Source organism: Carcharodon carcharias, chromosome 12, assembly GCF_017639515.1.
Source record: "Carcharodon carcharias isolate sCarCar2 chromosome 12, sCarCar2.pri, whole genome shotgun sequence".
Taxonomy (NCBI): Eukaryota; Metazoa; Chordata; class Chondrichthyes; order Lamniformes; family Lamnidae; genus Carcharodon; species Carcharodon carcharias.
In genome coordinates, this window is record NC_054478.1 from 49,677,165 (window position 1) to 49,821,343 (window position 144,179).

Consider the following 144,179-nt stretch of genomic DNA (forward strand, 5'->3'; position numbering starts at 1 on the left):
TAGAGCTGGGGTTTTAAGCCTGCTTCTACCAAGCACTACTAATAACACTGGCATCAATCTACTGATATTTTGTGCCATATACTGCTTGGTGCATAGCACCATCAAGAAACAATCAATAGCCAAACTGTCAAGGCATTAAAACTTTAGCATCAGCTTGCACTAAGTCACATCCAGGCTTTAATAAACATGCCACAATGATCATTAATGTAGTAACCAGATTAGTGAAGAATATTAGATGCTTATCATTATCCTACATGAACAAGGTCATCACCTGTACTTCTAGGTTTACGACTGGAATTGTATATGATGAATTAGTAGCAATGCAAAAGTTATTCTTAGTTTTGCCTTTCCCATAGTATTGAGCCACTTAGCTGCCTTGTGATGCTATCCAGATTAAAATAAACTGATCAAGGTCTTTGACTGGAATCAGAACTGCATTTCTTGGGAAATATATCTAATATCTCACTGATGCCCAAATTAGAATTCTATAGAGATACTCAGAGATTTACATCACGTAAGCAGGTTATTTCACCCAGTGTCTGTGCTAGCTCTTTGCTACAGCCATCAAAAATTAATCCCTTGCCCTCTCGCCCATAGCTTTGTATGTGTTTATGCTTCAAACTGTATCCAATTTTCCCTTAAGAAGTGTAATAGCCTCTGATTCAACCACTCTCTTTTGTTACGATTAAGTTAACAGGGGTGAATTGATTTTTATCTCGCTCCTGAGTTGGTTATGAGAGTTTGAATTTAAAAGCGAGGTGATAGTGCCCATAATTAACTGCGTGTAGTTCGGTGTAAGCCAGCCAGGTTCCTTAAGTTAACGAAACTAACTCTGCCAAGTGAATTTTAGCAATAAATAAAGATGCAGAAATTAACAAAAGGTTTAAAATGTAAAAGTATTTCCAACTACCCACTAATGCAAAAAAGAAACACACAATTCTCCTCCCCAAAACATGCAGACAAAAATGTAATATCTGGTATGCTGCAGAGTTTTAAAAGCTTGGCCAAGTAATAAGTCAGAAAAATAATTATCCACATAGTGACCAGATGCTCCTTTACAGCTGAAGGGTCCCAGTCCATAATAGTTGCTGGTTCTTAGGGTTTCTCACTGGAGAGTGGTGTTGATTTGGAATTCTCCTTTAAGAACTCTTGGTTTGCAGCATTGAGGTCTCCTTGTGTCTTCAGATCACAAACAGCTCAGTTTTGATGAGAGAGGTTTCAGAAGAAAGAGATCGGGTAACGCTGTTGCCCCTGTGGCAGTCTCTCTGACTATCTGAAATCCAGTCTCTTTTTCACATCCAAGAGCTGGATCACGTGACCTCTACCAGAGCTCCATAGACTTAGCGCCTGCATAAAAGCAGCTTCTATCCTTCCAAAAATACAACATAGTAGTTGCTGTAAGCCAGTGTCCTTTGCTTTGGAAAAGTGTTCTTTTCAAAAAAAGCTCAACACATGTATTACTTTATAATGTCATTGGCTGGACATGAACAGGGATGACATTATAAGTTGATATTTTATATAAAAACACGCCTTCATAACACTTTACAAAACATTCCATACTCTCAACAATTCTCTGCATAAGGAAATCTATCTTCAGCTCTTACCTCATACACTATAGGAAGGCAGGGGTGTGATTTTATTGAGGCATTGGGGGTCTCGCCCGCTGACTGGAGAGCCTGTGAGAGACCCACATTGCCTCCTCCAGGAAGGTCCGCAGGTATTAAGTTCCTCTCAAGTGGCCACCCGCAGGGCTTCCTGGGATCAAGGACCCTGCGGGTGTAAGTCCTGCCTACCCCTCCCCAAGAACTGCAGACCAATCAGAGGCCAGCAGCTCTTTTGCTCAGTAATGACAGCCACTGGAGGCCCAGGATCAAGGAGTGACCCAGGCCAGAAGTAAATCATGGCAGGAAGGGGTTTTGCAGGGTGGGGGATTGTGGGGGAGGAGTGGGTTGGCAGGTGCTTGGCGAGAGGGTGGTGGGTAGTTCTCAGCCAGCCCCACCTTCCTGATGCTGGGTCGTTTGATGGCAACTGAGTGTCTTTTAATAACCCCGCCATCCCGGGGAGACCATAAGCAGCCTGCACAGGTTTAATTGTTGTGCACGCCACATGATGATTATGCACTCCTGCAGCCAGGTTAACACCAACATGGCAGCAAGATGAGGTCCTTAAGTGGTCAATAATTGGCCACTTAAGGCCTCATTTGGCAGCTGGGCAACAAGTCTGACCATGGGCCTTCCTGCACTGGAATTAACTTTAGCGGAGGCGGAAGGGCAGCTGGGTGCTTGCGTGCCACCCTCCTGTCTAATTAAATGCCCTCCCTACATGCCATGAGGCCATAAAATACCCACTACAAATGTAAGTTGATAGTCCTTTGTCACTGACTGCAAACCAGAGGAAATAGCCCAAACCCAAATAGGTTCACCCTCAGGTACATTAAATGAAAGGATGAACAACACTGATATCTAAGACAAAAACAGAATTACCTGGAAAAACTCAGGTCTGGCAGCATCGGTGGAGAAAAGAGTTGACGTTTCGCGTCCTCATGACCCTTCAACAGAACTTGAGTTCGAGTCCAAGAAAGAGCTGAAATATAAGCTGGTTTAAGGTGTGTGTGTTCAACACACACACCTTAAACCAGCTTATATTTCAGCTCTTTCTTGGACTCGAACTCAAGTTCTGTTGAAGGGTCATGAGGACGCGAAACGTCAACTCTTCTTCTCCGCCGATGCTGCCAGACCTGCTGAGTTTTTCCAGGTAATTCTGTTTTTGTTTTGGATTTCCAGCATCTGCAGTTTTTTTTTATCTCTGATATCTAAGAGTTTGTTTTAATATTTTGAATACAACTCTATGCCAGAAATGCAGCAAAATGCAGAATGAAGGAAGTACAAGCTGTTCAATGGGATGATCATCATGTGCAGGACCAGGGTATATTGTAGAATAGCATGGAGCAGGTACCCGTCAATCCTTTCACACAAATTGATTTATGTTAATATGCCAGTTAATACACCCACCTTAAAATAGACAGCACAATAGTGGGGAGCAAAACTACAAGAATCATTGTTTATGGTGGAAAACTATTTTGACACAGGCAAGGCATTATACTTGAAAATTTGTAAATTATTAAAATAAACAAGCTTCAGGCTAGCTAAATGACCTGAGCTAATGCTAGACCAAAATAATTCTTTATAATAGAACAGTACTACTAACTTATTGTTAATATTAATAAGGAAAAGAAAATCAACCTTTACTTGCAAAATTGGGCAGGATTTTGGAGCAACTTTAAATGAAGGAACATAGTTCTCTGTACTGATAATCATGATGTCACCATGATATGCTGAAACCAAATTTAAAAATATTTTTGTGAACTAAGTTTTGAGCAGAATTTTAATTGAAGTAATATTTTAGGTATACTTAAATTAAACAAATTATATACTTCCTTTTCCTAATTAGGCTTGGAAACAGTTTTAAAAGTGTCATTTAATTAGCTCCTTAAATTCCACTTTAGAACTTCTGTAAACACAACCCAGAAATACAGCATTATAATTTTAATTTTAAACTATCTGCAACAGCAATTTACATTTATATAGCACTTTTATTGTAGGAAATTGTCCCAAGGCACTTTATTGAAGAGTAATCAGACAAAAATTGACACCTATCCTAAGAATGACATTTTGGGAGGGGGTGACTAAATGTTTGGTCAGAGATAGGTTTTAATGAATGCCTTAAAAGATGGAGAGGAAGAGAAGTGTAAAGAGATAATTCAAAAGCTGAATCTGCAGCTCCAGAGGCGCAAGCAGCTCATTCAGGGTTCATGTATGCTTTCCAACCTTGATTGAACCCGATGAAATCATATTAAAGTTAGTTTTTTTTTCCATTTCCTATTTTTTGCTTCCATTTATTTGCACAAATATTAAATATGCCCATCTCGTGTTTTCAACATCCATTTTTTAAACAATTTTTAATCACCATAACACCTTCAATTTTATTTATTTCCGTTACAAATGATACATTGGTAATTACAAAAATTAAATAGATATCAAAATACCGGCAATAAAATTTTTATAGAAGAAATGCATTAACTATATTATTGACATTTGAGAAACAGTAGCTCTTAAAATATAGCATTTTTGTCTGAATTTAAAAAACTCGTTATCAAGGTTGCCAACCACTGGCCTAGATAGTAGCACAAATTACATAAGGAAAGATAAGACTTGCTTTTCATAACCATTAAAGCACCAATGAAGTACCTTTTGAAATAGTCATTTGTAATGTAGGAAATGTGGTAGCCAATGTATTCAATAATCTCCCACAAACAGCAGTTAGACAATAGCCAAATAATCTGTTCTTTGTGATGTTGATAGAGGGATAAATGTTGGCCAGGAAACTAGGGATAACTCTCCTGTCCTTCTTAGAAACAGTGCGATGGGATCCTTTACATCCACTTGAGCAGACATCTGAAAGACGGCACCGCTAACAGTGCATGTCTCCCTCAGCACTGGCTGAAATATCAAGTCTTGATTTTTGTGCTCAAGTTCTAGGCTGAATTTTCTGGCCTCGGCGCAGCGGGTCCTGCCGCGGTGGATGTGGCGAGCCAGACAAAAGTCACAGAATCTCAGCATTATGGTGGTTATGGTGCAGGAGGCAACCATTCAGCCCATCGTGTTTGCACCAGCTGTCTGAGCATTTTAACTTAGTGCCAATCTCCTGCCTTTTCCCTGTAATCCTACACATTGATTATTTAAATAGAAACATCGAATGCCCCAGTTGAACCTGCCTCCACCATACTTCAGGCAGTGCATTCCAAACCCTATGTTTTTTCTCACCTTGCATTTGTTTCTTTTGCAAAATGCTTCAAAACTGTGCCTCTGGTTCTTGATCCATTTACGAGTGGGAACAGTTTCTCCCTATCTACTCTGCCCACACCCCTCAAGATTTTGAAAACATCTATCAAGACTCCTCTTAGCCACCTTCTTTCCAAGGAAAACAGTCCCAGCTTCTCCAATCTTTCCTCATAACTGAAGTCTCTCATCCCTGGAAATATTTTTGTAAACCTCTTTTGTACTCTCTGTAAAGCATTCACATCCTTCTTTATAGTGTGGCATCCAGAATTGTACACAATACTCCAGCTGAGGTCTAACCAGTGTCTTATATAAGTTAATTAAGGCCTCCCTGCACTTATACTCTATGCCGCTATTAATGAAGCCTAGAATACTGTATGCTTTAGAAACAGCTCTACCTACCTATCCTGCCACCTTTAATGACTTATATCCATTGGCTTTGACGGGACCAGAAGATCCTGCCAATGAGCGGGGCTGGAAAATCCCACCCATAGAGTGGGACCCAAACCCAGAATCCTGTGACTGAGGCAAATGTGTTACCAACTGAGCCAGATGTATCATATATCCTCAAGTTCAAATTTAGCATAGGCTGTAGCAAAGTGATTCACTATTCAGTGGGGGGAAAAAAGCCTAGCATTAAAACGTTCAGCCAAGTATTTTCTGATATTTGTAAATCAAAGTGGAGTGAGAAGTTAAATATGTTATGGACTTTCTTGTTCTTTGCATCTTATTTATTTTAAGTAGGGGAAACTTTGAAGATATTGATTAGGTCACAGCTTGTTGTGCTCTTTCCGGCAGCCCTAGTGTTCACATTGGAGTTTATGGCATCACAGGGTAATAGTATTGAGCTCCTTCGTATTTTCTTTGCAAATAGAATCATTATAAGCATTAAATTACCATTGGATAGCTCTGGAGGCTCAATTATAGTAAAGTTACCAAACTCAGGGAAGGCCGGATTTTAAATATTAATTTAACATAATTAAATACATATTTAAGTGTGAGCACAGGGATTGGAATTTAAATCTTTTTGTCTGCACTTTGCTGGAGTCTTCAGTTTATTAGTTTAATGGAAGTTCTGTTGTAATATGCTGCAGTTAAATATAATCTATACAGCACAATGTGTGCATGAAGTGTTCTTCAAATTCTTTAGTAGTTACAATATACAGCATTTAAAGATATAGATGTTAATTAAGACAACTGTTCTGTTCCAAAAATGTATTCTGTATATTTATAAAAGACAATGTACAAACCAATGGAAGAAATTCTCTTCACTGAAAAGATTTATTGAAAAATAAATTTTTTTCCTGCTCATCAAAACTGTGGAAACAATTTCCAAGCTTGCAAGTGCAGCTTTCAAAGCACACCTCATTTCGATATATGCCACTTTTTCAAATATACAGGAAAACTGTTTTCTTACTTCACAACACTATGTATTTGGTTGAAATTTTGACTGCTATGAAGTGTATATATAGTATTTTTATATAAGTTGATAAAGCAACTTTATTACCCTTAAAAAGGCACATAATTTACAATACATGGCATCTTAGCTACAGGAAATGTTTAATATTTACAAGCACAACACAAAAGCAAAGCAAGTTACAGAGCACCTAAAAAATTAAATTATGTTTTTTTTATATACAAATGTGCAAACTTGTTTGGATAAATCTGCTGTTAATGAGGTTTAGCTGCTGTAGGTTAACTATATGTCACTGATTTTTCATTTCCAAAAGCCACGATTTTTTTTAAACAATGATTAATCTTTTCTTTTAAAAATCATCCTTTACTGCAAACATGTACTTCTCCATCATTGATTGACACACCTCATTCACATAATGGAAATCAATGAAATAATCTGGGATACTAAAATAATTGTTGAATTTTAAATCTGAAATGAATATATGCAAATTGTGTATCAAATGTTCTAAAAGATTTTAAAAAAATCATTTTTCAACAGCACCATTATAATTAACCATCATAGTGATACCTTATGTTCACGATATGATCAATGCCAGTCATCTTAAATTAACCCTGCTGATAGTTGTGAAAGTCACATTAGTCACTAATGGTCTACAATAATTTCAAATCACCATCAGCCTGTATTTTGTGTAAAGAAAAATTAAACGTTATATTTGAAGTATTTCTGCAAAATAGAACTTAAGTTACAATTATTGATACATTAAGTTACTTTGTTAAATGATTCCTGATCATCTGATCAAACATTTTGCTACAATTAAATAATTTGGAGAGCAATGATTATGTTTCTACTCAGGTTTTGTAACTTATCCAAACAATTTGGTGACAAGGATATTTAATTGAAACTATATTGTTGCTTATTTGCTGTTTGTGGCTAAAAAGGGTTAATGTCCTAAAATGTATACACTCCTGAGCCTGAAAAAAAGTGCAAACATATGAAATTCCACTTCACCTGTATAGTAAACATGATATGATTATACAAAGAGGTTTTTTAAAAACAGTTTACATCAGGATGTTTCTATACAAATTACAATAGCAATTATTTTTTGAACAAGAGGTTGCTACTTAAAATGTCCGTTAAACTAATTTACTCATGGTCTGAAATAAATCTAATTAGGATCAGTTGACACTGGCTATATAGGGCAGTTAGTTGATAATACTGCCAGTATCCTACTGATGTCCAATAAAGCCAAAAATATTAATAACACTGTTACAAATATCTTCTGGGAATCCTTTCTATTTCGTTTCACTCCAACAATTCCATTTTTAAAAATTCAAGTTTAAATCAAAACTCAAGCGATGATTTAAAACAACTAGTATTAAGTATTTCAAGCAGTCATTACTGCCAGCTACATCTGCATATGATCTTTACTCTAAATAACTGATACTACTAGTCATGTCTAAAAGGAAAACACGCTTGAAAATATAACTACCAGGGTTCTCTACTTTTATCTGTGGCTTGATTACAATGGGACATTGTAGAAGATCTTTTCAAAACTGAAAGTAAGCCATTTCGTTGGGGTTGTATATTTGGACTTTTGCTGAACTAAGAGTAAACCAGATCTTACTAAGCAGCTTCTTACAGTGTGTTCAATTACCCAACATAATTTACTACTGGCTATTTAACCGACCTCAATTTTTCATTTTCTATTTGTAACATGTTTTTCTGAATATTTACCAGTATACCCTCAACTTACGTCTGTTTACCAACCTTTCTCAAAAAAAAAGTTTGTTGTAGACAAGAAGTCATTTAAGAAAACCTGAATAGTCCATCATGGTTTTTTTTTTGCTTGTTCTTTCCACTGGCTAGATTATATTTCCTTATTAACATGTTCACCAAGGACTGGCTAATATTTATTCTCTTCAAATGAATACTACACTTTTAAATAGAAACAAATTTTCCTTCATTATTCTTTTTGAGGGATTCTTTCAAAATTTAATGACCAAATGTTTGGTCCTTATGAAGACCTACTATCCCCTGCCTTTATGCACAATCTACTTTGTGTAGGGATAAGCTATACACATTATGCTATACACATTCTTGACACAGGGCAACTTGTCCTTTCATATAGTCTCTGCATGGACAGATCCTCTTATGGTTTCCATTTGAACCTGCACAGCTGAAGAGCAGCAAATCATTCTGGAAAAAGCAGCGCTTCTTGCTTTCATCATATGCCGGAACGACAATATCATTCACAGATTCAAATGACAAGCATTCAATTCCATACCTGGGTGTGATTAAAAACAAGTAACTTCATCAGTTTTATGATTTACAATGCATTATGTTTATAAATAATATTTCATAAACAGCTTTGATGTTAGTTTCCTTCCAATGTACGTTGACGGACTTAGACGAAAGCTTGTCAAAAACATTAGCGCTATGCATTATATAAACCTTTATTAAACATTGAGAATGAGAACTAAATATAGGTTATATATAATGAAGATAACAAAGAAAATATAGGTGACTAAGTTAGCTCAGGAAGGCATTAGTAAGTTTCACTCAGTTTAATTCGATGTTATACGTCTTCAACTGGTTAAATATACTTACTTTTGCAAGTCACTGTCTTTGTTCAGATGTTGAAAGAAGGAAGGTTCACATATGAGCTTATCCTCTTGACAGATTTGCTTACAAGATTGCCTGGGAGCCGCAATTTTAACTTGGAGCACACTCAGTGGAGGCCACATTACTTGACCGTGGCAGAAATCCTACAATATTGAGTGGAATGTTATGACCATCACAAAGTAACTACATCATCTGCTCAGAAGTGTTTAGCAAAAATAATATTTCTTCCACTGGTAGACAAAAGGAATTAGGCCAGTGATATTGAAAGCAGTAAATATTTGGACCAAATATCATCAGCTCTAAATTGCCACATTTAAATTAGGAGATAATGCTAACTGTATTTTCAAGTGAGTCAGTTTCACTTTAACATACAGATATTTAGATTACTTTTGCATATTTGTGTTTTAAGTGATAATTAAATCCTAATGACTTTTGGACTGGAAAAAAATATGGCAACCCTATCCTATCAAGTATAGTCATTCCCTTATGTCAAGACACTTGCAACAGCCACTCAACTGTACTTTTAACAGGAAAACAAGAGTATCCGGATTCAAAATGTTTGATGCAGAACACCACTGTAAAGTAGGTTTGCTATGGTTACGGAGGGATAATCTTAGATAATAACAGAGCTAAAATAAGATATTGTGATTCACAGTTTAAGTAAAGGAATGTTGCCCTGTTTTTAACTATAATGATGGAAGCCAATTTAACAGCTTTCATTAAGTCCTATTGAAAATACTTAAAAGTATTTTGTAATCCATCCATGGCATACAATGTAGCAAATTGATCTCAAGTGAAAATTTTAATTTATTTTAATTATCGACATTAATTACAACACCAACTACAACTCAAAAGTATTTTGCAAATACTTTACTAGCTGTAAAGCATTTTGGAATGTTCTGAGGTCATGAAAGGCACTACATAAAGAAAAAAGAATCCTATTTAAGTGTCACTATTGGTCCATTTGGCTCTACCAAATATGTTAGTGGTCATATGACACTGATTTCACTTCCCATCCATAACATTTAATTAGGTTACGGGATTACAATATTATAGACTGCACTTGCACATATCAACACCACAATCAGAAAAAAGTGAAGGTGATTCAAAGCAAAGGAATTTAAGTGTGACTAGAAAGGTGAAGAGAACAGCAGACAACCGACAGAAAATGGAAACATTAAATTACTGTGGGACAAAATGCTGAGGACTCAAATTTGACATTCCATTATTATTTTTTTTTTAAAAACTTGTTTGAATGCTACAATGGCAACATGAAAAGAAACAGAATGAGAAAAGATAGGAGAGGATGGGCAGAATCCATACTTACCAATCTGCTGCTGACACCCATTCATTTAAATTTGATTTGAGAAGAAAGGTGGTTCAAAAACTGCCTGATTAACGAGTGTAAATTAGATGATTCTGTGGGTCCTATGTTTAGTGTGCATTATGCTAGGCATGACAGTTAAAATAAACAGCTAGAGAAATGGGAGAGAGAGAGAGAGAAAAGTGCAGGCATCAAGGTTGGAGTAAAGATTGCAATGAGGGATTTGGATGGACGAGTGAAGTCTAATCTTTCTTTAATTAAGCAACTAACTAAAAGTTGCTCTTTGGGTCAGGAGAAGGTGAGTTTTAGTCCAGCTTTAAAATGGGCTCTGCTTGCAGCTGCAGTTAGTTAGTTAGATAACTGGCTTAAATAGGTTTTCAGAAGCTAGATTCAGACACCATAAAAGCAAGCCACCTCCAGTGTTGCCTTGTCGCCCGGGAGTGCTGATTTGGGTTGCAATAGAGTGCTTAAGTTGGAGTTCAATGAGGGGAGCTTGGTGAAGAGGGAAGGAGGCATCTTTTATTTTCTACCTTTCCTCAGTAAGAACAGTGGCGGCTTTGGTAAGTGGGACCTGGTGAGTATTTCTTCTGCCCTAATATTCTCTAAGCCAAAGGAAGTAAAAGGAAAAGGGGTAATTTAAGGTTAAGTTATGGTAGGGCAGCTGGGCCAAGTGGAATGCTCTTCCTGTGCGATGTAGGAAGTCAGGGACACTTCCAGCAGCCTGGGTGACCACATGTGCAGAAGTAAATCTCTCCAGCTGCAGCTACTCAAAATAGCATTTCGGAGCTGGAGCTGTGGCTGGAGTCACTGTGGAGCATCCACAGGGGAATGCAGCAAGAGCCAAGCCTGTGGCACCATGAGTGGCCCAGCTGCACAGGGAATTGAGGGGGGGGGGGGGGGGGGGGGGGGGGGGGCGGCGGGCGCAGTGGAAAGGAAAAAAGAGCAATAATAATAGGGGATTCTACGAACAAATAGATATTTCTGCAGCTGCAGACTTGACAACGGGATGGTACTTGGCCTACCTGGTGTCAGGGTCGAGGATGTCACTGCAGCCGCAGGACTTTCTGAAGGGGAGAGGGTGACAGCCAGAGGTCGTGGTCCATAATGGTACCAATGACATACGTAAAAAAAGAGGGAGGAGGTCTTGAAGGCAGAATATAGAGAGCTACATAATAAATTAAAAAGCAGGACCTCAAAAAGGTAGTATAATCTCAGGATTACTTCTAGTGCCATGTGCTAACGAGGTCAGGAATAGAATAGACCAGATGAATGCACGGCTGGAGGGATGGTGTAGGAGGGAGGGATTTAGATTCCTGAGGAACTGGGACATGTTCTGGGGAAGATGGGACCTGTATAAGCTGGACAGGTTGCACTCCAGCAGGAGCAGGAGCAATATTCTTGTAAGGGTATTCGCTAATACTGTGCAGTAAGGTTTAAACTGCATTGGCGGGGGATGGGAACCTGAGCAGTGAGAAACAGGAGGGAAACAAAGATAGGAAAGGCAGAAAAGACGAAAGTGAAAGTGGAAAGCAGAGGAAGCAAGGGATAGCAGCAAATAGGGCCATAGTACAAAAGAAGTGTAAAAATGTCAGACAAATCTAAAGGCACTTTATCTGAGTGCAGAGAGCATTCACAATAAGGTAGACAAATTAACAGCGCAGATAAAAGCAAAAAACTGCAGATGCTGGAAATCCAAAACAAAAACAAAAATACCTGGAAAAACTCAGGTCTGGCAGCATCTGCGGATAGGAGCACAGTTAACTTTGAGTCCGAATGACCCTTCAACAAAACTAAGTAAAAATAGAAGACAGGTGAAATATAAGCTGGTTTATTGTGGGGGGGGGGGGGGGGGGGGGGGGGGGGGAAGAGACAAGAAGAGCTGGATAGATGGCCAGTGATAGGTGGAGATAACCAAAAGATGTCACAGACAAAAGGTCAAAGAGGTGTTGAAGGTGGTGATATTATCTAAAGGAATGTGCTAATTAAGGGTAGAAAGTAGGACGAGCAAGGTACAGATAGCCCTAGTGGAGGTGGGGTGGGGAGAAGGGATTGAAATAGGCTAAAAGGTAGGGATAAATCAATGGATGGAAACACACTTAAAAATATAATGGAAGTAGGTGGGGAAAGAAAAATCTATATAATCCACATAACGGTGAAGGCGAAGTGCCCACAGGATATTTGGGGAAGATTACCCCTATAGTCTAGAAGTGGTGACTGGGCGAAACCTGGGGACGTCCCAGATCGGGAGAAGGCGACAGCCGTGACAGGGACTTTGAGGATGCAGTTAAGGAAGCCTTGGGGGAAGGAGAGAGGAATTGGGGGTGTATAATGTCCCGTGCGGGATGACGAGATTTTCCTAAAAATGTGGAAGGATGATTGGGACCTGAAAGGTCCGCTACTGAATTTTCTGTAACTTAAAAAAAATGAATTGATCTAAGTTACAAGAATTGTTTGTGCTGAAGAGGGAGAGAGAGAGAGAAAGAGAGAAAAAAAGAGAAAAGGGAGTACCCCGCGCGAGTTAATTAGCACTGACAGGAGCTGAGGAAATGTGAGCGTTCTTCGGTTTGATTGTCCCTATAGGTGGAGCCTTCAAGATCCCTTTATTTCCTCCACTGCTATTTGAAGTTTTGTTTAGAATATGAGAGTTTTAAGTCGTTAAACAGGGTTAGATGAACCAACCTTTGTACCACCCCCTTGCAGACTAGTATCACCAGCTTCCAAGCTCATTGGGATTGATACATACAAGTTGCATTAACTCATACGAGTTAGTATTCTAAAATTCTGAGGGGAAAAATTACCCGAAGTTCAAGGGATTCTAGGAAAACCAAAAGGACGGTCTAGATAGTTCCAATGGATAAAAAGGGGTTTCTTTTTAAGAGATGAGTTAAATATGAAAGGAAATCTGCATCCCAACAGCACTGTTATTTGAAGTTGGGACAAGGCTTGAGGTGTAAAGTGCAGTGTGGTTTAGAAGATTACTTTTGAATCACTAGGATGCTATCTAAGATAAAGAATGTGTCGATAAACATACGGGAATTATAACTTGGATACAAATCAATACACATAAGAAAGAGGTAGTTTTAATTTTGATAGGGTAAATTACATTTCTTACAAAGTTTAAAATTTGAGGTTTGGTTCCTGAAAATTTCTCAAAAGGGAATTTTCATTTTAAAAGCTGACAACAATTGGCAAATAATTCAAATGCTGCAAGCTTTTGTATTTGGATGTCTGCTCCCAAAATATGAAGCTAAGCTCAAGACCTTGACAAAGTTTGGTAGAAATCCAATTTTTGGCCGAGTTAATGAATCTGGGATAATTCTAAAAGAAACGGGTCAAGACACAATTTAGTGGGTTACTTTTGAGACAATAAAATGCTGTTTGAGAAGATGAACAATGTCAATGCCTGATTTCTGCTTTTAAAACTGTTATTGAGAATATTTTATTTATTTTAAGGTCTCTCCAGGCAACCTGAACAAGATAAGATAGTAGCTGTTGCATGTGTAAAATGGTATGAGGCAAGTAGGAGAAAGAATTAGGAAAAGAGGACACAATATACAAATTTTTTTTTAAGGGAAGTGAATTTGATAATCTGGCCATCAACTGAGACATTGGAAACGTACAGGGGGAGATAAGCAAAGATCAAGAGACAGAGATGCTCGTTGACGTGGAATAGTTAATACAGCCGAAAGAGCAAGGAAACATTATAAATGATCAAGACAATAGAGAAATTGACATAAAAAGAATCTTAGGATGATCATGGTGAGGAAAAAAAAACTTAAGAGGTAAAACAATGTGGAATCTGTAGTTCAGGAATTGAAATGTAAGGAGAAATAATACTTAACAACAATTTACCACAAGATGGATACAGGTAAAGGGAAAGCTGGAAAAAGGCTAAATAGATGTATTACTGATTGTATTAAATGTGTCTGCAAGGTACAAAAAGTAAAGCCACAGGATTAACACTATGATGACAGACAGAGTTAAACGGCTCGCAGAGAGAACCGTCACTGGAAGTGAAGATTCTGAGCCATTGAAAGATAGGATAAGAAGGTGCATTGTAGAGTTCTGTCGGCAGTTTAAGGAATTGAGGTCCGACGTGCGACAGCAGCAGGAGACAGTAGACTGGAAGTAGTGGAGGGTGCCTCTCCAGATGGGTTCAGCTCAGGGAACTCATTTCACAGGAAGAGTCATTAAAGAAATGTATATATTTAAATTTAAACAGAAATTTCACATTCCCTACCAGCCACAGAGCTCGGGGATGGTGGAAAGGATGAACTGAACTTTTAAAAAAAAAACATCAATCACAAAAGCAATTCAAGAGACAGGGAACAGACCAATATTCTAATGCGCCTCAGGATTACCCCAAGCAGGACCACCAGGTTCACCTCATTTGAAATAATGACAAGGAGAGCAATGCAGTGACCCAAGGGAATCATAGTAGTAGTAGGAGATGTAGGACCATTAAAAGGAAGGATGCGAGACAATGTGAGGGAAATAAGTAAGTAATTGCATGAGTTAATGAAGGAAGTCAGAGACCGACAGGTCAAGGTGAGCCCGGAGCGAACAGGCATGGAACATATGGGGTAATTATGACAGGTGATACATGCGCACTTGTAGATCTGAGTAAATGGAGGCATTACACACAGTTAAAGATACATGACAATTGACCAAGCAGTAACCTGGAGAACGGGAGCCGATGTTAATGTCTCCACAGATCTACGATCCTGGTCATGGGCGTATCAGTACTGGCAACAAGGTCGGGGATCATCACTGCTCATCCGGCACCGCAGGAAGAACTTTGGTAAGGCACAGACAGTGCCAAATGCGACACGCAATGGGGAATGATAAATGTAACAGTAGGAGATCAAGTGCTTCGAATTGTAGTAAGGGTTGGCTTCAGATCGTGCATGGGAGGTCCGCCACTATCCAGCCACCTTCCACATCTACTTCCACAGTCTGAGTAGAGACAATTGAAGCCCCTCAAACCACACCGACTGACCCATCTTGTCCGACTATGCATCCAGGACCGACGAATGGTTTGGTACTGGTTAATCAGAAGTTTTGTATGATAATGTACACCACGAGCTGGTACCCATAGTCTTGAACAAATCCGGAATTGCCCCAGTGGTGCTCAATCCATATTCGAGCACTGTATATGGCTCTAATGGGCCAGCTGATGACTGAAGCATCTCAGTTCAACGGTGGGATGCGATCAGGCTTGGGAGGGAACCGCATTAAGCACAGCCTGATAAATGATGCCGCTACAATATTTAATATAGGTACATCAGTGGTTAAGTCAGAACCTGGCAACTGTTGACCAGAAGGTCCGGACCCTGAGCTTTAAGCTTAAGGAGATTTTAGAGCGGGGACAGGGAATTCATAACACCCAATTAAATACAGCCATGACACAGTTAATCCAAAGCTTGGCTACCGCACTTGAAAGTCATGCGGGGACTATCAACAAACTGTTGAAATAGGGAAAAATATTTCAGACGAAGTGAGCAGAAATGATGTTTGTAGCATCTATGGATCTTGGGCACTGGAACAAGCTTGAGAGAATTTAAGATAAATCAATGAAGGGGTAGTTCCTTTATGGGTAACTAATGAGCATTTATTTAATCTTTCACGACACAAGGATCATGACTTGACTGGTCGCCGGCTCAGAGGTTTAACATGCATATGTAGAATGAATGTTGAATGCTTAGTGAATAGTAATATGCTATTTTAAGCATTGTATTAGTAATACCTGTCATACCTATGCCAACACCCGGCAGGACCTTATATAGAGTAGAAAATATTGGGGTTATACCGGGGGGGTGGGGGGATTACTATATTAAGTATCACGATATTCCACCATATGCAGTAGATATAGAAGGAAATATAGTTAGCACCACATTAGAAGGGTGTAGCATAGAAGCCACCGCAGTAGTATGTGCACATCCGATATATGAGACAGAGGAAGTGAACTGTGGATTTAAAGCAGCAGCAAACTGTAGAATGGAAACTATATGGGCTGCAAAAGAACCGACCCATGTTGCATATACAGGGAATAGGAGATATTGTATCACTATGTAGCAGGAAAGAATCCAGTACGGGGATAACCGGATATGCCCAATCCATAATCATTCAATGTGCCTACACCCACAGGCGCCAGCAAGGGTAGGGAAAGTGGAACTGGTCGAAATATACAAGAGAGGAGCGACTATTATTCAGGTCAAGGAAAGCCTTAAGGATAGCCTGACAGTACTTGAACCAGTTGTCCTATGAAATTCCCTTATTACCTGAGCACCTAACCGCGATTCGGAGACAGGCTCAGCAGATATACAGAACTTACTATAAACTGCAGCAACAGGTTAGAGCCTTAAAAGAGGATATCGAGCAAATAGGTTCCTCCACATGGTGGGTGGTGGAGGAACTGGGGCTCAAAGGTACAAATACACCTGTGGATTCGGATTATCTCCCATTCCTTAGTTAAGGTGGCGCTGGGGGAGTTTACACTGGTGGGGACGAACTTTAATAAGCCAAAGACCTGAATTGAACGGCCAGAAAATACAGATGGTCTGATGGCATCTTTTACAACCCAAAGCTGGATGACTGGCCAGCATCAATGGGCGGCGGTGCATAAAGGGACGGACAGTACCACTGTAGTTGGCCACCTTGGGCTAAGCTAAGAGCCAAAATGGGGGACTGTTAGGGGGAAGAAAGTAAATGAGAATTTATGGTAAGGGAGAATTTATTGAAAAGGAATGAATTACTTAAAATCTCCAGGCAACCAGGGCTACCAAGCACAAAAGTTACCAGAAGGTCCAGACCCTGAACCTTGCACAGCCTTAGGGCCTGCAAACAACAGAAAGGCCTTTGGAGCCAGACTGCAATCAAAGCATTGGCAATAACAACGAAGATTAAGTGTGCTCTTCAACAGATAGGGGAAGAACAGGTGGTCCCAGCTTCAACAGGGGGGGCAGGTCTCTGCCTGGGTGAAAAATCAGGACATACGATGCATGTACCTGTTACCAGAGATATCTGTTTAATATAAACCTATATGTTGACGAGATCGGAATCTGGAAACTGTTCTTGTACATGACCAATAATGTATATGTTGAACATTTGTAATTTAGCAGAGTACCGTCTCAAGCTGTATTGAGATGGTGTTCTCCTTGCAATTGCTTGAATAAATGATCGTGCCCTGTACCTGAGACTCCTGTGGTTCATTTGTCAAAGTGACCACAACAATAGTCAGTTTCAGGATATGGGGTAGGCCATTTAGGACTGAGGTTAGGAGGAACTTCTTCACCTAGAGGATACTGAACCTATGGAATTCTCTACCACAGAAGGCTATGGAGGCCAAGTCATTAAATATACTTGAGGAAATAGATTTCTAGACTCGAAAGGCATCAAGACGTACGGGGGAAAGAACGGGAGTATGGCAATGAGATAGAGGATCAGCCATGGTCATATTGAATGGCAGAGCAGGCGCGAAAGGCCAAATGACCTACTCCTGCTATGTTTCCAATTGAAAAGATATGGTGGACAAATAATAAGCCAAAGACAGCAAGAATCGGACAGGAATATTTAGGATAAAACAAAGATGAGCTTGTGTGACAAATATAAGAACTTTGTACTGTTAGGCTTTTATACGTTCAAAATTGCCACTTACACTTTTAAGCTTAGTATGAATTTGTTAGAATGGGGGGGTGGGTGGGGGGGGTGGGGTGGGGATGGGCAGGACGAAATATGTCAGCAGGCTTTACAACACCATAAGCTTTTGGTGCACGGCAGCTGCTCTTGAAGGTTCCCACAAGCTTTGAGGAACCTTAAGACTATCAACAAATATTGGGATGCAAAGATGTCACAGCAGAGGTGCATCAAGAAGGTTCCACGTCATCTGTAGGGTTCCAATTGAAATTTAGCTACAAATGGGCAAAGCTTGCACCATAGATTTTCTGTCTAGTTGCACTAGGCCTTGACTGACCTGACCAGCAGACCTTAAAGGGCCTGCTGGAAACTATCTAAAGAGTAGACCCTGAAAATTTTATATGCCCAATAGTAGGAGGAATACACCTCCAAGACCCACAAAGATTTCCACTCTGCCAAGTTGTCTATGAACCCCTCAGTATCACAACCCCACCAACCACATCTAATCTGCTGGCTAGCTCCTCATGAATGCCAGCCGATTTCTTGCTCTCCTGATCAGCAAGTTGCAGAACATCCATTCAACCTCCACAGCTGGCCAGAGGCATTTAAAGGGACCTAATGATCAAGTGGCTATGCCATGAAACCATGTTTGCCATAACAACATTTTTGTTTACATGCCATCAGGCCACCTTACACATCAAATCAGTGACTGAACATGGGAAGATAAGTAGGAATGAGCAGTCAACAGGGTGGAAGGAGGATAAAGACAGGACCAGGGAGGGGTAAATTCCATTGTTATAGGGTATGACAAGACCAAGCCCTTCTAAAGCCATCAATCCCTTAATTATTTCTTCCACAGGTCATATAAATTGCTTTATCACAAATTCTACCCAAGCTACAAAGGATACACGAATATTTCCACCACTTCACAAGTAAATCAATGCAAATACCAAAATATTTCATCGGAATGCTAGGGATCCTTAACTGGTGGCTTTTTTGACATGATATTCCCTTCTAAAAAAAGAGCTAGACTGATATTGTCATAAAAAAGAGACATTGAAGCTTTTGGTCCTGCACTGATCAGGGCACTTCGCCAAAATACCATTATAAGGGGAAAAGAACAATTTATACTGTATGTGAAGAGTGCTAATTGGTTGGCAAGTGGACTCTGATAGGTAGAGGTGTTGCTATGGATAATGCACCACTGATGGTGACTGACAGTTAACTGCTAAGCATTTTGAAATTTAAACCAGGCAGCTTGACCCTGATTGGTCAAGGAATTGCCCTGAAGAATGAATCAGTCAATGTCTGTCACTTATTTTGTTTAGCTGAAACAGGTATTATGACCCCCAACTGAGGTTATCACTGGACAAACCTGATCCTAGGGTGGAACCCAGTTTAATAGATCCTAACTTGTTTAGATATGTAGAGGGGTGCTACTGAACAGGGTCATCGGAGTCAGCTAATGAACTTTTAACAAAAGCATAAAAAATTAAACAAGATGAACTATATTACAATACTCTTCACCCACAACTATGCCTATACAGATAAATACAGATTTGTACGGATAACACAAGTCACAAAAGCCATCTAATGCTTTAACATTCACATTAAGTATGCAATCCATGTAAACCAATAGGCAACATGCAGTCAGACACACCACACTCTGAAACCAAGCGACAAATGCCCCTTCAATCAGATGTTATGGATCTCTCATCAAATTCCTACCCCAGGCGCTTGTTATACCGTGAGCCAACCAGTCTCACTGAACTCTGTCTTTCACATAAGGGTTTCCAAACCCCACTTTTCAAGAACTTGCCTTGGAATCTTCCCCCAAACCGACGCTTTCTCTCAGATGCCTTCCACAAGGGTTCGCTTCCAGGGTTTCAAACTTTTTCAGATGTTCCTCTTCCCTGGGTCACCACAGGCATTCAAGCTTTCATCCATGCACTCTCACTGACCCACTGTCAACTGTACACCACTGCTTTACATGCCCATAGCAAAGAGTTACAGACATTTAGTTGGACCTTCTGACTTCTCACAAGCCTTTATATCGCTTTGACTCTGCTTCCTGCAGCCTGGAGCTTTAAACTTGAAGTCTTTCTCTGCTCTTCACTCTTAACTTCACTTAACAGGGCCTTTTCCAGGTTCCTGCCTGTCTACTTGGAAATCTCCTGTTCCACTCCTCTGGATTTAGGGACCTTTTCTTTAGCTTGGGGCTTGCTATCTGTCTCCTTTGATCGAGCCTGTCCTGGCAGATACGTTCAACCAACTTTAACTTGGGACTGGCTATCTGTACCTTCTGCGTTGCTTCTGCCTGGCCATGGTCTTCAAACCTGAACTTAAAAACTGCTGTTAATTCAGTGTCTCTCTGTGGGAGGGGCCTGTCTCTCTGGGCCCCTGTTGCTAGGCAGCAGCCCAGTTTTCTACTCTTTTTTGTGTTTAACTTCTCTTACAGTTGTAAGCTGTCATTAGAGATGAAAGCAATTTTAAAAGTAAAACTCAACCTGACCTTTTCTTAATACAGAAATACAAATCAAATTTGAACTTTAAAACTAAAACTCATTCCAAACGGCCACAAATACAAATATAACTTAAACTATCTCTATTCCTAACACAGGCGCAATGTGTGTACATGTTCTGTCTGCAAAGATAGGGCCCTGTGTATTAATATACGTAGCTTCCAGTACACACGCATGCACCACATTGCGAGCCCGAGTGACAATCTTAAATTGGTTGTCAGTGTATTTCTTAGCACGCTGAGGGCTATTTAGCAAATATAAAAACAAAAAAACTGCGGATGCTGGAAATCCAAAACAAAAACAGAATTACCTGGAAAAACTCAGCAGGTCTGGCAACATCGGCGGAGAAGAAAAGAGTTGACGTTTCGAGTCCTCATGACCCTTCGACAGAACTTGAGTCCGAGTCCAAGAAAGAGTTGAAATATAAGCTGGTTTAAGGTGTGTGTGTGGGGGGGCGGAGAGATAGAGAGAGAGAGGTGGGGTGGGGGGGTGGTTGTGGTTGTAGGGACAAACAAGCAGTGATAGAAGCAGATCATCAAAAGATGTCAATGACAATAGTACAATAGAACACATAGGTGTTAAAGTTAAAGTTGGTGATATTATCTAAACGAATGTGCTAATTAAGAATGGATGGTAGGGCACTCAAGGTATAGCTCTAGTGGGGTTTTTTTATTTTTTTTTTTTAATTTTTTTTTTATAATGGAAATAGGTGGGAAAAGGAAAATCTTTATAATTTATTGGAAAAAAAAGGAAGGGGGAAACAGAAAGGGGGTGGGGATGGGGGAGGGAGCTCACGACCTAAAGTTATTGAATTCAATATTCAGTCCGGAAGGCTGTAAAGTCCCTAGTCGGAAGATGAGGTGTTGTTCCTCCAGTTTGCGTTGGGCTTCACTGGAACAATGCAGCAAGCCAAGGACAGACATGTGGGCAAGAGAGCAGGGTGGAGTGTTAAAATGGCAAGCGACAGGGAGGTTTGGGTCATTCTTGCGGACAGACCGCAGGTGTTCTGCAAAGCGGTCGCCCAGTTTACGTTTGGTCTCTCCAATGTACAGGAGACCACATTGGGAGCAACGAATGCAGTAGACTAAATTGGGGGAAATGCAAGTGAAATGCTGCTTCACTTGAAAGGAGTGTTTGGGCCCTTGGACGGTGAGGAGAGAGGAAGTGAAGGGGCAGGTGTTGCATCTTTTGCGTGGGCATGGGGTGGTGCCATAGGAGGGGGTTGAGGAGTAGGGGGTGATGGAGGAGTGGACCAGGGTGTTCCGGAGGGAGCGATCCCTACGGAATGCCGATAAGGGGGGTGAAGGGAAGATGTGTTTGGTGGTGGCATCATGCTGGAGTTGGCGGAAATGGCGGAGGATGATCCTTTGAATGCGAAGGCTGGTGGGGTGATAAGTGAGGACAAGGGGGACCCTATCATGTTTCTGGGAGGGAGGAGAAGGCGTGAGGGCGGATGCGCGGGAGATGGGCCGGACACGGTTGAGGGCCCTGTCAAAGACCGTGGGTGGAAAACCTCGGTTAAGGAAGAAGGAGGACATGTCAGAGGAACTGTTTTTGAATGTAGCATCATCGGAACAGATGCGACGGAGGCGAAGGAACTGAGAGAATGGGATGGAGTCCTTACAGGAAGCGGGGTGTGAGGAGCTGTAGTCGAGATAGCTGTGGGAGTCGGTGGGTTTGTAATGGATATTGGTGGACAGTCTATCACCAGAGATTGAGACAGAGAGGTCAAGGAAAGGAAGGGAAGTGTCAGAGATGGACCACGTGAAAATGATGGAGGGGTGGAGATTGGAAGCAAAATTAATAAATTTTTCCAAGTCCCGACGAGAGCATGAAGCGGCACCGAAGTAATCATCGATATACCGGAGAAAGAGTTGTGGAAGGGGGCCGGAGTAGGACTGCAACAAGGAATGTTCCACATACCCCATAAAGAGACAGGCATAGCTGGGGCCCATGCGGGTACCCATAGCCACACCTTTTATTTGGAGGAAGTGAGAGGAGTTGAAGGAGAAATTGTTCAGCGTGAGAACAAGTTCAGCCAGACGGAGGAGAGTAGTGGTGGATGGGGATTGTTCGGGCCTCTGTTCGAGGAAGAAGCTAAGGGCCCTCAGACCATCCTGGTGGGGGATGGAGGTGTAGAGGGATTGGACGTCCATGGTGAAGAGGAAGCGGTTGGGGCCAGGGAACTGGAAATTGTTGATGTGACGTAAGGTGTCAGAGGAATCACGGATGTAGGTGGGAAGGGACTGGACAAGGGGAGAGAGAAGGGAGTCAAGATAACGAGAAATGAGTTCTGTGGCGCAGGAGCAAGCTGAGACGATCGGTCTACCGGGGCAGTTCCGTTTGTGGATTTTGGGTAGGAGATAGAAGCGGGCCGTCCGAGGTTGGGTGACTATCAGGTTGGAAGCTGTGGGAGGGAGATCCCCAGAGGAGATGAGGTCAGTGACAGTTCTGGAAACAATGGCTTGATATTCAGTGGGGGGATCATGGTCCGGGGGAGGTAGGAGGAAGTGTCTGCGAGTTGACGCTCAGCCTCCGCGAGGTAGAGGTCAGTGCGCCAAACAACAACAGCACCACCCTTGTCAGCGGGTTTGATGACAATGTCAGGGTTGGACCTGAGAGAATGGAGTGCAGTAAGTTCAGAGAGACAGGTTAGAATGGGTGAGAGGAGCAGAGAAATTGAGACGACTAATGTCGCACCGACAGTTCTCAACGAAAAGATCGAGAGAAGGTAAGAATCCAGAGGGAGGGGTCCAGGTGGAGGGAGAATATTGGAGATGGGTAAAAGGATCCGTTGAACTGGGAGAGGACTCCTGCCCAAAGAAGTGAGCCCGGAGACGAAGACGGCGGAAGAAGAGTTCAGTATCATGCCGAGCCCGAAATTCATTGAGGTGAGGGCGTAAGGGTATGAAACTAAGTCCTTTGCTGAGCACTGAACGTTCAGCATCGGAGAGGGGAAGGTCAGGGGGTATAGTGAATACACGGCTGGGGTTGGGATTGGAAGAAAGGGTGGGGACGGAGGGACAGGCAGGGGTGGAGGGTCCTAGATGGGTGTTGGTGTCGATGAGTTGTTGGAGCTTGCGTTCTTTAGCACTTGAGAGAAAGAGAAAAAGTTTCTTGTTGAGGCGTCGGATGAGCCGAAGGATAAAATGAAACTGGGGGCACGCGCAGCTTTGAAAAAGGGTACGGCAGTGCTGCTGGAGGGAGAGGTCGAGTGTGTTCATATGGCGGCGCATGGCACTGAGTGTGGATTTCAGAATGTGACGGGAACAGCAGTCCGAGAAACGTTTTATGTCCCGGAGATACCTGTAATCCTGGGTGGGTTCGAAACATGAGGGGTGGAATTTCAGTTGAAATCCACATGGGGTAAGTCGGAGACAGTCACTGAGAAAGGAGATCATCTTCCAACTAGGGACTTTACAGCCTTCCGGACTGAATATTGAATTCAATAACTTTAGGTCGTGAGCTCCCTCCCCCATCCCCACCCCCTTTCTGTTTCCCCCTTCCTTTTTTTTCCCAATAAATTATAAAGATTTTCCTTTTCCCACCTATTTCCATTATAAAAAAAAATAAAAAAACCCCACTAGAGCTATACCTTGAGTGCCCTACCATCCATTCTTAATTAGCACATTCGTTTAGATAATATCACCAACTTTAACACCTATGTGTTCTATTGTACTATTGTCGTTGACATCTTTTGATGATCCTCTGCTTGTTTGTCCCTACAACCACAACTCCCCCCCACCTGTCTCTCTCTCTATCTCTCCGCCCCCCACACACACACCTTAAACCAGCTTATATTTCAACTCTTTCTTGGACTCGAACTCAAGTTCTGTCGAAGGGTCATGAGGACTCGAAATGTCAACTCTTTTCTTCTCCGCCGATGCTGCCAGACCTGCTGAGTTTTTCCAGGTAATTCTGTTTTTGTTTTGCTATTTAGCAAATGTTGTCCAATCATGGAATCACATCTAATGATGTATACTGTTTTGAGTTTTACAAGCACGGGCTGGTTGGGTACCATTTGTACCTTGCCTGTTGCGAATAGTGTCTGTTTGATACGATCTGACAGTCTCTGGGATGTACGGCCTAGATACCTAGCCTCACGTTGGCACTGAAATTCATATATCACATGACCCACTTGGCAGATAGCAGAACTTTTTTTTGACTTGACAGCAACATCTTGTTAGTGATGAATACCACTGTGTTGCTGCTAGTTCACTCGTTGTTTAAATTTTTAAGATACCTTGTCCTTCCAGGGTAGTCTGAGCACTTTCAGGGCCGAAAGTGACAGCCTTAGGCCTGTTCATGAGTTTGCAGACAGAAAGAACATGTACACATATTGTGCCTGTTTCAACAAAACAAGTGACAGCTGTTCACTGACTCATTCCTCAGGGCAATGCCTCGACCAATCAGGGTCAAAATGTCTGGTTTAAATTTCAAACAATGCTTGGCAGTTAACTGTCAGTCACCATCACTGGTTCATTCTCCATGGCAACGCTTCTACCAGAGCCCACTTGCCAACCAATCAGCACTCTCTTCACACAGTATAAATTGTTGTTTTTCCCTTATAATTGTATTCTTGTGCAATCTCCTGATGAGTGTAAGATGAAAAGCTTTGGCATATCTCTTCAGCCATACTCAAGTTCTGTATTACCAAATAGACTGATATTATTGCAACATTTTATTATTGCAATCGTGCATTTTAACAATCAATTTATATTTTCAGATGATCATATTTCTACAATCTAAATTTCTATTGACGTAATTTACTAATCTTGGTCAAGATAGTTGCAGAAGAAAATATTGCTCAATGACTTAATTCTAGGGTAAGGAGGTTACTACCTGATAGGTGTTTAAACAGGCAGCTTTGCTAGTAGTAATTTCAATAGATGGGTCATTGGGTTGAGGGCATGCTTGCTTATAAGTTGGAGAATAACAACTTTATGGGGGATAAATGTTTCCATTGCTAGGGTGGACTTCAAACAGATTTTGAAAATGATGAATTCCATGGGCCTTAATACACTTCCTTAATCCTGACTCAAGACAGGACTTTGATTATAGATAAATATATATCTTTGATACATAATCAAAATAACACAGGTAATGGATGTCAGAAATAAAAACAGAGAATGCTGGGAATACTCAGCAGGTCTGGCAGCATCTGCGAGCTTGAGTAGGTCACAAAGCAGAAATGTTATCTCAGTTTTCTCTCCACAGATGCTACCAGACCTGCTGATATACCTTTGCTGTTCTGTTTTCTGGCAAGAGGAGATATCTGCATCAGTTACAGGCTAATAACCTATCCAGTTTAGGTTGGACAGTGGCAGTATGAGAATTACTGTTGCTCCTCATCTAGAATTTCAATATCAATTTGCAAATGAGAACAGATCTAATTTACTGATTTCCTGCTGTACAAAGAGCATGAAAGATGAGGAAGAGAGAAAAGAAAATACAACAGTTCCATTTTCCAAAGGATTAAAGGTTACTGAAGCCAGGAGTCTTGTAAACTCAGATCATTAGAACAAAATGAGCTTCTTATTTTACATTTTAGAAATTGTTCCAGCCAAAGCTAGTATCCTGCTAGTGGCAGAATCAAAAGAAATAATCATGCTCTCTAAAGGGGCAACATTTTCATAAATAGATTTGAGAAACTTCTCTTATTTGCTTCCAAATATCATCAACATTGAAAGATCATTCTACTGACATGATAGCATCACAACAACAATGGGCAGAATTTTACAGCCCCGTCACAGCAGGGGCGGGGCTGTAAAATGTTGTGAGCCGTTTAAAACTCCATTAAACGTGGGCAGCACCATAAAAACCTGCTGACATAAAATTCCACCAGATGCATAACTTATGGTTCTTGCTCCTGCCAAATAAAAATAAAAACAAAACTTAACACCCACTTCAGTGTTCTCTTTGCTCCTAATTGCTGGAATATACCAATAGTCTGCTGAAGTAGGGATCAGGGAAAAATGGTATATGACAGCTTGCAATGTTATACAGTTTCCTCATTAGCTGATAGCCTGTAAAGTAGAGGAGGTAAGTTGCCAATGATGCTGACAGTGCTCTGCTCTCGTTTCTTGCCTTGGAAACGATCTACTTTAAGTACCTTCCAGTAGATAAAAGACCGGATTACTTTTTCCTATTGAAGTTCTTGAAACAAAGCTCTAGGACAAAGATTGCACAGACTCTGTGCCCATTCTTCATTCATTTAACAGATACTCCTATGCAGAAAGTGCAGCAAAAAAAGGGAATGACCAAATGGAAGGTCTTGTGTTGCAGTGGGTAGTGCCTTGCCTCTGATCCTGAAACTCTGGGTTTGAGTCCCACTCAAAGACTTGATGGCCAAGTAAGATGCATTCAAAACATGGTCAAACAGGTTGATTTATCAACCTGTAAATCCTTCCAATATGCCTATGGCAGGGACTTGTTGCACATGTATTACTGACTCTAACAATTACAGAAAAATAAAGAAATAGAAAAGAGATTGTGTGTTGCGAATAATGGTGAGGTTAACAGTGTCCACTGTTATTATGGAGTAAACTGGACAGCAACTTCCAGAGTATGCACTTGCGTAGCTAAAAGTGGAAGCGTTCCTCCACAGGCTGTGTCATAACAGTATTTCGCTGACAGTCTTGGCATTGAAAACTACGTAAATGCATGAAGTTGCTATACTTACCCACTTGTTACCCATTAACTAAGGAAAAAAAGATTGGTGCTGGTGCATTCAGGTGTAAATTAATTTTTAATGTTGTGATAGGTCATAATTACTGCCAAACCATCTCTCTGGCACTGAAAATTTATTTTAAGAATGGAGCCTCATTTCATCAGAATTTTAGTGTTAGATATTAAAAAATATTTTAACATTTTCTTTGTTTTTTAATCGTTCTAAATCCCATCTCTTTTTTCCTCTCGATTTCACTTTCTGTACATGATGTTATAATGGATTGAACATTTCAATTTATACTGCCTGATTTAGACTGCTCTGAGTATTCTTCAATTTAATTGGTTGAAGAACCACACTGTTGCTTGCCTTGCTCACAAATGTCACAGGTCCCATGTAGAAGAAACCGCGATGGAACGATCACTAGGCATTGTAAGCTGCTGCTCAAATTCTCTCAAAATATCTGCACAACAAATGGTAAGCTAACTCCATTCCTTCACCACAGATTGCAAAATTATGTAGGACACAGGAAAGAGCAGAATAATATCGTGAGAAATGCATTATTCTATTAAAGGAACCTTTTCCTTTCTTTACATATTTTGAGCAATGTGTAAGAGACAATATTGCAATCAAATAGAAGCAATGTTTACATTGTCAAACCTTGTGTTTTATTTATGCTCTTCGTTTTGTTTATGCTCTTCAAGATGATTAAATTTAGCCTTTCTGAAACCAGACTACATTGTGAAAAATACAGCCTTTATTCAGATGGATAAACCAATAGGCTTATTTATTTATTTTAAGTAGGAGCATTAAGGAGCCGCAGAATGAACAGTTAAGTAAAACCTTCTAAAATATTTGAAATTTAAGTATTCAAAAGATTTCAGAAAGTAGTTCAATATTTCATAAATTTACACAACATGCAAATGAAATAATTGTCATATCTGAACTCAATGAAAAACAATGAGTCCTTCTGAAGAGCATTTAAATACTGTAATTATCTCAACACTGCTCATTAAATTACAATGAAAATTCAGCCACCAATTTTATGCTCAAAACATAGAAACTGTGACTCATATGATTAAACAGTAATTTTCCAGGAGGAATTTTCTTCAGTCAATATTTCTAGATGGCACAGTAAAATAAAAATTACCTGATTTTCAATAAAAGCGCTGACTCTCTGCAACATTCCTTCACAGTTGAATTCATAGGGCAAATATGGTTCAATCTATTAAAGAGAACAAAAACATCTCCAATGAATACCGACAGCATCAAGCACAACCAGGTCAAGTTACCCACAGACAACTGGGGACATATACTCCCTCTTCTTGGCTTAAGAACATCAGAACTAGGAGCAGGCGGCCATTTAGCCCCTCGAACCAACCAGATCATGGCTGATCTGATTGTGGCCTTAAATCTACTTTCCTGCTTGTCCCCTACAACTTTCGACTTCCTTGCAAACCAAAAATTTGTTTAACTCAGCCTTGAACATATTCAATGACCCAGCCTCCACTGCTCCCATTCTAAACAAACAACCCTCAGAAAAAAATTCTCCTCATCTCTATCTTAAATGGGAGACCCCTTGTTTTGAAATCCTGTCCCCTAGTTCGAGATTCAGCCTCTCAGCATCTACCCTGTCAAGCCTTCATATTTCAATAACGTTCCCCTCATGGTAATTAGTGTGCTGTTCATTAACAACTCGTTTATCTCTCCAGGTCTGTGTGGGTTTTGTAAAAAGTGGTATGGGATAACTCATAACTATTAGCTAAAACTATAGTGCCCCTTATATTAAAAGCTTTATGTCTCGAATGGCCATGTATTCTCAGAAGAATATATTACTGTAACCACAGTGAATTTTATTTCTCATTCCGTGCAACCCAAGGCTTGATAGTAGAGTCAGTGAAATTGCCCATTGGCCATATTGTGAACAAATATGTGCTGGAACATAACACAAAGGCAAATAAGTTTCAGTTAAGATCCTTTCAGCCCGCTGAGAAGGCAGCTTTCATTTCATCAGTCCAGCTGGATTTGAATCCAGGTCCCAGAAGCAAAAGGATTGTAGGCCAATTTATTGCAGCCTCCAGTTCCTTTTTATTTGACAATTTTCCCTTCTCACCTATTCCCCTCAATTCTAGTTGCACCATCACCCCACAACATCCTCCTGTACCTCACCTAGAAAGCCTAGATAGATTATTCAACTGTTCAGATAATACAACTAAATCCAATCCTTTCTTTAGCCAATGTTCACACAGATGCATTTTGTGGCAGTGGGTCACTGGAGAGTAACAACACAAAAACCCTGGCTTAAATTTTTCTGCCCCTACTTCTCTGAAAATAATTACATTGGTTCATATACAAATGTTGGGTGGGGGGGCAGAAAGAGGTGGAAAAGTATCAAGTGTTTCTTTCAATCTTCATTTCATCATGCTGAAGTCATGTCTTGTCACTGTTAACCTTAAAGTCATATGAGCTATTTACTAAGAATGAATTTACATTATAGAAATGACATTACATCCTCAGGATGTATTTCACATTCAGGTAAGTCACTTTTGAAGCATAGCCATTCATTCCGTAGGGAAATGAAGCAGCCAGTTTGCACATAGCAAAATTTAGTAAATAACAAATGAAATGAATGACAAGTTAATCAATTTTTGTCAATACTGGCTAGGATATTGGGAGAGCTCCTTGCTCTTCTCTGAATGTCATGAATTACAAGCAGTAAAGAAAGCTATCAAAATAGACCAGTAACTTTTGCTCAAGTATACAAATATACATACAAAAATATGAAGAGTAGGCCACTCCACCATTCAATAAGATCATGGCTAAACTAATTGCAACCTCCCGCCTATCCCCAATAACCTTTCACCCCCTTATTACCAAGGAGCTATCTACCTCTGCCTTAAAAATATTCAAAGACTCGGCTTCCACTGCCTTTTGAGGAAGAGAGTTCCAAAGCCTCACTACCCTCAAAAAAATTCTCCTCATCTCTGTCTTAAATGGGTAACACCTTATTTTTAAACAGTGACCCCCTAGTTCTAGATTCTCCCAAAAGAGGAAACATCCTTTCCACATCTACTCTGTCAAGACCCCTCAGGATCTTGTGTGTTTCAATCAAGTCACCTCTTACTCTTCTAAACTCCAGGGGATACAAGCCTAGCCTGTCCAACCTTTTCTCATAGGACAACCCACCCATACCAGGTATTACTCTAATAAACCTCCTCTGAACTGCTTCCAACGCATTTGCATCCTTCCTTAAATAAGGAGACCAATACTGTACACAGTACTCCAGATGTGGTCTCACCAATGCCTTGTATAATTGAAGCATAACCTTCCTACATGTGAATTCAATTCCCTGTGCAATAAACAATAACATTATTAGATTTCCTAATTGCTTGCTGTACATGTTACACCATTACATTTTAAATATTTCATACAAATGACTTTTGCTCTGGCCTGGATACATTTTGTTTGCACAGTTCTACTGACTGAAAGAAAAATACCATATATACTCGAATAATGGTTGATCTTCTGCAATAGTTGACCCCCGATTTTTGGTCAAAATATTCATTCATTTTTGGAAATCATTTACAGTTGGAAAATGAAGTTGCAAAGTATGTCAGTGAAAATCACCAGAATGAATACTAATTTTTTTTTGGGTCTATCCAAATCATTGCCCTGAAACAAGATGATTAGGCATTGCAGATTTCGAAGCCAGTCCTGGGTGGTGTACCAGGTTTAAGAGGAGAAACAATTTTGTGCTGCGACAGAAGACCAAGGTTTCATAGCGTCTCTCAGCAGAACTTGTTGGCAGGCTTATTACATTTCAGCAGCTTATAATTAAACATCACAAAAGAGTGGATACAGATTGGCCTGTATTGGGAACATAGATGAGACTCCTATGAATTTTGACATGCCAGCCAGTCAAATGCTGAGCAAAGCTGGAGAGAAAAGAGTGTTAGTGAAGACAACTGGCCATAAAAAAAGCACAATTGTCTAAATTTTGTTTTTGGATGAATTTGCTAAAATTGATTAATTTATATACACTAAATTTAATAATTTTATCATATTCAATGTATGCCTCCATGGGGATTACTAATTTTTGTTTATAAAAAATACTTCCAGGCTATTTTTGGCAAGAACAGTCTCCAACCTGGCAACTCTGCAATAGGGAGATGATGGGAGGGGGTGGATTTCAACCCCTTGAAAATATTACTTGTGTAAATGTTGACTCCCTACTTTTTGACAAAAAAAGTCTTAGAAATTCAACTTTTACGCGAGTATATACAGTATATGCTCTCACAGATAAGTGACAAATTACGTAATTTTGGTTAGCTTTGCTGTGCTGTTCTTCCCCATATATTCTGCTGTGTCTGCCCAGACTGACATTTGCAGATACAAAGGTTCAATTTAGTGTTTTTAGTATAAAACAAATTAACTGATTTGTAGTCTTGTTTCAACATGCTCAAATAAAACACAAAGCAATACTACTTCTTCAGACTTATCTTCCAGAGTAACATTTACCTTCTGATTAAGTATAGCCTTCACCGCATGTTCCACTTCTACAGGGTCATCAATATTAACAGTCCAGACATGAGGTTTTCCAATAAATACCTCAGCATATGGGTGCTGCGAAGTTAACTGCAAGAAGCATTTGGACTTGTTATGACAATGGTAAAATCAGGTTAAAATTACAATAAAAAGGAACAAAACAATAACTTGAATTTATACAGTGCTTTTCAAGTAGTAAAACGTGCCAAGATGATTCATAGAAACCTTATCAAACAAAATCCGAGCCACATAAGGAGACATTAGGGCAAAATGACCAAAGCTTCGTCAAAGTAGGTTTTGAGGAGTAATTTAATGCAAGAAGCTGGATATTTGAAGGAAACACAATACCTCAAATCATTCAAACTTAAACAAAAGTTGCCTGAAGTAGCTGTGGCATTTGCATTTAAATAACAAGGAGAGCCAACAGCTTTATCGTTATTTTGACAGAAACTTTTGGGCCCCGTCTGTCATTCAACCAGATGCAAAAGACAGTTAGAAGTGCAGAGATTAAATGAGTTTTTTTGGTCCACAATCGTTTTAAACAAAGTAACTACTGCCTTTATTATAATGACAGAATATAGACAGTTCCTCTCAACAGGCAGGCAACAGCATGGACCAAATCCACTAATCTCATGAAAAGCTCACCTCTCTGAGTGTTGGCTTGCCTTTGAAAAATTCAGTGTTCTTACTGCTTTTAGGTGGATTAAACCGTGGATTTAAGAAAGTACACCCGTTAGCAATGGCTTCTAGAGGAGCCGGTCCTTCATATGGAAAACCAAGGCCAACAAACAACTGTAAAATAAAAAACAGCAGATTGTTTTCTCTCCAGTCATTCCTTACATGAAGTTAAATACTGTAAAGGTCTTCAGTTTCAGAGAAGTGCATTTTCTACAATACAAAAAGATAAAACATTAAATATTACTGTTTAGAGATAAGCTGAAGCACGAATATGCCTCAACAATATCATTTTGATGTTTAGAGATACAATTTCAGTTTAAGAGTAATCAAAAAGATACTTGGGACATTGACGTAAACATATAAATTGACAAAAGTTTGGAACCAGTTTAAAGTAGGCCTTAAAATAAAAATATGACAAATTAAAGAAATAACAGGAACTTTTAAAGTATGCAGAAAGTGCTGTGAAGCTGAAGTTGCAGCTGAACCCAATGCTGCAGAAGTGCTTCAAAATCTGCAGGGTTTTTCTTTCAACTCCCAGGAGAGAAAGTACAAGCTGTTGTAAATATGTATTGGTAATATATTGCTAGGATATTTTGCAAAATTATTTTTGAAGTTGTTTCGTGACTCTCCTTTGTTCCTATTTCAGAGTCACTGCCCTCCATTTTCCCCAGTTCACCCTCAGACTTTATGTCCCTGCAGCTCAACCCCATGATTCTGGCATTCTTCTCTCCTATCTATTCCATTCACACTACAAATTTTTACCTTTCTTCTACCTCTTCCTATTCAAAGTGAAACTATTTGTCCTCTCCCACCCCATAATTCAAAAAGAACCTTCTTAGACTTTCCCTCCTCTTCAGTGACATTGTTGTTCACTAAATCGTGACTCAGCCATACTTGGGAGTTGCTACTTTAGTGGATCAAAACTCTGATATATGTGGGGGCTGGATTTCCTGATCTCACGAACTATAACAAGGAATGGAACCGATTTTGTCTGCAAACACGGACAAGCAAATGCTGTGGATGAAATTGCTTTAGTGATTTCTGGGGTATAGAGAGCACGTGCCACAACTAAGGGCTGAATTTTGCCGTCGGCGAGCATGGGGCGGGGCTCGCTTGCCAACGCGCAAAATGACGCAGGATGACGTCGGCTGGAACCCCCGATGTCATCCCGCCCCATTTAAATTTTCAGGAAGGCAGGGGCAGCGCCAAATCAGCTGTGCGCCCGCCGACCTGTCAATGGCCAATGGAGGCCATTGACAGGATCATTAAAACAATTAAAGGACCTGCCCGTCCAATCTTAAGGTTGGCGGGCAGGCCAGGAGCCCCGATAAGTTTCTGAAAAAACATGAAACCTCATCCACTGCTGGGATGAGGTTTCATGTAGGGTTTAAAAAAGTGTAATAAAGTTTTTGTGAAATTTATTAACATGTCCCATCTCGTGTGACATTGTCACATGAGGGGGACACGTAAAGGATTTTTTTTTCTCTCTTTTTAATGTGTATACAGCTGTCAGCAATGTCCCTGAGGCAGCACTTAGCCTCAGGGAGATGTGCGCTCTTTCGTGCGCATGCGTGAAAAAGCGCACTCTCGCATTTGGGGAGTCCCCCCCCCACCGCCCACACAGGAAGCGCACAGCGCTTCCCGCCAGGCATCACGCTGGGCGGGCCTTAATTGGCCCGCCCACTTAAATTGGCAGCAGGGCCCGATCCTCTGGCGGGAATTGGCTCCCCGCCTGCCGAAGATTGGGTCGAGCCCATCCGCCCGGTAGGCAGAAAATTCTGCTCTAAGATGCCAGAGGCTGGTCTGAAGCTACGTCCCGTTCACATTATTTGAAAGATCAGCTAACATTTGTCTTTCTTCCTTAGGCGCTTGTCCATTTTAAGAAAATTAATATAGGGTTGCTTGCTGAGAGTTATGTCTAGCAAGATGGGTGGAGTGGCAACCTCCAATGATCAGCTAACTGTAGAGTCCAGGGAGCACTCCTGCTCCTCAACAACAATTCTTAAAAACATACCTGCCACTGAAGATTCCTGAATTGCAGCTCCTGCACCACTCATCTGTATTCAATTTTTGCAAGGGGGCCTAAAACAGCTATTAGTGGGTTTATAAATATAGAGGCTTCAAGCCTGTTTTGGGCAGCCACTGGGGTCGTCTTGAAAATTGCTCGGCTTCCTGTCTGCACACTAGTACACTCCCTGGCATGTCTTCATTCATGCATGTGTGAATGCATAGTCATGCATACATAAATGCAAATAAATAAATAAATAAAAATCAGCCTGCAATTTCATTTTATACATATTTTTGCCAAATGTGTATACATTAATTGCCCTTTCTCAACATTTTTAAACATTTAAAGCAGATGTTAGCAGCAACACCAAAATATCGCTGTTTTGATTTTGAATAAACAAAATTAGTCAGAAGTACACATTGTGATTGAGAACATCTGAACACACCTGTTAATAAATACAAGCTGTGGTGCAACAAAAGTCAAAATTTAAGGGGTCAGCTGAAACATTGAAGAAAATAATGTTCAAAAGCTATGTTTGTGCAAAAAGAATAGAAGAAACAAATTCATTAAACATTTGCTTCGTCTTCTCATGGCTTGTCTGACAATTTACATGTTTTTACATTTTAGTTCATTATGAAAAACTATTGAAAATTGTGATTTTTAAAAATTTAGCGAAGTTTTTAGATCATATTAATAAATTAATCTAAATGTAATTTGAAAGAAGCATTGGAAATTAGATTTGGTTTACTTTCCAAAAACATAGGAACTTAATTACTCTTACTGGCATAACACTTCTTTCCAACATATGCTAAAAGATTCACATCTGGTAGTTTGTTTCGGATACGATGTAGGGCATGCTAGTTTTCTGCCACTAACTACCAGGATAGAATCCAATAGAGCACATAACACACAAAAACTTATGAAAATCTGTAGCAAAAGCCATTCAGAAAAAAAGACACTCCATTGTAGTGCAATTCATACCTTTTTAATTTCTTTCCTTGCAAACGCAGTAGAGTAATCAGTTGGCAATTGTTATACATGGGTTAAACTGCACTGACTGCAATTTTATTAGCTGTTTGGTTTATTACCACAAAGGAACTTGCAAACTCCTTCCCAATTAGGTATGATCTATGCAAGCTATGAACATCTGATGACAGTCTACTCATTTAAAATAGCATTGAGAGAGCTATTTTAAAAGAATTTCCCATTTCATAAAAGGAATGCCAAGTTGTATACTCTAATTATTTACGATATATGGCACAGAAATCCACCATTCAGTCCAACCAGCCTATGCTAGCGTTAATGCTGCACTTGAGCCTCCTCCCACCTTTTCTCATCTAAATCCATCAGTGTTATTCTGTATTCCCTTTCCCTTATGTGATTGTCTAGCTTCCCCTTAAATGCATCAATACTATTTGCTTTAGCTACTCCCTCTGGTAGCGAGTTCCACATCTTCACCACTCTTTGGGCTAATCTTTCAGCCTCCTTTAGATCCGCTTGAACTCGTTCTCTTCAATCTATGCCCATGTTCCCACCTGAATTCTATGTGATAAACAATAGAGTCAGCATTTCCCCTGCTTGAGGATTGGCTGCCTCTAATTTCCTGTTCTCTCCCTCCCCGACTCCTACAGACTCACTTGGGTCTGTGAAGTTGTGAAATCTTAGAAAAACTGCAACCCGATACCACAATGATTTTCTATGGACTCTTCCATTCCCAAAGCCCATCTCCATGGCAACATGACTCACATGGGCCCTGTATTCAGGTAGAAATGCTAATTACCTGTCCTCTGGACCCCAAACTCCATTCTAGCTCGGAGTTAACCAGATAGTTTAAAGTATAGCAGTTTATAAAACCTGACATTCCTAACAGCTCCCAGTGAATCTTGGAAACTAACAAACTACTCTCAGTCAGCACAGGTGCTCTTGCCATTGTCCACAGGTCTGAACAACTTGCACCTTCTTCCCAGTAATCAACCTGTGCCTCCCTTTAACAGATAAACCACCCAGGGCTGCTGTCAGGCAGAATTCAGAGGTCACACGACTGCTATCATTCCTCTACTTTACCTTAAATTAAAGAGGCTGTCCCAAAGCATATTACAAATTTTGTATTTGAAACACTTGTAAATCTTCTCTGCACCCTCTCCAGCATCTCTATATCCTTTTGATAATATGGTGACCAGAATTGCATGCTGTATTCTAAAGTTCAACATGGGCTTAGCATAATTTACCTACTTTTCAATTCTATTCATCCAGAAATAAAGCAGAGTACTTGGTTTGCTTTTTATAAAAAAAACTTTTTTTTTGCTAACCTTTGGAGCGATTAGTGTATTTGCACTCAGGTCCCTTTGTTCCTCTACACGAACTAAACTTGCCTTTTCTGGATAAAAAGTGACCTCTATATTCTTCCTACCAAAACATACTATCACACATTTATCTGCTTTGAACTTGTCAACTATTTGTCCATTCTGAAAGTTTATTAATGTCCTTCTGTAGTTTGTTGTGGTCGTCCTCAGTGATGACTATTCCCCAACACACACCCCTCCCCCACCCCAAATCTACAAATTCATAAATTATGCTTTTGACTGCAAAGTCCAAATAGTTAATGCAAATTGCAAACATCAGTGGTTTCAGCATTGAATAGCTTTACTCCCAGTTTGCTTTGTCTTGAAGCCAACTAGCATCTATTCTGCCACCTACTCGCTGACTCTGCATTCTCTGACCTTATTCATTAGCCTAATATGGGACACCACCGACGCTCAGTTTGGGTTCCGCCAGGGCAACAAAGCTCCTGCTCTCATTACAGCCTTAGTCCAAACTCCAGAGGCGAGAGTGACTGCCCTCGGCATCAAGGCAGCATTTGATCGAATGTGGCATCAAGCAACCCAAGCAAAACTGGAGTCAATGGGAATCAGGGGAAAACTCTCCACTAATTCGAGTCATACCTAGCACAAAGGAAGATGGTTATGGAGGTCAATCATCTCAGTCCCAGGGCATCACTGCAGGAATTCCTCAGGGTAGTGTCCTAGGCCCAACCATCCTCAATAACCTTCCCTCCATCATAAGGTCAGAAGCGATGTTCACTGATGATTGCACAACGTTCAGCACCATTCATAACTCCTCAGATATTAAAACAGTCCATGTCCACATGCAGCAAGTTCTACACAATATCCAGGCATGGTCTGACAAGTGGCAAGTAACATTTGCACCACGTAAGTCCTAGGCAACAACCATCTCCAACAAGAGAGAATCTAACCATCTCCCCTTGACTTTCAATGGCATCAGCATCGCTGAGTTTCCCCCATCAACATTGTAGGGGTTACCATTGGCCAAAAACTGAAGAGCAGCAGCCATATAAATACTGTGGCTATAGCAGTAGGTCAGAAGCTGTGAATTCAGCAGCCATTAACTCATCTCCTGACTCCCCAAATCCTGTCAGAAGTGTGATGGAATACTCCTCACTTGCAACTCCAACAAGTCAAGAAGCTCAACACCATCCAAGTGAAATCAGCCCACTTGATCGACAGCTCATCTACCAGCTTCAAAATTCACAACTTCCACCATCGATGCACAGTAACAGCAGTGTGTACCATCTACAAGATGTACTGCACCAACTTACCAAGGTTCCTTTGACAGCATCATCAACTATTACCACCTAGAAGGACAAAAGCAGCAGATGCATGAGAACACCACTGCAAGTTCCCCTCGAAACCACACACAATCCTGGCCTGGAACTATATTTGCTGTTCCTTCATTCTCACTGGGTCAAAATCCTGGAACTACCTCCCTAACAGCACTGTGGGTGTCACCTACACCACATGGACTGCGACAGTTCAAGGTGGCAGCTCAGCACCACATTTTCAAGAGCAATTAGGGACTGTCAGTCAGTCTGGGGACCGGATTTTAGCGTGACACAACCATTTTCAGATTAATTTAAGTTATATTCATTGTAATACGCTAACAAGGCTAAATGCCATTTTGTGCTAATACTAAGATAAGCAGGCATTTTGATGTTGTTAACCTTTAACAACAAATTAACCCAAAACAGTATTATGAAGCAGCCAGACTAGCAACACATGATTTGATTAGGAGGAAGTGCCTCAATTACTCAGGTAACTGAAGGATAGTTAATAATCAGTAGTTAATTATAAGTAACTACGATATTTCTGTATTTCTCTATTAGCATTTCTTATAAGAATTAAAGTGCTGTAAGAGCTGGGAAAGAAATGGGATAAGCCTTGGACTCCTGCCCATCAGGAACACAGTCCTTGATTGTTATAAAAACAAAAAACTGCGGATGCTGGAAATCCAAAACAAAAACAGAATTACCTGGAAAAACTCAGCAGGTCTGGCAGCATCGGCGGAGGAGAAAAGAGAATTGACGTTTCGAGTCCTCATGACCCTTCAACAGAACTGATTTTTCTTTACAAGGAGAGGGGTGAAATATAAGCTGGTTTAAGCTTTGTGGTGGTTGTAGGGACAAGCAAGCAGTGATAGGAGCAGATAATCAAATGATGTCACAGACAAAAGAACAAAAGAACACAGGTGTTGAAGTTGGTGATATTATCTAAACGAATGTGCTAATTAAGAATGGATGATAGGGCACTCAAGGTATAGCTCTAGTGGGGGTGGGGGGGGGCATAAAAGATTTAAAAATAATGGAAATAGGTGGGAAAAGAAAAATCTATATAAATTATTGGAAAAAACAAAAGGAAGGGGGAAGAAACAGAAAGGGGGTGGGGATGGAGGAGGGAGCTCAAGACCTAAAGTTGTTGAATTCAATATTCAGTCCGGAAGGCTGTAAAGTGCCTAGTCGGAAGATGAAGTGCTGGTCCTCCAGTTTGCGTTGGGCTTCACTGGAACAATGCAGCAAGCCAAGGACAGACATGTGGGCAAGAGAGCAGGGTGGAGTGTTAAAATGGCAAGCGACAGGGAAGTTTGGATCATTCTTGCGGACAGACCGCAGGTGTTCTGCAATGCGGTCGCCCAGTTTACATTTGGTCTCTCCAATGTAGAGCAGACCTTGATTGTTAGTCTGTCTTAATGAATGGGACTCCTGCAAAGACATAAGAGACACAGCTTAAAGGAAGACATTGTCCTAAGTTCAAGGCAATGACTGTAATTAGCTAGAACCAATGACAAATTATAGATCAATTAGCCATTTCCAAGCAACAATGGGCTTACAACATCTTTTGAGTATATAAAAAGGGGTTGCGGGAACCATCTTTGTGTATATCAAGTGTGGAAGAACCAGTTTAGATCTTCAGGGGTAGTTTCCAATAAACTTCAGGGCAGATAAGTAATTAGCACCGGGACTGGTTCGGCAATGGATTCCCTGCCAGTAGAAATCCCAGGAAGGTGTAGTTCTTCTCGGAGGCAGTGACTGTTTTTCTGTCAGCGTGACAAGTTCAGGTTGTTGCTCAGTTGTCTTGGATTGGTCACCCATTTGAAAGTGTGGAGTTGGTAGAGTTTCATTGATGAGTATACTTTACATATATTCTGACTCTGTTAGGTGATAAGTTTTTAAAACCTTGCTTAAAAATCAATAAACTTCAATACTATTTACTGTTGTGGTGCCCAAGTCTTTGCCCGATTGTTACATCTCTCAAATTCGAACACTTTAAAAGGGCAATTTGGGTTCCAGTATTAGGCATTGCACAGCTAAACTGGAACAGTCTGAAATAACAAACATCTTTTTACACTTGTAACAATGAGCAATAAAAAAGTGCTGGCCTAGCCAGACGCCCACGCCTGTGAAAGAATTAAAAACCTTATTGAAGGCCTTTTGAAAATCCAGATAATTGAGGCACCACTTTTCAATTTCCTACTCAAGAATTGCAGATTGTTTAATGTATTTTAGAGATCAATAGCTACAATTTCCCTTTTTTCTTGCAGAAAGAGCCCTGTATTGAGTTATTGGATACATTGTTCTATAAGAGTATTTAAACAATAATTTTTAAAAAACAGGCTAAACTGAGTTCGCTAGAATGCTTCGCTTGCAGTCTGTGTCATTTAAGTACATAAGCACTACTGATGCGTTCTGGGAAATTGCAGACATTGCAAATGCTCAGACACAAGCAAAATTATCTAGCCCAAGCCCAGGTTTATGAGAGGGGCTGAAACCTTCAGGTAAAAATTTCCATTAAAGTGGCAAGTAAATGGGATGATAAAATCTTTTGAAGAAGCATCTCAGTCTTAAATGGGAGATCCCTTATTTTTAAACTGTGTCCCCTAGTTCTAATCTCTCCCACAAAGGGGACCATCCTCTCAGTATCCACCTTGTCAAGGCCCCTCAGGATTTTACATGTTTCATTAAGATCACCTCATTTTTCTAAATTCCAATTGATACAGGCCCAACCTATCTAACCTTTCCTCAAGATTAGCACCATTCCACGCCCCCTCCCCCCAATGCCACAAATCAGTTGAGTAAACCTTCTCTGAACTGCTTCTAATGCAATTATATCCTTTCTTAAATAAAGGAGACCAAAACTGTACACAGTACTCTAGAATGTGGTCTCAGTAATGCCCTGTAAAATTGTAGCAAAACAACCCTACTTTTATAACCCATTCCCCTTGCGATCATTGCCAACATTCCATTTGCCTTCCTAATCATTTGCTGTATATGCAAACTAACTTTTTGTGATTCATGTTTCAATACACCCATAATCCCTCTCTACCTCAGTTCTACAATCTGACTCCATTTAGATATGTTGTTTTTCTATTCTTCCTGCCAAAGTGGACAATTTCATATTTTCTGACATTGTACTCCATCTACCAAATTTTTTTCCCACTCACTGACCCTATCTATACGCCTTTGTAGACTCTGCCTTCTCTTGGTAACTTACTTTTCTACCTATCATTGTCATCAGCAAATTTAGCAACCATACATTCGGTCCCGTCATTGAAATAAGACTGTATATAGTTGAGGCCCTCATACCGATCCCTGCGGCACTCCACGTGTTACATCCTGTCAGCCCAAAAATGACCCATTTTTGCCTGCTTCCCGTTAGCTAACCAATCCTCTATGCATGCTCATATGCTACCCCCTACACCATGAGCTCTTATTTTGCATATTAACCTTTGATATGACACCTTGTCAAATGTCTTCTGAAAATCTAAGTACCCCACATTCACAGGTTCCCCTTTATCCATGTTACTTGTTAATTCCTAAGAACTAATAAATTATACAATTTCCCTTTCACAAAACCATGTTGACTCTGCCTGATTGCGTTGAGATTTAAGTGCCTTGCTATAACCTCCTCAATAACAGATTCCAGCACTTTCCCTATGACAGGTGCGAAGCTAACTGGCCTGTAGTTTCTTACTTTATGACTCCCTCCTATCTTGAAGAGAGAAAATTACATTCACTATTTTCCAATCTGATGGGACCTTTCTAGAATCAAGGGAATTTTGGAAAATTACAACCAATGCATCTACTATGTCAGCACACACTTTATTTTAATACACCAGGATGTAGTCCATCAGGACCTGGGAATTTGTCAGCTTTTAGTTCTAATAATTGTCAATACCCTTTCCCTGGTGATTAGAATTGTTTTAAGTGCCTCTCTCCCTTTCACCACTTGATTCACAATTATTTCTGGGCTGTTATTCGTGTCCTCTACAGTGAAGGCTGATGCAAAATCTGTTAAATTCATCCACTATTTCCTTAGTTTCCAATATTATTTCCCCAGATTCACTCTAGAGGACCAACACTCATTTTACCCACTGTTTTCCTTGTTAAATACCTTGGATTCTCTTACTTTATATTTCTAGCTAGCTTTCTCTCGTAGCCTAATTTCTCCCTATTCTTTGTTTTGTTCCTGTTTTTTGTGCCCAATCTTCTGATCTGCCATGAATCTTCACAGAATTGTATGTTTACTTTCAACAAATCATCTTCCACCATGTTTGCTAGCTCCAGCATGGTGCTGCTGCCAAATGCATAATCCCTTACTCTCTTCAGCATTCAGAAAGGACCATTACCTGCATGACACCCTGGTCCATTGCTCAGTCACCCCCAAACCCACTCCCTTTCCTGCAGCATCTTTCCTTGCAAGTGCAGGAGATGCAATTTTACCTCCTACCTTCTCACCACCTAAGGCCCCAAAGACTCCTTTCCAAGTGAAACAACAATTTACTTGTACTTTGAATTTAGTATACAGTATTTGTGGCTTACGATGCAGTCTCCTCTACATTGGGGAGACCAAATGCAGAGTGGGTGACTGCTTTGTGGAACACCTCTTCAGTCTGTAAGCATGACTCCGAGATTCCTATTGCTTATCATTTCAATTCTCCAACTTGCTCTCTCTCTGATCATTCTGTCCTTGTCCTGATACAGTGGTCCTCGTCTTTCGACTCAACACTCTACAGCCTTCTGGATATAGAGTTCAACCATCTTTAATTGTAATCTCTGCTCCTATCATGTTTAATGTGTTTTTTTTTCCCCATTTGATTTCTGTCTTGTTTCTTAACTGCTTTGCTCGGCATTTGGACAGTTGCTATCCAACCATTGACACCTCATCTAGATACACCATTTGTTATTCATTACCATTCCTTTTGGCTTTTGAACAACTGTACCTTTCATCGGTTTATTTCTCCTGCCTTCCATTCCATCAGAGATTTCCCTTTTGTTCTCCTTCTCCCACCATTCCCTACTTGCTCAAAAACTATTACATTTGTGATGGAACCAATGGTTTCAAAGCATGTATTTTTTTTTTGAGACAGACTAACTGAAAAGTGAAACTAAGAAAGAAACTGGAAGGGTAATTTTCCTAAGAAAACTAAGACAAACTGAGATTGGAAACCAAAAGTTCTGGGGAGACTGAAGCTGTCTGAATTCATATATAAAACGACACAGGGCAAGAACTCCGATGATAATCCCAGTGGTGGGAGTACAGGTAGGCTGAAGAGGGCGAAGGCTAGATCTAGAAGAGGAAATTAGGCAGTCATACTGTTGTTGTGGCTGTTTCTGCTTCTTGAAGATAACATTGGTGGTTCTATGCCATTCAAACAGTCATAAGCAGAGTACAGGAGGTTATGCAGATATGCCATTTTTGGTGAAGTCAATGTCCGTGGAACTCTGATTGTTTTTGCGTTGCTGCCTGCTGGGAATCATGCTAAACCAGAGAAGAGGAGCTGAAATTTTTCATGAGGAAGACAGAATTTTGAAGGACTTGGTAATTGAGACTGATGGAATATACGCTGAGTGGACTGCTGAGCCAACTCGCAAGATCTGCCTTAGTTGTATCTGCCAGTTAAAGTGTAATTTATAGTTCATAATCAACCACAATTTGCCTGTTAATTCATGTTCAACTTAATGGGTTTTAGACTATTGATTGTTATCCAATATAGTATTTAGTGTTTGCTTTGTTTGACTCTTGTACAGTAAAAATTCTTTTGTTTTACACCATGGAATCTTGCGGCTTTATTCTTTCAGTAAATAACTGGGATTTTGGATTCCTTCTTTAAAAGGTCATCTTGACTGAGATAATAACATATTTCTAACTTTCTTCAGATCTGATAAAAAGGTCACAAACCTGAAATAATTTTTTCTCTCCACAAATGCTGCCAAATCTTCTTGGCATTTCCAACATTATCTGTTTTAATTTTAGGTTTCCAGTACCTGCAATAATTTGCTTTTGCATAATAAAATTTTTTTAAAAAAATACCAGTGGTAGAACAGGTTGGAGACACAACAGGTATCACATGATACGCACAGTCCAGAGATTTGGGGGACGGAATGTTGGGTGGGATGTGGTGCAATGAAATGGAAAATTCGGCGCTATGTAAATGTTTTTTTCTTTTACACCCCTGCTGAAGCTGGAAATCCTGTAATGGTGCTTACATTTTATAATAGCACAGCAGCTTTTTAAGTGTTCCAGTTAGTTTAACGTTATTACAGGCATATAGCTTGGTCTGATATTTGAAGTACCTTATACTGCACAGTATTGTTTTTTTGTTCAGCATAAGGTGAACCTTTAAAAACAAAAAAAGTCAGCTTGGAGAGAAAAGGACTTGGAGAGAGAACATTTCCTGTAATCTGTTAATAGAAAAATGTTTGTATTTTCCCTTTGGTGTGGGATGAGGGTAGAAAGGTTTTTCTAACAGTTTTTTTTATGTTGCCAATATGTCCCTTAAATTAATTTCTGAAACTTAATATGCAAATAAGATGCTGATTTGTACTAAAGTATTAATGATTCATTACGTCGAGATTAGAGGTAAACTACATCATCAAACAATTTGATAAAATAAAGCAGCATCTTCCTTCATTTGTGGACTTGTGTTATTTTTTTTCTTACATGGGATCTGCTTCTTTCTATACAATTTTGTAAATTCTGCAATGATGCCAGTTAGAGCTCAATTTGGATTAGCACAATACTAAACCTTGTCATTGTCTGTGTATATATAGTTTACTTCTCAACATTAGAATACAAATCATCTACAACATCCAAATACCTTTGTTTCCCTTAGGAGAAGCTGTAGGTCACGTCCACTCAGTATCCCATGGTTTTTCACATAGCTAGGAATATGGACTGTGCTAGTTCCATGAACTGTGCCATGGACTTCTGTGTAACTGTGAATTATATCCAAGTAAGACCTTTTGTCCTGTGGGTAAGGGGAAGAAAAAAAAATTAATTGATCCACCAGTCTGGTTGAACGAAGGAAAAACCAAAATCTAAAACAATGACTCTTTGGCCATTATCCAAAATGAAAACTAGTGAATTTATTGTAATAAATTTTATGTAGCTCTTGAACATGAGGAAATCGAATAAAAAATACCTGGGGTGTCATCTATGAATGTAACTCAGGGATTAGACATGATAATACACCTACTACATGTAATCTCATTGTAATATACCTGCACTTGAAATGGGTGTAAATGTATACAAATAATTCGGGCCCAACGAAAGTGCCAAAAACATACCATAAATTTTCAAGGTTCAACTTATTTAACCATCATTCACGTGTATCAAAAACAAGATGTATAGGGCGGAGGACAAATTTCTTAAAAACTGAAAAAATTGCAATAAGGTCAGAATGATATTTTCCTGCTGAGCCTAAACATTTCAGCTCTCAACCTTTTAATGATTGCATTTTATTTGAAATATTTAATTCTGTTACTGCTCCTTTATTATTGCTAAAATTTCAGAACAGTGAAAATTACCAACATTTTATTCCGTAATTCTCCAGTCCATTATTAAGGATGAGATTTCAGAATACTTGGAAGTGCATGATAAAATCGGGCAAAGTTAGCATGATTTCATCAAGGGGAGGTCATGCCTGACAAATCTGTTAGAATTCTTTGAGGAGGTAACGAACAGGTTAGACAAAGGAGAGCCAATGGATGTTATCTACTTGGACTTCCAGAAGGCCTTTGACAAGGTGCCACACAGGAGGCTGCTCAGTAAGATAAGAAAGAGGCCATGGTGTTAGAGGTAAGGTACTAGCATGGATAGAAGATTGGCTGTCTGGCAGGAGGCAGATAGTGGGGATAAGGGGATCCTTCTCAGGATGGCGGCCGGTGACGAGTGGAGTTTCGCAGGGGTCAGTGTTGGGACCACAACTTTTCACTTTATACATTAATGATCTAGATGAAGGAACTGAGGGCATCCTGGCTAAGTTTGCAGATGATACAAAGATAGATGGAGGGACAGGTAGTATTGAGGAAGCGGGGAGGCTGCAGAAGGATTTGGACAGGTTAGGAGAATGGGCAAAGAAGTGGCAGATGGAATACAACATGGGCAAGTGTGAGGTCATGCACTTTGGTAGGAAGAAGAGGCATAGACTATTTTCTAAATGGGGAGAGAATTCAGAAATCTGGAGTGAAAAGGGACTTGGGAGTCCTGGTCCAGGATTCTCTTAAGGTTAACGCGGTAGTTAGGAAGACAAATGCAACGTTGGCATTTATTTCGAAAGGACTAGAATATAAAAGCAGGGATGTGCTGCTGAGGCCTTAAGGCTCTGGTCAGACCACATTTAGAATATTGAGAGCAATTTTGGGCCCCGTATCTCAGGAAGGATGTGCTGGCCTTGGAGAGGGTCCAGAGGAGGTTCACGAGAATGATCCCAGGAATGAAAGGTTTAACCTATGAGGAACATTTGAGGAATCTGGGTCTATACTCGATGGAGTTTAGAAGGATGAGGGGAGGATCTGATTGAAACTTACAGAATACTGAAAGACCTGGATAGAGTGGACATGGGGAAGATGAGAGAATAGGACTCAAGGGCACAGCCTCAGAGTAAAGGGAAGACCTTTTAGAACAGAGATGAGGAGAAACTTCTTTAGCCAGAGAGCGGTGAATCTATGGAATTCATTGCCACAGAAGGCTGTGGAGGCCAGGTCAGCGAGCGTATTTAAGACCGAGATAGATAGGTTCCTGATTGGTAAGGGGATCAAAGGTTACAGGGAGAAGGTGGGAGAATGGGGTTGAGAAACTTATCAGCCATGATTGAATGGCGGAGCAGACTCGATGAGCCGAATGGCCTAATTTCTGCTCCTATGTCTTATGGTGTTATTCCCTTCCTCTAGCAACATTTTGCAAGCAATCCGGGTGTAAATACAGTTAGAAATGACACAGCATTTGCTTGTGTTGATTAGACTCAGTTATATATTTCCAGCAGATTTTTCCAGTTGGTTCCTGTATACATGCTTGGGAATACAAACCATGGCCAAAAATATTACAACAGCAATGGATTTTTCCTCACACATATCCATGTCACACATACAAAAACTAGATCTCATTTTCAGTAGCAACACTGAACCTTTTATTGCAGCTCTCTTTGAAGTGGAACCAAATGGCATCCCCTCTTACAAAATTTCAGACTGATGCACTTGCCTTTTAACATTATTGGCTAGAAGTATTATTCAATTAAATTGGAAACAGTCTGCCCTGCCTTCTTTTACTGATTGGGTACGTGATCGTATTCAGAATCTTAAACTTGAGAAAATAAAGTACACTATAAGAGGCTCCACTGATGGATTTCATGTAGCTTGGCAGTCTTTCTTAGATTACTTTGAGGAACTACAGCTCTCTACTTTCATATAACTGACCCTATTTAGGTTATATGTATTATATCAGGTGAAACTATACCTGACCTATAAATATTGTCGATTTTATTTTTTGGGAGGTTGGGGAGAGGTTCTTGTTCTTCTTCCTCCTTCTCTTTTCCTTTATCTCTCTTCCAAATATAAGTATATTGAATTATTGCTCTACTGGTTACTCATTATGACTGTTAAAATTTTATTTTAGAAAAAAAACTAGATCTGGTCTTAACTTCAGATACTACAAAGTCAATTTCTAGAGCACATTGCCTGAATCTTTATTCACTCATCTAAAATTCTGATGTATCAATTGTCAAATTAACTGACCTGAAAGGCTCCAAGCTGTCAGATAACTAAAATTTGTACAGATTGATAGCACTATATAAAAAGCTGGTGATTTGTCAATACAACAGCAGGGGATCAAATATACTCGGCAAAAGTAAAATCCATAATTTATTTTTAAATCTGTTTATCCTAATTCCAAAGCTTACACTCAAGTGAAATCAAACTTCTGACTGAACACTGCTGCATATCTTTTAAAAATTCGCCCTTAAGATTTGAGATTACGTACTTACACTTTTTCAAAATACACACTTGTTTTCTTTCATATTTAAGTTAACAACATTCATTCGGAAATAAAAAAAAATTCTGTTGACTATTACTTTAAGTTTTGGAGAAAATGTTCTAGTTGCTCCAAGATAGAGAAATTCGGACTAAATTTATATCAAGGTAATAGCTAAACAAGGAAAAGAATGTATGTTGTGTGTGCACATGATTATGCTTGGAGTCAAATAAAGTTTTCAGGACTACAGTCGTAAATTCAAATGAATAAACTGAAGGAAGAGGCAGCAAAATGGGAGTACACCTCTTCACAGAATGGGGTGTGCTGATTATGGATAATACATGGCTGGTATTGGACTCACTGAGTCAGTGTAGAAGTTGAAGAGCACAAGAGGGAAGTGTTAGCCAAGAAAACAACACCAACAAAAACACGAGTGGCAAAGATTGGACTATAGTAAAGAAAGGTAACTAAAGAGACAAAGATAACCAAAAAAGCGAGATAAGTAACAATTTTAAATGTGTGTTGGTCTTTGAAATTAGCTATGTGCAGAAAAGGATACAAACATTGATTTTTAATGTTGTTAGAGAAGGGAATTTAATAGAAATGCATTAAAATACATGGTTAAAGAACAGGGACGTTGCGCAAGAAAGGGTTTTCAGGAATGGTTAATACAGCTTTTTAGGCAATGAGATAAGATGCAGTGAGGAAATGGAGGTGTAGGCTATACAATCATACAATTAGTGGATGTTTACTTTTGTCTGAAAGAAAAGTCGATGGGTTTATGATTTGGCTACAGGAACTAAAATTGTAGGCAAGGAGAAATGGGTGGATGTGCTAGTGTAAAAAGTCTTGCCTTATTGCCTTTCTTGAGCTCAGTATTCTGAAATTCTTCACAGCCAATTAAAAAATTTTGAAGTATGAACTGAGTGCAGTATAGTGCAGAACAAAAAAAGGTATCTTCAAATTCATTGCTACACCAGTGCTCAAATCCCAGGTCAGAGGTAGCCTGCTCTGTGGGTATGAGTTTGCCCCTCAAATAATTAGGGGTCAGGTTGGAAGTTATGGTGCAGAGAATGCTGTAGGGTACCATCCCACTGTGCGCCATCCAAGCGAGTTTAGGAATTTACATCTTTATACTCAAGGAGAAAGTCTAAATATATAACCAAAGAGGATAATTTTGGGAGGATTTATTAAAATCAATGGTATTCTTAAACTCTCAATGTAGTTCTCCCATAGGTTCAGAGAGTAAATACATTATTCAGTGTGATACTGACTCACAGAGACCAGAATCCCAGGTTCATTCCTTGATTTGTGCTTAGTTAGTTAATATCAGTTGGGAAATATTTGAGGTGCTATGGTTATCCTCATGCACCTAGCCTGGGAGAGGAAAAATAAAACAGGTTCGACTTCTGTTTGATTGCTATCCCAGGAGTCCTGCTGAAAAACACATGCAAGGAAAGCAGGCAAAGACAGAATTGGGGTCAGCTGTGATGCTCTTTAGGGTGAAATAGCTTACTGAGACACATAATCGCAGTAATGGCTGGAGAAATGCCAATGGGATAATACCACAACACTTAAAAGTAGTATTGCTCTCTCAAAAATAGGTGAACTAATGCTGTCAAGCAAGACTGTAATTAACTAGAACTATATGAGAAGCTTTAATATGGAAACAAAGAACTGGATTTAATAGACTCTGGTAGCCTTCTGTTGTGATATGATGGTTTGCACCTTGGTAGTCAACTTTGTAAAACGTTGTCTGGTGTAGCTCAGCAGCCCCACTTTGGCATGAATAGCTGTCACGTTTACTGCAGATGACAGTGGACTGGGAATGTGCAGGATTTGATGGACTGCTTTCTTTGGGCTCTTTTCTTGGCCAGTTGAGCTTTCTGTTTTGCATCACATCTCCTAATACCCTCCAGACAGTTAGCCTCTGGAGGTCGCAGCTATCGGAGATTGTCTTCCTGTTGTCTGTATCAATGCCTGTCATCTTCATCTCTCTTTTCTGGTGCCCTTGTAGCAGAGGTACGGACAGCCAGCAGGTCGTAACCCAGTAGCCATTTACCGTACAGAAGGGTCTTTGGATATATGGCTGTCATCCAAGCAATGAATGTGGCCAAGCTAGCAACAAATGTTGTTGGCTTAGTAATAAGTATATGCTTATGGAATTAACAAGCTGCAGGATCTGAGAGCTGGTGATTTTGTCCTGCCAAGAAATGCTGAGGTTGTGTGTGAGGTAGCAAAGATGGGAACTATTCAGCCTTTTCTCCTGAGATAAAAACAAAAAACAAAAAAACTGCGGATGCTGGAAATCCAAAACAAAAACAGAATTACCTGGAAAAACTCAGCAGGTCTGGCAGCATCGGCGGAGAAGAAAAGAGTTGACGTTTCGAGTCCTCATGACCCTTCGACAGAACTGTCGAAGGGTCATGAGGACTCGAAACGTCAACTCTTTTCTTCTCCGCCGATGCTGCCAGACCTGCTGAGTTTTTCCAGGTAATTCTGTTTTTGTTTCAGCCTTTTCTCCTGTCTAGTTGCATTGTCCAGGTCTCACTACTGCAGAATAGTGAGGATACAGGCTTCACAGTTTTGCAGTTTGGACAAAGGAGAAAGGGCAGGACAAAGGAAACCGCTTGATCGGCACCCCATCCACTAACTTGAACATTCATTTCCTTCACCAACGCACAGTGCCTGCAGTAAGTAATACATACAAGATATACAAGCGATAACTCACCATAGCAGGGAGAGGCAGTGGCACTGTCACTGCACTAATAATCCAGAGACCCAAGGTAATGCTCTGGGGACCCAGGTTTGAGTCCCACCATAGCAGATGGTGGATGGTGGAATTTGAATTCAATAAAAATTTGGAATTAAAAGTCTAATGATGACCATGAAACTATTGTCGATTGTTGTAAAATCCCCATCTGGTTCACTAATGTCCTTTAGGGAAGGAAATCTGCCGTCCTTACCTGGTCTAGCCTACATGTGACTCCAGACACACAGCACTGTAGTTAACTCTTAAATGCCCTCCAAAATGGACTAGCAAGCCACTCAGTTGCATCCAACCGCTACAAAGTCTATAAGGAACAAAATCAGATGGACCACTCAGCATTGATTTAGGCACTGGAAATGGTAACAGGAAACTCAGCCCTGTCAACCCTGTAAAGTCCTCCTTACTAACATCTGGGGGCTTGTGCCAAAATTGAGAGAGCTATTCCACAGGCTAGTTAAGCAACAGCCAGACAGTCATACTCTCAGAATCATATCTTACAATTAATGTCACAGGCACCACCATCACCATCCGTGATACTTCCTGTCCCACTGGCAGGACAGTCAGAGAGTTGCTCTGGGAGTCCTTAACCTTGACTCTGGACCCCATGAAGTTTCACGGCATCAGGTCAAATATGGGCAAGGAAATCTGCTGATTACCACATACCGCCCCCTCAGCTGATGAATCGGTACTCACCTTCATGTCAGAGGAAGCACCAAGGGTGCAAAGGCCTCAGAACGTACTCTGGGTGGGGGACTTCAATGTCCAGCACCAAGAGTGGCTCGGTAGCATCACTACTGACCGATCCCTAAAGGACTTAGATGCTAGACTGGGTCTGCGGCAGGTGGTGAGGGGACCAAAAGAAAAGAACATACTTGACCTCATTCTTGCCAATCTGCCTGCTGCAGACGCATCTGTCCACGACAGCATCGGTAAGAGTGAGCACCACACAGTCCTTATGGAGACAAAGTCCCATCTTCACATTGAGTAACCCTCCATCTTGTTGTGTGGCACTACCACCCAGGTAAGTGGGATAGATTTTGAAGAGATCTAGCAACTCAAGACTGGGCATCCATGAGGCGCAGTAGGCCATCAGCAGCAGCAAAATTGTACTCAGCCACAATCTGTAACCTCATGGCCCAGCATATCCTCCACTCTACCATTACCACCAAGCCAGGTGATCAAACCTGGTTCAATGAAGATTGCAGAAGGTTATGCCAGGAGAAGCACCAGTCATACCTAAAAATAAGGTGTCAACCCGGTGAGGCTACAACACAGGACTACTTGCATGCTAAACAGCATAAGCAGCAAACCATAGACAGAGCTAAGCGATTCCACAACCAACGGATCAGATCTAAGTTCTGCAGGTATGCCACATCCAGTCGTGAATAGCGGTGATCAATTAAACAGCTCACTGGAGGAACTTTCAATGATGGGGGAGTCCAGAACATCAGTGCAAAAGATAAGGCTGAAGCATTTGTTACAATCTTCAGCCAGAAGTGCCAAGTGGTTGATCCATCTCCGCCTCCAGGAGGTCCCCAGCATCACAGATGCCAGCCTTCAGCCAATTCTTTTCACTCCACATGATACCAAGGAACAGCTGAAAGCACTGGATACTGCAAAGGCTATGGGCCCTGACAACATTACGGGAATAGTACTAAAGACTTGTGCTCCAGACCTTGCCATGCCCCTAGCCAAGTTGTTCCAGTGCGGCTACAATACTGGCATCTACACGGGAATGTGGACAAATCCAACTCAGCCAATTACCGCCCCATCAGCACTTGCTTAGAAATAACCCCCTCACTGACGCTCAGTTTGGGTTCCACAGGATCACTCAGCTCCTGACCATTTACAGCCTTGGTTCAAACATGGACAAAAAGAGCTGAACTGCAGAAGTGAAGTGAGAGTGACTTCCCTTGACATCAAGGCAGCATTTGACTTGAGTGTGGTATCAAGGAGCCCTAGCAAAACTGGAGTCAATGGAAATCAGGGTGGGAAGAAACTCTGCTGGCTGGAGTCATACTCAGTGCAAAGGTAGATGGTTGTGGTTGCTGGAGGTCAATCATCTCAATTCCAGGAAATCACAGGAGTTCCATCTTTTGCTTTTTTTTGGTTATTAATTTATGGCATGTGGACATCGCTGGTTCGGCCAGCATTTATTGCCCAACCCTAACAGCCCTTGAGAAGGTGGTGGTGAGCTGCCTTCTTGAACCACTGCTGACCATATGGTGTAGGTACACCCAGTGTGGGTGGGAAGAGAGTACCAGGATTTTGACCCAGCAACAGTGAAGGAACAGCGATTTATTTCCAAGTCAGGATGGTGAGTGACTTGGAGGGGACTTGCATATAGTGTTCCCATGTGTCTGCTGCCCTTGTCCTCCTGGATGATAGTGGTCATGGATTTGGAAGGTGCTGTCCAAGGAACCTTGGTGTGTTCCTGCAGTGCATCTTGAAGATGATACACCCTCTGCCACTGTGCATTGTTGGTGGACGGGGTGCCAATTAACCAGTTTGCTTTGGCCTGGATGGTGTCAAGCTTCTTGAGTGTTGTTGGCACAACACTCATCCAGGCAAGTGGAGAGTATCCCATTACACTCCTATTTTATGCCTTATAGATGGTGGGCAGGGTTTGGGGAGTGAGGAGGTGAGTTACTCACCGCAGAATTTCTAGCCTCTGACCTGCTTTTAACCCCCAGGATGTTGATAGTTGGAGATTCAGTGAAAGTAATGCCATTGAATGTCAAGGGGTGACGGTTGGATTCTCTCTTTTTTGGGGATGGTCACTGCCTAGCACTTATGCAGTGTGAACGTTTTTTGCCACTTGTCAGCCCAAGCTTGGATATTGTCCCAGTCTTGCGGCATTTGGGCATGGACTGCTTCAGTATCTGAGGAGTCGCGAATGGTGAACATTGTGCAAAACGTCCCCATTTCTGACTTGATGACGCAAGGTCATTGATGAAGCACCTGAAGATAGTTGGGCCGAGGACACTGCCCTGAGGAACTCCTGTAGTGATGCCCTGGACATCAGCTGCTTCACCACTGGCCTTTCTTAAGTCAGAAGTAGGAATTTTCGTTGATGATTGCACACAAGCCATCCTGACTTGGAACAATATAGCAATTCCTTCACTGCCCCCGGATCAAAATCCTTTAACAGCACTGTATGAGTTCCTGCACCACATGGATAGCAGTAGTTCAAGAAGATGGCTCGCAAATACCTTCTCAAGGGAAATTAGGGAGACAAATGCTGGCCTTGCCAGTAACACCCATAATCCATGAAAGAACAAAAGTTTGGACTTAACAGCTGCAATTTTTGCAATGCAATTTAATAGTCCACCTTGATGGAATTTATCCAGTAATCCAGAAGTCAGGATAGAGGGAAGATCACAACATGATTTCTCTTTTGGCTAGGTTGTGCTTCATGGCTTGCTGACCGCAACTTTACATTCAGATTTGCTATCAAAACCTGTGGCAGAATGCTGGAATCTCAAAAAAGAATATTACTTCAAAATGGTGAGTGTATAAAATCAGCCCAAGGCTGAGTCTTTGCCATAATAAGATTAATCAATAATCAAAATCAAATTGGCTCTGAAAAAGATTGCACAGCCTTCAGATCTTCACTTCCAAGAATTTATCGATAGTTTGTTAGATGTGTGTCAGCAAATGGTTTAAGAAAAGTAATGAAGGATTGGCATAACTTCCTCAAAATATCCAAGAAACCAACAATGCTCATGCAAAAAAAATTCAATAGCTCCCAAAATAGATTTAGTATTTAAACATCCAGCTGGTAACGACCATAAATTTTTTTAAAAAGAGGCAATTTAAGCAAAACTAAGAGCTGCTATTTCTATGCTAGTGAACTCAAAATTTGATGCAAACTACTAATGTTTCAAATTTATGAAGTATACTTGTTAGAAATTTCTTAATCACATGATCAGTATGGATGATTTCTGGCCATTTGGTCTTAGTTCATCCATCCAAAAAAGACTCCTTCCTCTGCAGCATCCAATTATTTCTTAAATGGTAAATGCCTCAATTACTCTATCCACGTGTCATGGCCCAGTACATTATGAACTTTTGGTCAATACTTTTAAAAGCTGGATGCACACAGACTATTAAAATAGTTGTTGAAAATCATTTGGCCTTTGACATTTTGAGCTTCAGTCTTGAGTCTTAAGCAAATACTTAATTAAAATGGACATTCATAGCCATCCAGAGAATTCATACATCCCTTTGCTTAAGGATGGATCAAGCAAACAGGATTATAGAACGCCAGCCCACTTGATACTTTCACCCTGGACAAATGGAACATTGAAACTCAATGTACACAAGACAGATTTAAATGGATCCTATCAACCTTCCATTGCATATGTTGTCCAATCTCAAAGTGCCAAATGACTACACAAGATGATTGGAATCAACATACACACCATCTGTGGAAGTCACATGATAAGGGAGCCATTTTGTTGTCTGCTTTTAAAAACAGCAAGCTGCTTGCAGACAGAGTTCCACCAAAAGCCATTGAACTAGTCAGCAAGCAGCCATGGTAATTAACATCTTGAATGTTGGAGACTCCACTTGAGAGAAGGACTCCCCAACACGCTCTGGGTAAAGTTCACCTGAGAACCAACTTCCTAGAAATTCAACAAGATACCTCACAGCCTACTGAGAATCTCTTTGCTTTACATGGCCTTCACTTTAACTTTAAAACATCAACTGCATTTAAGAAACTACAGGCCTGCCACAAATGAGACAGACAATTATAACCAGTAACAGTATCTTACCTTCACCTGTCTCTAATCTTTGTGTGCGAGACAAGTGAGTGAAACATTGTGCTAAATGCAGAGTAAGTGGTGTGATAACTTTATGTTTAAACTCTCAAAGGGCTTGCTTGAATTATTTATTTGGGACACAATAGGTAAGAAAACACTAGCAAGAAGGAACACACAGGCCTGAATCTTGCACTCGTCAGGCACGTGCGATTGGTGGCCTGGAAGCGAACAAGATATGCACTTTGGCCGCGATCCACCCCCAACAGCGATTTCATGCTGGCTGGCCACTTAACTGGCAGTCAGCAGGAAACGCATGCCGAGAAAGACTCAAGTGTTGCCTGGAGGTGCGGGAAGACAGCAGGCACCGAGAAAAGTGAGGCTGCAGGCAGGTGCTCCCTGAAGGCTGGCAGCTGTAGAGCTGCCTCAGGAGCTGCAGTACTGTCGAAATGAAATAAGGTCGATAAACTGCTACAAACTGTGTCAATACTGCAAATTCAAGCACCTGACAGCAGACTACTTAACACCTCATCCCTCAAACCTCTTCTTTTATTTTGTTTAATCCCAGACATTTTATCCCGTTCTGGATGGAGTTTGTAACTCTTTCGAGTACAAACACGTTTCCACCTGTTTCAGATGAAGTTACATTGTTTCATAGTTTGCCATTGTGAGATTTGAACTCTTGATCTTGGGGTTACAAGCCCAGTACCATAACCACTTGGCTATTTAGGCCAAGCCATGGAGTTTGTAGCAAAAACATGAAGGCCGCCTGGCCAATTAGCCTGCCTGCCAAACGTAAAAGCTGACTGGCCACGTGAAATCGCTGACAATTGGCTCCTTAATGGGCTTAATTGCCCGTGGGCATGTTTCCAACTCCCGCATGCACTCACTGATCACAATGCTACGCATGAGCAATGACAACGTCAGGACGTGCTCCTGCCATCTTTTCACATGATTTCATGTGATTCCAGTTAGGGCGCGCGCCCACACGTTCAGCGTAAAATTCTGGCCATAAATTCCGTCTGTGACACGTACATTGATTGCTCATTGTGTTAACCACCTGCTATTAGTCCTGAATTTGCTTTTGAATCCAGCTCTGTGTCCTACTCTCAGAAGTGAGTCAGTTATATCTGTATATTTGATATGGTATGTACTTATTGTCAACAAATCTTACTTACTGTGTAGATCCAGTGTGTATGTATTTTCAGCCAATAAGGCATCTCACAAGAGGCTTGTTATAAAAATTAAAAAACACAAGAAATGTAACAGCACAGACTGCTGGTTGACAAACAGGAAACAAGCTTTAGAGCAAATGTGTGTTGCTTGGATTGAAGGATGGATGAAAATGATGTACCCCGAAGTTGGAGTCAGACTGACTCTTGGAGTCAGTCAGGCTAGCAGAGTGGGAAGACAAGTACAAGATGTATTTTAATATGGAGAAGTGAGAGACAGTACATGTTGGGAGGATATACAAAGAAATTGGATTACATGCTTAAAGAAAAAACACAAAGACATGGATAAACATACGCAGGAACTGAGGTACATAATTCATTGGAAGTTTGAATGCATGAAGCCATAAAGCACCACAATTTTGGGATTTTAGAAGATCAAGGTATAGAAGACAAGAAGAAAGAAATAAATTATGCAAAGTAATGGTTAAGTCACAGTTGGAATTCTGCCAGCAGTTTTAGATGTGCTAATATAAAACAGATAAAAATGATAAAGAGTGTTTAGCATGGGTTCACCCAGAATGATGTAAGATGGGATACTACTGTTGAATAACATATTATATAGGATGGAAAGCGCAACCAAGAAATAAGACGAAGGATTGGAATGCTGAAAGTGCATTTCAAAAAAATGTAAAAGACTATGATCAACTCAAAGTTAGCCATGAAAACAAGCACACAAGGGCAAGAGAGAGATGTCTGGCACAGAGAGAGGTCATTTGACACTCATCTAAATCTACCATCATAAAAAGATACTCCTTTCCCCCTCAAATGCTTGTCCAGCTTCCCCTTAAATGCATCTATACTATTCACTTCAATCACTTCCTTTGGAGCGAAGAAAGGCTTAACATGCTGGAACTATTTACCCTGGAGCAGTGAAGGCTAAAGGCTAATAGTTTAAAATGACGTTGGGGTTTCATAATAAAGGGATATTTTTAAAAAGCCATGCATGCAATCTTTGTCCTATCAAATCCCTTTACGTTTTTACATACCTTGATTAGATCACCACTCAATATCCTAAATTTAAGGGTATACAAATCAAGTTATTCCAGAATTTAACTCTTGAACCCTGCTATCATTCTGATCAATCTGCACTGCACCCCTTACAATGCGAATTTACCTTTCCTAAGATGTGGTACACAAAACTAAATACAGTACTCCTTGCGTGGTCTGACCAAGGCTTTATTCAACTGAAATATCCCGCTCTCATTTTGAAATTCCAGTCCGCTTCAGAAGGGGAAGGAGGAGTAACTATTTAAATGCCTGGAGAAAGTAGGACTAGCATGGGCTGTGAATGCTCTGCGGATTCGGAGTCTGACAGTAGGTGCAAAAAAGTGAATTTGAATATTTAAACAGCCTCCCATTTGTTTTGTGCAGAAGCATTGGGTGGCCATTTAAAGCTCTGTCTGAAAATTGATTCAGATGCACAAACGAGTGCAGGTTTTTCTTTGCAGTTGCCTTCTTTTCATGAGAGAAATCGGAAGCTGGCAATTGATAATTCCCCAGCCCACCTAGTGTTTCAACATATTAGTAGAGCAACAATAGAAAGCAGGCAGGTACATGGGCTCTACAAAATTTATTTCTATCTTGGCCAATATAAATTTCCAGTCAAATAAATGTAACTTGGGTAACAGTTCTTAGCATAGAATAATTGCTGTATATATTTACCTTCCAAAAATGATCCACCTTGCCATATACAAGAGACTGATTCTGTCTTTTAATATCATCAAGGTGACTAATATCACTGGCATTGAGATGTTGTTCAACCACAAATCCTAGAAAGCTGTTGTCAGGTGTGTGAGCTGCAAAGACAGAAATTTAAAACATCACAGATTTTATAATTTGATCTGAAATATTTATCACAGTTTAGAAGAATCTATCAGGGGTTATTTCAAGCTAGTAATCAATATTTAACCCTGACGCATTCTTGGACATTTAACCCTGATGCATTCTTGGACACACTTAGCAATGCCAACCTTACTAATTTCAATAAAAAGATTTCTCTTATAATACGAATAACATACCCTTTCGTGAAATTCAGATGATACATATTTAAACATAATGTAATATAAATATTATGCAATAAAGATGTTATTGTTAATCCAAGTAATACAAAATGCCATTAAAATCACAACAGTAGTACTGCTGACCAAGTGGGCCTGAGCAACATAGCTATCAAACCAGGCTTGCAACAGGTTGCAAGAGAACGAACACAAGGAAATAATCTATGCTATCTGTCCTCACTAATCTATTCAACATAAATGAGTCTGTCCATGATAACATTGGTAAGAGTAAGAACCTAACAGAGACCATGTCCTGGCTTCACATCGACTACATCTTCCATCCCATCAATGATGGGAGAGTGCAGAACATCAGTTCAAAAGACAAGGGTAAAGCATTTGCAACCATCATCAGCCAGAAGTGCCTAGTGAATGATCCATCTCGGCTTACTTGGAGATTTCCAGCATCACAGATGCCCATTTTCAGTCAACTCGATTCACTCCATGTGATATCAAGAAACAGTTGTTATTCCCAGTGTCACTGGCATTAAATTAAACAAACATGCATATTTTCATAGAATACCATATCAGGAAAACATCAATGTAACTCTTTTAGAGTTAAAACAATTAATGTATTTGCACAATTAATTATATTTTTAAATAGCGTGACATCAACAAATGTAAGCAAACTGATCTAAAGTTTTAACATTGAATTGTTAAGGGTTAAAACATTTAACCTATAATTCAATAAAAGGTGTATCAACTAGTTAGGAACTGCATCATACATTCCACACAATATTACTGCGCCTGCAGCAATTCCAATAGGGTTTATTTGCATTATTGATAATGCTTACTTTATCCATGATGGAGTGAACAAAATACATGCCTTCAGTTAAGATTTGAAGAGTATTTCAAATAGAAGCACTGCCTTAGAAGCAACTACTAAAAAGCAAATGGGAAAAGTATATATATTTTTCAATGCAGGTTCCAGCACATGTATTCTAATTTCCACTCCAATCTTCTTAGCTCCAGAAGTTATTTCCAACTATACCCTTCAAACAAAGTTACCAGATCCTTTATCCTTTTCTTTCAGCTTCTAGTTCACAGGTATATTAGGCTGAATATTCCCAGGTGGATTGCAATCCTGACATCATGCCTCAATTCTGGGTCGGAAACCTGGAAGATGGAACATTAGATGCGATCTTCTGGGCCAGCCAATTAAGTTGTCATTTCTGGGAGTCTGTCCAATTAGGGATGGCAGTTGGGTTCCCGTGTCAAGAGGTCAGTTCAGCACAATCTGTGGAGGGGAGGGGGGGGTGCTGCTGCTGGCCTCCTTCGCAATGTGGGTGCTGCTGAGGGGCCAGTAGTAGGAATGGCAGCAGTGCCATGGCAGCATCTTCAGTACAGGACAGTTGCTGCTAACACAGCAAGAGCTACATTAGGGAGGACATTAATCTTCATGAAGTGGTTACAATGGTATGACTTCTGCTTAGGGAGACTTGAGCACTCTGATTTAATGCTGGCAACTTGGCTCCGCAGGGCTGGGAGAATCCAGCCCATCCTTTCTCAATACTACCTCTCAACTACACAACTATAGCATGTCTTTTCCTTCTCCCGAAGCATAAAATAATGAAATAAAAACAAAGTGCTAAAAAACTCAGCAGGTCTGGCAGCATCTGTGGAGAGAGAAACAGGGTTAATGTTTCAAGTCTGTATGACTCTTCTTCAGAGCTCTGTTCTTCAATTAAATGACTCTCACAGCTTTTCCAGCACACTCCACACACGCAGGTGGTAGCTTTCAGCGGGAGCTCCCCAACAGCAACTCACTACAGCTGAAGCCCTGTTGTCATAAATACCCTTTGCACCCCTTTCATCTTAGTCCTCCATGGTCTTCAAATATCTCTTTGAAAACTGTTTCCCAAATATTAAAACCTTTCATGTTCCTACTTCACCATGACTTTTGGGTCAGTAAAATTTTCTGTTCACTCACAGATTTCCTGAAACTGCAAATTTTCTTTGATACCTCAGACTACAAATCAATTTCAGAACTTATCCCCAAATACTAATTTCAGATCTACTCATTCTACAAAATGCAAGATAACATTTTTAGTCTTTCATCCCTTACTTTCTATGGACAATTTGACTCCAACAACCTCACCTTTGACTAACCCTGGACACAAAGACACAGCTTTACCCTTACCTACACAGAATATATACATAAACACAGAAATATAAAAATATACACATCACCTCAGGCAGATAAAACATTTAAAAAGGCTATTCAAATGTTGGTCTTAATATAAATGGGTGAAAGTTATGTTAGTTACATAAAGCTCTGGTTAAATCCCATTTAGAGTACTTTTAGTTCTGGGCACTACATGAGGGACAATAGCATAGTGCTAATATTGCTGGACTAATAGTCCAGAGGTCCAGAGACATGAGTTCAAATCCTAACATTGCATTAGGGAAATTTAAATTCAATTTAGTAATAAATTGGAATAAAATGCTAATTTCATTAATAATGATCATGAAACTACTGGACTGTCATAAAAACCTATTTGATTTACTATTGCTCTGTAAGAGATAAAGTTTATCACCCATACCTGGTCTGGCCTACATGTGATTCCAGATCCATAGCAATGTGGTTGATTCTTAAATGCCCTCTAAAATGGTGTATTAAACCATTACAAGCAAAAGCACTGTGGTTGTACCTACAATACATGGACTGCAGCAGTTCAAGGCAGCAGCTCACCACCTCAAGGGCAATTAAGGCCTGGCAATAAATGCTGGCCTTGCTTATGACAATCATCCCAAGAATGAATAATTTAAAAAAAGTCTTTGGAAGGATACATTTGCCTTGGAGTGGCAGTTTTATCAGAATGATATCAGAGTTGAAAGGATTAAACTGAGGAGGGGTTGCATAGATTAGGTTTGCATTCTCTTCAGTACAGAAGATTAAGGGGTAACCAGTTAGAGTACTCAAGATGATTGAAGTCGCAACAATTTCCTGGAATGTATCACCACCTCCAGGAGTTGGGAGAAATATTTCAAGAGTTATGTCTTAAATTGGTCTACCGTTTTCTTCTTCCTCTAGCAAAAGGTGGGTAGGGCAAATATGTGTGAATATGGAACACACTCATTGGATCAGCTTGATTTTTCCTGTCCTTTATTTTGGTATTTTCTGAAGAAACCAACTACAAACCAAAAACAACATTTTCTCTAATATGGTACACCATTCATTTACATTATTAATAAAGTAATTTGGCAATTTTAGTACAAATTCATGGATTGGGTAAGGTAATACACTGGGGAGAATTTTTACTAACCTGACATATAGGGAGTGGGTCAAAATGGGGGGAGCCTGCAATATGGGATTACGATATAACTCCATAGTATGTCACTGACATCATTGTTCGGTTTGTACCCTGCCCAGAGATCAACTTGCGGTTGATCAAGTAGGCTGCAATGCTAGTTGGGGGAGGAGGGGTGGAGAAGGAGAGAGATCAGGGTCTTCTGCTGGGGGAACTTCGTGGTGGGGAGAACTCCAAGGGCAAATCTTTGCGTGGCCTCCGATTGCAGAGGCTTCACAGGCTTAGTTCATCAATCCAACAGTTCCTTCACTTGAGGAAGTGCCTGGTTATGCGAGCCTGGCCAACAGTTGAACAGGAAAAAGAGTGACAACCTCTCAGCCTCATTATCATACTTAAAGCTCCAACCTAGCTTCTTGGATCAGGTCAGTCATCTGCTCACCTCCCGGTCTCAGTTAAAGCTAGAAATGGGTGGGTTAGAGGCGGTTTTGAGTCAGGGAACAGGTTTGAGATGTTAACCACCCCCCATCACCAGACCAAAACGCACCCATTTTTTAAAGCTAAGTTTCAACTCAGAGTTTGGAATCTGTGGGCAGTTAAAAACAGTGCGCTAAGAAAACTAGCTGAGTGATCGGAAAGGCAGCAGGAATGATCCTGGATTTAAAATATAGGTATTCTTTACAAGAACCTACACAAAACACTTCTTTGATTATCTGTTACACCAAGAATTTAAAGCATCAAGGGTGCTTTCCAAGATAGGAAAACTATTTTTACTCATTTTGAAGTTTGGTGGTTGGGGGTGGATGAGGTGGATGTCAGAAATAGAACAAATCTCTGTTCTGTACCAGGTTATTCACTGATCTTCCTACTTGCTTATTTTGAATGTTATGTTTTTCAGCAGTTTCAGAATTTTGCAATCAGTGCTCTGACTTAGGCTAATTGCTATGCCTAAGGTAACAAGCAAAATAACTGTGCTACATGCAACTGATTGATATGTTAAAGACAGCTCCCTCCACCAATTTTTAATCTCCATTTTAATCCCTAAATTGACTTTAAAATTTGATCTGTTAGTGCCTGCCTGATAGAGAAACATTCAATATTAGACTATCTTCATAATTTCATGTAAAAAAAGAGAATCAACTGAAATAGTTACTTACGAAACATTGTGTAGAACTGCTGTGGGTTGAGGTTCCATTTACCCCATGGTGTCTTGTGACCCTTAGTCTGAGCATACTGAGCACTATTAAATTCTGGTTCTGTACCAAATGAATCCAGCACCCTAAGCATACACCTGGAAAAAGTGAAGGAGGCAGACAACAGAGAAGTGAGTTATAACCAATGATAAGCCAGAAATAACAATGCCAAAATTCTATTCTATTCACGGAAGATACATTCTCATTCCTTTTAAAATTATGCATTAACATATTTATGTGCTAAATGTGATTTTATGCTGTTAGCCACCTCAAGTAACCTCTGGTTAAGAAACAAAAGTTGTACTCGTTTGCATGCTTTTATCTCTGGCAACTTCCTATCAGGCCAAAAAGGTCACAAATGTGAACAGTTTAACGATAATGAAAGGTGGAATCTGAAATGTCAACCACTTCACATCACAAATGATACCTTCCAGTATTTTCTGCTTCACTTTATATTATATTAACGGAAATACTACTAGCATTAGTGTTTTTGTTCCTTTCAATTAAAGGAAACACAGAACATCGGTGTCAAAATAGCAATCATTCTTCACTATTTTGCATCTGTCCCATGGAAGTGAAACAATACTTTTTTTAAAAACCAATACATTTGACAGATTTGCCATTTGGTTAAGGCAAACTAAATACTTTTCACTCTCCACATCTAATCAGAATTCACATTTAAAGAATATTAGAATGACAAGCACAGAAAAGGGCATTCTGCCTATTGTGACCACCCGACTCTTTGAAAGGGTTATTCAGTTATGCCACTCCCCTGTTCTATTCCTATAACTCTGCAAATGCTTCCACTTAAAATATTTATCAAATTTCCCTTCTAAAGTTGTTGAATCTGCTTCCGCCATCCTTTCAGGCACTATATGGCAAATAACCGGGTAAAAGTTTTTCTCATGTTGTTGCCTCTGGTTTTGTCAATTACATTATGACTTGTTACAGACCCTTTGCCAACCAGAAACAGTTTTCACTGTAGTGAAACCTTTCAAGATTTTAAACACCTCTATCAAATCTCCCCAAAATCTTCTCTGCTCTAAGTAGAACACAATCTCGGCTTCTCTAGTCTTTCAACCCAAGTTTGTCATCCCTTATGCCATTCTAGTATATCTCCTTGGCACCTTCTTAAAGCCTGACATCCTTCCTAAAAGTGCAGTGCTCAGAATTGGCCACAATATTGCAGCTGGGCCTAATCACTATTTGATAAGGTTTAATAAAACTTTTTGCATTTGAACTTTATCCCTCTATTTATAAAGTCAACGATTCCGTATGCCTTTTTAAACAACTTTCTCAACTTGTCCTGCCACCTTCAAATATGTGTACACATCCTCACATCTGTTCTTGTAACCCACCCTTTTAAAGTTACACAATTTCTTTAATGTCTAACACAAAGCCCTAGGGGCACCACTGCAGTCTGAAAAAACAACCATTCACTGCTATGTTATCTTTATCTTTGCCAATTTTGCATTTGCACAGCTACTGTCGCTAATTTCAGGCTTCAAATGTGGAATTGCTGCTATCAGATGTTCACCATTCGTTATTTTTAAAATTTCAGATATCTAATGATTTGTTTCTAAACAGAACAGCTCATGTTTAGGCCTGAGTTCCGTGCTTTATTTTTTTCCCTGACTTTAGGTCAGGAAACAAAATACAGGTTTGAAATGAAAACAGTAAAAAAACATTTTCCAACAGAAAACTTAAGGAGCAAACAATTAACTTCATAAGGCTATTGCCATAAGGTGATGCAAATCATCAGCACCTCTCCCCAAAGACTCTGTTCAGCCATCAGTACAAGATGCAGGCAATTCTAAGGCTGGGATTTTACACGACCCAGTGCAAGTGTGAAGACAGATCCAGAAGCGGGAGGCCATGGTCCTTCCCCTTAGACTCCCATTCCCAGAGTGATCTTTTGCCAGCCAACTAATGGCTGGCAGGCGGTCTGGCCAACCACTCAAATGGCCAGAGGCAAGCATTGAGGCAGTGGCCACATCTTCAGCTGACATGGAAGGAAATGCTGACACTATGCTTAGAGGGCTGCCAGTACCTGAGCCCTGATTCAAATATCCTTTACTATAGCACTCACGCCTGCAAGCAACCTCTAAACAGTCTTCCCTCCAGCAGCCTCCTTAGAAATCCAAGGGAAAAACGCATGTGTTGGCATCACAAAAGGAAGATCCAGGGTGGCTCAATGGTTCAGTGATGATTCCCTTCATGTCCTCCTCCAGGTTACTCAGGCAAGGCAGGAGGTCTCTTTCCCCAGGGATAGGAGGAGACCTCCTGCCTAATCAAGCAAGCCTGTATGTAGATTGCAGAAGAGGACAGCAACTGTGGGGTCATCCAGAGAACATGGCTGCTCATCAATGACCTAGTCCATTCCACAAGGGTGAGTACCAGAACTCTGGTTCTTTAGCATCAGTGGGAGGGTGCTGAAGCCGGGGAGGGCAAGTCCACTACACCAATGGCAAAGGATTTAGGCAACAGCACCCCCTTGGAAAGAAATACTGCAGCTCTGTCAACCAATCCATGCCACTGGCCAGTGAGGCAGCAGCTAGCATGCAAGCCGAAAAGGCATCATGTCTGCTTTAGTGGGGCAACTAACATCTCTTCCGTGTTCCCACAGGAGAAGAGGGCCCAGGACACCATGAAAAAGGCCTCAACTGTTGGCAGTGCCCCGATTATCACCAGTCTGAGGTTCTAGAGCTAGCAGGGCATCATGGCAGCTGTAACATCACAGATGGTGAGGCCAGGGTTCAGCCATAAGAGGATGAGTAGCCTCGTGCCCAGGCACGAAGGGAGCCTTGAGTGAGCATGAGGGGTGGTGTACATGTGTCCTCCAAAGTACTAGACATTCAAGTGAGATGTAGTTGACTTCAAGGGCTCCAGTCTGGAGGGGTGAGAAGCGCTGATCATTCTGACCTCTTTCATAGGTCAACCACAGGAACAGAGAACTGTCATTTCCTGGGAACAATTGTCTACCTTAGAGGAGGAAGGAGGGCCGCAGGGGTGCAGCATCACATCATTCCTCTGAACCCCCCACCAATGCAGATATGTGCGACGGTGAGTACATCTTCGAGTAAATTCTGGCTCACAACCTGTGCAAGCATCACACACACCTGACCAGCTGTTGGAGGCTGTGACTGCCAGTCTACTGACAGTCAGAGGACTGTAGGAGACAAGGTCCATGCTGAGCCCGAGAATAATGATGTGCCTCTGGAGTCTAATGCGAGGTGGCAGATGCTGGTAGTCCAGCATGAGGTGAGAGATGATCTGGCAGAGTTTCCAGAGGGTATCTAGACTCCGGTTCAGACAGTGAAGAGTTCATCGGAGCTCTGAGTGCCACCACGATCTCCCTCTTGTCTATGCATGTGGCCTCCTCCATCGAGGGATTGTTGATGCTCATGGAGGAGGCCAGTCAGCAGATGTCATTGACGTGTGCAGATCTGCATACTGTCGCCTTGTCCATGAGCTCTATGCAGCAGCAGCAAGGCGAGAAGGGGAAGAGGCATCTGTAGTCTCCAGCAATTCCTCGTACTTTCCTGCTAACCTGAGGAGACAAGTGTGCCGTGCAAGAGAGAAGGAGGAGTGGTTGCCTCCTGCTCTGGACACTCAAGTGTGGACAATGGCTCCTCAACCCCTCTGCCAGTGACTAGCATGTCAACTTTGTGATGACAGAGGATGGTCCTTAACTTGGCAAGAGCCCCTCATCATACCAGGGCAATCTGGGCCTCAGTTAGCCAGAGGACGACCACCAAGGTCATCGCAGGCCACAAAGGGCAACACGGTCAACAGCCTGCCTCCATTGCAGCGGGGGGAGCTGTGGCACCTGGGAATGCACTGTAATTCCTCGCTTAGCGTTGTAGTTGCATTCCTGAAAAGTGCAACTTTTAAGTGAAACGATGTTAAGCAAAACAAATTTACCCATTACAACTCATGTAAAAGCTTTAGTTAGATTCTGTAGAATCATTCCTGTCAGAAAAAAAATCACTAAAATATTATACCTTGTAAGTTTAAATACAATAGACTGCTAAATTACTACATTTGTCAACAAAACACATTTTAAAATGTAAAAGCAGTATGTTAACTGTTTCTACTTACCTTCTACTTGCTGATCACAACCCCTGACCCACCCACTAGCCAACTCTCCACTTCCGACTCTCCTGGTCACCATCAACCATCCCAATGGCTGCTTCACTCACCTGAAACCTCGCAGTGAGCGAGGGGTCAGAAGATGAGTGACAAGAGGCAAGAAGCAACCTGTGGAATGAAATCAGCTTTGAGTTGCAGGGGTGTGGAGGTAAGCTGCAAGCTGGAGAAGCGGCCAGTGGTGAGTCAGCCAGGAAGATGAGTGGAAAGTGGGAATTTTGGCGACTATTGGGAGGGGTCTGCTAGTGGAAGGGTCAGGGAGCAGGAGAGGGTACTACAAAATAGCAATTGGGTCATGTAACCCTATCCATTCCATGGCATGTAATATTGTTAATGCAAATCCATGATGCTAAACATGAATACTGACTCCATTAAAAACACATTAAGTTGAAATGACTTAAAATGGGGAGCTTAAAGGGAGGATTTAATGTATACGTTGTAGCTGCTCCCAGGGTACCATGTACACACCTGCAGGATTCAGCAATGGTAATGCCATTGAATGTCAAGAGGAAGTGGTTAGATTCTGTTGCCTGGTACTTATATGGCATGAATGTTACGAATTAACCAATGGCATAGATATTTACAACCATGGTGACCTAGATGGCTACTGGCATCAGGTGACTACCAGTGCAGCCAGAACTTGTCAGCATGGCCCAAAGATCAGTCATGGCCTCTCAGGAGAGGTGCAGTCTTCGGTGGCACTGCCTCTTTGACATCTGCAAGTAGCACATTCTTTGTCTGGCCAAAAGGCACCTGCATCTCAATGCTTGTTCACACTCGCCTCTGCAGCTGTGTGCCGCTTTCCCTTCGTGAGGCCACCCATGCAGGTTGCTGCTGTCTTGATTTGTGTGGTTGCAACTCTCTCCCTCTCAGGTTCTCCTCTTCACTGGATGGCCCTTCTCACGAAAGAATGATGCCAATAGCACTTGGGCATTGCTACTCTGAATGAGCCATCCCTGCCAGTAGCTGCTGAAGTGCTGCTCACCTATTCTCATCCCCCTCTCAAATGACATCCCTGCCAGGGCCAAAATGCCATCAAGGGGAACATGACCCTAGATCAATGGCTTCCCAACTATCTGTCCTCCAAAATAAAACTGTGCCCATGCTGGACCTATGAAGGAAAAATGCCTAACTCTATAGCTACCAAATCTAACAATTATGCCAGCTTTTGTTGCCACCCTTTAAAAACCTGCTGAGGCTCTGACTGCCATGTGGCCTCCATGCGCTCACGGTTAATTCTGGAGGGATTCTTAAAATCATGATGTATTGGCTCAGCAACAATGTTAATTGGTTTTAAATTGCTTATTTCAAAAACATGAGCAGCGTTCCCACACAGGCTCCCATCCATCAATGGTAAAATTACGTGGTGACATTGGAGGGCAGCTCCACACAATTTTACAGCCCTCTCCCCCTGCCACATTCAATGGCATCTGTTTTAGAGGCATAAAATTCCAGCCTATGTTTCTGCTGTCCATCAGTATGGAGAGAAGACAGTTAAACAAGGAAATGTTTTCAGCATGCAGATTTTTAAAAACTTAGTTTAAACAAACGGATCCTAATTTTAGAACTTAGCTTTCTCTGGTCATAGAGAATAGGGCATAATGAAATGCAGAAATGAGGCTGGAATCTAATTGTCATTTTGAATCAAAGCCACTAGATGGAGCACTGTATTGATGCCAAGTGCTCATGTGTTGAGGGCGTGTGTGGGCAGGGGAGGTGCAAACAAAAGCTGACCTTGTTTGCCTTGCCTACTCAAATCACGCATTTTGTACAGACATTTCTGCGACAGCCTACTGTACAAATATCACACCATCCTGCTACGTTGGTGTACAGCCTGCAACAGGGGAAGGCGAGTACTTTTCTTTCTTAAATAGTGTGACAATTTATTCTTCAACCTAGATTACAAACTCAAATTTGCAAATGATAAACTAGGAGGCACAGTGGAATTAGAGATGCAGATCAGAAATTATAGAATGATTGAACAAGATATGTAGGTGAGCAGAATAAAAAGATGAGATTTAATGCAAACAAACGTACAGGTATCAGTACAGGTATGCTCATGAATGGTTGCAATAGCTAAATAAGAAACTGAAAGAAAGGCAGGAGTCTTAGGAGACTCAATGTTAAACATGACCAGCAACTGTGGAGAAGCAAATTAATGAAGCTAATATGATGTTGAACTACATAGCTAAAAAGTAGAATATGAGGCAATGCTCAAACTTTAGAGTGCTCTGATCAGGCCATTTTGAATACAGCATCCAATTTTAGTCACTAAGGAATATTTAGCAACTAAAGGTAGCAGAGAGAAGAACCACAAAGTTGACACCTAGTATCAGGGATTGGAATTATGGAGACATCTGAAAAATGATCATTTAGAGACTGCCAAAAGTATACAGGTAACCAATAATATTAATTGAATTGCAGGAGCAGAATAAGGAAACATAGGTTCAAACTCAAGGTGGAAACATCATGGCAGATAAGGAAATTCTTCAGACTAAGCAACATATGGAATAAACTTCAAGATAGAGTAGTTGAGGCAAAAATGCTGCAATCATGAAGGGAAAGACAATTTCTCTGAGCTGATGAATCCAGATAGATCAAGTGGCCTTTCTCAGCCTAACTATTTTGTGATCTTGCTATATAGAAAATAAAAGAATGCTCCCTGACCGTCAGATTAATTAATTACTTAATTCTGGTTTGTTACCGAGTATGGCATGTCTTCGACAGCTATAAAAAACTGATGTTCCAGAAAACTTCTTGCATATATTCTAATATACGCTAAATGCATGATGCTTAGGATTAATTAACAATAATTTGCCATTGACTACCCAGAAATTAATTTACTCAGGTGCAGGCATAACTAGTTTCCAGTTTGTGCTCTTACAAAGTTAGAGGAAAAGGTGTTATTCTAATCCTTACCCAAAGAAAAATATTTTCAGAAGGAAACTTTAATAAGGAAGAGGACTGGAATGTTAATTTGCGATGACATTTTGACTTCAGATATTTAGGGGCAATTTCTGTAGGTATTCTCCCACTCATCCACCTGAATTTCAGAAGCTCCAGTGAACAATGTTTATGACATTTCTTCAAACCTTTGCATTTTCCCCCAAGTTACAGTGGAGAAGAAGTGCCCCTGCGGAAATTCACCCAGCGTATACAAAAGTTTAGATATTGCCAACAGAACCATGAAATAGCTTGAGCAGAGCAGGGGTCCCCTAACCAAAATTGCTGTGTCCCTGGCTTACAAGTTCAAGTATGTTGAATGAGACCATGCAATATTAGAAATACTGCCATAAACTATTCCAGACATTACATTGCAGAATTTCAAGTGTCAAACCAAGCAACATTTGACATTTCACACACACCAAGCTCTCAGAAGTCTCTTCATTCTCCCTGCCCCTTCAGTGGCACACATTCACCCCTCCCAACCAGTTAATTCTTCTCTCCCCTCCTTTAAAATCCCAACTGGCAAAGTCATCTTCTTTCCCAATTACCACTTGTCATTCCTAACAGTTTGCTTACAGGCCTAACTCCCCTCCACATTCCAGCAGTTAAACCCAGAATTCATCAGCAGCGTGCAGCAAAGTTGGATACCAAAGAAAAGCGACAGGTCAGATTCAGGAATGGAACTGAATAACAAATCATGGAACAAAGAAAAACAATTTTGTGGGGTATTTCATGGCCCATCTGAGCATCCCAGGGATACAGTATATAAATATCACTGAAATAAACTGAACAGCAGGGAAGCAATGCAAAGAGCAACACTTACTGATAATGAACCCAAGATGGACCGAGTGTTTTCTTAAATTGTGTCAATCCAACAATATCAATATAGATTAGTTCTACTATCTTATCACCACGAGTAGGGCAACCCGATCTGTTACCCATAACTTTCTTCATTATCCTATAAGAAAATACATATCATGTGTTTGAAAATACAATACACAAAAACAAATTTTTAAAACCAGAAGATTTGAAGTAACCAACATGCATTTAAGGATAATGTAACGAAATGCAAGTTCTCCACTAAAGCATTTACAAGATCAAAAACGTTGAAAAAGTTACCAGATTTCCTATTAATCAAGGTAACCAGTTCCTCACCAGATCAGAACAGAAACAGGGGCAAGAATGCAAAACTGCTATTTTAAGTGAAGAGTACAAAATTTGCCAGCCTTCTATTCTATTCTGCCTCTGCTAAAGGACACTGTTGCCCATTCTGCTTCAGGCTGCTGCAGTCTCTTTTTGTTTAAGATGTTCCTAATCCCATACGCTTATGGTGTTTTGTTTAGTTCTGCAAGGTTTAAAATTCTGACAATGTCTGTTAGGGGCATAAGTACCAATTTAAAAAAGATTGCTACTCTCAAATGTGAAAAAAAAATATTTTGTTTGTCAGTAATCTTTAAGCACAAGACACAATTTATACACATTTGAAAAAATAACTTGGTCACCATGGTTCTGCAGGATTTCTTTGGCAGTGTTTGAGTCTGGTAATTCTAACAACTGAGAAGCTGCATAATGTTAAACTTTGCAACCTTCATTCTATAGAACAACACAAGAAGCTGGACACTATCTAGGACAAAATGGGCAGCTTGACTGGCAGCCTATCAACCACCTTAAACATTCATTTCCTCCATCACCAATGCACAATGGCAGCAGTGTGTACCATTTACAAGATGCACTGCGACAACTCACCAAGGCTCCTTCGACAGAACCTTCCAAACCTCTACCACCTAGAAGAACAAGGGCAGGGGAGTGCCACCAGCTGCAAGCTCCCCTCCAAGTCACACATTATCCTGACTTGGAAATAATTGCCATTCCTTCACTGTCAATGGGTCAAAATCCTGGAACTTCCTTCCCAACAGCACTGTGGGTGTATCTGCACCACATGGCCTGTAACAATTAAAACATGGCTCACCATCACCATCTCAATGCCCATCCCTAATTGCCCTTAAATGCTAGCCGAGCCAGCAACACTCAAATACCCTGAAGGAAAAAAAATACTAATGACATATGATCTCACCTGTAAAAATCCTAGAATCACATTACTTAAAATATAAACCAGTAGTCAATTAGAAAAAAACATTTAGAAAGCTTAAAATGTGACAAGTACAGTCAGACACAAAAACGTTTCCCACTAGTACATAATTTAATCAGTTTGTAATCTAAGCTAGGAAGGAAAGTGCAAGTATATAATGGGGTCAGAACTACTGAGATTTGTACATAAAGTTGAAATCATATCATCTCAAAAATATTTATGAATTCAAACATTGTCTAAATTATCATTTTCAAAAATGAAATGATAGCATTATATCTGTACAATATATATTGAGGTGTTTTGAAGTCACAACACATCAAAAGTTGATGATGTTAACATAAGCCAGGAGAAGGAAAGTATGCTTATTATTATACAAATTTTAAAAGTTAAATACTGTGGGGATGATGGAAATGTGAAATTAAAAACAGAAAATGCTATAAGTACTCAGCAGGTCAGGCAGCAGTTAGAGATTGAGAAACAGAATTAATGTTTCAGTTAACTCTGTTTCTCTCTTCACAAATGCTGTCTAACCTGAGTATTTCCAACATTTTCTGATTTTATAGTTTTGTATTATATAAGCAAGGTTGATAGAAGTATGGAAGGGATTTTACAATATTTACAAATTGTTTCACTTTCAATGCTGGTGTGTGATTGTTGTCTATAATGGATAGCAGGTCTGCATAAACGAATTAAAATCCAAGTGCTTTTGTATCATGTGGTTCCAGCTACAGCAATATCAGCTTTTTTTTCCACTTGCAGGTGAGAGCTGAATAACATATCTGCTATTTAGAATTACCACTAGAAATATTACTATCCTTACAAATCGTTTCAGCACTACAACATAAAATACATATTAGCATAAGAGTTTAGCACCTTTGGCATTTATGCACCATTGATAAAATTTTAGATTCTTACTCTTTTAATTCAGCCAGTGAGGCTGAAATCCTAATGTCATGGCCAAGCAGGTAAAGAGTTGTAATCAAATCACTCCACTGTACTAATTCACCAAGAGGGCCACCACTGAAAGCATTCTCTGCAATCTTAAATCCCGATTCCTTTGTCAAAAGGCCAAGATGGATAAGAATCTAAGAAATAAAGTTACATACAAATTACTGTAGAAATTTACTATTTTTATTCTTGAAAAATTACTATATAACTAGCATTTTCACTCAGAATTAGGCAGAGAAATACAGACACACACACATACACACAAATCTTTGAATATTTGCTTCATCCAGATTATAATGCACTTGTTCTATTTTATCCCTAGCCCAAGTTATTTGAGCCCAGTGGCTATTGATCGTTCGCAAGCCAAGATAGCAAGTTGCGAGGTGCTGTTTGACCATGTGTGTTTAGTTAGATGCTTCCATTAGAAATGTGAACATTAAATTTTACATTTTAAATTCTTATGATAAAAAGTGCATAAAAACACATATCAGATAGGAAATGTTATACTGAGGATATATGGGAACTGAGCAAATCCAAAATTTGAAATGATTCTGGGAACAAAGTGGTCTCATCTGGCAACTGAAAATTCCAAAAGGACTCTGGAGCACTGGATCACACAGATACAAGGCTTCCAATGTTGGGAAGAGAAAGCCATCTTCAGAACTTATGTAGTTCCCTTTAAGAAATATAGAATTATAAATAAAATAGAATTACAATGGTCATCTTATGATGTTGTTCAAAATAAGCAATGGTGACAAGTCAGAATAACTAATTGCAATACAACATTTGACCTAGAGTGGAATCAAGGTGCAAGAGTAAAATGGAAGTTAATGGGAATCAGACAAAAGTTCTCCACTGATTGGAGTTGTAAGATGGATGGGTGGATGGCGGCTGTTGCAGGCCAATCATCTCAGCCCCAGGACAGTATCCTAGGCCCAACCACCTTCAGCTACTTGATCAACGACCTTCCCTCCATTATAAAGGTCAGAAGTTGGGATGTTTGCTGATGATTCCAGTGTGCCATTCCATTTGAGAGTCCTCAGGTGAAGAAGAAGCCTATGCTTGGAACCAGCAACACTTGGACAGCTTTCAGGCTTGTGGAAAGTGCCAGGCAATGACCGTCTCCAATAAAAGGGAATCTAACTACCTCTCTTTGACATTCTCTAGCGTTACCATCACTGAATACCCCCATCATTCTGGGGGTCACCACTGACCAGGTGGTTGACTTGTCCAGCCACAAAACTGCTGTGGCTAGAAGAGCAGCTCAGAGGCTGGGTATTTTGCAGTCAGTAATTTGCCTTCTGACTTCCCAAGGCAGTCCACTATCTACAAAGCACAAGTCAGGGGCGTGATGGGATACTCTCCACTTGCCTGAGTGAGTGGAGCCCCAGCAACATTAAAGGAGCTTGGCACTAACTAAGACAAGCTACCCATCTTCCCCTCCAACCCCATCCATCACTGGTGCACAGTGGCTGCAGTGTGTATCATCTACAAGATGCACTAAAGCAACTCACCAAGCATCCTTCAACAGCACCTTTCAAACCTGCAACCTCTATCACATAGACCAAGTATAACAGGTGCATGATAACACCACCACCTGAAAGTTCCCCTCTAAGTTACATGCCACCCTGACTTGCTGTATATCGCTGTTCATTCATCATTACTGGTCCAAAATTTCAGAACTCCCTATCCACATCCCATGAACGAATAAAAAAAAACTTCAGGCAATATTCTAGAGCTGACCTTTTTACGTTTGATTTCCAAATTTTGTTTTTCTGCAAGTGATTTTACAGCTTCTATCCAGGCACTTGCCATTCGATTTATTCTTAACCGCATCCATCGAAATTCGTCATGCGCCGACATCATTTTAAAGAGGTAATTGAAATCTGTTCGAATTTCAGCCTGTGATAAAGACAATATTTTAATTATTCAATTCTACATTATGGTTCCTATCAGAACACATTACCTAGCTTCACAGCATCTTCTGTAGGAATTTGATGGTATGTATGTGACAAAATAGGAACTAAATTCATATCAGAGTCTAACAAACTCCAACACTTTCCTTGTAATTTCAGACTATGCTTTCATGACAAATATGAAATTTTTTCAAACCAAATTGTTGGCCATCTATGACAAGCAATGACTAAAAGCAGCAAAGTTATCTGCAAACATTTTCCAGAATGCCTGACCGATGACTGAATCAGATATCTACCCTGTTTCATATAATATGCACACACATAACTAACTGTACTGTTATTGCATTGCTCATAGCGTGGTCTCGTTGAAAAATGAAAAATCAGTGGCTCTATTAAACAATGTATTTGTGATCTGCATGATGCAAGTATGCTGGAGATAGAGATATCACACAACTACCTGGAAGGCACATGTCACATAAAAGTTCAATGCAGCTGTAATCTTCAGAGCTTCTAAAAACTGTTCTCATCCTGGAACTGATTCTGAAATCCTTTTGCAGGAGTGGACAAAAAAACTGTTATGGTGTCCTTCGGATGACTTCAGGCAGGCCCAGATATGAAACAACACTATTGTACTCAAAAATGGCAAGAAGTCCTAAAGGAGAATCTAAAATGCAAATGCATCTTTTTGGAAGTTTGCACTGAACCCTCCCCCTACAAAGTCTGCAAGAGAGGGGCATATCCATAATGACATGCCATAGATGCATGCAGAGAGAATAACTAAGATTCAGCTGTTCAAACAGCATAGTTTAAAAAAAATCCAAGAAGCTGCCAAAACAGCTCCATGAAGCCACACTAATTTCCTTATTCAAACATAATCACCTTAGAATAGAAAGTGAATTAAGATAGGAGTTTATCATTGCACCTTTTAACAATAAAGAATCCAACTAAAGAAACAGGCATCCTTTCAGTGCCCAATTTATACAAGCATTTTGCTTATTGAGTGATGTGCTGGTATAAGGAACACCAAAAGTACTTTGGACTTCTATCCAATACTACAGGACACCAGCTGGTCAAATGCAGAGGTTTAACCATTAATTGTATTAATCAGTTCTATCACCTCTCTATTTTCTTGAATTGAGAATTCCATAAATACAGGGCTGCACCTAAAAATACCCAAAGCTCTGACACCTTTCTCACTTATTTCTTTAAAGGCTATTGGATGCATGCCACTTGATTCAAAAGGTTTCAAGACATTAATCTTTGAGTTTTTCATGGTACACCTTTATGATATACATTTAACTCCAATAAATTCCTTAATGCACATATTTTTTGGAGAAAAAAAAACCTATCACTTACTACTATATATAGAGCCAAAACATTTTTAGATTCCTTTCGCTGGTCTCTATAGTCCCCTAACAAATAACTATCTTCCCTCTAACTATCATTTTAGTTATTCTCAAATAAGACTTAATTGAATCCCAGTCATCAGTACTTTATCAGTCACCAATACTGAAACAACTCTGAAGGCCAAATTTCCATTCCACAGCCACGTATCAGCTTCCAGTATATTCCAACACTGGCATCACACCCTTGTTCTGCAAGTGGCGCTCTTTGCTAGTGACCAATGTGAGCATCACAACCAGGCAACACAACAGCAATATAGCAAAGAGCATTATGTCAACAAGTTAGATCCATTTAATCAATACTAACCAAATTCTGTTGGTCTGTCTCTTCCCGAGGGCTCTTTGCTCTCCATGGCAGAGGGGGACACCAATTTTCAACCTATCCTCAGAGAAAATAAACACATAAAAAAAGGCTACACAGTTTAGTAACAAGAAAAAAAAAACTAACAATGGATACTTTGAAACTTTAAAGGATGAGACATCTGCATGTGTAAACAGTAGGCAATTAGTTTAAATATAACCCACAAGGCAAACTTCAAACATTTCCAGAGCGAGCAGCAAATGTACAGCTTCATTCAACTTCTCAGTGCACCAAACAGATAATAAGATTCTTCAATTAAAAAAGAACTAAGGCCAAAGCATTGTGAAATACCTGCAACAAACCCAGAGATTCAATGTGTCACTAAAGTTCAATAATGGAGGTAATACACACAAAGTGACAAAATATCTCATATATATTAACACACAAAATAGAAACATCTCACTCCCTTTCAAAACCTGCATTTACAATTTCCTCATTTTTGTATAGAACTTATTTCATGCTACAATTTATACATTTTCCTCTCTTCCTACAAGGGGAAACATCCAGTCCACATCCACTTTGTCTATCCCCTTTAGCATCTTATATACCTCAATTAGATCTCCTCTCATCCTTCTAAATTCTAGCGAGTATAGGCCTAAACTGCTCAATCTCTCCTCATAAATCAAGCCCCACATCTCTGGGATCAATCTAGTGAACCTCCTCTGAACCGCCTCCAATGCTACTCCATCCTTCCTCAAGTAAGGGGACCAAAACGGCACAGTACTCCAGGTGTGGTCTCACCAATGGCTTGTACAGTTGCAACACTTCCTTATTTTTATACTCGATTCCCTTAGCAATAAATGTCAAAATTCCATTTGCCTTCTTTATTACCTACTGTGCCTGCATACTAGCTTTCAGCGATTCATGCATAAGGACACCCAGGTTCCTCTGCAGTGTAGCATTCTGAAATTTCTCCCCATTTAAATAAGTCACCTTTTTATTCTTCAGACCAAAATGGATAACCTCACACTTATCCATGTTAACTCCATCTGCCAAATTTTGGCCCATTCACCTAACCTGTCCATATCCATTTGTAAATTTCTTAATTGCAACTTACTTTCCCACCTAGTTTGATGTCATCTGCAAATTTAGCAATAGTATCTTTTATCCCTGAATCCAAGTCATTACTATAGATTGTAAATAGTTGGGGCCCAAGAACCGAACCCTGTAGCACCCCACTTGTTACAGAGAAAAAAAGAACAAAAGCCACATTTTACTTAATTTAAGTATACTTCCACTGACCTCACTGAGGTAAATAAAAAATGAGCATATGGACCCATCCACACCATAGCTGGCATAGCAAGGATCTGACCGCCACATAGTCTTCATCCACTGAAAACAAGAAATATAATAAATACACAAGTTTAACCTGTATGTAGAATAAATATATTCAGTGAAGAATTTATGAACCAAATTATTTTTGTTCTGCAAATCATATCTCTCAGTTCTGTTAAATGTTAGATTATTTACTAGTTACAAGATATGATATGGCCATAGAACCATATTTAAAGAGCCTCAGCCTCCCAACATCCAGCTTTTCTTAAGAAGTGTTTTTGCCTCTATTTACTCTGCTAGGAAGTCAACCTTGCATACTTGATCACTCAAGTATTCCTGACTGATTAGCACATTCACAAATTCCTAAATTTATTAGGGGCAGTCTTCGGAATTATGACACGACTGGTTCCTGAAAACCGCATCTTAAATCGGAACATCATAACTTGGAACTAATTTTTCCACAAGAACAATGTTTTAATGGGGGATTTGTTCCTAAACTAAGGCCCACTACCCTATTTTCACCAAAACAGCCCAGAATTTTGTACTCAATTACAGACAAGTCATATAGTAACATTAATGTATTTATGTTGTAGATGATAATATTGACAAAGCACAAGCTAAAAATACAGATAGAAATATAGTACAGTACTAAATGGCATCAGAACAGCAACTGAGCACCAAACCAGGGAGATGAGCAGCATAGAGTGTTGATGCACACATGAACATTTGGACTGGTTTGCTGGTGTTGCATCGTAAAGTCAAAACAGATGGAAGTAAAAACAGGGTGTCAATTTATAAACATCGTAAGGGCCGTTCATTGTAACTTGAACATCAAGTTGAGGAATGCCTGTAATTGCTGGTTGAACTATTCTGTCCGACTCTTGCAGTTTAATTTAAAATCATATGTATGATGTATAAATGGGTAATTCCAGAATATGTAATTTTCTTAGAGGTTGAAATGCCATAGTTTTTCCAGTATTACTTCAGAATTCTTTTGTTGAGTCAAAAGTTCAGTTTTCAAATCCCACCACAGACTTGGAACACAATCCTTGGTGCTACTCTAGTGTAGCACCAGTGAATGTACTGCACTATCAGGGCGGTCATCTTTCAAACATGATATTAAACTGAGGTGCTGAGGTGTTAAGTAGGGGCACAACATCTCTCAATGCTATTCATAGATGATCGCAATAATCCTCCTAGTATCTGGCCACTGCTACCTGAAATTATCTAGTTATTCATTTACTATTTATTCTAGTCATCCTGGTTACACATTTAAGGGAATGTCCATAACATACAATTTCCAAATATATACAATATGAGTGACAGGGCGAGAGAGAACTGGTGAAATCCCTGCCCCCTTCCGAACTATCCATGAAGTCAGTGGTTTGGAGAATATGTGTTTGTGGTTATTTTAACCAGTGTGTGTGGTCGATTTGAATAAATCAGCAGAAGGCTTTGAGGGTTTAAACAAAAATAATTAAAATAAGAACACATTCACTCCAAAACTGAATGCTACGGCACCCACTCTCAGAATCTCACACAAACACTCAAGGAAAGTACAGCTGGAAGTCTTGTTTTGAAAGATGTTACCACCTTTTGTGTCTCTTTTGCAGATAGCATTTCTTATTTAAAGATTCAAAAGTACAAACACGGCTGCTCTATCATGTGACTCCTCACAATTGTGGTTTCTTTACCAAATAGGACAGTGTTCTTAAATTGATGAGACACATCATGCTTTAGTGTTTCCGGATTACTGTCCCATTAATTTAAGAGACTGACATTAGGTTAAAACAGTTAATACATTGCTTTTGAAAAAGACTCATTCAATTCCAGAATGCTTTCTGATGGTCTTTTGGGATGTATACCACTAACATCTATTTGCCTGGAATTTATCTTTAAAGCCAAACTGTTCCTTTAACACACAGACCATGTCATCTGCCTCCAGCAGCAATCTTAGAGCACATTGTCCATTTAAGATTCCAATTTGAATAAATTTCTTATTTTAGATGTTATGAATATGATATGATTATATGACATGGGCATAACAAATTTTGTGGTTAAACAAAAAGCAAAATGCTACAGATGTTTGAAGTATGAAACAACAAAAACAATGCTGGAAACACAACAATTAGGCACCATTTTTGGATAAGGTGGCTAGTATTTCAGCCTGATGATCTTTGTCAGAACCAGGGGATGCTACAAGGTACGGTTTATAGAAGAGGAACACAGCCAGGGAAAAGGGAAAAGGCTTATTTGATGAATTATTGGAGAGTCTTGATGAAGATTTTATTTTTATTCATTCACAGGCTTTGCTGGCTGGGTCAGCATTTATTGCCCATCCCTAGTTACCCTTGAGAAGGTGGTGGTGAGCTGCCTGCTTGAACTGCTGCAGTCCACTTGATATAAGTACACCCATTATGCTGTTAGGAAGGGAGTTCCAGGATTTTGACCCAACGACAGTAAAGGAACAGTGATATATTTCCAAGTCAGGACAGTGAGCGACCTGGAGGGGAACTTCCAGGTGGTGATATTCTAGTAGATGTATACATGGACTTCTAAAAGGCATTCAATAAAATACCATAGGGAGAATTTTCCCATCGGTGTGCGGGCCAACGCGTAAAATGATGCACAGTGATGTCAGGTGTGCGCCCAACGTCACCGCGCATCATTCCGATCTTCCATTTAGTGGGCGCGCCCCCCGAACTGTCAAAGGCCTGTCACATGCATGAAAGAGCACAGGCCCCGACTATCCTGCCTCCCCCTGCCCGCACATGTAGCGTTAAGCGCTACTGGGCGCATGTCACACTGGGCGGGTCAATTAAGGCCCACCCACATAAAATAACGGCACACAGCCGATAGTGGGCGGTGATGGGCTCCGCGCCCCACCGTGCCTGCTCCCAACCGGCCCGCCCGACAGGCAGAAGATTCTGCCCCATATACAGGTTCATTTGGAAAATAGAATCTCATGGGATTAAAGGAACTGTGGTAACTTGGGTACACAACTGACTGAGGAATGGGAGCAGAGAGTATGGTGAATGGACATTTTTCCTGATTGGAGAGAAGTATGAAATGGAGTCCCCTGGAGTCAGTATCGGGTCTATTGCTTTTTTGTTACATATAAAATGATCCGGACTTGGGTGTAGGGGGTACAATTTTGAAGTTTGTACATGATACAAAACTTGACAACATAGTAAATTGTGGCCAGGATAGGAACAGACCTCAAGAGGACATTGCAAGACTAGTGGAAATGGGCAGATGCATGACAGATGCAATTTAATGTGGATAAGTGAGAAGTGATGGACTTTAGGAGGAACAACATGGAAAGGCAATATAATCTAAACACTATTTAAGGTACATAAGGAGAGGGACCTAGAGATACATATTTCCAAATCTTTGAAGGTGACAAGGCAAGGTAAAATTGCCCTTATAAATAGGGACATTGAAGACAAGGACAAAGTAGTAATTCTAAACCTTTGCAGTTGATTGCTAAGGCCCCAGCTTGAAAATTGTGTAGAATTCTGTACACCACTTTTCAGGAAGGATGCCAAGACTCTCGAGTTGGTATAGAGGAGGGTTACCAGGATGGTACCAGGGATGAGCAAGTTCACTTACGTGGAGAGATCGGAGAAACAAATTCTTTTCCTTCAAACTAAGAAGGTTAATGGGCGACCTAACAAAGGCTCTGATAATCATACACGGATGATTAAGATTTGGAACATGTTGTCTGAAAGAGTGGCGGAAGAAGATTCAATATAACATTTTAAAAGGCAATTGTGTAATTGAAGGAGGGGAAAAAGGCGGGGGGGGAAATTGGAGACTAAATTGGGCATGTCAAACAGCCAATACAGGCACAACAGGGTGAATGATTGTCTCTCCATGTTCTTCCTACCAAAATGAATCACCTCACACTTCTCCGCATTGAACTACATCTGCCAAAGGCAATTAGTATTTCTAAGTGTCTTCCAAGTTCTTGCTTTCTTTTGGATGAGTGTTATCCATTTTGTGGCTCTACTCTGCACCACCTCCAGAGTGCACAGATGTGGTCAGGGTACTTGGATGCGTTCAGCCGAAACACTATATTTTAAGTACAATCGTCAGATTTATACTCAGCCTCGGTTATGTAGTTTAGCATTCTATTGGCACGATCGATTGCTGCTACAGTGACTGCAACTTAACACTGCAACATGTTTTAACTTTAGCTTTGGGGGAGATGGCACTTGTATAAGCCTGACTGGGTGCACTGAACAGGACTGGGTCTGAGCTCTTTGCGGGACGTTTTGCTAGTGGTGTTGGGTGGGGGGAGGCTTTAAACTAACAGGGGTGTGGGAATCAGGAGAGATTATTAGAGAATAATACCAAGATGCACAAAATACTTTGAGAGACAGATAGCACTACAATAGAGAGTAGTAAGTTAATAGTCAGAGTAAGGGAGAAAGTAATGAAATCTAAATCAGGGTTATACTGCATGTATGTGAATGCACTGAGTATAGTAAGATTGGTGAGCTACAGGTGCAGATTGCCATGTGGAATTGTGTTATTGTGACGATAACAGAGACCTGGCTCAGGGTAGGGCAAGACTGGAATAAAAGGACAGCAGCACTATGGATACAAAATTGGCCGAGTAATAGGAAACAGAGGGTAATGGTCAATGGATATTTTTCGGGCTGGAGGAAGGTTTGTAATGGGGTTCCCCAGGGGTCAGTACTGGGACCCTTGCTTTTCCTGATATATATTAATGATCTAGATCTTGGTGTGCAGGGGACAATTTCAAAGTTTGCAGATGATACAAAACTTGGAAGCATTGTAAACTGTGACGAGGACAGTGTAGAATTTCAAAAGGACAGACAAATTGGTGGAGTTGGCAGATAGGTGGCAGATGAAGTTCTATGCGGAGAAGTGTGAGGTGATTCATTTTGGTAGGAAGAACAGGGAGACAAAATATAAAGTTCACTACTCTAAAGGGTGTATGGGAGCAGAAGGACCTGGGTGTATATGTGCATAAGTCATTAAAGGTGTCAGGGCAAGTGGAGAGAGCAGTTAAAGCAGCATACATTATCCTAGGCATTAATAGAGGCATAGAGTATAAGAGCAAGGAGGTTATGCTGAACTTGTATAGGACACTAGTTAGGCCTCAGCTGGAGTACTACGTACAGTTCTGGGTGTCACACTTTAGGAAGTATGTGAATGCATTGGAGTACAGAAGAGGTTTACAAAAATGGCTGTAGACATGAGAAACTTCAGTTATGAAGATAGGTTGGAGAAGTTGCAACTGTACTCTTTGGAGACAAGAAGGCCAAGAGGAGATTTGATAGATGTTCAAAATCATAAAGGGTCTGGACCAAGTAGATAGGGGGAAACTGTTCCTGCTCATGAAAGGATTGAGAATGAAAGGACACAGATTTAAAGCAATTTTCAAAAGTAGCAAAAGTAATGAGAGAGAGAAAAAAAACTTGTTCACAGAGTGGTTTGGGTCTGGATTGCGCAACCTGGAAGTGTGATGGAGGCAAGTTCAATTGAGACATTCAGGAGGGCATTAGACGGTTATTTAAATAGAATCAATATAGGGTTATGGGGAAGAGACAGGAGAATGGCACTGAGCCATAATACTCATTCGGAGAGCTGGTGTAGACAAGATGGGCCGAATTCATTCTGTCCCTTTGCAACAGTGAAGGCTAATCTACATTTAAAAATGTGTAATATATATTTTCTCCCCCAATGATCATACACAATAAATGAACTCCAGCAGAAAAAATGCTTTACAAAACTGCAGAAATTCTAACATAACCAAAATCTCAAACACGCCACTCAAAAAGGAAAAATTGAAAGCCCACCCTCAGGGATTATTTTGATGTGCTATGGTAAGGATTAAAGTGTGGAATACACCTCATCATCAAAATGTTTGAACAGTCTTTTGATTTCTCTACCTCATCCTCTCATAAAAAGATGAGATTATATCAGTATATGAAGGATATCAATAAAGACAACTTTTATGACCCCATGCACAGAGAGGCTGAATTTAAATGAAGTCTCCCTTAACTTGTGTTCATCATCTGTGTACAATTACTAAAGTTAATCCATTGCGGGAAGAAGAGGGAGAGAACAAAAATAATCTCAGTGTAAGTATAAAACCTGAATGGCGAATGCCCTCCCCTAATCAGCTTTCCTCAGTTTTTCAACTCTCGAGGAACCAAACAGGTATATTTCAGGTTCAGACCCCTGCGCCTGTGCCAAGTTGGCTAATGCTCGGATGGGAAAGTATTTAAGGAACCCATGGGGCCCCGAAGGAGGTTTATCCAAACCAATACAAGTAAGGTGATATTTGGGGGTGGTGAGGGGGAGTCATGGGGAAGGGAACAAATGGAGAAAATATTATCTGCAAATGTAAAAAATAAAATGTTAAAAATATAACTTTTAAATTATCCAAGTAAATCTGGTTTTACCTTTAATTTGCTTTCACAGTGAGGGAAACCATCCATAGGAGGCAATTCACACTGTTCCTGGGCTCCATTAATTAGATCTGCAAAGAGAAAAAGGCCTCACCCAATTCAAACTACTGCGGAAAGGGTTGAAACATAAGTTAACATCTACTGAATGACCTATTGTAATATAACTCATCATCACAACTGACTTTCGCATGCAATAGCAAATCTGAGAGAACACATCTCTGCATGGGTTATTGCGAATATATATAAGTAAGGCACCAATCTAGAAATGGATGATAAAATAGAACACAAACATTAAGCACAATTAGCTTTAGCTCTGTTAGCCCTGAATCTGTAGCTACCATAATTACCATGGCAACTGTAATCAACACATTAATGTAATGGAAGTACATTTTCAGTGCCCTAGGGCAATTAAAGGATAAATACGTGAATTAATATAGACAGAAGTGCAAGGATGAGAAACATTTCTGAACATTGTGAAAATATAGAAAATGAAATTAAATGTTTAAGAGTCATAATTTAACACATCCCAGATTTCTACCGGTTACATCAGTCTTTTTGTTTCAGAAACAGAAAATTTTGGAAGCATATCACATCAGCCAGAATTTGAAAGGGAATGATGGGGACCTTCAGTGCATTTCAAGTTTTCCTCAATTTTACTATTGCCAGCATTAGCTGTTTCTTTCCCCCCAGATTTCCGAGCATCCTTTGGATTCTACATGGAAATGTCGCATGTCTTCAGGATTAACACAACAATGATCCAAATAGGGTTAAAAAGGAACAAAGCATTAGCAAGGAACATTAAGATAATTTTCAGGCTAATGTAAAAACTTATATTTTTTCAGATGTTAGTTAGCTTTTGTTTTCAGCAGTAAAACAAGAAAAATAATAAGCTTGAAAACCCAGCTAAATTTGCTGATAAGCAGTTTTAAAAATTAAGAAAGCAAAAACAAACAAAAACATACCAAGCTAGATGACAAACAATTGTTTACAAATTGAACATTTAAGAAAATAGCAGCTCCAAAACAGTTCCAACCAAACATACATAGCCAAGCCACACGTACCAAGTTAGAAGGAAAGAGCTAATACAAGGAAGAACAGATTCAGTTGAAAATAAAGGAATTTTAGATTAAGCCTTTAAAAAGGTAGATAATACTATGCGCAAAGGGGAAGTCTTTATAGAACATTTTAAAAATTAAATGTTTAGGCACGGTTATAGTGATATATTGCTTTCCATCACCTTTAAAATTTATGACAAGGTTCAAGCAGGCAGAAAGTTGCACAAGGACAGTTTTGTTGCGCCCAGTCATGGATAGTGGAACATTTAGTTATTCAGAGTAAAATATTCTAAACTATTTTTATTAACCCTTCATGAAGTTTCAAAAGTAATTTATTAAATTTCACAATGTCACGCATACCTTCTAACTGATTAACTTACCTCAATTCTGACTCCCTGTTAGAAAGATCCCTCCCTCTTCCTTACCACCACAATCCCAACCCCCCTGCTAAAAATACAACGGCCTGAATCTTCTGATAGCTGGGGCAGCGAATGACTCAATTTAAGCTGCTGATGCACCTCAGGAGCCTGAGGAGGCCCCGACAAGCGCACAAACATAATACTTACCTGGGAAGTTAAAAGGTCTGATTGCCAGTTTTATCCTGCCCGGATTGCTGCACTATTCCCTATGACATTGGGATCAGATAGCCAGAACCACGGAAATTTGGGTTGTTTGCCCTATGCTTATGCTGGTTTTTACAGTAATTTACTTAGAGCTTCTTACAGCAGGTGTAAAGCCTGCTGAGCAGTGCAACTCTAAGTAAATCAGCTGGAGTGTCAAACCACAACAATGTTCAACCCATCACAACAATGTTCAACCCATCACAACAATGTTCAACCCATCACAACAATGGTCAACCCATCACAACAATGGTCAACCCATCACAACAATGGTCAACCCATCACAACAATGGTCAACCCATCACAACAATGGTCAACCCATCACAACAATGGTCAACCCATCACAACAATGGTCAACCCATCACAACAATGGTCAACCCATCACAACAATGGTCAACCCATCACAACAATGTCCAGCCTTGTCCTGACACTGAGGCTCAAAATGCTCCCAACAATGTTCACCCCCACACCCACGTCATGGATCACCTTTCCACCCCTCAGCAATGTTTACCCCCACTCCCCCTCCCGGTTCAATTCCCCTCTAGCCAACACTCATCCCAGCTTTCCCCAGCCCTACAGACAGTGCTCACCCCCTCCTGCGTTCATCCCTCCCTCCCAAATCACCTTCCATAATCCCTGGCTCTTATCCAGTTGATGTCGGAAGAATCAGCATTGTCGGAAGAGTCAACAATGTCGGTGATTGCAAGGATGGAGGGACAGCACTGTCTTGGGGGGGGCGTGGCTTGAGTACCATGGGGGAGTGGGAGATCAGATGGTTGAGCATTTTTGGGGGTGAGGCAGTGAGGGTCTGCAACGTGGGGGGTGTGATAATAGTATTTAAATCAGACAGACCTTAAGGGGTGTGTCTTCAGTTCATGACAAAAAAGGGGCATGGCTTCGCAAAAATTATACTTGCCACTTGGTTTCCTGAATATATGTTCATCACTGCACCCCTGATGGAACTGGCACCAGAGGTGCAAAGGCTCCACTGTAAAATGGTAAATGGACAGATTAAATTGCAGGTCAGCAGGTACACCTTCTCTACCACTGACTGGGAGATATGGGCTAATATTTCACTTCCAGGTACTGGTTCTTCAGGGCACCCCAATTAGGAAGTCACAAGGCTCATTTTATAATCTATTCAAGTTACAGTATTTTCTCCAGAGGCAGGCCAGTGTTGGATTGTGCTGTTCTAGTGTACTTCTCTGGTCCTAAGATACTTGAATGCAAATGAGGATTGAAGGGAAGGAGCAGGGAAATGGAGTGAATTTATCAAGGAGGGAAAAAACCTGGGAATTTAAAAAAAAATGCACATTGGTCAAGGAGGACTTCAAAAAGCCCTTCAAAAGGCTAATGGGGCCGAATGGCCTACTCCTACGTTCTAATATTTTAGAATATTTTTGGTTACTTCCTATTCAAGGAAATTAAGGAGAAATTTTCCAGCCCCTGGACGCCAAACAGAAGATTTTGGCCTAAGTGCTGTGCAGTGCAAGGGGTTTATATACAAAAAGATTATATACTTGAAGAGTCATACGGACTCGAAACATTAACTCTATCTTTCTCTCCACAGATTCTGTCAGACCTGCTGAGTTTTTCCAGCATATTTTTGTTTATTATATACTTACCTGCCACATTAACTTTTTCAACAGTGCCAGAGCTGGGGCTCACAGTAGTAGTAGCATTAGTAGAATTTATTCCTGTCCCATTTGAAATCATCAGATTGTCCACTTTAGACTCCAATTTTCCAAGGCGCTGCAAAATGTTGTCAAGGAGGACAGCCAATGTCTTCTTCAAATCTGGAAAATATTTTATACAGGTAATTTCTGTAACATTTGTTAGCAAATTTGACCCAGTTATATGAACAAATCTCTACTTTTTTCACAATTATAGGGTCATGTGATCCAGAGCAGACGGAAAAGAAAATGCTCAGTACTTCCAGGGAAAGTTTAACTCGATTTTAATACTAATACAGAGTTACCTTGTTTGCCAAGCATCGTGCCTATTTGTGGAAGTCTCACTAAGTATCCTGGGTTTTAATCTGCATTCTTGTGCACAATAAGGTATGTTTCAAACTTCTAATTGAGGAGAAAGAATCACGTAATGCAGCTAGAGTAGCAGTAAAATAAATACTGGCCTTATTTATTTCGATAAATATTTGGTGATATTTAACATACCGGTCAGCAAGACATTTGAAAAAACCTTAATTGAGATTTTACAGAAACAAAATTTTCTTCTTACTTCAACTCATAGCAATGTATAAGTCAGAGACCAACCAGATCGAAGTCAAAACCTTGATTATGAAATTATAATCTAATTAGGAGTAATGGTGTTGAATAGGTCAAATATGGGCTATTAAATTCAAGACCCACAAACAAAATTCTCAACCGAGATAAAGAGAGATGCAATACTATGTAATAACCAAATTTTATAGCATTATCAGCAGTAATGCAATACTATTCTTGACATAACTATTAGTTAAGTTCACCAATATTTGAGTAATTTGAAACTGGCAAGCAGCAAAACCATCACCATAAAAAACTAATGTCACACCGACTGCAGTACAATAGATAATGTTAGGAATCAATATTTGCACTAGGTATATAGAGGCACAGAATTTTCTCAATATGTGGAATTGTTAATTTATGTATGTTTCTACAATAGTTTTACCAGCAGCAATTTGTGACAGTTTGCCTTTATCTTGACTTCTGCAGGATAGTTAAAAAAAAGTGATCGATTTCAAAGCATGGTGCAGTCATGGCACACCACCTGCTCTGCCATGCTGAGCAAACCTTATTTAACTAGTTACTAATTTAGTTAACTAAATTAATAGCTAGTGAGAGCCTCCCAGCATGGAAACAAATAAAAACAACCATCAGCTATTGGAAGGAAACAAAAGAATTGAAAACAGCACCTCTTTTCCCCTCTGCATCAAATTCCCACTTGATCCAAGGGCTGAGTCAGGAATTTGAACATGAAGCGCTTAGTGCTTCTCCACTCTGTATGGTAGCAAATACTGCCTTCTTACATAGAGTTTATATAACTCACATTCAAGTTACAACTGCCACAGTAGTTAACACTTATTCAGGCATCCACTTGCAGCTGATTGACACGTAACTAGGTTGCAGTTTCTTTTGCAGTTTTAATGTTCTAAGTCAGATTCTAGCTGTTAATCTAAACTACAGCTTGAGAAATATTTACCAGCGAGATCCCACTTTCATCAAATTCTTGACTTAGCACGCAGTTCACAAAGTACCCTGTTCACAAAGCACTCCGATTACTCAGTCTACATTACCCATTTCTTTCACCCACACACTCATGCTTCGTATGCTTTCTTAGGAAGGAAGCAGCAAAAATCCTCATTGGACATATACTCCCTGCAAGCCAGGTCAGAAGTAAAAGGTTATCTACATACCCTCAGTTACAACCAGTCCACATTATGCAGAAATTTCCTTCAGTTTCAAAAAAAAAGCACACGAGCCAGTATTAAATTCAAAACAATCTCACTGTTTTAAAGACTAATTACCACATAAGCTACAGCAAATTATAAGTTCCTATTGGACAAAAATATTTTCACCTCAGCTTCTCTTCCTTCATAACTAGTACAGAATCACCTCCAGATTATATTTATTTTTTCTACAAAACAATACTGTGGATCAATGATCACAGATCCCTATATCAAACAGAAATAAAATGAGCTCATTTCAAATGTAGCTAAGAAAATCCTTGCTAAACATTGCAATCAAAATCACTGACTTCTTGCAATCTTTTCTGAAACCCCTAAAGAATATATACCCATTTAATATTAACAAGGTAACAACTTTTACTTTTTTAATAGCACAGCATATCTACAAGTCCCAAAGTACCAAAATCATGATATTAAGATTTTACTTAAGTGATAGAAAGTGTATAAACCATACTAAGTGATCAATATTAGTTTTCACAAATTAATTGTAGAAAAACTTGTCATCAGATATGTCTCATCAGTCCTGATCAAAATGCCAGAGTAAGATTAGGAAATCTGCCCTAGCAATTGACTCCATAGTTGTGTGTCATTCACCACCCTTTGCATGATGCATCTGAAATTAGAACATGCTCCCCAACTGCTACTGAATGCTTCAGTCTTGGATGCTGTCAGAATGGAGGATTTACAAGTTGCAGTGCAGACCATGTCAAATTGATGCAAAACACGTATTGGAACCATCTTGCAAGTGAAATAGATAGTTCATCAATATAATACAAAATTTACTGTAATAGAATGAGGTGATTCAATGTAATAATAAAAGCAACACTCCTCTGTACTAATAGGTACATAGCTAAAAAGATCCTTGTTCAATGAGCTAAACAACAGCAGAGGCAAGTGTTGCAAACATCAATGGTATATGGTTCACATGTTTTAGAATATAAAACTTTTAATTTTAAGAATTTAAATTTTAACTGTAGAAAATGAGGTTATATAGTTGAGGAACTGGTAAAAGCAGCCATGAAGTAAATGCAATTCAGACAGGTTTGAAGTTTATTGCACTTAAAAAGGTTGGGGCCATGTTGACTTAAAGGTTAATAGCAAGGAAAGGCAAGATATAAAACTTACTTGGGTGGGCTTACTTAACTAAAGAACTGAGACATGACATCTACAATCCTTGCCGTAAGGGCAGTCCAGAGAGGTGTGCGTGTTTCGCGAGTTGGAGCCAAATTGGTTTAAAAGCATTGGTGAACACTGAAGAGTTGTAAAATTGATTTATTTCTCTAGGTCAAAGAAGAAATTGTAAGTGAGAGATACTTAACCTTAAGGCCTGTTCGAGGACATCGCAGAGCATGTCACGTCATCATGGAATTGGGTGGAGCTTAGGGAGATTCTCTGGTTTCAATTTATATGAGTGCTTGCTGAGAGAAGTTTTTTTAGTTGCAGCTTGGATTGTGTGTGTGGTGCAGCTCATTGAGAGAAGATAGGCAAAGTATATGACAGTTAGGTAGGCCTGTGCTGTAAGCAGAGAAAAACTTAACTTCTTCAGTTGCCACATGGAATATGCGAGGGCTTAATCTCAGTTTGGATTTTGTAAGGGAAAAGAAGTTAGATTGTCTAGTTTAAGACTAGTGGAAAAATCTACAGTGGTCCTCACAGGGTCTTCTGGCAAAAGAAAGTAACCAGCAGATTATCTTGAAAGTATCGAGCAAGTAACCAGAACAAGGAACTAAGGCATCCACAGTCGAGAGATGGTAAATGAAAGTTTACCTCAGAATATCTGGAACTGAGGAGAATTAAAATAGTTTCCAGTGGACTGTGACATACTTTGGATGGTCCCTACACAAGTAAATCTTTTAAGATATTGCAACATACAATAAAATTCTTGTGAGAAGAAAGAAAGAAATTTAAGGGCATAGCACATGTGGGTATAAGCTATAGTGTTAACTTAATCAAATTTGCTTTGTTTAATTTGTTCTATATACAATAAAGTTTGTGTTTTGTTTAAAAATGTGAAATTTTGTGGCATAATTTTACTGGTTAAGTCACTGGGTGTTTGGATTTCTACCTGATTGTTAAGAGTCCCTGACAGGATCATAACACAAGCGGGTCAAATGCCTCTGATGTTTACTTACCAGTGCTCCAGAAAATACATTTTTCAAATTGCTTACATGGACATACCAAATAATTGTAAGAAAGAAAGCACTGTAACAGAAATAAAAATGCAACAGAATAGGAGTGTAGCCATATTCTTAATATTCTATACAATAATCTGATCCAAATAGATAAAGTGAATATTATTTTCATAGTGTGGTTCCAAGAATTGATATGAACATACGAATGAGGATGACCAGGCCAATCAACCCTTCGAGCTTGCTCCACCATTCAATATATCACGGCTCATCCGACTGTGATCTCACAGCACATTCCTGCCTACCACCGATTTAACCTTTCACCCCCTTGCTCAACAAGAATCTATCTACCTCTGCCTTAAAAATATTCAAAGACTCTGCCTCCATCGCCTTCGGAGGAAGAGTGTTCCAAAGACTCAAGCCTCAGAGAGAAAAAAGTTTCTCATCTCTATCCTAAATGGGCAACCCGTTATTTTTAAACAGTGGCCCCTAGTACTAGATTCTCCCACAAGATAAAACACCCTCTCCACATCCACCCTGTCAAGACCCCTCAGGATCTTATATGTTTCAATCAAGTCACCTCTTATTCTTCTAAACTCTAGCAGATACAAGCTTTCCTCATAAGATAACCCACCTAATTTAGGTATGAGTTTAGCAAACCTTCTCTCAACTGCTTCCAAGGTATCTACATCCTTCCTTAAATAAGGAGACCCATACTGTACATAGTACTTCAGATGTGCCCTGCAAAACTGAAGCATAACACCTCTACTTTTGTATTCAAACCTCCTTAAAATAAATGATAACATTCTATTAGCTTTCCTAATTACTTGCTGTACCTGCATACATGTTTCATCGGACCCCTGGATCCCTCCATCTCCGAGCTCTACAATCTCTCACCATTTAGATAATATGCTTCTTTCATTTTTCCTGCCAAAATAGACCAATTTCACTTTCCCACATTTGCCCACTCACTTAACCTATCTATATCTCTTTGTAGCCTCATGTCCTCTTCACATCTTACACTACCTTTGTGTCATCATTTCTATGTCATTTATATATATTGTAAAAAGTGGAGGCCCCAGCACCAATCCCTGTGGCACACCATTTGTTATATCTTGCCAACCTGGAGAAGACTGACTTATGCCTACCCTCTGTTTCCTGTTAGCTAGCCAATCTTCTACCCATGCCAATGATACTTGCTACGCTATGAGCTTTTAATTTTCACAATAAGGTGCCACATCAAAGGTTATCAAATGCCTTCTGGAAATCTAAATACAGTACATCCACTAGTTTCCCTTTACCCACAACTTTTGTTACTTCTTCAAAGAACTCCAATAAATTGGTTAAACATGATTTCCCTTTTATTAAACCAATTTGACTCTGCCTGGTTACTTTGAATTTTTCCCAAGTGCCCTGCTTTAACACCTTAAACAATAGTTTCTTACATCTGTCATGGGGAAAATGTTAAGCTAACTGGCCTGCCATCTCCTTCCCTTTTTGAATAAAGGAGTTACAATTGCTATTTTCCAACCTAATGGAACCTCTCTCAAATCTAGGGAATTTTGGAAAATTAAAACCAACGCATCAACTATCTCACTAGCCACTTCTTTTAAAACCCGAGGACTTGTCAGCTTGCAGCTCGGACAATTTGCTCAGTCCCACTACCTTGGTGATTGTAATTTTCCCGAGTTCCTTCCTCCTTTCTATTTCCTGATTGATAGGATGTTAGAAAGCAGGATGGAATACAAGGTAAAGAGTAGGTTTCCACTGTTTGACAAGATCACAAATTTAAGATAGTTATAAAAACAAAGGGAACATTTTAAAGGAATTTTTTATAGTAGGTGGTTAGAATAGGATTTTTTTTTTGCTAGTAACCATGGTTGAAATAGAACTCAATTTTAAAATGGGAATTGGATATAGTTGCTTGAAAAAGTTGGAGGTTCAAGCATTTTGGGACGAGACTAGGTGGCTCATGTGAAGAAAAATATAGACACTGACTCATTGGTCTTCTGCGCAGTAATATTTTGATTCTAAGAATACATTCACAAAGTAAAATATTTGTAAATCGAAATGGAATGCCACTGAATAGGTAAATACAATACAAGCAGTGTCCAAGTTTAGGTCTTTCTAGGCCATGTGGATGCATATACAGACTTGCAGACGACATAAAATATTTAAATCACATTAATTTTATATAACTGCAAGCTGCTAGTACAGATAAATCTTCACATTAGCTCTGTTGCCTCAATAGAAGATGAGCACAGACAGCTTTTTACAAAATGCCAGTCCCATGAAATTTAAAACAGATAAATAAATGCAAAACTAAGCTACCTGTGTATTATGGATTGCTTTTGGTCCATAATGGCATAGCATAAAACACTCTTGTCCTATGGTGCAATATTGCCCAAAAGAAACTGAGTAATTGTTCACTTGGTGCCTTGCAACTGTATGAAGTGTTTGCCAGGTTTATCATGATTGAAATCAACATGACTCTTCATTTTATACTGAACCTTTTTAAGGAAAAGTAATCTGATATTTCCAAAATTTGCTAAAAATCCAAATTCCAGTGCCAAAAATTCTGGGGAGGATTTCTGCTTTGGTTGCATTTGGCATGTGTTTTGAAAAGTGGTTCTCCCAACTCATTTCTGTATCACTTAAAACAAAATCTGCCTCAAACTAGCTCAGGTAACATTTTAAATGTCTTCTTCAAAATTTGCTAGAAATTCCCTTGTTATACTGAGGATGGGGTTCACACAAAAATAAGCATTTCTTATTTTAAAAAAAAAAGTCAGTCCACGACCTGCAAGTAGGTTACAATACTGAAGCTAAACTTAAAAATATACACAAAACTATCTTCTAGTTATATTGGGGTACAGTGGTCAGTTTTTTTGTAGATTAAAAAATACATTGAAACCTTGTGAAACATACCTAATGGCAACTTTGTGCCTAAAGAAATCCAGCTTAATTTTTAGAGTTATCTCGAAAGGTTTGCAAACAAGAACAATTAGCGGAAACTCCCAAGCAATGGTGGTTAATTCGCCCTGGGAGCATGGTCAGTTTTGAGGGCAGGCCCGCTTCTTTTGCAGTGGTTACTTGAATTTCAGGTGAATTGTGTCCAAAAACCAGCACAACCATGCATAACATCCTGAATTGTATTGATAAGGTGGACATGGAAAGGATGGTTCCTCTGGTGGGTGAGTCCAGCACTCAGGGGCACAGTTTTAAAATTAGGGGTTGCCCTTTTAGCACAGAATTGAGGAGAATTTTTTTCTGAGGGTTAAGTGACTGTAACTCTCTGCCTCAGAAGGCTGTGGAGGCGGAGTCATTGAATATTTTTTAGGTAGAGGTAGATAGATTGCCTAACAAGATTCTAAGGTTATCAGGGGTAGATGGGAACATGGAATTCAAAACAAGCAAGTCAGCCATGTTCTTATTGAATGGCAGAGCAGGCTCGGGGGGTCAAATTACCTACTTCTATTTTGTATGCTCTGTTTACAGTAATATTTAACACCCCCTAGTCTCAAAAGATCTTGAAAAACAATGAAAAGTTGTATTGTCTTAACCCCAGCACCTTCTGTCTGGCAGCAGCTCAAATCAAGGTACTAAATGTGCGATAATCTCAACCCAATTTCCAAAATTAGTGTTTCTCTTAATGCTCAAAATCAGAGCAAAAAGGGGCAGGGATATTCCTGAAGCTGACTTGAGAACAAAAAGCGAAGTTGAACATACTTTTATTGGAAGAAAAGAGTAAATGGAGACATTGTAGAAAAAATGTATTCTCTTCTTTTTCTGCATAAAGTGTTGTAAAACTTTCAGCAAAAACCTTCAGATCATCAGTAGCCTGAATCTGCAGCTCTCAATCTATGATTCAATACCTATGAATCAGGCAATCAATCAGAAACGCTGAAGAAAAGATCATCTTGACCTGAAACATCAACTCTTTTTGTCTCCACAGATGCTGTCTGACCTGCTGATTTTTTCTAGTATTTGTTTTATTATATATGAGAAAATAATATATGGTTATCAGACAGATGACCTTCATTTATAATGCACCAAAGCACAAAAAAACCTGGGTACTGGATTCTAGTCTTAGATGGTGGAGTTGCCTGCATTAAACTGCATTCAGCTATCGATTGCATTTTCAGAAGTAAATTGCAATGGACTATGTACATGCAATCCAATTTAAGCATTTCTATTTTTCAACAACACCTTGGCTGCAGCTCACAAAAAAAATGATGGAAGGATCAAACCTCCAAAAGGTGGCAAAGCCATCTTTCATCAGCTTCAAAACAATATACCTTCTTCCATACAACCTCAAATCCATTTATCTCATCTGACCAAGGACATCTTGAAGGTCAAATTATTGTACAGAGTTCCTTCAAGCATTGAAAGAAAGTCAGGCTGTTGAAGACTCGGCCATTCTTTAACACCAGGAGAGTGGAAAATAGAAGATTAACTTTGTCAAGTACATGACAAAGTACTTCAACAAGGCTTCTTCTGTCCCTTGAAGTCACGAAGCAGCACCAACTGATATTATCAGTTAAAATCGAATAATGGTGTTTGGGATGGGAGGGGAGGGGGTGGAAGCATGAATGAACAAGTATTTTAGGAGAGAATCCACTCTACCCAACATTCAGAATCATATCTTTACATAAATTGAGGTCTGAGTGGGCAATTCATTGCCAAATGGGCACAGAACATATCTTCCATGCAAAACAAAAACAGAATTACCTGGAAAAACTCAGCAGGTCTGGCAGCATCGGTGGAGAAGAAAAGAGTTGATGTTTTGAGTCCTCATGACCCTTTCTTCTCCGCCGATGCTGCCAGACCTGCTGAGTTTTTCCAGGTAATTCTGTTTTTATTTTGGATTTCCAGCACGCACAGTTTTTTGATTTTATATCTTCCATGCACCTGTGCTTGAAACAAAGGTCTTAATGCAAAACAATGCGATTGAATGAGTCAAGCATTACACGAGCCAAAACTATCCAACAGTAAACCTCTTGCTTCAGCCTTTTCACATTGACAGGAACTGCATCACTGCATATAAACAAATAGGTCTGGAAGCCCAACACTGCTGACCAGGTTACACCCAAGTATCCCCCCAATCTTATGACAATCAATCCAAACTTAAAATAGGCACGAAGCAGTGCAATCTGCAATTCAATGAAATGCCTAACTCACAACAGTTTCTCTTCTATGAACCTTAAAATGCAAATTTCAATTAATTTAAACATCATTCAAACACATCTGCTGCAGCATGTTTCAGAACAAAATATTTCATGCAACTAAAAATTAGTGAATCAGTGAGACAGGAGGCCATTCAGCATCCAGTATTTGAGCTTGCTCTTCAAAGAGCTATCCAACTGTCTCATTCCTCTGTTCTTTGTTCATAGCCCTACAAATTTTTTTCTAGTCAAGTGTTCATCCATTTCCCTTTTAAAATTATTGTTGAAGCTGCTTCCACCAACCTTTCAGGCATTGTATTCTTTGTCCACATCCCATGAATTAATGAACATTGCAGGCATGGCCAGCATCTATTGCTCATCTTGAACTGGCCTTGAGAAGTTAGTGGTGAGCCACCATCTTGAACCACTACAATCCTTCTGGTGTAACCTCAGTGCTGTTAGGGAGGGAGGTCCAGGATTTTGCCTCTAGTTAATTTTCTGGCCAGTGTATTAGTGGTGGGAAATTCAGGATGGTAATGGCATTGAATGTCAAGGAGGAATGGTTAAATTCTCTTCTTGGAGATGACCATTGCCTGGCACTTAAGTGGTAAATAATACTCAAGCCACATATCAGCCCAAGCCTGAATGTTGTCAAGGTCTTGTTGCATGCAGGCATGGACTGCTTCAGCATCTAAGGAGTTACAAATGAGATTGAACGCTTGTGAATTATCAGTGAACATTTGCACTTCTGATGGAGCAAAGTTGATTGATGAGGCAACATAAGCTACTTGGGTCTATGACACTGCCTGAACGAACTCTTGCTCCAACATCCTGAGGCTGTGATGATTGGCCTCCAACAGACACAGCTGGTTTTTTGTGAGGTAGGTATGACTCCAGTTAGAGGGAGTTTTTCCCAACACTTCCCCAATTCTCACTGACTACAATTTTGCTGGGGCTCCTTGATACTACACACAATCAAATGCCACTTTGATGTCAAGGGCAGTCAATCTCACTTCATTTCTGGAATTTAGCTCTTTTGCCCATATTTGGACAAAGGCTGTAGTGAGGGTCAGAAGCCAAGTACCTCTGGTAGAACCCAAAATGAGTTTCAGTAAGCAGGTTGTTGCTCACGAAGTGCTGCTCGCTAGCACTGTGACGTCACCATCATTTTGCTGATAATTGAGGGTAGACTGATGGGGCAGTAATTCACTGGGTTGTATTCCCTTCCTTTTTTTTGAACAGGCCATACCTGGGCAATTTGTCACATTGTCGGGTAAGAGGCAAGTGTTGGCTAGGGGTGTGATTAGTTCGGGAGTACAAGTCTTCATGAATAGTGCTGGGATGCTGTCAGGGCCCAATACCTTTGCAGTATCCAGTGTTCTCATTTGTTCTTGAAAATCACATGGAGCGAATCAACTTGGCTAAAGAGTGACATCATTGGACCTCAGGAGAAGGCAGAGATAGATTATCCACTCGGCACTTCTGGATGATTGCAAAATATTGAGCCTCGTCTTCTGCATTCACGTGCTGGGTGTCACCATCATTCAGGATGGGGACATTCATGGAGTCTCCTCCTCCAGTTAGTTTTTTTTCATTACCACTATTCAAACTTGAAGAAGTAGTACTGCAGAGCATTGATTTGATCTGTTAGTTGTAGAATTGTTTAATTCTGTCTACAGCATGCTGCATCTGTTGTTTAGCATGTTTGCAGCGCTATGTTGCAGCTTCACCAGATTGGTCCCTCATTTTCAGGCATGTCTCATGCTGCTCCTGGTATATTCTCCTACATCTGTCATTGAATCAGGGTTGGTCCCTTGGCTTCATGGTAAAAGTAGAGTGTGAGGGATATGCCAGGCCATGAGGTTACAAATTGTAGAGTGTAATTCTGCTGATGGCCCATAGCTCTTCATGGGATGTCCAATTTTGAGCTGCTAGATCTGATCTGAATCTATCCTGTTTAGCACAGTGGTAGTGAGGAGGGTATCCTCAGTGTGAAGATGGAACATCATTTCCATAAGGACTGTGCTGTGGTCACTCCTATTCATTACGTCACGGACAGATGCATCTGCAACAGGCAATTTAGCAAGTTTGAAGTCAAGTAGGTTTTTCCCTTCCATTGGTTTTTTCACCACCTGTTGCAGTCCCAGGCTGGCAGATATAGTGTTCAGTGTTCAGATATATAGTGAACAGTTAATAGTGCTACTATGCTACTCTTGGTAAAGGATATCCAAACCCCCGATCGTCACCCACCCCCTGCACCTCCCAAACACTCATCCAGAGTACATTGTGTCCTTGCTATCCTCAGTGCCTCTTCTGAATGGTGTCCAACACGGAGGAGCACTGATTCAACAGCTGAGGAAGGTTGGTAATCTGTAGAAGTTTTTTGCTCATGTTTGACCTGATGCCATGTACACTGGCCTAGATTTTGGCTTTTATTTTAGTCGGATGTGCTTGCTTAACTTGGCCATCTTGCACTAACATGTGAACAGAAAAGAAGTCATGTTAATGCTGCTAACCTTTTACAACAAATGAGTGGGATCCTTGTAAAGACATTAAGATATGGAACACAGCTTAAAGCAAGGCATTGTGTTAAGTTGAAGGCAATGTGTGCAATTAGCTAGATTCAATTAAACTAACCCACACAACACTATTGATTAACTATTTCCAATAACATTGGAAAAGATGGGGTTACAACACCTTATGGGAACCATCTTTGTGTGAAGGGTCATAGGAACTAGCTTTATGCATACCAAGTGAGGTCTTAGAGGACAATTCAATTTCCCTGTCAGCGTGGAGATTGTGTTTGTGGTACTGAGCCTGGGCAGTCGAGTTACCCTGCTTATATGGATACCAAGGAAGCTATCGCACTCTAAGGCATTTGAGAGTTGCCCTCTCAGTGCAAAAAATCAAAGTTGCTGTCTGCTTCTTTTGGATTGATCACCCATTTGAAAGCATGATGTCTGTAGAGGTTAGTTGATAAGTATACTTTACCTTTATTTTCCCTTATTAGTTCATTGACAAGTTTTAGTTCAAATAGTCGCTTGGCAGTACAGAACTTCAGTACTGTGGAGAAAGAGACATGCTGTCAAAGCTTTTAGTCTTGCACTCATGAAGACAGATATGCAAGAATACCAAATATCAAAGGGAACAACAATTTATACTTCATCAGAAGAGGGCACTGATTGGTTGGCAAGTGGACTCTAATTGATAGAAATGTTGCCATGAAGAATGCATCAGGGAATAATTGACTGCCAGGCTTTTGCTTAAATTCAAACCAGGCAGATCGACAAAGGTCAAGGTATTGTCATGGGGAATAAACAAGAGAATAGCTCTTTTTTCTGCAATACTCAAGTTTTAGTTCTTAAGTAAGCTGGTTGATTAATTTGTAGTTGATTGATAAGTCTTTGACTGATGATTGTAATTTTTATTGATAAGCAAAATAAAACCCTATTATTTGCTAATGAGGTCTTTGCCTAATGGTTATATCTCTGCCTAACTAAATCTGTTTAAAGGGGTAACTTGGGTCCCAGTAATTAGGCTGCATACAATTACATCAAATCTTGAATTTATTAAATACCCTTCTTTTTTAAAAAACTTGAAGTCATGATACTTCATGGGATCCAGTCAATTTTGAGGACTCTTGAAGCATTGCTTCCTGAACGTATACCACTGTCACCACCTCTGATAGCTCTGTCCTGCCGGTGGGACAGATCATACCCAGGGTGACTGAGGACTCTGCGACATTGGCCGTAACGTATGGTTTTGCAAGTATGACTATGTCAAGCTGTTGCTTGATTGGTCTGTAGGGCACTCCCAATTTTGACGCAAGTTCCCAGGAATGCCTTTCAGTGTTCAGTGTGCTGCATGTACCTTCATCATAACTAATGTCTAGGTTAATGCCGATGTATTCAAGATTACAATTTGTGTGAAAACTTACCATAAAATTGCATTGAAGTGAAAAAGATCCCAATGAGGATTGTTTTTATCTTTAAACAATTCTCCAAAAAATTACAAGTGTAAGATCAGAAAAATGACTGTTTCCTGCTGTATCTGGACATCTTGATTACAAATGTAATTGGAGGATAATGAAATTTGACAGTCATAGACATGCCCAGTTAATGGGCAGAGATTTATTAAGACAGACATTAGAAGGAACAGGCCAAGGAGACTTGAGCATGTTGCAGTTATATAAACAACTCACTCCCAAAATTCCACAATCTTTTAACCCATCAATGTAACTGATTTGCAGATTAAACTCCAGGCCAAGGTTTGTAACATGATGTTGCCTATTAAGACGGATGATGACAATAGTTATCACTATTGCACTGGACAAGTTAATAATTTTGAGATATATGAGTATCAAACTTTTAAGAACCACATGATTAAAGTTGAAAGCAGTTTTGCTAAATACTGTACCTTATTTGAAATCAAAATACTAGGGATGCTGGAAATCTAAAATAAAACAGGCATCTGTGGAGACAGAAAGAGGTAATGATACAGCATAATGACCTTTCTGACCTGAAATGAAGTTGGTCTCTCTCTCTTACAGATGAGAGGAGACCTGCTGAGAATTTCCAGGGTTTGCTTACATTATATACAACTTGAAATTTCAAATTATTGGTCTTCAAAAGTGTTTAAATAATAAATTTCTTGTAATATCCTGCACCTCAAAAAGTAATCCATAGAACCGATGGCCTCAGCCAAAATGTTAACACTGAACTCCATCTAAATATGATATGAACAAAACAGCTGAACTCAAGAGAGGAAGTTTTTTCCTTTATTCTTTCATGGGATGTGGGTGTTGCTGGCAAGACCAGCATTTGCTGCCCATCCCTAATTTCCCTTGAACTGAGTGGCTTGTAAGGCCATTTCAGAGGCCAAGAGTCAAATCATATTTCTGTAGGTCTGGAGTCACATGTAGGCCAGAATGGTAAGGAAGGCAAAAGAATGGTAAGGAAAGCAGATTTCCTTCCCTAAAGGACCTTAGTGAACCAGATGGATTTTTATCACAATCGATGACAGTTTCATGGTCATCATTACTGAGATTAAAACAAATTCCACCAGCTCCTATAGTCAGATTTAAACCCAGGGCACTGGCCTGGGCTTCTGGATTACTAACCAGTGACATTACCACTGCTCCATCGTCTCTCTGTGAAGTGAGAGTGAAGTACCCTCAACAACAGGGCAGTATTTGACTAAGTGTGGCATCAAGGAGCCCCAGCAAAAGTGGAGTCAATGGGAATCAGGGGAAAAGTCTCCACTGGTTGGAGTCATACCTAGCACAAATGAAGATGGTTGTGGTTGTTGGAGGGTAATCATCAGCCCCAGGACATCACTGCAGGAATTCCTCAGCAGTGTCCTGGGCACGACTATCTATAGCTGCTCTATCAGTGGTCGTCCTTTCATCACAAGGTCAGACGTGGGGACGGTTGCTGATGATTGCATAATGTTCAGTACAATTCACAACTTCTCACATACTGAAGCAGTCCATTCCTGCATGCAGCAAGATCTAGACAACGTTCAGGCTTGGGCTGATAAATGGCAAGTAACATTTACACAAGTGTCAGACAATGACCATCTCCCTTGACATTCAATGGCATTACCATTGCTGATACCATTGACCAGAAACTGAACACGACCAGAAATCCCTTCTTCACAGCACTGTGTAGCTATACACCATGGACTACACCGTTCAAGGCAGCAGCTCACCATCATCTTCTCAAGGGCAATTAGGGATGGACAACAAATGCTGACCTTCCAGTGACATCCACATCCCATGAAAGAGTAAAAAAGTTCTTTTAAAAAAAAAAATTAACAATTAACTCTAAAACATGCTGGTGTCATGGTGAATCAAAGCTGCAGTTTCTGGTTGCACAGAAGTTGGCCAGAAAGGCCCAGGGATGTCAGTATGATGGCTTACTATCACTGGACTGGTATCCCATCCATTTGCAGCCAGGAATCTTTGGTTTGTATTGAATACAGCTTGGATTAAATGATAAGAAGGTGGAATCCATACCACTTGTAATAGGCTAGTATATTGTGTTTTACCAAATTCTACTAAATTAAGTTGTAACTGGAACAGTTAAATATAATACTGAAAATTATACTTTCCAGCACAAAATAAGCAAATATTTTAGAAACTATTAAAATGAGTAACTTACCATATGCAGTCATCGTGCCAACATACGGCCCATCAGCAACATTTTGGTTTTCTTCTGCTAATGCTTTGATGTAGCGTTTACTGAGGTCCAGAATCTGCTCTCGCAGCATAGTACTGCTTTCATGTTGTGTCCGTTGTTGGATGGTAAAGTGCAGAAGCATCATCCCCCATATGAATCCAAATGTTACCAGAAAAAATCCTAGTTTTTGTGAGGATAACTTCCACACATGAAAGGATGCCATTGTTTTCAGCAGTGAAGTTATTTTGGAGTGAAATATGCATAAATAAAGTACATGATCTTATAGGTTATGTACCCAGGTTAACCTGTTCATATTTGTGAAGTTCTTCTTTTTGGAAAATCATCTTCAATCAGACAGGCCAGATACATCTATACTGTTCATATCCACCCTAGGGCAAAAAGAAAAAAAATGTTTTACAAAATATTATTGCTCATATAATACTGTCCATCTTGGAAGTGGGAAAATCAAAAAAATTATTTTATTTAACGGAATACCAATTGTATCCAATTTTCTGTTTTTAAAAAATTTGCATTTGTTAAAAGATTAACAGCTACTGTAACAATGTTAAGGCAACATTAGACTGCAAAGAAATTAAAGTAACTTTAGAAATTAGCAAGTTTGATAATTAAACCAATATTTAATTTCCCTTAGGAAAGATCGGAAAACTGCTTCTCTTGCTAAGTCGGCATGACATTTACCAAAAATAATTTCCCAAATGCAAATGCTATTTCAATATCTAAACGCATCAAAGGTTCTCCTGGGATATACCCAATTTGTAATGATAAAGTGCTGTACATTTTGTTCAGCAGGTTTTTCACTATCCAAAATGCATGATCTACTTTCACATTGCTTTGCGGGTCTCTGCAATGTACATTTATTTGCAAACTTGGTAAGCAAGCGAAATAACATTAAGCACAAATTACTACCCTCCTTTCACTTGAACATAATGAACATTACTTTCTTCTATGGACGGCTTGGAATCACTGAAGGAATCATGGGTTACACATGCTCTGCACTGCTAAATTCTGATCATGAATTAACAAGTTACTCATTTCTTTGTTAATCGCTGGTCTCCACAGATTTAGCACATTTGTTACACAGATTCGCTGGTGACCTGTATCTTTTACTACAAATATTGGTTCAGGCAATAACAAATTACCCGCTTTCAGCAACAATTAAAAATACTGAGGTGATTTTAACCTCATCTTCCCTATGGAAGATTTATGAAATTGAATCAGCTGTTTTTACACCTTGCCAATTTTATTTTTAGTAAAAACGGGCAGGCAATCCAATACTTGAGTGACCTAAATAGAATTACCCACTTCGTTTTCTTGATAATTTTACATAATTCCCCACAATTAGTATATATAATAAAGTGAAGTCTATATGTGATGAATACTCAGTTCAAAAAGCCATTTTTTTTTTACATGCTAAATTCCTACTTTGCTACATTGTACATATTAATAAATTCATATTTTGGATAATTCTTTATCTACTCCTGATTGCTTTGAAAAAAGTTCCCTTTCATTTGGAATTATTGGATTATTAGCAGTAATTTGTCTTATCTTCTTGGGACTGAGCAGTGATTTCAAGCGCTCAGGTTCAAGTTCAATGTAAAGCTTGAAGAATCACTCCTGCCCAAGATGCTATCAAAGTTTTTCAGTACAACCTATTCAATCTTATCAATCATGAAATATATTAAGCTCATCTCCACTTAACAGTAATGGTACTAATAAGAACATATGAAATAGGAGTAGGCCACATGGCCCCTTTAGCCTGCTCCCTTGTTCCTTAAGATCATGGCAGATTATTGGTCTCAACTCCACTTTCCTGCCCCCTCCCCATATCCCTGGACACCCTGAGGTGCCAAAACTCCGTCCATCTCAATCTTATATTAAAATGATGGAACATGCACCCCTGTGGGGTGGAAAATTCCAAAGATTCGCAACCCTTTCAGTGAAGAAATTTCTCCATATCTCAGTCCTAAATGATCGATCCTCTTATCCTGAGGCTGTGCCTCAGTGTTGTGGACTCCCCAGTGAGGGGAATCAATCTCAGTTTCTACTGTATCAAGTCCCAACAAACCCTCACATGTTTTAATGAGATCTCTTATTCTTCTGAACTCAAGGATATAGGTTCAATTTACTCAGCGCCTCATTATAAGGCAATGCTCTCATTCCAGGAACAAAACTAGTGAAACTTCACTGCACTGCTTCCAATGCAAATATATCCTTCCTTACATATGGAGACCAAAACTTCTCACACTACTCCAGGTGTAGTCTCAACCAAAGCCCTGAACAACTGTAGCATCCTTATTCTTGTACTCCAACCCCCTTGCAGTAAAAGCCAACATGCCATATGCCTTCCTAATTGTTTGCTGCACCTGCATGCTATTTTTCTGTGTTCCTTGCACGAGTGTACCCAAGTCCTTCTGAACATCAACAAGTTTTATGTCTTATAAAAAATTATTCTGCTTTTCTATTCTTACCAAAGTGAATAACCTCACACTTCCCCACAGTATACCCCATCTGCCACCTTGTTGCCCATTCACTAAACCTGTATCTCTCTCTGCAGCCTGTGTCCTCCTCACAGCTTGCATTCCCACCTAGCTTTGTACAGTCAGCAAACTCAGATGCATTACTCTGTTTCTTCATCCATTTTATTAATATATATACACTAAATAGCTGAGGTCCTAACACTGGCCCTTGTAGCACTCCATTAGTCACAGCCTACCAACCTGAAAACGTCCTGTTTATCCCTTTTCTCTGCTTCCTGTCCATAAGCCGATCTTCTATCCATGCAAATATATTATGCCCAACTCCATGAGCCCTTATCTTATGTATTAGCCTAGAGTGGCAGTTAGTTAAATGTTTTTTGGAAATCCAGGTTAGCTACATTTTCTGGTTCCCCTTTATCTGCCCTACTAGTTACATCCTCAAAACACTAATAAAATTTGTCAAACGCAATTTCCCTTTTGTAAAGCCAGGCTGACCTTGCCTGATCATATAACACTTTTTTTTTTAAAAAGTGCATTGTTAAGACTTCCTTTATAAGAGATTCCTGCATTTTCTCTGTGACTGATGTCAGGCTAACTGGCCTGCAGTTCATGGTTTTCCCCCTCTCTCCTTTCTTGAATAGTGGAGTTATGTTTGCTAATTTCCAAACCACTGGGAATGTTCTAGAATCTAAGGATTTTTGAAACATCGTAATCAGGGCATCCACCATCTCTGCAGCCACCTCTTTTAGAACCTTAGGCTGAAGGCCATCAGATCCTGGGAATTTGTCAGATTGTATTCCCTTGAATTTCTCCAGTACTTTTTCCTCTGTTGAAATAACCTTAATTTCCTCACTTTCATTAGCGATTACGCTCTATTTCTGTTACGTAACTTGTAACAGTTATGAAGACACTTTATTTAATGTCTCTGCCACTTCCTCATTCCCTATGATAATATCCCCTGATTCTGCCACCAAGGGACCAACAAATATTTTAACTATTCTCTTTTCAAAAGCTCTTAATCTATTTTATATCCCTTGTTAGTTTACTCTCATTCTATTTTTTTCATCTTTTGATCAATTTTTGGTGGCCCTTAACTGGTTTCTTAAACACTCCCAATCCTCAGGCTTACTGCTATTCTTTGCCAAATTATAAGCCTCTTCTTTTAATCTAACGCTAATATCAGCTGAAAATAAAGTTCAACTTCCTGAAATGCTCTCAGGGTTTATCACATACATACTTGATTAGTCTTCAATTGGTTGTGATCCAACGTTGAGAATTTTTCAAATTTGTCAACTGCACTGAACAAAAGCAAACATAAATACTAATATTTCTATATTGCTCCCCACAGAAGACAGTGTCTCTAAGCGCTTTACGTAAACAGAGGAGTCATTATTTCGGAAGGAGGATTGAAAGAACAAAAGCAATTTTTTAACTAGTTTTTGAAAACAAGATGAAAAGCTAAAAGGATTTTTGAAGGGAGATCTAGAGAACATACATCAAATCCAGACAAACTGATTGATGGTTTCCCACATACCACTTCAGTTTAAAACAAAAGAGGTTTACTAAAGCCACTCCAGTAAACATTCATGTGACATTGTGGACTGACCCAGTTCATGCAAGTTCAGCAAGAGTGAGCTATTACAAACCCATTCCTAGAATGAAATGGAAGTTTAAAGCATGGTTTGACTGGCAAATCCACAGGCATGGAGAACTGAGGAAGCCATCAGCGGTCAAGGCTTAGGCTTCCTGTTCAGTTCAAGAAAGAAAATGATGAAATCTAGTGAAGAAGTCAGATAGTGAGAGCAAGAGCTCACTGCAGACTAGCTTTAGACAAATTACTAAAACTTAAAATTGTACTTAACAAGCTAAGCAGGCTAGTGTCACATGCTTTGTTATTTTTGTGTGTGTGTGTGTGTGTGTGTGTGTGTGTGTGTGTGTGTGTGTGTGAGAGAGAGAGAGAGAGAGAGAGAGCTGTGGCTCAGTCTCAGTTGAGTCACAAGGTTCTGGATTCAAGTTACACTCCAGGGCTTGAGCAGAAAAATCTATGCTGAAATTCTGGTGCAGTACCCAGGGAGTGCTGCACTGTTGCAGGTGCCATTTTTCAAACTAGACATTAAACTGAAGCCCCCATCTGCAAGCACCAGCGGATGGAAAAAATCCTCTGGCACTACTGCAAAGAAAAGGGAGTTATTCCTGGTGTCCAGGTCAATATTCATCCCTCCATTAACATAAAAAAAACAGATTATCTGTTTATTACCATATTGCTATTTGTGGAACTTTACTATGTGCAAAATTTCTGCATTACATCAGTGACTACACTTCAAAAAGTACTTTATTGGCTGTAAAGCTCTATTAACAGAAGATGAGACAAATACATGACAGAAAACTGAGTAGAAATATACGCTGAAAGGCTGAGGTGAGGTAGATCAAGTTGCAAGGGATCTGTCAAATTGCACCAACTAGCAGCTTTTGTTAATTAAAGAGCACCTTGAGAAAGACATCAGGTGTAGAAGAGGTATCATGGTGGACTGGCTGCAGAGGCAGACAAACAATTGAAGGTACTTCTGAAAGCTGAGCTATGCTGTCACCTGGCAAGGATACAGCACAGTAAAAGTCAGCAGACAGCGCCGCTTTAAAAGCTGAGCTAAACATGAAGGATAACCGCTCAGGCAACAACTGGTGAGATGTCAGTGCCCAAGGAATGGTCAATGCTCCACAATAAAGACCTTTAATAGTGAAACATTAAGACATATATGGAATATGAAGTGAACACTGTGTGTCATTTCTGTAGCAATTTTGGGTAACAAATACAATCTGGCTGTCAATTCATTTTTTTCAATCTAAATAATAACTAATCATGGTGCTTTGAAATATTTTAGTAACAGGCTAATCAAATGTATCAATTTGATTTCAAGGTTAGCACAATTTATGCATTAAAACTGGAATTAAACCATTGTGATGACCATTTTGTGCTATACAGTTGTTCATCTCCAACTATAATTTGCATTTAAAAAGCATCGTTAATGTTGTAAAAGATCTCAATACGCTTCAAAGGAGCGTTCTCAAGCACAATTTGATACTGAGCCACATAAGAAGGTGTTAGAACAGGTGATCAAAAGTTTGGCAATAGAGGTAAATCTAAGGGTAGCCTTAAAGGACACAAGTGAAATGGTGAGGTTTAGGGTTAGAATTACAAGATTAGGACCTAAAAAGCTGAAAGCATGGCTGCCAACGGTGGGACAACAGAAATCGGGGATGTACAGGAGGCCAGAGTTGGAGCAACATAGACTTATGAGGCCTGTAGAAAGATCAGGAATTGGAGGGGGAGCAGGTGCAGGGGGTGCAGGCCGCAATGGGATTGGATGAGAATTTCAAATGAGGTGCTGCTGGACAAGGAGCCATTATAAGTCAGTGAGCCCAGGTGAAGAAGAACAGGTGAGAGGCAGGATGCAGACAGTAGAGCATTGGATGAGCTAGAAATTTGGAAAACTGAAAGATTGGATGCTGGCTAGAAGGACACTGGATTAGTCAAGTCTGGAGGCAGCAAAAGCATAGTTGGTCACTGAACCTTCCTCCCAACCACACAACCTCAAAATGTTAATGCATACACACTTCATGGACGATTCTTGTTCCTATGTTCAGTGATTTTGTGTGTTATCAAAGCAGGATACATGATTTGTAGAAAATGTATGTTGAGGAAAAGTATTTTTAAAAAATTACATCAATATCTCAGATCAGTTACAGACGAGTTCACCCTATCCTTTCTCCAGCAAAGTATTCATCAACAACTTGCATTTATGTAGTGGTTTAATGTATTAATTGTCCCTTGGCACTTCACTGAAGTGTAATCAAACAAAAATGGAAAGTTCTTGGAGGTTATAAGGCTATAGACTATTGCAGAGATAAGGAGGCATGAGACCACAGAAAATGTTTAATTTGCAACACTGCTGGACCAGGGACTAGGGAACCAAATTAGGTCTGTCAGCAGGGTAACAATGGGTGAATGAGACTTGGTGCAAATTAGGATATGGGCAGAGTTGTGTATGAGCTTAAGTCTACACAGGGTGAAAGATGAGCGAGTTAGAGCTCAAAAAAATGTTTCCACTGTAGTAACGTCGGTATTTCCATTTTCTACACTAACTATATTAATGACCTCTGAGCAACACTACCAACTAGATGCCAGTTGTGGCTTATGGTTTATACCCATTAACTGGCTGAGACAAAAATATTTCACACTTGGACTACGCACTAGGCAGAAGGCATATTTTTGCTCCTTCAGCTGGTGCCACATTTGAATTTTGTCCCCAAACCGTGCACAAATAAATTATATTTACAAAAGGCACACATCATGGGATTCGGATAAGCATTTTAATCCGATTTCGGGCTTTCCACAAAATTCACGCCCGGCGATTCAGCTCTCCTTCCATTTATATTAGGCTCTCTGCGCTGCAGACATCTAATACTTCAGGGGAAAATATATGTTTCGCTGAACAGAAAGGCGAAATTTCTTTCCACCGAGTAACCTTGGAGAGCTCTTCTCCCGGCCCGACCACAGTACAAACACTCACGACAATTCAACGCTTGAGCGGGCAGGGGGCTCCCACTGTTGTTTTAATTAATGATAAATAAGGAAGGTTGTCAGTTCAACGTTTATGAGAGATTCCCGGCAGCCTCGGAAGAACACACCTCCCCTTATCACAATAAAACTGCCTGCCTCGCCCACCCTGCCCTGACAGACACGAATTATTCAGTTAAGATTGACAACCTATATTGCGAAGAGATATTCCAGAACAAAAAAAACCATAGTAACTATTTTAAAAAAAAACAAAAAGGAGAAACCGAGAGAGAGAAAAAAACGAAAATCAAATACAAGCGAGAAGCGAAAGGGGGAGGGTTTCAGCCATGGTTCATCACCCTCACCTGGAGGCGATCTCTGTCCACATCTAACACGAGTCTTTTATCTTATACCTACCCAAAGTTAATTGAAGTTTAACGGCCGCTCACTATATTTCTCTTCCCCCACCCCCCCCATGGGTGTCGTAATATTAGGTTTTTAGCTTTAACTGATTCCTCAGCGCAGTGCCGAGCCGCAGCCTCTCTCGAGCCCCTTTTTAAATCGCTTGAGCACAATTGGCCAAAGAGCGCCGCCGAATCCACTGAGCATGCGCCAGGGCCCATTCTCCTTCCTACACCCCCCCCCCCCCGCCTGCCTCCCTCCCTCCGGAAGATTCGGTCGGTCGGTCGGCGGCGAGAAGATGATTCCCCCGCCCCTCCCCCTTCGCTTTCTCTCTGCCGTCCGAGCCACAAAAACCTGCTCGATCATTGCCGCCGCTTACCTTCCCCTGGCACGTTCCCTTTCAGTTCATTTTCCTCCCGAATCCCGTACTAGTGTGGAGAAGGTTCCAGAAGCGGAAGGCGAGCCGCTAAGCAGCGGCGCGAAGCTCGGCTGCCCAGGGTCCTCGCCGTCCTTGCTCCTTTAGCTCTCTCACTCTCTGCCTGCATTCACTTCGGCTCAACAACAACACGGGGCGCTGGAGCCGGCCACGCGCCGGGTGAAACACTGCCACCCGCCGGCCAGGCTGAGTTCCTTCAGGTTGACACACACACCCCACTACGGCTGCAGTCACCACTGCACACAATAAAGGTACTGTACTGTGCAAGTGTGAACTGATAGCTTTTTATCATTGCAGCAAATGCGAACAAAAAGAAGAAACACACTTAGAGGATATTGATTTTAACATCTCGGAATAAAGGATCGTCTTAAATATGACATTGTATTCTGCTAGTATGTTTCTTTTTAAATAAAACGATTTCACTTTCCTCCCCCTCCCAAAAAACTTAACGCCAGCAAAATATTCACCTTTGCGGATATGCGAAGTCTTACCTTTAGTGGTCTGTATGACTCACTCAATCGTAAAGTAGTCTAGAACAAGAAGGTCATTGAGTCCACTGAAACGGTTTCCAATTGGAGGCATCCCGTCTCCTGAAAGATCTTTTTCCAAAACATTTTGCTTCTACAAAACATGGCACTAATGATACTATTTCACAAATTAATACATATTTTAACTCATTACAGTAGTGTTTTATAAAAATTATATATTTTAAGCATTTCCTGTAGTTTGTTATTACAAAAACAACAACTTGAATTTATTTTGCACCTTTAATAGAACAAAATATTCCAAGGCACTTTACGGAGGTGTTATAAAACAAAATATGATACCAAGCCTCATAATAAGATACATAGCTAGGTTTTCAGGAATATCTTAGAAGGATCATGATAGAGAGATGCAGAGGTTTCAGGAGATGATAATGAGGTAAAGCTGGGTGTAGTCAATATGGTTTGACCAAGGGCAGCGTGTGAATGAGGAAAAAGAAGAGAATAAAGGATAGAAGATACTTGAGGGACACCAGATATACTATGTGGAATGGGAAGGGAAGCCATTGGTGGTAATTCTCTAGCTATGATTAGGTAGAAAAGAATGGAATCATGTGAGTGCAATCCCACCCGACTGGAAGGCAGTGGGGAGATGCTGGAGGCAGATGATGTATCCAACTATGTTAAAGACAAAATAGGTTGAGAAGAAAGAGGAGGAATAGTTTGCCTTGGTCAAGGTCACAAAGGATGTCATTTGTGACTTTGGTAAGAGCTGTTACGGTACAATGGAAGGGGTGGAAACTTGATTGGAGGGATTCAAACTTGGAGTTCCAAAAAAGATAGGCACGAATTTTGGAGGCAACAACATGTTCAAGGGCTCTGGAGAGGAAAGGGAGATGGGGTGGTAGTTTCTAGGACAATTAGGAAGTGAGTTGTTTGTGACAGAATTCTCAACCTCCGATCTGCTATTGTAGCCACTGTATTTATGTGACTGACCTTGTTACCAGCAAAGCCAGAATATCGATGGTGGAGGATTCAGCAATGGTAAGTTGAATTTTAAGGGGAGATGGTTAGATTCTCTCTTGTTGGACATGGCTGTTGCTTGGCATTTGTGGTTCTTAATAGCCCAAGCCTAAATTTTGACCAGGTCTTGATGCATGTCAGCATAGACTGCTTCATTATCTGAGAAGTTATGAATGGGACTGAACATTATGCAAATATCAGTGAACATCCCCACTTCTGTTGGAGCGAAGGTCATTGACGAAGCAGCTGAAGCTGATTGGGCCTAGAACATTCACCTGAGGAACTCCTGCAGCAATATGCTGGGACTTCAGGCGTCCAATTATCTGCTAAACAGATGGACCCTTCCGTAGTGCTAATGCAGACTGGCCCCAATTTTAACCTAAACTAATTCAACAAGGTTCCATTTATGCCACATATAGCAATGATGCTGCTGACTATTTCAGCTCAGACCAAAATTGTGCCAAGTTTTCCATTGTCATTGTGGTCTTGTTATCAGGTTGCTGTTGTTGAAAAATGGTGTAGTAGAGAAACCAAAATTGAAACGGTGACTTTAGCAAGGGTATAGCTTTACAGGCAGCCACAACTTTCGAGTATTTCAGTCAAGTGACAATTCACAACAAGTTGACTGGTGCTAATCGGAAATGACAAACAGTGTGACAGAATGCCACTTTCAATAGTTGCTTTCGTGAAGGAGCAGTGACTGACAAGTTAAATAGATAATAGTTTAAGTTAAATTTGGTTAAGCAGAAAACACTTTAAGTAGAAAATAGCTTGAGTTGAGGAAAAGAAATGCAAAGGAATTTCAGATATTTTAAGATTGAGGGATGTTTAAAATGCATTTATATCGGAGTATTTGGTACAAAAAAGTAAGGTTTTTATCTTCTTCATGAATGACACCTGACAGTGAATGCCGTTAAGCTATTTGACAAAGGAGGATATTTTAGTTGAAAACAACCTTTTCTCTACTTCACCTTACACATGTGCACTGTACACTCAGGAGCCCTGAACTAACTGAAGCTCCCAACTGTTAGATCAGTTTGGGAATTGAATCATATTGATCATTTTCAATTTGGCTTAATGCTAGACAGGATAGTCCTATTATCAGCTAGGCCAATGGAGTGGGTTTGCATTTAATAGTACGTAATTTATTCTTCAATCTTCTTTGTTAAATTGTTGCTCTTTTCAGAATTTTAAATTATTTCATAAGAAATGAATTATTTCTTCAGATATTGTCCTGTACCTATTTAAACCTGCTGTCACCACACTGCTTCTTCCAAATCTACTCTTGACCCCTCTGTCCTTGCAAACTTTCATCTCTGCTTGCTTTCGCAAATCTATGAGTATGCTGCCACTTACCAAATCAATGCCTATCTTTCCTGTAACTCAATAGCCTGTTCTCGACTAGGGTGGGTTTTGTGACTAAGGGGGAAAGAATTTTATTCAGTGAAGCTTGCATTTCACAGCACGATCCTTCTTTTCCAAGTGGATTCCCTGTACGCAAACCAGCCTGATTGACAGGCTTGGCTCCCTATGGGCAGGGAATGTTCTTGAAAATACTGCAGGCTGGGAGGATGTAGGAAGTTTGGGTTTGTGGTAGGGTTGTGGGGGCAAGGGGTTGGGTCTGATCCCTGATCCCAGGGGGAGGGAGTAGTGTCCATTTCCTGATCCTAGAAAGTCCAATTGCGGGAAGCGGTGTTACAATGTTGTACGGAGAAGAAAATCATCTTAGCAGCTAGGAGGAAGCACTCTTACTCCTGTTGACTGACAAGAAGTGCTCTAAAGGTGCTTACCTTTACCAAAAGGCATTTCCTGCCTCCCTTTTAGCTGACCAGCCAAAGTTAAACCTGAAAGACAGGTTAAATATGAAGCATGTAAATTCATTATAATATTTAAATAGGCAACCCAACTCCTGTGAGCATGCTGATTGCCCTTCTCTGCTAAAACTGAAAGTGGACAAGTTGGAGGGGGGCTGGTATTGGTTTAGAGAACTTTGTTTACATCCCACCGGACCCCAACTCACCCGTTTTTATGATTAATATTAACCCCATGTTGCAATCTTCCCAATCAAACCTCCATTCCTGCCAGACTCCAAAACAATCCTGACAAAGCATAGGATAAAAATTCTAATAAAATACAATTAAAGTAACAAAATATGATATAATGTAAATAAACTAAAACATTTGTGCAGACAATCACCTCTCATTCTTTTGAACTCTAATGGATACAGGCCCAACCTGTCCAACCATTCCTCATAAGATAGCCACCCAACTCCCTCCCCCAATCCCAGGAATAATAAATGACAACATTTCATTTGCCTTCCTAATCACTTGCTGTACCTGCATACTAACTTTTTTGATACATGGATGGGGACATCCAGATCCATCTGTACCTTAGAGTTCTGTAACCTCTCCATTTAAATAATATGCTGTTTTTCTATTCTCCCTACCAAAGTGGAAAATTTCACATTTTCCCACATTATACTCCATCTACCAAATTTTTGCCCACTCAATTAACGTATCTATATCGCTTTGCATATACCTTATGTTCTCTTCACAACTTACTTTCCAACGTACCTTTGTATCATCAGCAAATTTAACAGTTATGAATTTGGTCCAATCATCATTGAAGGTGGCAGGACAGGCTGAGAGCACGGCTAATAAAGCAAACAGTATCCTAGGCTTTATTAATAGGGGCACAGAGTATAAAAGCAAGGAGGTTATGTTGAACTTGTATAAGATACTAGTTCATCCTCAGCTGCATCCTGTTTCGGGCGTTGCAGTTTAGGAAGGATGTGAAGGCATTGGACAGAGCGCAGAAAAGATTCACAAGAATGGCTCCAGGGATGAGGAACTTCAGCTATGTAGATAGATTGGAAAAGTTGGATAGATTGGAAAAGTTGGAATGATTTTCCTAGGAGAAGACTGAGAGGAAATTTGGTAGAGGTGTTCAAGGCCATAAGGGGTCTGGACAGAGTAGATAGGGAACATCATTTCCCACTTGTGAAATAATCAAGAATGAGAGGGAACAGGTTTAAAGTAATTGGTAAATGAAGCAAAAGCGACACGAGGAAAGTCTCTTTCATGCAGCAAGTGATTAAGGTCTGGAATGCACAGCCTGAAAGTGTGGTGGAGGCAGGTTCAATCGAGGTATTCAGAAGCGGATAAGACTGTTATCTAAAAAGAACGAATATAAGCTTATGAGGAGAAGGCAGGGGAATGGCACTAGGTAAATTGCTCATTTGGATAGCATATGCAGACACGATGGGCTGAATCGCCTCCTTCTGCACTGTAATAATTCTGTAATTCTACGATCTAAAACCTGACATTTACATAGCCAATTCATAATTCACTTTTGAGATTAAAGAGGCAGCTAGTTGGTTTCACAGCAAGAAGCTATGAGCTACATGTTGTTATGATAGACTGAACAAAGAAAACAATGATCTTCCACTACCAGAACAACCAAATGGATTTAAATTGACTGGTATATTTGCAAAATATTTAACTAATTCAACTTGAGAACCATCTAGCAGGAATTAATTGGTTGTATTGTTGCCAAGCTAAGTGCCATTAGAATTATATATTAGTGGAAGCAGCTGACCTAGGCAAAACAGATGGCGGACAGATCAAAGAAATGAGTGGAAAACTTCAGGGAGCATGTATTCCCACGAAGATACCGAGCACTGGGAGTATACTGTTTGGAGTCAGAAGCCTGAGACCAGCTGCAGCGATATGTGCTACAGTGTTAATCCTCAGCAACAACAACTTGAACTTTTACGTAGTAAAACATCCCAAGGCACTTCACAGGGGTGTTATTAAACTAAAGTTGACACTAAGACGTAAAAGCAGATACTAGGAAAGGTGACCAAAAGCTTGGTCAAAGAGGTAAATTTTAAGGTGCTTCTAAAAAAGAGTGGGAGGTGGAGAGGCCTAGGGCCTAGGCAGCTGAAGGCACAGGTGCCAATGGTGGAACAGTAAACAGCAGGAATGTATAAGTGGCTGAACTTGGAGGATTGCAGAGTTTTGGAGGGCTAGTGAAGCTTACAAAAATAGGAAGGGGTTAGGCCATGGAAGGATTTCAAGACATGGTGAGAATTTTAAGATTGAGCTGTTGCTGGAACTGGAGCCAAATGTTAGTCAGCTGAAGCAGTTAAGGTAAGCTAGCTGCTCGCCTGGCTGTATCTAGCAGCCTATTTATTTGTGTGACACTCTTTCATTTATTATGCTCCCAGTCAGAAGATTAAAGTTGGATCTGACAGTGGAAATGGAGGGCCATTGAAGTCAACCTGTGGCTGAAGACCCTATGTCCTCATATGTCTATATTCTTGCTCATAAAAGGAATGTTGCTTGATGAGCATCATACTTACATGGAAGCACCCTGGAGGATCTAAGACAGGGAATCCAATTACATCCTAAGCACCAATACATAGAATGTTATACTGCTAGACAGCAGGAAAAATTGTATCTATCTCTCCTGACAGAAAATCCTCCAGACCAATCAATCCATCCCACATAAATGCTTTGACCATATGATCTTTAGGCTTTGAGGCGTATTTAAAGAGAAAGGTGGCAACTGGCTTCTGGGAGATTCAGGACACCAGCTCACATCATCTGCAGGATTAATATACGAATAAGGAGCAGGAGTAGGCCATTCAGCCCCTTGAGACTGCTCTGGCATTTAATAAGATCATGGGTGATCTAATAGTAACCTGAAATCCCACCTACACCCGATAACCTATCACCCTGTTGCTTACCAAGAATCTATCCTTCTCTGACTTAAAAATATTCAAACACCTTGCTTCCACCACCTTTTCAGGAAGGAAGTTCTAAAACTCATGAACCTCTGAGTGAAAAAAATTCACCTCATTTCTGTTTTGAATGGGCGACTCCTTATTTTTAAACAATGACCACCAGTTCTGGATTGTTCCAGAAGAGGAAAAATCCTCTCCACATCCACCCTGTCAAGACCTCTCAGGATTTTATGTTTCAACCAAGTTGCTTCCTACTGTTCTAAGCTCTAGCAGATCCATGGCATATACCTTGAGGGTCCTTATGGCAGTAGAAAAAGCCTATACAATCTGTGAAAAGCACTTATTAGCTGTCTTTTGGGCAGTGCAACATTTTGTTTATATCGTAGGACTTAGTCCTGCAATAGTCTTAATGGAACATACACCCATCCAGCTGTTCTGGATGGTCCAGAACCAGGAGCCACAGTCTGAGGATACATTGTATGTTTTCAAGAATGGAATATATGTAATACCAGTACAGGATAAAGACCATTTATCAGAATCACGATATGCATGAGCATCAAGGCATTGAATCCATGGAGACATAGAAACATAGTAAATAGGAGCATGAGCAGGCCATTCGGCCCTTCCAGCCTGCTTTGCCGTTCATTATGATCATCGCCGATCATCCAACTCAGTAACCTGCTGCGGCTTTCTCCCCATGTCCTTTGATCCCTTTTGCCCCAAGAGCTATATCCAACTCCTTCTTGAAAACATACAATGTTTTGGCCTCAACTTTTTTCTGTGGTAATGAATTCCACAGGCTCACCACTCTCTGGGTGAAGAAATTTCTCCTTATGTCAGTCCTAAATGGTCTACCCCGTATCCTCAGACTGTGACCCCTGGTTCTGGACCATTGGGAACATCCTTCCTGCATCTACCCTGTCTAGTCCTGTTAGAATTTTATAGGCTTCTATGAGACCCCCCTCATTCTTCTGAAATCCAGCAAATATAATCCTAACCGACTCAATCTCTCCTCATATGTCAGACCCGCCATCCCAGGAATCAGTCTGGTAAACCTTCGCTGCAGTTCCTCTATAGCAAGAACATCCTTCCTCAGATAAGGAGACCAAAACTGCACACAATATTCCAGGTGTGGTCTCACCAAGGCCCTGTACAATTGCCGCAAGTCCTCCCTGCTCCTGAATCCTCTGGCTATGAAGGCCAACATACCATTTGCCTTCTTTACTGCCTGCTGCACCTGCATGTTTACCTTCAGCGACTGGTGTATGAGGACACCCAAATCTCATTGCACATTCCCCTCTCTCAATTTATAGCCATTCAGATAATAATCTGCCTTCCTGTTTTTGCTACCAAAGTGGATAACCTCACATTTATCCACATTATACTGCATCTGCCATGCATTTGCCCACTCTCTCAGCTTGTCCAAATCACACTGAAGCGTCTCTGCATCCTCCTCACACCTCACCCTCCCATCGAGCTTTATGTCATCTGCAAATTTGGAGATATTACATTTAATTCCCTCATCTAACTCATTAATATATATTGTGAATAGCTGGGGTCCTAGCAACAATCCCTGCGGTACCCAACTAGTCACTGCCTGCCATTCGGAAAAAGACCTGTTTATTCCTAATTTTTGTTTCCTGTCTGCCAACCAGTTTTCTATCCATCTCAATAGACTATCCCCAATCCCATGCACTTTAATTTTACATGCCAATCTCTTATGTGGGACTTTGTCAAAAGTCCAAATAAACCACATCCACTGGCTCCCCCTCATCAACTCTCCTAGACCCAAATTAGACAATTATGCTGGTGGCCCAGTATGGGAAAAGACATGAAACACTATACAGAAAACTGTCTAGTATGTGCTCAGAATAATCCAGACCAATATGCAAACGAGGCAGAATTGAGACATACTCTACCAGTGGCAGCACCATGGACTAATCTACAAATCAATTATGTAGGACAATTGCCAGCCTGTAAAGGAGGATATAAGTACATTCTCATCATAATAGACACCTTTAGCAAATGGGTAGAGGCCTTTCCTATGAAAAACCATACCGCAGTCATTACTGCAAAGATACTGATACAATAGATATTCACAAGATGGGGATTACCTAGGAGTATAGAGTCAGATCAAGGGTCACATTTTACCGCCCAAGTGATGCAGTTGGCAATGAAATTGCTAGGAATCTAACAGAAATTCCATATAGCCTACCGTCCGCAATCCAACATTATTGCAGAAAGAATGAACAGAATTTTGAAAACTATGTGAGGAAAGTAGTACAACAGAACAGTACAATCTGGGACCTGGTGTTACCCTATGTCCTAATGATAGTACAAAACACTGTAGAACTCCAAGTTCTACTGGATTCATACCCCAGGAAGTAATGGTAGGGAGGAAGATGAGAGGGATTGAGATCTTATTAGTAATAAACTTACTAGAACCACAGCTAGAAGCTATCAACCATGAGCCCTACATAAAGGAACTAGTAAAAACTTTAGAAGCATTACAATTGACATTAGCTGTAAAATTGGAGAAAAGGCGAAGACAAAGAAAAGCTTATTTTGGTGGACAGGTAACCCCTGTTGAACTACTGATAGGAGAACAAATGATGGTGAGAATATAACAAACAGAGAGTTTTCTGACCCAAAATTTGCAGGACCACATACCATTGTGGACAAAGCTAGCCCGTCGGTATACAAGGTTCTACTAGACACAGGAGGAAGTAAGTAGTATCCCATCAATCAGTTAAAACCATACAAAGGGACCACAAGGGAAACAGGCCAGATTCTGTGAAGAATATCACTCTAAAGCAGTAAACTGGTTTTGAGGGAGTGAAAAGGGAAGATGATGAGGAAGACATAGCGATATCAGAGGAGGAATGCCATAGCAGACCTGATAGCCAGAAGGAACAAAGAGATACTAGATGTATTTGATGACACCTTAGAAGAGGAGGGCTTTGAAAGCTTTTGACTGAGAGGAACTGTTAATTTGCCTTGATTTGCCCCAACAAGTCAACACAAAGGGTCAATGCCATGAAGTGGCTCACGATATTCGGACTCTTGTGCTGGACAATCTGGACCACCAGAGCCAGCCAAATGAACTATGACCAGATATTAGGAACGTGGACAGAACAGAATAAGGTAATTTGGGAAAAGGTGTGGACAGACTTGAATTGCTGGGACTTTTGCCAAGGTGAAACTATGACCCAGGGAAATGTGGTAGATCTGGAAGCGTCGGTAACATAGAAAATGGCCCAGTGCCCTAGTGGAAAATTGCAGCAGAAATTATAGGACTGTAAGAATTGTGAATGCCCTGAAATGTCACCCAAGCCCACCTCAGGACTGGTGGTAGGACCACCATATGATATACATTCTGAATGTTATGTGAAGTTAGAAAGGTGTTGTTTAACCTGGATCCTACATGGCCTTCTCAGTGTGACCATACCTCATATTCAAAATCATGTTAGGAAACTACTAAAGCACTGGCATAGGAGAGCTCATGACAGGGATGGTGTGTCTAAAAAGAGTAGAAAAAGGACAGTGCTAGAACCCTAATGAGATTAGCGGGTGCAAGACTCGGAATAGTTAATTCAGCTGATAAGGCAGCATTGCATGGATATGTGATTCAGTTTGGCCACCAATTAAAGGAAATCATATTCCAGGGCATGGAAATAGGTCAACTATTTGATAAGCAATTTGGGATACAAGTAAATACAACAGAAGAAATTAAAAACATGACTGAGAAAATTCAGAAGTGGTCAGAGAATCTAGCCATGACCCAAGAAGAAATTAATAATGCAACCAATATTAATATTAGTTGTTTAATAAATGGTGACTGGTGGAAGTCTATAGTTGAGACCACTATCGTGGTTGCAATCAGGAAAGGCACCAATATCGGACAAGGGAGAGGATACCATCAATAACCATGCATGGCCCGTCCCAATATCAAAGAGTAAACATAATATCTGGTTGATTGGTTATGTAGCTCAAGACTGGGTTACAAAGGGAAGTACAGACAGGGCACACCTTCTCCTCCAAATGGGGAAAGTAACCTTTAAGGATGGGCACCCAATGTGGCACTGATGGAAAGCCCCAAACTGGGTAGGACGGAACAGTACTAATATTACCGGGATTGATATAACTACCTGTGAGCTGGAACATGCCAATGGTTGGCTCTCTCCTTTAGTAAAGGAGATGGAAATCGAAATAGCAGACACACACCCCCTGAGAATCTCAAAACCCCTGAAAAAGCCTATTTGGCATAAATGGTTTGATGATAATGGGTCGGTGTGGTGGTGCATTGTCACGAATTATAGCTGGGCCCTACGAGTCAATGAAACCAATTGTAATTCATACCCAGAATAAATATGCGTGAATGGATCACGGGTGATATGATGTTGAATAATACTATTCACTTACATTGGCTGCACATGGGAGAGCGAAGCAAGTCAGTTGATTCCCCAATCTTCTGTTTGATTATCCACCTCCGTTACCCAACCTGAAGTTAGATTATGTTAAATTGAATGTGTTAATACAAAAGAGTAAGGATAAGATGTATCAGACCGAAGTCTCAATTAAACAAAATATAGAGATCCACCATCCCCCGGAACATACATGGTGGGGGTCAGCCAAAGAAGTAATGGGTTCCCCTTGGACTTTCATCGTTGAGTGTGTTGTGATGGGTAATCAGGTAAGGGTGTTATTCTGTGTATGTTGTCTGTATTTCCGAGTGAATTGAGAAGTTCATTTTGTGTACTAGAGATTGTTTCACATATACTATAGGTTGTAATCATGCTATACCTAAAACTAAAGTAGAATTTAGAATGAAATGTAACATGATGAATCAATGTAACTTGTGTGTGTTATCCTACTCGGCTTAGCCTCGAGGATCAAAGGGGGGACTGTGATACCCAGTAAAGGGTTAACCTAACAAGAACATGTCAGAAAACAGCTAATGCAGAGAGATGGGCATGACCAGGGACTGCTGATCACATTCCTGAATGATAATAAGCTTACTGGAAACTGTTTAACCAGAAGATGTGGTATTTGTTGTGATGTTGTACTTTAACGACATCACAACAGAATTGATCACATTTTGAGCCGGAGATGTTCTCGCCCTGAGATGGGGCCCATTGTGTCCTGTTGTAAAGAAAAACGCGAGGTGAATTAATCAACTAGCAGGGTGAGCCCGAGAGATGAGTTAATCAACAGTACAATACCACTGATAAGCCGAATTCCAGCAGCTGTGCTCATGCATGAAGAAAGAAGGATAAAAGGAAGACTGAAGACTGGGTGAGACAGGAGAACCCGGGACCAACACTCCAGAAGCAGACCCGAAGTTGGACTTTGTGAGCAAGTACCCCACCAGCAGGCTTGATCAACTTGAGGACAGATGGGTAATATCACACACATAAGAGAGTATTTGGTTAATGTAGTTATGATATTTAGTGATTAAACTACCTTTAGTAAAATAAAGCATTGTGATTGTTTAAGTGGAACCTTGTGCTTCCTGGTTGTTACTTGATACCAGTGGCAAGCACGTAGGACGTGCTAGACACAGGTCAATACAGAATGATCTCTACGGTCTTGAAAGGGCCCCTTCTAGTTGGTCACCTTCACCTTTTGATTATACGTCTCTGCCGTTTCCTTTTCCTCCTGTTCCTCATCTGCCTCCACTGTAAGGACATTTATGGAAATGAGCAGAATGAACCGTGTTCTAAGAGCTACATGAGGGAGGGTGTGAAATAAAAAACATTTCCTATCTTTAGCTGTTAAAAATGATTTGTAGTATTCTTTGTTAGTAACATAGCTGAGAAAAAATCTTTCTAACATATAGTGAAAGCTGATGTTCCAGACAAAACCTATGGGCATTAATAGCTTCTGAAACTCAAACATTTCCTGGTTTGATGCCAATGAATCTGTAATCTGTACTTGTTATTCAATTTTGATATAAGGTTTACGAAGGGTACAGCTAAACCAGTCAGACAGAAGTCAATTCATAACCATTTGTTTGGATATACTTCAGCTATATGTTGCACTGCCAAAACTTAACAAACTCTTTATCCATCAAACAGAAATGCAGACAGCATACATACAATCACCTGGGAGTGGTTAAGCCCACATTGATTGTTGTCTTCTCAGTCCCTGACTAGGTCACTCTTCCTTTCGACTGCAGCAAAGTTACTCTGGTTCTTCAGGCTTACACACAGTTAACAGGTGGGATGAGGGAGAGGTTTTGGCTAATAATTGCTCAACACATCCACTGTTGTTCCATGCATGTGCATGATCTTGTACAACCTCAAGGAATCTGGCCACAAAGTTCTTGGAATCAAACTACAAAGCACTAGCAGTACTTCAGGCGCTTAAGGTCAGTCAAAGGTTGGATTTTGCATGCTTGACTGTTGATTCAACCTCATTTGTCTGGCAATCAAATATACTGATCTCCTTGTCTTGCAAATAACCACTTATACTGACCTCCTTGTTTTGCATGTACCACATTCTCAAGGGCAATTAGAGATGGTCAATAAATGCTGGTCTAGATAACAACACCCACATCCCGTGAAAAATAAAAAAAAACACACAGGCTTTCATTTGATTTGACCGCAGAACATGATGGACGAATTGGTCATATCCCTATTTGTCAAATGGTAAATAATCTCTCAATCTTTCACAGATAACTTTCCATTCTTTTCTTCAAGCTTAACTTAAATCAAGTCTGATGTAAATGGTGGAATGTCTGATGAAAATATAATAATTTTCATAATATCTTTCTAGTCTATTGTATAGTAGGTTTATAGGGGTAAGTATAGCTGGGTCTGTGTGTGATTTAATTACATTTGGAGTCAAGTAGACTACAAGTTTAAATCATCAAAAGAAGCTAGGTGCTTGACATGCTAATGAGTAAACCTGGATGCTGGCTTAGCATATAGTCAGCAGGGTGTAGAATTTGCATTTTTAGATAAATGAAGGGATATTTGGATTTCAAAGGGATCTTAGTCTGTTTACAACTTGCCAGATAAGGAAGGTTAAGGAAAGTGTTTATTTTTTCTCAAAGGTTACTGACTATATATTGTGGCAACATGAAAGTTTTATATATGAGGAAGATACAATTTCAAAGACAATTGGAACAACAGAATTTACATATTAAGAGAGAAACATATATAAAAGAGAATGAAAGGTTATGTGTCAGAAGGCCATGTAAGAACTAACAGGAATGTGTGAAATAGCCTTAATGAAGCCTCCAGCATTTGTGCATGAGCCTGCTATGCAACAAAACTGGAGTTTGGAATTCCACTCTCCAGGATATTGTGTTAACTTGCTGAGTTCATTTTAAATCTAAAGTCTATTTTTGGACTGTTGGCTAAAAGGGAGTGTAACCAGGAATCAGGTTAATTAGGAATTTTAGTATTTATTATAGTAGTAAGTGATTGTAGTTTTATGTATGTGCTTGAAACGTTTTATGTTTTGTTAATAAATATATTAATGTAATTTTTAAAAACTCTAAAGGTCTTGTGGACTTATTACTTCAGAATTCAGTGCATACATCACATAATACATACAAATTTCAAAACCGTTGTGATAGCGCTCCCAGGTTTCCCTCGTGGATTTGGTCTGCCTGGCACAGATCATCTGTCACATCATAACAAATGTTTGAACAGCAGTTTTGGCACTTGGTATCCTATCATTTGCAAACTTGCATCATTTTCAGAATAGGCATATTCTCTGACAACAGTTGGGAGCACAGAGCATTTTGAGGCCTGGACGTGACAAAATATGAATGCTAACTTGGGAATTTGATGCAGGTGGGAATTCAGTGCTGGGTGGTAGGAAGTATGTCTTTTTATATATTTTGTTCATCCTCCAGATCTGTTCAAAGCAATAATTAGGTGAGCAGGTAGGTGATTGGTGAGTTTTTAAGATTGTATCCCTCTAAACATGGCAATAGTTAACCAGTAGTGGGGAGATATAAGTATTGCTTTAAATTTATAGTTTAACTAGTTATTGCTTGGTATAACTACAGTTGAATGATATTTCTAAACTTGGAACCTAGTTAAATTAAATACAATAAAGGTGGCAGGACAGGTGATGTATTGCAGCTGTAGCATGTGGGAGTTGGTCAACACCATTGTGATCTACGGCAACTACATCTGCAGTAAATGTCTGCAGTTTGAGGAACTTCGGCTCCAAGATGACTAGCTGGAGTCTGAGAATCAAACACTATGATGTACCAGAGATGGGAAAAAAGTTACCTGGATACTTTGTTCCAGAAGGTAGTAACACCCCTTAGGTTAGGTACTTCATTTGGTATGTGATCAGGGACAGGAAGTAGTGACTACAAGTGAGGCAGGTACAGGGATCCAGAAGGTAGCAATGGAGGATCCACAGATGTTACAGCTATCCAACAGGTTTGAGGTTCTTTCAGCTGGTGTGGATGAGAACAGATACTGCAGGGAAAATATACAAATTGACCATGGCACCATTGGCCAGGTAGCCATTTAAGTGCGGGATTTAAAAAGGTATGTATTTGTAGTAGGGGACAGCATCGTTAGGGGGAAAGACACTATTCTCTGCATCCATGGGCACAAGTCCCGAAGGCTGTGACGCCTGCCCAGTGCCTGGGTTAAGGATATCTCTTCAGGGCTGGAGAGAAACCTGGAGTGGGATGGGAAGGTTCCAGTTGTCATGGTGCACATGGCTACCAGTGACATAGATAGGACTAAGAAAGAGGTTCTGCTAAGGGAGTATGAGTAGGGGCTAAATTGGAAATCAGAATCACAAAGGTGATTCTGTATCATTGTATCTTTGGGACGGTCTTCTCATGAACTGTGCTAGGACCAGTGTCCTGGCGAATCATATAACTAGGGCTGTAGAGAAGCCTATAAACTAAATAGTGGGGCTGGGCAGGAATCATGTGAGGAGGGATTTGGAAAGTTAAAGAGAAAGGACAAGGCAATAGTGCAGGGTAGTGATATAGGTTATGATAACCAGAGAATGATAGGAAAGGACAGAGTCAGGGTCAGGAAAATGATAGAAAGACAGAATTAAAGGCTCTTTATCTGAATGCATTTAACATTTGTAACAAGATGGATGAATTGATAGCACAAATAGAAATAAATGAATATGATATTAAGGGAATTAAAAATGGGAAACAAGGAAATGGCAGACTTTTTATCCGCCTTAGTAGGAGATATGGAAAGCATCCCAAGAGTAATAGAAAATCAAGAGGCAAAAAAGGGGTAGGAACTTAAAACAATCACAATCACTAAAGAAAAATGCAGGAAAACTAATGGGACTAAAGGCTGACAAGTCCCCTGCACCTGCATGCTAGGGCCTTAAAGGAAGTCGGTGCTGAGGTTGGGGATGCATTGGTTGTAATTTTCCAAGAGCCTCTGGATTCTGGAAGGGTCCCAGTTGATATAATACCAGTGTTTGAGAAAGAGGGAGACAGAAAGCAGGAAACCATAGGCTAGTTAGTCTAGTGCCTGTCATTGGGAAAATGCTAGAATCCATTTTTAAAGAGGTAGTAGCATGATATTAAGAAAATCATAGTACAGTCAAGCAGAGTCAACATAGTTATGTGAAACTGAAATTGTGTTTGATGAGTTTATTAGAGTTCTTTGGGAATGTAACGCAAGGTAGATAAAGGGGAACAAGTAGATGTAGTGTATTTGGATTTCCAAAAGGCACTTGATAAGGTGCCACAAGAAAGGTTACTGCACAAGATTTTATTGCTCATGGTTTTGGGGATGGTATATTAGCATGGATAGAGAAAACAGATGATGGGTCATTTTCAGGTTGGCAAACTATAAGCAGTGGAGTGCCACAGGGGTCAGTGCTGTGACCTCAAACTATTTACAAACAATTAACGATTTGCATGAAGTCACAGACTCTGTTGTAGCCGAATTTGCTGATGATACAAAGATAGGTAGGAATGCAAGTTTTAAGGAGAATATAAAGAAACTGCAAAGAGATACAGATAGGTTAAGTGTGAGGGCAAAAAATTGGAAGTTGGAGTATAATATGGGAAAATGTGAGGTTGTCCACTTTGGCAGGAAGAATAGAAAAGCAGAATATTATTTAAAGGAATGTTATGATTGAGATTTATAAGCTTATTATATTTTGGGACTTTAAATTTAGGGTTGAAAAGGAGTGGTCCTGTGACTGTTCTGCAGTCTGCCTGATATTAAGCCCGGTGATTTGATTTGTTAGAGATCAAATGGAGACTTAGATTGTTTTACTGAGAAGAAGATGCAAGGTATTTACACTTGGAGATCATGACAGCAGTCTCTGAGTTTACAATGAGTGGGCTCTGAGCCCCCCAAAGTCCAAGAAAGGTATTGAAGGTTATGGGTGTATACAGGCGTGCTGTGAATTGTCCATTTACTCCTAAGGTGGTGGAGGACACTTTAAGCTTACCAAAGATATGAGATAAGAAAGGAGCTAATTGGGAGGAAAGTTCTTTTAACAGTCTCTATCATGAGGGACAAAGTATTTGACAAACTAATGGGTCTAAAGGCAGACAAGTCACCGGGACCTGATGGCCTGAATCCAAGGGTTTTAAAGGAAATGGCTGCAAAGATAGTGGAGGCATTGGTCAAAAAATTCCAGAACTCACTGGATTCCGGGAAGGAGGTGGGAGGGGGTCCCAGTGGATTGGAAAACTGCCAATCTGATGCCCCTGTTCAGGAAGAGAGGGAACAAAATGCAGGAAACTATAGGCCAGTCAGCCTAACATCTGTCATTGGGAAAATGCTAGAGTCCATTATTAAGGAAGAAATAGCTGGACATTTGGAAAAGCTTAACACAATCAAATAGAGTCAACATGGTTTTGTGAAAGAAAAATCATGTTTGACAAATTTCCTAGAGTTCTTTGAGGATATTACAAGCAAAGTTGATAAAGGGGAACTAGTAGATGTAGTGTATTTGGATTTCCAGAAGGCATTCGGTAAGGTGCCATATAAAAAGGTTCTTGCACAAGCTAGGAGCTCACAGTATTGGGGGTAATATATTAGCATGGACTGAGGATTGGTTAACACACAGAAGATAGAGAGTCGGGATTAATGGGTCTTTTTCAGGTTAGAAAGGTGTAACTAGTGGAGTACCACAAGAATCAGTCTTAGTGCCTCCAATTATTTACAATCTATATTAATGACTTGGAGGAGGGGCAGAGTGTAATGTATCCAAATTTGTTGATGATACAAAAATAGGTGGGAGGGCATGTTGCGATGAGGACTAAGGAATCTGCAAGGGGATATAGACAGGTTGAATGAGTGAGCAAAAACTTGGCAGATGGAGTTTAACGTAGAAAAGTGTGAGGTCATGCATTTTGGTAGGAAGAATCAAAAGGCAGACTATTATTTAAGTGGAGAGAGGCTCCAAAAAATGGAGCACAGAGGGATCTGGGTGCTCTTGAGCATGAACCACTATAATATTCAGGTGCAGCAAGCAATTAAGGCGGCAAGTGGAATTTTGGCCTACATTGCTAGGGGGCTATTAAAAATAGGGAGGTCTTGTTACAACTGTACAGAGTGTTGGTGAGACCACACCTGGAGTACTGTGTACAGTTTTGGTCCCCGTAATTAAGAAAGAATATACTGGCATTGGAGTTCAAAAGAGATTCATTAGGCTGATTCCTGGGATGAAGAGGTTGACTTATCAAGAACGGCATCCAGGTTAAGCCTTTATTCATTAGAGTTTAGAAGAATGAGGGGTGATCTTATTGAAATGTACAAGATTCTGAGGGGACTTAAAAGGGTAGATGTTGAGAAGATATTTCCATTAGTGGGGGAATCTCGAACTAGGGAACATAGTTACAGAATAAGGGGACACTCATTTAAAACTGAGATGTGACGGAATTTCTTCTCTCAGAGGGTAGTGAATGTTTGGATTCTCTACCTCAGAGAGTTGTGGAGGCTGAAAGTATTTAAAGAGGAGGTAGATAGTCCTCAACTCCTGATAGTTCAAAAATCTGAGGAGCTGGAAAGAAAGAGGAGTTGAGGCCTGGAGCAGATCAGCCATGACTTTATTGAAAGGCAGGCCAGTCTTGAGGGGCTGAATGGCCTAATTCTTCTCCTATTTCTTATATTCTAACAGGAGAGACTGCAGAATGCTGCAGTACAGAGAGATCCTGGCGCCCTTGTACATGAATCACAAAAACTTTGCATGCAGGTACAGCAGGTAATTAAGAAGGCAAATGAAATTGTGGCCTTTATTGCAAGGGGAATGGAGTTTGAAAGTAGGGAAATCTTGTTACAGCTGTACAGGGCATTGGTAAGACTGCACCTGGAGTCCTGTCTACCGTTTGTCTTCTTACTTAAAGCAGGTTTACCTGCGTTGGAAGCAGTTCAGAGATGGTTCACTGGGATGATTCCTGAGATGAAGGGGTTGTCATATTAGGTAAGTTTGAACAGGTTGGGCCAATGCTTATTGGAGTTTAGAAGAATGAGAGGTCATCTTATTGAAACATATAAGATTCTGAGGGGGCTTGATAGGGTAGGTGCTGGGAGGATGTTTCGTCTCATGGTGGAACCTGGAACTAGAGGGCACAGTTTCAGAATAAGGGGTCTCCAATTTAAGATGGAGATGAGGAGAAATTTCTTCTCTTAGCGTGCTTTTAGTGTTTGGAATTCTCATTCACAGAGAGCAGCAGAGGCTGGGTCATTGAATATATTCAATTTTGGATCGACAAAGGAGTAAAGGGTTATAAGGGACAGGCAGGAACGAGGAATTAAGGCCACAATCAGGTCAGTTATGTTCTTATCAAATGGTGGAGCAGGCTTGATTGGCCGAATGGCTGACTGCTGCTCCTACTTCTTATGATCCATCAGAAATTAGCATGTATTTTAGAACAGGGTATGTGTCTAATGCCCCAAATTCCTATCTTCTATGCCAGATCCATTTCCACTGAAAAAAGTAGGGCCCAATCTTTAATGCTCTGGATTTCTAAATCAAATAATGTCCAGTTCCATTATGGACTATGTCATATTGCATCAGATAGTGAAAATAGAGCAACAGAGCTTTCTATAATGGCAAAGGCTATGCTGCTGAGTTTAACAAATGTTTTACATAATCAAGGCCTTTTTTAACCTATAGGCTGTGACATAAAAACATCTGATATATTGCCTGAAAATCTATAAAGAATATTTTCAACTGTTCCATCACAGGGAGATATTAAACAAAGCACAGAAGCTTCCATATACAAAGGGATAAAGAATTAGTGTTAATTACTCAAGGTAGCCTTAACCACTTCATTGTGTCTGGGAATTGATACAGTGGTCTCTTGATTAAGAAAGTCAATGGGGACAGAGAGAGTACAAGAAGGAAAATAAATAAGGGAGAAAACTACAGAATATATCACTGCACCACCCCACCCCCAAATATCTGAGTTAAGATAACACTAATTATAGACTTGAAAAACTTGTCTCTGATTAAGTAAGCTTGATTATTATCTCAATAATGAAAGAAAAACCTGTGGATACCATTTAATTAAAATCCACAAGGAAAGAATGGATTTCTATTTGAACTTAATTGTTTTGATTTATGAAGAAAATGAAATTGTCAGCTCAATACCTTGGAAAAATAGCTTTGGACATTACAAAGTGAAAAAGAAGGAAGATGTGTGTTCTAAGACTGTATTTTTACCAAGGGTACTTATCAACATCATTAGCACGTTTAACCAGAAGCATAAACAAGTTCTTCACAACTTGAGATGCTTTTTTTAATGCTTTGTATTATGTTTTTTTTTGTTACAAATGGGCAGCAGTGGTCTGTACATGGAAAACTCATTGACATCAGACCATTGACAGAGTCAATATGCATGACCAAACTGTTTAAGCTTGAGAGGCCGAAGGGTTTAGAGAACTTAATTGGGTCATGTTGCTGCAGCTTTCCTATAAAATATTAAAAACATTTCACTGTTACTGCAAGAGAAAATGATTTTCAATTTTTTTTCTCAAACTGATTATTACATGTCCGCTCATTCAGCATGAACCTATAAGAATTTGAGTTGATATCTGACCTTTTGAATCATTAATTTCCCAAATCATATTTATGTTAGTCCCATTGCATGAAGTTATGTTACAATTTTTGGGGCAGAATTTTCCTGTTGTTGTGCAGGGACGGGCTCCGCATGTCCATGCGTAAAATGACGCGCAGTGACCTTGGGTGAGCGTCCCGACGCCACCACGTGCCATCATCATATTTCGCTGGGCGGGCATGGCGATGATGTCCAACGCGCACCCGCCATTAATCAATGGGCTACTTAAGGACCTTGAGTCTTCAATCAACGTCCATTTTTCGGTGCCCATGCAATCTTTGGGTCGGCGCATGGGCGCAATGGGCAGGCAGGTAGGATACATTTGTGTTCACCTCAACCACAAGCAGGATAAGAGGGCTCACTGGGGTGGTGAGTGTGCACAGTCCAGTATTTATTTTTGAGAGTTTTTCAAATTTGCCTGTGTGATCTACAGTACTTCAAAATGGATAGCAGCTGCTTTTTCTGGACTCTTAACCTTCAGGTTAGCACTCTGCAGTGAGGAATCTTTTTTGGGCCTGCAGGTTTCAGGAAGCCTTCCCTTAGCCTGGGAATGAGAGCTGAACCGTCCACTGGAGACAGCTCCTCTGAGGAGGAAGGGAGGGCTAGAAGGGGGAGGAGGACAGGAGTGCACATTCAGCTTCCAGAGGAGCCACCTTTAGGAGGACAGGCACAGGCACAAGGGGTGCAGGGCCAACAGGAAGGCCAACAGGAAGTCCAAGGCAGAAGGGGCTGCAGAAGACGCCACTATCCTACTGCCAGAGTATACAGGCAGTGAAGCAGCTTCCTCAATATGACTGAGGTGCAGTGCCAAAGGAGGCTCCATCTCTCTGTCAGATGATTGAGCTTGAGATCTCCCCTAACTGTGTGGGTGGACACACCATGCCAGTGGCTCTAAAGGTAACAGTTGTCCTCAACTTCTATGCCTCTGGCTCCTTCCAGGACTCGGTGGTGATCTTTGCGTTGTGTCCCAATCAGCTGTCCACACTTGTGTCAAGCAGGTCACAGATGCTCTGTTCAGGCGTGCATTGACCTTCATCCACTTCCGTTGGGACCAGGCAAGCCAGACACAGCGAGCCAGAGGCTTCGCGGCCATTGCTTCTTCCCCCACATCCAGGGTGCTATAGACTGCACACGTGTGGCTATCAAGGCGCCAGCAGGTGAGTCCAGTACCTTCATCAACAGGAAGGGCTTCCACTCCATGAATGTGCAGATAGTGTGTGATCACAGGATGCTGATTCTACAAGTCTGTACAAGGTACCCAGGCAGCTCCCACGACGCCTACATCCTCAGACACTCCCAGGTGCCAGGGCTCTTCAGTGCTCCAGCCCGGCTTGATGGATGGTTGCTGGGTGACAAGGGCTTTCCCCTCAGAAGGTGGCTCATGACACCTCTCCGCCATCCAAGAACAGAGGCGGAGCAGCGGTACAATAGGAGCCACGCCTCCACAAGGGCTGTGGTGGAAAGAACCATTGGTCTTCTCAAGATGCTCTTCCGATGACTGGACCGCTCAGGGGTGCACTCCAGTACCCCCCCACACTGTGTCTTGGTGATTGTGGTTGCATGCTGTATCTTCCACAATCTTGCGCTGGAAAGGGAGGATGCAGTGGATGATGAAGATGTTGATGTAGTGGCTATGGCTGTACACGATGATGAGCATACACAGGGAAATGCTGAGGGGGTAGACGTTGACCCGGGCATACTCCATGGAAGCAGGGATACCCGGGAGGCTTTAATCCAATGAACCTTCAGCTAGCACAACACAGGTGGACGACCAGGACAAGCCTGGTTAGTCGGCTCGAAACCTAAGTGCAAAATCTGCCAGGTTAGCAACAGTAACTAAGGGCCTTGCTAATAAAACTGAATGTCCAACAAAGCACCCATTACAGTTTTGGAAACCATCCACCTGCAGAAGAAAAGGCACCCTCAGTTATGGTGACTTATCTGAACTTAATATGTCAGACAAAGTAGCTTATTACAAAAAAAAAGACAATAGTGTTACAAATCAAATAAAATCATAAAGATCTAATCTCGGGCCAACACAAAAGCAAAGTGAAAAACTTGTGGTGTGCCTAAGGTGCCTTATGCTTTTGTTTCTGGGTGCTGAATCTTGGTTCTGCCCCACCGCTCGGAGTAGCATTTGATACAGCCTGCTGACTTTGCTGTTCTGTTGGCCTTGATGACCTTGGCGGTTGTCCTCTCCTGTGGAGCCTGTGCTGGGCCCACCTGGGAGGGAGCTGCCAGTTCCACAGCTGAAATCTCCCCAGTTGACGCAGCCTCACCGGATGATATGGTCATTGGGAGAGGGGCAGAGGAGCTGTCTCTCTCAACCGGAGCGCCCTGAGAGGAGCCCGCAGAGACAACAGGCAGCTGCTGGGCTGACATGAGCTCACTTCGGACATCCCTGCTCATCATGGATGGATGGGCACCAAGCTGGGAAACCTGATGCCCACACCATCTTCCACATTGACAATGATTATCTGAGGTCAATGCCGATGTGAGGGCTTGCTGGTCAGAGCACATCCCATGGAAGCCCTGATGGGTCTCCTGGAGTAGCATCTCCACGAGAGTCGCCACTCTCTCCATAAAGGATGCACGGCGCTCAGACATATGGCTCATTGCTTTTTGAGTGTCCGTGTAGACTCCTCCCCCAGATGCTCCCACACACCCGACTGCATTTCCTGCACTTGCTGCGTTGCAGACAACTTCAAAGGCACATCGTCAGGCACTGATTGAGCATGTGCCTGGTCCCCTGCAGTCTTCCAAATTGCTGGTGCCATGGGCGCTCTCTGTCTCTGCCAGCTCCTCCAGTGACTGTGAAGTGCCATCACTGCTGTGCCCCGGGATACTAGCTATTGCTCAAATTCCCACCGAGGTGCTAGTATCTGTGCTGGTGCCTGCCTCACAGAAATTGTGTGACGCTGGTGAGACTTTAGGCCCTTCAGGTTTGAGAGGGGGCCTCTGCTGCTTCTCCTCTCGACCCTGCTCTGATGATGCTAAAAGGAAGAACAAGGACAGAGGATCACTTAGCATGGAGACAATGACAAAGTCCATCTCTGTCCCCAGGATCATTATGCGCTCATCCTTCCAAAACCAATGGTCAAGCCATGTTGCAAACTTCAATCATTTAACATTCAGCAGTGCTATGGCTGTTGGGAGAACAATGCTGACCTCACTGTTGGGCATAAATACCTGGCTGTGGCACCCCGGCCTCACCGACTCTAATGGACTTGGCTGCATGACGCCTCTCCTGAACCAGGGCCTCCAGCTTGAAACGGCTTAGAATGGCGATCTGCGCCTGGCCACCACCAGTCCTCACATGCTCCGCTGTGTTATGAGCATTCTCCTGAAAATGAGAGAAGAGCATTGATTAGTGCAAATCGCACATGGACTCTGTTTGCGCACGGCCCACCCCAACCAGAGTGGGACATACCAGGACTCCAGTACCTCCTCACAGTGCCGTTGTGAGTTTGAAGACCACAGGAGGAGCCACAGACAATATTTGGTGCAATACAATGGCTGTATGTGCATAGAAACCCCAGGAGGCAGAGTCCACCCATGTACAGTACTTTGCAGAACAATGAGTACCTGATTTCTGGGACAGCCCAATCGGTGGTGAGTAGGAGCTGTGATTTGGTTCGGGGTTGCTGTTATGATCAGTTGAGGAGGGGTCAAATGGCTGCCCTTTTATCCTTCTCCTCATTTGCAACAGGTTTTTTTGTTTGAAAATGGATATACTTGCCGATTTAGTGTGTACTTAACTGTTTATGTGCTGTGATCATAAAATAAACAATTGGACAGATTTTCTTGAGTTTAGCAAAGAAAGATGTTAGGTTTATTACAATTAAACCAACCTAAGTAAAATAAAAAAATACATTCCGACTTATGCACACACAGACACTCAAATACACAGATTATAGACTGGGCTAGGATAGGTTGGCCAAATTACAGTCCATAAAAAGTAAAACGAATATACAGTCTGTGATTTGGTGAACCAGCTGGCTCCAAGCTGAATTTGGTGGTTCTGATGCTTCTGATTTAAAGGTGTAGACAGCTGATCTAGTCATTCTTCTGGTAATGGTAGTACTAAACTGAATTTCTTCTAAGTAGTCTCTGTTTGCAGGAGGGGCATCCCTGGATTGTGCCGGTCAGTAAACAGGGCTCAAAGCTTGTCAGTTGCATTGGAGAGTGAGGGAGGCAGGAGAGCCCCTACTTGGGTCTTCTCTCTCAGCTTCTCAGCTGTTTGTCCTCCGTTCTGCTAAGAAAACATATGCTTAAGACATAAAAAAGGTTAACTTGTCATGTGACCTTTCCTCACCAACTGCCAGGGGATCCAAATAAGGTCATTGTCTGTGTATTCCAAGGGTAACTTCATTAGCTCATGCCTGGAAAGCTATCTTGGCCAGGTTTCCATTGTTCATCTGATTAGTCTTAATGATCCATCTCCAACAGTTGAATACCTCAGGCGATTGCCATAAATGCATTGCTAATGAGACAGAGGATGTTAGTCCTTCACACTCTTCTGAATTCATTGTCTTTGGTGGGTTTTGCAGACATGCCAACTCCATTCCAAAAGATTGGAATGTATAGTAATTCAAATTGGGGCAGCCATCTTTGGCTGCAAATTCAAGTCATCTTTAGTCTCTGGTTTGAAAAAGTCTGTTTTTTAAAGGTCAATTCAGGTTTCCAGCTGGTAGACTTAAATTATTATTTGGCATAAAGCACACCTTCAAGCTAGTAGCGCTGGGGAGTCAATTTTGAATTGGGTAAAACTGCAGGCACAGTGAGACCCCCTCAGCTGCCATTCCTGCACAACAGACAAGAAATGCACAAAACAGGAAAACAGCACCACTGGGATGAAACCTGACTGTAGCCAAAGAGGGAAGAGAAACAAAACAGCAGCTGCTTTGCTGAAACTCTCCATGAGGTAGCGAGGTTACAAATCCCCTGTAAGTCAGGAGCATCAATAAAAGACAGAGAATATCAAGGAAATGACCACCAAATTCCCCAGCATGCATTGGAAGGCACCAGATGTACTATCTGAATTTAGGCTTTTCACGCAAACGTTGGAATTATGCTCTTTAGATTTATTTGTCACAGAACTAGATAAACAGTGAAAATGAAGATAGCTATTAGAAATGAGGGGCAGTTTAGAGTCTGTTGTGCAGGAATGGCACCCAAGGGCGTCTCGCTGGCCCTGCAGTTTTGCCCAATTCAAAATAGACTGCACAGCAATACTATCTTGAAGGTGTGCCTTATGCCACATAATAATTTTAATCCACTGGCTGGAAACTTGGACCAGCAGCAGCAGGGTTACTAGCATGTAGGGAACTCAACATTGTGACTATACATGAGGTCAATGTACCAATCACAGCAGGAGAGGTTAAAAATATTCACATTGCGTCAATACATGACCTACAACAGATATACCCAGACAGATTCAAAGCAATAGGCAACTTAAGAGGTGCTATACTGCACCTAAAAAAAAAAATGCAATCCCATCAATTGACCCTCCTAGAAACTGCAGTGTACCCATACAGGAGAAGTTTAAGAATGAGTTGGATGACATTGAACTCAATGGCATTATCCATTGTGTGCATAAGCAAACTGACTGGTACAGCTCTATCACGTGCATACTGAAAAAAAATGGCACAATCTGGGCATGCTTAGACCCAAGACATCTATATTCTGCTCTAATGAGTTGCTCACACAAGATTTTAACATTAGAGGAATTGAATCCCAAATTGACAGGTGCAAAGTTTTTCTCCAAGTTGGAAACCAAGCACAGTATATTTGGCAGAGGGATTAGAAGAGATCAATACTTTCAGGTCATCATTTGGAAGATACTGCTTCCAGAGAGTACATTTTGGTTTACCCATTAGTCAGAATGTGTTCTGGCAACACATGGACAGAATTACATAAAATGTTCCTGGATGCGTATGCATTGCTGATGATTCAAAGTGATGTAGGCAGCAAGCAAACGTGCTGCCTACTCATTTAAATGATAGTGCTGTGTAGTCCTGTGCTAAATGCAATATTGAGTTGCTCACAGCTCAGCAGCAACTTTGTGCGAGGCTAGCACCACTTAAAGCTAGCCTATATTCCATAAAATCAGGTTTCTTAATGAAGAGCTACATTCAGTCTTCAGCAGGAATTGAAGCTTGTTGGAAAAGAGTACCTAACCCATGGAAGAGTAAAGATGGCTCAAAATAATAGGGAACATGCGCCCAGATTTTCTGATTCAGCACTCAAGGCCCTGGTGCAGGAGGTGGATAGGAGGAACAGGACTCTGTTCTTACAGGGGTCCAGAGGCAGACAAATGCTTAGAAGGGGATGGAAGCAGATAAGTATATGGGTCAATGTGAATAGCACCACCCTGAGGACTTGGATGCAAATGACCTCACATAAGTGGTCAAGGTCAGTAAATTCATCTTCAAATACCATACCCTTACAAATGTACCACTATCCCACACACGGCTCAATTGATCACACCATCTTCACTCACAGCCCATCATCAAGCACAACTCATAAATCGTATTTGAAGCTTCACCTCAACCTTACATACATTGCAGCATGTAACCCTCACACAAGCCTCACAGCCACATTCCTCAACTTGCTCAAACTGCCAGATTTTTATTTGACGTTTGTCACTTTTAAAAATATTCATTCATGGGATGTGGATGTCGCTGGCTTGGCCAGCATTTAATCCCGGTCCCTAATTGCCCTTGAGAATGTGGTGGTCAGCTGCCTTCTTGAATCGCTGCAGTCCAGGTGGTGTAGGTACACCCACAGTGCTTTTAAGGAGGGAGTTCCAGGATTTTGACCCAGTGACTTTGAAGGAACAATGATATAGTTCCAAGTCAGGACAGTGTATGTCTTGGAGGGAAATTTGCAGGCTGCACGTTGGCTGTGAGACCTGATCCAGAATAATACATATGGGCATTAAATATAGAGTTCCACCTGTGCAAAGATTCTCCTTTGAGTTGACTTTTACCTTCCATTTCAGTAACCACAGTTCGCTGTTCCTGTGCATCTTGGTTATCACGTGGAGTTAATCAAATTGGCTGAAGACTGGCATCTGTGACGCTGAGGATCTCCGGAGGAAGCTGAGATGGGTCATCCACTCGGCACTTCTGGCTGAAGATTGTTGTAAATGCTTCAGCCTTAACATTTGCCCTGATGTGCAGGGCTCTCCCATCATTGAGGATGGGGATATTTGTGGAGCCTCCTCCTTCAGTGAGTTGTTTAATTGTCCACTACAGTATCTTAAATCAGTTGTTCAGTGTTATAAAGACAGAAAGCAATTTTTCTGTAAAGATTCATCACTTTGTAGATCGAGGGCAGGATTTAACATGTAGGCGAGCAAAGGCGGGGCATGCTCGCCGACGTGTAAAATGATGCACGGTGGCATCGGGGGGAGCAAAATCAGCTGCGTGCACACCGACCTGTCAATGGCCAACTGAGGCCATTGACAGTCAATTGTGTAATTAAAGGACCTGCCCGTCCAACCTTAAGCATGAAACCTCATCCACGGGCAGGATGAGGTTTCATGTAGGATTTTAAAAATTTTAATTAAGTTTTTGTGAAAATTATGGACATGTCCCAAGTCATGTGATATTGTCACATGAGGGGACATGTTAGGGAAATTTTACTTTTCTATTTTTAGGATTTGTACATTTTGAGCCGATCTCCCTGAGGCTGCACATGGCCTCAGAGAGATAAGTGTGCTGTTTCATGCGCATGTGCAAAAGTGAGCACTCTTGATTTTGGGATTCCCCCCACCCCCCAACCCCCACCTGCACAGGGAGCGCATAGCATTTCTGTGCGGTCGTCATGTTGGGTGGGCCTTAATTTGCCCACCCATATAAAATGGCACCGCACCTCCGATGGGGGGGGGGGGGGGCACCGATCAGAAGTGCGCCTGTGAACGCCTGCCCTTCGAGTTCCCCCCCCCCAACAGGGGGGAATTGAGCCCCAAGAATTTTATCATTTGTGACTATGAGAATTATGTATTTTTGAATTCAATCGATTTTTACTCCATATATAAATTACACCAAGTTTCAAATTGAATTCCTTTTCCTGAACTCTGACATCTCCCATACTATTAAAATATTTTCCTGTATATGGGCAACCACTGAGAAGAAGCGGTCTGCATTTCAAACGTGTCTATGTGTTGTGGCAGGTGCATGCATTGATGGTCGGTGTCACATAATATAATTGTCTCTACAAAAGATTCACCCCCAGGGATTCCATCCCAGTGAGGAGTCTCCCTTCTCAAATTAGAGTCTCAGTTTCAAGAAAATAAGGTCTCAGACTCAAATAACATCGCCCATCACTAAAGTTCAACCAAAACTGAAACCAAACTTATGCCTAAAACTGATCTTAACCCTAAAACTAACTCTGAAACCAGTCCCCATGCTAAATTTAAACCTAAACCTAACCGTAAACCTCACCCTAAATCTAACTTTAGCCTAGAGTCTAACCTAATATCAAATCAAGTTTATACTGGCATGGTCAGCGAACAGTGGATACTGAAATGGAAGGTAAAAGTTAACTCAAAGAAGAATCTTTGCACAAGCGGAACTCTATATTTAATGCCCACAGGTATTATTCTAGAACAGGGCCACGGCCATATCACGATGTACAGCTGTGCTCAGACACTCCTTCGAGATTTTTCCATTCAGTTTAGAATCAACAAACAATTAATATGCCATGTGCCCCTGTGGGAAAACTGATACAGTTGTGTCTGCTGCACACATCTGCCTACACCCATCTATGACACTATAGCCAAAAAAGTAGCCAAGTAATCATTTCCCAAGCTTCTGTCAATGTTGCTCTATTATGAATTGGGTGAGAACAACACTGGGTAACTGCAAACTGAGTCTCCCTTCCTCTGAATGGGAAAACAGGTTGCTTTTGATATTAACCTGTGCTCCCACCCTCAACCCCATTACCATAATTGGTGGTGGGGGAGGGATTGGGGGTGGGGGGAGCAAGGTTAAATGGTGCATTAAATGCACAAAGCATGACCCTAATCATCTGCATGTGCATCCATTGCTATTTTTAACAATGGCAGGTTTTGTGGTGTTCAAGTGTTCCACTATAAATGGGGGGGGGGGGGGTTCACTACATAATATATTTAAATCAGGTCCACAAACTGAAATTGGGAGGCCAATTTAAAATTAACTGCTGCTGTCCAGGTTTCTGAGGAAAACCTGGCAGTGAAAGGGAAGTGTGAGCTACTGGACCTAATCAGCATCCCTTTCATCCAGGAGGAGATGGAGTGTTCCCCATAGCCCCTCAAGGAAGCTTTCAGCTTCCCCTCTTCCAATCGTGTAGCCTCGATGCCCTCCCCACCTCCAATCCGCCCACAATGTCTGATAGTCACCACCTCCACTGCAAACTTTGATCTTCCCTCCCAACACCACAATATCCAATCTTCATCCACCCCCATGTTAACGAATAATCAGGATTCCCTATAAAATTTAGTTTGTTGTACTGGGCTATTAGATTTCTTTCCATGGCCACAGACGTGCACATTTATCACAGAGTAAAGCTGTGCAGTACCTTGCAGGTTTCTGGGTGCCATGTACCAGAGCAGCTTTGCAAAAATATTGTCAACCACCATAATGTCCAATCCCGCGCCCCCCCCTCAACCCTGACCTGGTCAACCTTACCACAACCACTGCAACTTCAGGCCTTCCCTGCCCCAATGCAATGTTCTGTCTTCCCCGCCACCATAATATCCAAACTTTTCTCCCCAACACTCCCTCCCAATTTTCAGTCTGTCCCCTTCCACCACATTGTTCGATCTTCCTCGGAACCACACCCTCCACCACCCAGCCCCTGACCAATGCTGGATCTTCCAACTCTGTCCCAAATTCTGGCCTTCTTCCCCCTTCTGTTCTTCTTCCACCTGAGAGGGCAGACACTACCTCAGTTTAACATCTCATCCAAAAGACGACACCTCTGACACCGTAGCATTCTTTCAGTACTGTCCTGGAGGGTCAGCCTAAATTGCTGCACTCAAATCCTGGAATGGGACTTGAATCAGAGGCAAGAGTGCTACCAATTGAGCCTTGGCTGACCTATGAGAATAGGATCCAAAATGCATCAAGTTAAATAGGACCACTGTTTCTTCTGCCATTTGTGACCTCTCCTGTATCCATCCTGCAAATTCAGGGCCATCATTACTATTTAATATCTCATCACGAGGGCTATGCTGAGATTCTGAATTCAGTTTGTTGGGAGTTGCAGACAGTTCTTGAGCTTGGTGATATAACTGAATTTTAATGGTAACGTAGTGAACTTGGTATTGCATACTCAACAACAGGCATCCTGGCAAGAGCGGAAAGTTTAAACTTATTGCTAAAGCTGCAGCATTATTCATTTACTTGTCAATTTTAGAGCAACATCCTGCCTATGTAATAAATGAATGCTGCCAAAAATGAGTCACTCCATTAAACAAATCTAAGAATATCATGATGACATCAAGCTACTTTGCATTGTTACATTGTTGTATTTTTGATAAATCTATTTTTATTTAACTTAATTTTCATTTGTAAGTTACTGTCGCTGTTGCGATAGCTGTTGATGCATTAACAATATTTTTTATTTGGAATTTTATCTTTCTTTGACTTTATCAAGTTAGTATTGAGCAATAATATTTATTACAATTTAATGAGTATCATAATACATCTCAAGATTGTTATTATGGCTCGCCAACTTTATGACTCATTATTATTAAGCCATTCTTTTATTTTTATATACATTTTCTCTGGTTGTTTTGAGCAACATTTGATATATTTCTTTTGTCAGCCAACAGCATGCTTTTGTAATAGAATACACTAATTACTGGGATCAGTGTATTTATTGTAATGGGGTTTCATTATTGGATAAGATATTGCTGACAGAGAAATCCTTACTTAGGATGATCCTAATTTCAAATTGATCAGCATAAACTATTCCATTGGAGAATGTGTTTATTAATATTGACAGTAGCCTCAAATTCCACTCTAAGGCTGGGATTTTCCATGGCTGCTGATGTTGGGCATGTTCAGTGGCATGAGTGGACAAAATGGGTGCAATCGGTTTCACAACGGCGTGAAACCAGATTGCAATCATCTGCTCAGCCCGCCGATGGCAGGCTGCGTTCTCTGTCATCGGACATCAGGAACCTCATTGTGATACATTAGCATATCATTATAAGGACAGCCCACCAGAATCGAAATCCCGCCCCAACACCCCCACCCCCCCCCACCCCCCACCACCCCCCTCTACCCCCCCAACCCCCAACCCCCCCACCAGGCTGGATCATCCGCCCACGACGGTGGGAAAACATGCTGGTGTAGAACTGACAAATGTGATGTGCAGAAGTCGGGATTTACCCCTCGGGGCCTTGATCACATCGTGGACATCCAAGGAGCAGAAGATGCTGGAGCCTTTTGGAACGACACACTGGAGGAACGTCCGTGGCATGCTGGTTGGATTCTCATGGACATGGCTGTGCTGCAAAGCAGCTCATAGAAGTTGGATAGTCACCGTTGATGCTCACAATGGGTGATGGTCGAGCGGGTCGGAGAGGAAGGTCTAGGATCAGCTGGGAGAGGGGGAGGTGTTTGGGTGGGGGTGATGAAGTATTGGGGGGGGAGGCTGGGATTGGTGGGAGGGAGTATGTTGGGAGGAGGGGTAAAGTGGGAGAAGACCGTAACTGGGGAGGTAGGTGTAAGGGGGTAGAAGCTGTAAGGGAAGGAGTGCGGAGAGCGGAAGGAGTGCGGAGAGGGGAGGGAATCCAGGGGGAGAAAGGAGAGCGGAGAGGGGAGTCCGGGGGGGGGGGGGAGGGGGGGCAGGAGAGATAGGAGGAAGTGGGGCTGGAGGAAGAGGTGGGGCTGGAGGAAGAAGTTGGGAGGGGGGAAAGGCTAAGGGTGGCAGAAGTAGTAAGGGTGGAGGAAGGAGCCAGAAAAAGGAAGGGACTAAGCAGGGGGAGAATCTGGAGGGGGGTGTTGGGTTGGGGTGGGAGGACTAAGGTGGGGATGGGCTCTGAAGGTGGAAAGGGTGCAAAACAGGGAAGGAGTCCAGGGGAGGTGGGGTTGTGCAGGTGAACGTGCAAGAGAGGGGCCTGATAGGTCCATGTCTGCCTCCTGGTGAATGAACTGAGGGTGGGGCTGGCTCGAAGGAATGGTGAGAATGACTGAGGGCAGAGTGAGGCTGTAGGGTGGGAGGGTGAGAGCTGGATGGTAATGATAGGACGGATGGCGAGGGTGGTTCATGGGGTCTCGGAGACAGACATGGACGCTGGGGGTGGGATGGAAGACGTTGGGGAGGTGAATGTGGAGGGGGGTGGGATTTTCGGGAAGGAAGGGACTCTGCACATTCACGCAGACATTCCTGAAGGAAAAGGGTTGTGGTTGGTAGGTCACGAAGGGGTGGTGGAAGGTGATGCGGGGAGGGGGTGGTCAGCTGTGTTGGGGGAAAGGAAATGGATGGCTGGGGAAGGGGAAAAGATCGGGGAGCTCACAAAAAGCTAATCCAGATGATGCTGCCCAAACCGAAAGTGACAGTCATGGTGGGTGAGATCAGGTGCTGTATGGGATCATTGGGTGGATGAAGATACAGGTCAGCTTGGATGGACAACTGAAAGCGAACCCCAGCAGGCAGCATTCAAAATGTTCAAGACATTGAGGTGAGCGTGATATGCGAAGGATCCACATGCGTGTGAGTGCTTGCATGAGGCTCCAAAAGGC

General features: G+C 40.8%; 1 protein-coding gene across 6 annotated transcripts; it reads right to left on the reverse strand.

The window, feature by feature from the left end:
* Positions 1–6,091: 6,091 nt before the first annotated feature.
* On the reverse strand, positions 6,092–111,634 carry mgat5 (alpha-1,6-mannosylglycoprotein 6-beta-N-acetylglucosaminyltransferase). 6 transcript variants are annotated; one of them, XM_041200961.1, is made up of 18 exons: positions 111,093–111,285; positions 106,994–107,054; positions 103,241–103,647; positions 87,948–88,118; positions 84,642–84,718; positions 78,169–78,258; positions 76,873–76,944; positions 74,990–75,148; positions 73,214–73,383; positions 71,033–71,167; positions 63,079–63,212; positions 58,282–58,415; positions 44,706–44,855; positions 32,216–32,362; positions 31,544–31,660; positions 28,176–28,250; positions 8,863–9,020; positions 6,092–8,539 (listed from the first exon to the last, which is right to left on the reverse strand). In XM_041200961.1, exons 3-18 carry the CDS (start codon positions 103,479–103,481, stop codon positions 8,341–8,343), a joined length of 2,229 nt encoding a protein of 742 aa, XP_041056895.1. In that variant the 5' UTR covers positions 103,482–103,647; positions 106,994–107,054; positions 111,093–111,285; the 3' UTR covers positions 6,092–8,340. The 6 variants fall into 6 exon arrangements, with proteins under 6 accessions (XP_041056895.1, XP_041056896.1, XP_041056892.1 ...); XM_041200962.1 differs by lacking the exons at positions 106,994–107,054; positions 111,093–111,285 and adding an exon at positions 111,617–111,634; XM_041200958.1 differs by lacking the exon at positions 106,994–107,054 and having other exon boundaries at positions 111,093–111,292.
* Between the last annotated feature and the right edge of the window lie 32,545 nt (positions 111,635–144,179).

Excerpts from the sequence above, each read along its gene's own strand:
- mgat5 (XM_041200962.1), bottom strand. The coding sequence starts at position 103,481 with ATGGCATCCTTTCATGTGTGGAAGTTATCCTCACAAAAACTAGGATTT. Across the intron at positions 76,945-78,168 it reads TTTTTATTTACCTCAGTGAG|GTTGAAAATTGGTGTCCCCC; the intron begins GTCAGTGGAAGT and ends CTCTGAGGATAG. Across the intron at positions 44,856-58,281 it reads AGGTGGATCATTTTTGGAAG|GACAAAAGGTCTTACTTGGA; the intron begins GTAAATATATAC and ends CCTTACCCACAG.